This window comes from Dipodomys merriami, unplaced genomic scaffold (assembly GCF_024711535.1).
Source record: "Dipodomys merriami isolate MVZ:Mamm:240054 unplaced genomic scaffold, mDipMer1.0.p SCAF_32, whole genome shotgun sequence".
NCBI classification, from domain to species: domain Eukaryota; kingdom Metazoa; phylum Chordata; class Mammalia; order Rodentia; family Heteromyidae; genus Dipodomys; species Dipodomys merriami.
The window spans coordinates 401461-543678 of NW_027204715.1; the positions used below are offsets into that span (position 1 = coordinate 401461).

The window sequence follows — 142218 nt, forward strand, 5'->3', positions numbered from 1 at the left end:
CTTTGTTACCCACGGCCACGCCAGGACCACACGCAGAGCTCCGTGCTTCTCATCAGGCCAGAAGAAGTGGCCTGTGAGCCTTTAACCAAACACCGGTGGATAATGAGCGAAAGGTTGACCAATTAGTCTACCAGAGAGCATGAAATGGTGCTCAGTGCTACGAACCTGGAAGGGAATAAGAGATAAAACCCAACGGACGTCACAGGTTGTGTGGCTCATTGTCAAGTGTCTGTGAGGGCCCTGCTGCACCTGTGCACTCTGTCCCTCACATTTCTGTGCCCCCCTTACTCTTCTGGATTCCAAAAAGATGGGTATTCAGCAGATGGAGAGGCAATGTCTGAACACAGGTAGGAACACAGGTGTGTGCCAGCCTGCCCCACCAGTGGGCCAGGTGTGGCCACCGCAGAACTTCAAAGGTTCTGGGCAGGAAAGAGGCCATGAGCACAAACAGGTGAGTCAGATCCATTGTTGCGCATATCTGGCAATCAGTTGGGTACAAAGTGAAAACATTTATTTAATGAGTGAAAGTGTGTGGCTAATTGGATTTTTAAAGGCTATGACTTCCTGTTTCCTGATACTGAAAGGGGGCCTCAGAATTTTTTTTTAATCATGGAAGCGGTCGGTCCCTTTCCGCAGCAGCAGCAGCGCAGGGCTCTGACAGAGAGGGTACTGGGAGGGCTTTGCAGGGACTCTAGCAAAGTGACAGGACCTACCCAGAAGCCTGTGGAGGTTGGGTGGGGGGATGGTGCGAGCATCGTGGAGCGCTTCCTATTTAAGGTTTGTCGAGCTCATTTTCAGGCTCTTCTTGTGTCCTGACACGTTATTGAATTTTGCCTTTATTTAATTGATCGGTCTCAAAATGGAGTTGCTTGTGCCCCAGCTTCTGCTTCCCAGAGGGCCTCTGTGGTGTGGACTTTGCATGGAATGTTCATCCACAAACACACTTAGCTGTCTTTGGAGACTTGCTCTCTTTTGTTATTTAAGTTGACAAACATTTTTCTCTCCTGTGGCTGCTGTGACACATTACCACAGACCTACTCCCTTAAAGCAATACAGATTGATTCTCTCATAGTGCTGGGTGCTAGGTGTCCATCAGGAACAGTGCCAATGGCTAATGCCTGAGATACTAGCTAGAGACTGAGATCCAGAGAATTATGGTTCAAAACCAGCCAAGGCAGAAAAGTCTGAGAGATTCCACCTAAAAAAATAACCAGCACAAAGCAAGGCTGGAAGCATGGCTCAAGTGGTAGCATATTAGTCAAGCAAGGCCCTAAATTCAAACGTCAGTACTGCCAAAAAAGCAAGAACAAACAAATGAAAAAAGAAAAGACTGATGTCACGGAGCAGGAAAAGAAGCCGTACCTGCAGCCCCAGGAAAAGTGCTTCTCACGTCTGCTGTGACCCCGGGTGCTCCAGTCTTGGTCAATCCTGTGTGTCTCTGTCCCTCACCGGACTGTATGTGGACCACCCAGAAAATCAGACCAAACACCCCTCAGGATCCCCAAGTCGATGGCATCATCTGTTATAGATAATGATATTGAGGTGTTAGGAGGGGTGTGTGTGTGTGTTGGTGAGAAAAACATCTTCCTCAGTTTGGACTGCTCTAAGGACATGTGTGTGTGTGTGTGTGTGTGTGTATGTGTGTGTGTGTGTGTGTGTGTGTGTGTGTGTTGGTGAGAAAAACATCTTCCTCAGTTTGGATTGCTCTAAGGACATGTGTGTGTGTGTGTGTGTGTATGTGTGTGTGTGTGTGTGTGTTGGTGAGAAAAACATCTTCCTCAGTTTGGATTGCTCTAAGGACATGTGTGTGTGTGTGTGTGTGTATGTGTGTGTGTGTGTGTTGGTGAGAAAAACATCTTCCTCAGTTTGGATTGCTCTAAGGACATGTGTGTGTGTGTGTGTGTGTGTGTGTGTGTTGGTGAAAAATAAAATCTTCCTTAGTTTGGACTGCTCTAAGGACATGTGTGTATGTGTGTGTGTGTGTTGGTGAGAAAAACATCTTCCTCAATTTGGACTGCTCTAAGGACATGTGTGTGTGTGTGTGTGTGTGTGTGTGTGTGTGTGTGTTGGTGAGAAACATTTTCCTCAGTTTGGACTGCTCTAAGGACGTGTGTGTGTGTGTGTGTGTGTGTGTGAGTGTTGGTGAGAACATCATCTTCCTCAGTGTGGACTGCTCTAAGGACATGTGTGTGTGTGTGTATGTGTGTGTTGGTGAGAACATCATCTTCCTCAGTGTGGACTGCTCTAAGGACGTGTGTGTGTGTGTGTGTGTGTGTTGGTGAGAAAAACATCTACCTCAGTTTGGACTGCTCTAAGGACATGTGTGTGTGTGTGTGTGTGTGTGTGTGTGTGTTGGTGAGAAAAACATCTTCCTCAGTTTGGACTGCTCTAAGGACATGTGTGTGTGTGTGTGTGTGTGTTGGTTAGAAAAACATCTTCCTCAGTTTGGACTGCTCTAAGGACATGTGTGTGTGTGTGTGTGTGTGTGTGTGTGTGTGTGTGTGTGTGTGTGTGAGAAACATTTTCCTCAGTTTGGACTGCTCTAAGGACGTGTGTGTGTGTGTGTGTGTGTGTGTGTGTGTGTTGGTGAGAAAATCATCTTCCTCAGTTTGGACTGCTCTAAGGACATGTGTGTGTGTGTGTGTTGGTGAGAAACATTTTCTTCAGTTTGGACTGCTCTAAGGACGTGTGTGTGTGTGTGTGTGTGTGTGTGTGTGTGTGTTGGTGAGAACATCATCTTCCTCAGTTTGGGCTGCTCTAAGGACGTGTGTGTGTGTGTTGGTGAGAACATCATCTTCCTCAGTTTGTACTGCTCTAAGGACATGTGTGTGTGTCTGTGTGTGTGTGTGTGTTGGTGAGAACATCATCTTCCTCAGTTTGGGCTGCTCTAAGGACGTGTGTGTGTGTGTGTGTGTGTTGGTGAGAACATCATCTTCCTCAGTTTGGGCTGCTCTAAGGACGTGTGTGTGTGTGTGTGTGTTGGTGAGAACATCATCTTCCTCAGTGTGGGCTGCTCTAAGGACATGTGTGTGTGTGTGTGTGTGTGTGTGTGTGTGTTGGTGAGAACATCATCTTCCTCAGTGTGGGCTGCTCTAAGGACGTGTGTGTGTGTGTGTATGTGTGTGTGTGTTGGTGAGAACATCATCTTCCTCAGTGTGGGCTGCTCTAAGGACCATGACTTTGCTTTCCCTGCACTCTGGCAATCGCAAGCCGGGGTCCCGGCCCAGCAGCTCAGGTCTGTCTCTGCCAGGCCGAGGCTGCCCTCCTCCTGGCCCCAGACTCTGTCCCGAGCTCTGTCATGTCCCCAGCCTGGAGGGATGCAGGTATTTACACAAAATAGCTGTTCCACACAGGCTATCCAGGGAACGGCGAACTTCATTGTAGCTTCTTTTTGTTTTCCTCTCTCTCTCTATACACATATATATCTGTATAGATCTGTCTAGCTATACAGAGATAGATAAATAAAGGTTTTTAGTATATAAAAGGGATTCTTGTGTATATGGTTATATCCTAGCGTTTCAGTTTAACATCGTTCGTATAACTTGGGTGCAGTCAGCGCTCCACAGCCCCGGCCTCACCGGTCCGGGCCCGGCTCAGCTCCCAGCCCCGGCCTCACCGGTCCCGGCCCCGGCCTCTCCGGCTGAGCGCCCACGGCCTGCACCCATTCTCCGCCTCTTCCTCGGGTGAAGACGCGCCTCAGTGTTCCAGTATCGGTGCTGTTGCACCGCCTGGCGCTTGTTCTGCCCAAGTGGGGCAGAAGCGGGGTCAAAGTGGAGGAGGTGAGTCCCGTGTGAGGACTCGGCCGGGGCGGGGCACAGCACCGAGGGCTGGGCGGGGACCAGGGACTAAGCCCAGGCAGGCGGGGAGACGGGCGCCGGGAGGGAGAGGCAGGGTCTCCAGCTCCACGGCAGCAGGGACCAGGCCAGGCCAGGCTACGGCAGACCCCCAGGGGGTCAGGTACCAGGCCAGGCCAGGCTACGGCAGACCCCCAGGGGGTCAGGTACCAGGCCAGGCCAGGCTACGGCAGACCCCCAGGGGGTCAGGTACCAGGTCAGGCCAGTCAGGTCAGTCAGGTCAGTCAGGTCTCCCTTCCTCACCTGGGTACCAGCAGGTAGACCAGACCCAGACCCAGGTGAGGTCTCCTGGCCCCGCCCCTAGGCGGAGGCCCCGCCCCATCCCGTTCCTCCTCCCCCTATTCCGTATCTGCGTGGGAGCGGTGGAGGACTCCTGGCCCCGCCCCCTGGCGGTGGCCCCGCCCCCTCTACGTCAGTTCCCGACCCCTCCGGTCCGGACCACACGTTGGCGGCCACGCCCACCCCAGGTCCCTCTTGTGCGCAGGCGCAGCGCGCGGCCGCTGAGTTTGAAAACATGGCGCCGGGCCCGCGGCTGGTTCTGTGCGAGGAGAAGGTCCGGGAGCGTAGTGGCCTCGGTCCCCACCGTGACCTGGGTGCGCGGCCGGCGGGCGGGAGGACGGGCGCACCCGGGCGGTGGCGGCGGCCTCCTGAGAGGCCCTCTGCGGAGGCCGAGTCTGGAAGCGCGGCCTCTTCCCGCCCCAAACGGTCGCGGGCGGGGGGGGGGGGGAGGGGGGAGAGGTGAAGGTGAGGGAGAAGGGGGGAGGGGAGGAGGGGGGAGGAGAGCGGGAGGGAGTGGGGAAGGGGGGGAGTGGGGAAGCGGGGGGATGTGGAGGGGGAGGAGAGGGGGGGAGTGGGGAAGGGGGGAGGGGAGGAGGGGGGAGGAGAGCGGGAGGGAGTGGGGAAGGGGGGGGAGTGGGGAAGCGGGGGGGGGGATGTGGAGGGGGAGGAGAGGGGGGGAGTGGGGAAGGGGGGGAGGGGAGGAGAGCGGGGGAGGGGGGAAGCGGGGGGGATGTGGAGGGGGAGGAGAGGGGGGAGTGGGGAAGGGGGGAGGGGAGGAGGGGGGAGGAGAGCGGGAGGGAGTGGGGAAGCGGGGAGGGGGAGTGGGGAAGCGGGGGGGGGGAGGAGGGGGGATGAGGAGGGGGGAGGAGAGCAGGAGGGAGTGGGGAAGGGGGGGAGTGGGGAAGCGGGGGGAGGGGAGGAGGGGGGAGGAGAGCGGGGGGAGTAGGGAAGGGGGGAGAGGAGGAGGGGGGAGGAGAGCGGGGAGGGGGAGGAGAGGGGGGGTGGGGAAGCGTGGGGGTATGAGGAGGGGGGAGGAGAGCGGGGGAGTGGGGAAGGAGAAGAGGGGGGAAGTGGGGAAGGGGGGGGATGAGGAGGGGGGAGGAAAGGGGGGGAGGAGAGCGAGGAGGGAGGAGGAGAGTGGGGAGGGGAGGGGGAAGCGGGGGAAGGAGAGCGGGGAGGGGGAGGAGAGGGGGGGGTGGGGAAGCCGGGGGGGGGGGGGGGGGTGAAGAGGGAGGAGGAGAGCAGGGAGGGGAGGGGGAGGGGAGGGAGGGGGGAGAAGAGCCGGGGGAGGGGGAGGAAGGGGAGGAGAAGAGGGGGGGGGAGGGGAGGGGGAAGCGGGGAGGGGGGAGGGGAGGAAGGGGGGAGGAGAGCCGGGGGGAGGGGGGAGGAGAGGGGGGGAGAGGGGAGCAGGGGATGGGGGAGGCAGGGCTGGAGCTCCTGGAAGGTACGATATGGCCCTTTGGTGGGGGACCTACCTTTTGAACCAGGATGGAGTCTTGGATGGGCCTGGCAGTCGTACTGGATGTCCAGTCTTGGATAGGCCTGGCTGTTGTAATAGATGTCCAGTCTTGGATGGGCTTGGCTGTTGTAATGGATGTCCAGCCAGAAAGGTCTGAAAACACCTGCTGTCTAATGCAGCGTTAGGGAAGCCGTAGGGCTGTTCTTCAGGCAGGCATTGGGTCACCTCTGTGCTACAGGAGGTCCTCCCCTGCAGAGTTAGCAGATCTAGTTCTTAGAGGTTCAGTGAGCCCTGGGCCACCTTCTTGCTGACATGGCCGCTGGGCTTTTGCGGTGGAGGATACATGGCCCACCTTGTCAGGACAGAAGGCGCGGTCCGCTGCTAGGCCCATTCTTTTCCTTAGCATTCCCTGGAAGCAGGGCTGGCACAAGGCTCGTTGGAAGTCCTCAAATGACATTTTTCTTCTCTCTTCTTTATTTTTTATGGTGGTTTTGTTTGATTTTTGTGTCTTGATAATGGTTTTGCTGTGTAGACCAGGCTGGCCTTGAATTCAGTCCTCATTCCTCAGCTTCCCCAGCCTGGAGTGTAAGCATGTGCCACCACACCTGGCCTCAGGTCACATTTTAAACTCAAAGCAAAGCTTCTTTTGAGATTTAAGTTTTCCTGGGAAAGTGGTTGGCACTTTCAGGCCCACTCTTGTCTTTTTTATAGAAACTTATTTCTGTGGTGGCATATATAACAACTGAGTACCGAGCCTTCCTTAGGATGACATACATGCCAAGCATTTGGTGTCCTGGAAATAAGTGGCTTCTGGTTCCAGAGGCAGTGAGTGGACCTAGGGTTGCTGAGAGTTCCTGGGAAGGAGAGGGGGCTGGAGGGGGAGTACTCAATGACACTTGTTGAAGATCAGGAAGACCAGATTTTGTGTGATGGTATTCACCTATAAGCCAGCACTTGGTGTGCTTAGACAGAAGGGTCAAGCATTCAGAGTGTGGACTGTGTAGTGAGACCCTGTGTCAAACAAAAGCAAGAAGAAGGGTTATTCAAGACCACTGGGGTATGTACAGAGACCACTGCGGTGATACATTGCCGTGGGGGGGGGAGATTGGGTTCGATTCCCAAAACACAGGGGGTATTGGGCACACAAGATGGGGACCCGTGGGTGGGAGACTACTGTGCAGAAATATGATGGGTCAGAGATTCTAGTGGGGAAAAAAATAGACCTCAGACTTACCAGAGGTGACAACCAGACATCCTGTGACGAGGGTAGAGGGAAGGGGCCTGCTGGGCACTGAGGAGACAAGACATGGGGGTGGCAGGTGTTGCTCTTTGTTAGCACTGGCAAGTGTACACCTGCTCTGCAGCGAGAGGCCCAGGAGCTGGCACCAGCTTGTCAAACAGTCTTCGTTAGTATCTACTGTGTTTCTAGAGACTTCCTGTAATGTGTTTAAATGTAAAAGGTTGAAATCTTACTATTTTTTATTCTTAGCTGAACTTCAGTCATTATCTATTCCTGGAACATACCAAGAGAAGATAACTCACTTAGGAAATTCTCTGATGCATTTGACAGGTCTAAAATCCTTAGATCTCTCAAGAAACTCATTGGTTAGCCTCGAGGTGAGTTTATCAGTGTGAGTGGAAAATATGGATGTAACACTAATAAACGGTGCACTTAAAGTGATTCTAAGTGTTGTTACCATGTTTACTGTCAACTAGATTGTAGTCAAAGCCATAGCTTTCTGAAGAAGGTGAAATACCTTTAAAGGAATTAAACAAGATCCCAAATCCTGACATGTACATGCCACCCTACCCACTCCCTATCTCTGCATTTTTTCTTTTCTTTTTTTTTTTTTTGGGGGGGGGTCCGGTCGTGGGCCTGAACTCTGGGCCTGGGCGCTGTCCCTCAGCTCTTCAGCTCAAGGCTAGCGCTCTACCACTTGAGCCACAGCACCACTTCTGGCTTTTTTCTTTTTTCTTATGTGGTGCTGAGGAATCGAACCCAGGGCCTCAGGCATGCAAGGCAAGCGCTCTACCACTGAGCCACCTTCCCAGCCCCATTTTTCTTTTTCTTTATGATCACTTAGGACCTGACTTTGGCCTCCTGCCCTAAATAGCAAGGAGTGAGCGCGGGGCTTGTTGCAGCCTGGGCAGCGAGCAGGTGCCTAGTCGTTGGTTAGGGCAGAGCACTTGCCTGGCAGCCACAAGGCCCTGAGTTCAAATTCAAAAGAAAAGTCACCAATAACCATACACAGTGAAGGTTTCATGAGTAAGCCCTGCTGTGGGAGAATGTCACAGAGGTTTGAGGGAGAGTTCTAGCCTGGACAGAAATGCAAGATCCTACTGCCCCACAGCTTCAGAACCTAGCTCAGCAGACACAGCTCTTCAGCTCCCAGCATCTCCCAAGCAACAATAAAAATGGAGTAGTATTTTGACCCTGACAGACTGTGTGCAGTGAAATTGTTTAAAACATGTTCGTTGGTGCATACTGGGCACTTAGGAGAAAGTAGTCATATTTAAAGTACCATTAGGACTGCCACTCTATATTCAGAATAACCACATCATTGCTTTTTAGTGAAAAACAGAACTTCATAGATGAGAATATGCTCCATTTTTATGTTTCTGATACCAGCATGTATTTGTTACAAGTGTGTTTAGGTTGGTTGGTCCACCCCTACTAATGGTTTACTTTGCAGTGTGAACTGATTTGTATCTTTTCTGATTAACAGGGCATTCAGTACCTGATCTCCCTAGAGAGCCTCAATCTCTATTACAACTGTATTTCCTCGCTAGCAGAGGTATTCCGGCTCCACGCCTTAGCTGAACTCCAGGATGTGGACTTCCGGCTGAACCCTGTCGTGAAAAACGAGTCTGACTACCGCCTCTTTGTTGTCCATATGCTCCCCAAGCTCCAACAGCTGGGTAGGCTGTGCTGTAGGGTGTGGGTCATGCTGTTGTCTTTGTAGAGGGACTTGATTCTTTCGTGTTGATGGCCCACGTCCTTGCGGAGACGCAGCCGAGGGTCTTGAAGAGCCGCCTGAAGGGCTCGGGGGCCTGCCAGACAGTGATGGGGTCATGCCTGCACACTTCCACGGCAGTGCCTGTCAGGGTCAGAGACTCATAAATACTTCCTGACATTTGGGTTTTAATTGAAACCAGACTTCCTCCTCATATTGTTTATTCTTCTGAACCCAGAACATCATCAAAAGTAAAAGAAGCTGGGTGCTGGTGGCTCACGCCTGTAATCCTAGCTCCTCAGGAAGCTGAGCTCAGAGGATCAAAATTAGAAGCCAGCCTATGCAGAAAGTCCATGAGATTCTTAACTCCAGTTAGCTACCAGAAAAGCCAGAAGTGGAGCTGTGGCTCAAGGGGAAGAGTGCTAGCCTTGAGCACAAAAAAGCTCAGAGACAGCACCTAGGCCCTGAGTCCAGGTCCCAGATCCTACACAGAAAAAAATGAAAAAGAATCAGCAGAAGGAGGAGTATTTTTCACTCACAGCAAATGTCCTGACTAAGTGTGATGTCTACAGACATGGGTGTCATCCCTGTTCCTTTGGAGAGTTAGCAGCAAGAAGAGGCTGTGCGGCTGAGTGTATGAAAGTTTGTTGGCGCTTGTCAGTATACAGACAGTCGTAATCCTAGTTTACCCCTTGGCTTCATCTCTGATGTCCACACAGCAGGCTGCACACTGGCCCAGAAGGCAGGCACTGTCAGCCTGCTGCCCAGGCTCTTGGTCTCAGTGAGAGACGGTGCTGGTACTGGTCTAGATGGCCAGGCCATCATGTCATCATCACAGTGTAGATCCAAAGCTGGCCAGGGTCTCTAGACTCCATATCCTGAGTCTGTTGTGATGAAAGTCTCAGCAGCAGTTAGGTGACGGGCTTCTGGGGGCAAGGCTGCATTGTGTGAGGAGCAAGTGGGCTGGGTTCAGAGAATACTGTTTACTTCAAACTCTGCATGGAATCTCCATGTTTAATTTGATACTTGGGACATGTGCTTGCATTCTCGTTTCTACTTGACTGTTAAATCAGGTAACTTATAAACAGATGAGTTTGAATCTTTCTAAAAGCACTATACTCAAGGGCATTTTAAAGCATCTTTCCATTGCCATAAAAATTTTAGATTCAGAATCTTAAGATGTTTATATAGAGAAGAAATTGGACTTACTACATGTCCAGGGTATTTCCAGACACAATAAAGGAACAATATGGCAATCAAAGTCATTGGAAGAATCTTGCCCAAAGCCTCCTAGGTCTCCGTCCATGCTGTGCGGGCCTGAGGCATATTGGTTCTGGTTGTGGATGGGTAGTTGTGGGGTGCACGGGGGATGGGATGGTCATGGGGTCTGTGGAAGGAAGCAGTGCGGCCATCAGGAGTAGAGGTGGAGTAAGGCACCAGAGTCAGCCCCAGTCCTGCCCAGGCCTACTCCAAGGGGTATGTCAGCTGGTAGGGTGCGCCCCTAGTGCAGAGAAGGTCCTGCCACTCAATGAGAGGGCAGAGGTGGAGATGGAGATCTGAGAATGGAGAGGGCGGGATTAGGAAAACAGGAGCCATGAGTGCTGGTTCCCTGGACATCAGTGCAGAAGGAAGAGAACTCTGGCTTGGCATTCACCTGAGTCAAAATGCTTGGTTTCTGCTTTGACAATTATTGCAGTATTACTGTTGCTATGATTTTTCAGTGAGTGTCATAGAGGAGTGATCTTTGGATGTAGTAGAGGACCTTAAGGACAACTATAATTCTGTAGGAAATCATGTGACGTTTCAAGGTCATGACCTCATCCTCTGTATGTGTGTCAGGAGATCCTGAGAGCTCTTGGTAGAGTCTTTTCTGAGGGCCATGGGACTTGTCTGTCTAGTGATCCAGACTTTTCTAAGGACACACTCAAAAGCCAGTTCATCCTGTTCTCCACACAGTTTTTTTTTGCCAGTCCTGGGTCTTGAGCCCTGGGCCTGGGCTCTGTCCCTGTGCCTTTGTGCTCAAGGCAAGTGCTCTACCACTTGAGCCACAGCTCTACTCCCAGTTTTTTGAGGTTAATTGGAGAGAAGAGTCTCAAACTTCCCTGCCTTGGCTGGCAGTCCTTGGGCCTGAGCCTCCTGAGTAGGTGGGATTACAGGTGGGAGCCACTGCCATCCAGCCATACAGACTTCCTAGTGTGCATCTGGTGTGCACACTGGAGAAGGCCATGTGTATGCACGCCCCTCACGAGGGCACTGCTCTCCCACAGTCCGCAGCCTTTGCCCACAGCACCTTCTGAGCCGGGAGCTGTATCGGAGTAGGCTTGACCTCCTGCAGTGCACTTGGCGGTGCCCCTGATGCCGGCAGCTCTAGAACAGATTTGCAGGGCGTGATGGTGCGCACCTGGGGGCTGAGCCTTTCTGCCCTGAGCTTCAGGGTGAAGGCCTTTCACCCACCTCTGCTGTTCTCCCTAGATGACCGTCCCGTGAGAGAGAGTGAACGGAAAGCTTCACGACTGCATTTTGCGCCAGAGGACTTGCCCCATTCAAAGGAAAGCTTTGCGGCCACAGTGGGAAGGTACGAAGATGTCGCTGTGCCCAGATGGTTTTCAGACTTAACCTTTTGACTGCTTTGTTTGCTCCTCTGTAAGAAGCAGAGTTTTACCATGAGACTTCAGCAGTTCAGTCATACCTGCAGATTCCACTCTGATTCCGGATCTGCCACCTCTGCAGTGACCCCTGACTGGAGTCCTTAACTCCTCACAGTTCTCCATGAGGGCTGGGATCAACATCTTCCATACTTCTTTTAGCATTGATATGTTTACTGACTTCATGAATGACATGTTTTCCTGTGAGCGTATGTCCATGTGTCTTTGTATGTGCGTTTTGTACAAGGGCATGAACTCATGAACTCACTTGACTTTTTGAGTCAAGGCTGGTGCTCTACTACTTGAACTGCATCTCTACTTCTGGGTTTTTGCTGGTCGATTGGAGATAAGAAAGTCATAGACTTTTCTGCCTAGGCTGGGTTTGAACTGCAATCCTCAGATCTTAGACTCTTAAGTAGCTAGGATTGTAGGCATGAGATACACCAGCTTCTGGCTCACATGTAGTCTTAATGGGGATTTCTTTCCAGAAGGCTTTCAATTTTTTTCCCCCAAGATCCATCCAAGAAATCACTATTTGTGGCAGCTCTATCCTTATAAAATGTATTTTGTACTCCTTGAGGTAGGGCTTCAGAATGGATATCTCATGGTATCTTACCAGTATTTGTGGGTGGCTGTGTGCACTGTCGATGAGTGTATTTTGAAAGGAGTCTTTTTTTCTGAGCAACAGTGGTTCTGGACAATGGGCTTAAAATATTGAGTAAAGCCTATTGTGAACGGGAGTGGTCACCCAGGGTGTGTTGTCATATTATGGAGCACAGGCAGAGGATAACTACACTCCTTAATGATAAAGGAGCATTTATTCCATCCTCAGTCACCAACTGCAGGGCCTCTGATGAGAGGCTCTGATGGTCCTTTGAAGCTTTGAAACCAGGTGCTGTGGTTTGCTTCTGGAAGCGTGTGTGTGTTGAAATGACACTGCTGAGACGTGGTAGGGCCTTGTTGGAAAGGGTTAGGGCACTGGAGTCTGCACTTAGGGGACTGTCCTTCCTTTCTGGCCACCGTGAGGGGAGTAGTGTTCTCCTCTGCTGTGTGTGCTCCCCACAGGCTCAATGCAGCAGTGGCAAGAGACCATGAACTGAAACCCTGAGCCAATATAAACCTTTCCTTCTCTTAGACTGATTGTTCTCAGGCTTTCTTTATAGTAATGGAAAGTCCTAGCGCACTCCTTCCAATAGAAGACTGTCTGGTCTGCATTGAAAGTCTGAGGGTAATGAAGGCACCTTCCTTCCTACCTTAGCTGCGTCTCTTGGGTGGCTGACTGCAGCCCGGGTCAGGACCCGTTGGTTCATCTCTACTCTTATGTCTCTGAACTGTAAGAAAACCTCTCCCAGATCCAACCTTGTCTTCTGTAGTTTCTTTCCTTGCCTCTTCCAGTTTTCTTAGAATTGTAGGGAGTCAGGGTCTTTCATTGAATAACCTTGGCTTAAGAGAAGGTAGTAGGCTGGGTGCCAGTGGCTCATGCCTATAATTCTAGCTACTCAAGAGGCTGAGATCTAAGGATTGTATTCAAAGCCAGCCCAGGCAGGAAAGTACATGAGATTCATTTCCAGTTAGCCACCAGAAAGCCTGAAGTGGTGCTGTGGTTCAAGTGGTAGCTTTGGGCTGAAGAGCCTCAGGGACAGCACCCAGGCCCAGAGTCCAAGCCCCATGACGGGGGGGGGGGGGAGGAGGGGGGGGTAGAGAGAGAGAGAGAGGAGAGAGAGAGAGAGAGAGAGAGAGAGGGGAGAAAATCTGGTTTTATCTTCTGTCTAAACTATTAAAATTTCTCCACTTCTACATTGAGTCTGTCTTGCTAGGAATCATTTATGTGTTCACTGGAGTAGTATTGTGTGTTCACTTTTTCAGTAACTTTTTCTTTGGTTTCACATGTTGGCTGTCCCATGAAAGAGGCTTAATTTTCACCCTATCTTGGCTTTCAACATACCTTTCTTCTAAACTTAGCCATTCCAGCTCTTGACTTAGAGATATGTGAGTCTTCTGTTCACTTGGATACTTTGGGGACAGTACAGGATATTAGCTGGTCAAATAGCCTCAAAGAGAAGAGAGATGGGAGAGACTGGTGAGTGCAACAACTGGAACACACTGACTTATGGATTTCATGTGCCAACTTGGTTTTTATGCTCAAAATATTACAACAGTAACATCGAAGGTCATTGACATCACCGTAACATGCATAAGAATAATGAAAGGGCTTGAAACCGTGTGAAAAGTACCAAATTTGGGCCAGACACACAAAGGGAACCCAGTGGATTTGCTCAGGTTTGCTCATCTATTGATCTGCCCTGGTCTCAGCCATGGCCTCTGCTGCCTCCCTGTGCCCCCGCCCTGCCTTCTGGGGCTCTGTGCAGGATACCCAAGTTTGAGTCTACCCGGTGGCCTCCTGAGCTGTGGAAATGGATCACCTCCCTCTGTTCTGTTTTCTTTCTGCCACTTAGAGAGTGGCAGCCCACCAGGCCTGCCATGCACTAGGTGTCAGCACTTCTAGAAATTTCACTTGAGTTGAACTTTAATTCCAAAAAACGAGCTTGGTTATTCATAGGTTTTACTCATTGTTGACTCTCTATTTCATGAGCCACTGGTTCTTCTATTTTCTTTTAGTTCTTTGTCATGGCTTCCTGTACCTTGCTGAGGATATTTAAAGTGGCTGTTGAAATTTTCTCTTTCTAGAAAGTCCCTAATCTGTACTTCCTAGTCATGATCTTTTGTTTGTTTGTATATAGTCTGTACTTGTTTTTTTGTACCCCTCCCACTTTTTATATAACTAGGCATTTTTTAAAAACGTATTTTTTTTCCATTCTTTTTTTTATTGATAAGTTTTTTTTATTGTGAAAATACCATACAGAGGGGTTACAATTACATGAGCAAGGTAATGAGTACATTTCTTATCAAGCATTGTTGCCTCCTCCTCAGTTTCCCTTTACCATCCCTGCCCTCCCAACTCTAACCCTGCCCCCCTCACCCTCCTTTTCGCCAAATTTGTAACTTTCATTTTTCGACTTAACATCTTGTAAATCTCATTGTTGCAATGGGTCCACCTGTATCCTTATTTAAACAATTTGCTTTTTCCCTTCCTCTCCCCAAATTATACCAACATCATATACAGTGAACAGGGGGGAGAGAAATACAAAGCAACAGAAAAAAATCATCTTATAAATATTAAAACGTATTTTTTATTGTGAAAATACTGTACAGAGGGGTTATAATTACATGGGCAAGATAATGAGTACATTTCTTATCAAGTATTGTAGCCTCCTCCTTTGTTTCCCCTTCCCATCCTCCCCCCCCCCGTTCCCCCCCCAATCCTCCCGCTCCCCTTCCCCCCCCAGCACCGAAGTTGTAAAGTTCGTTTTTCGACATAATGACTTGTACATCTCATTGTTGCAATGCGTCCTCCTGTATCCCTGTTTTAACGATTTGTTTTTTCCCTTCCCCTCCACATACCAACATCAAATACAGTTAAAGCAGGGGTTATACCATGGGGGAGGGACATACAAAGCAACAAAGACATAATCTTATATGTTAGAAACAATCGTATGAAAGATCTCTCTTTTTTTTTTTTTTGTCAGTCGTGGGGCTTGAGCTCCAGGCCTGGGAGCTGTCCCTGAGCAAGTCAGCTCAAGGCTCATGCTCTACCACTTGAGCCATAGCGCCACAACTGCATTTTGAGTAGTAAATTGTAGCAACTCTGGAAATCAGATCTCTTGGTTAGCTGAGTTTACTGTTATTTTCTCTCCTGGTAGTTGTCAGTTTTGGGTGAGTTTTCTGAATCAGTTCTGTGAAGTTTATGCCTTGCTTGATCTGGCCTTTGAAGCTTTTATTCACTTAGCTTTGCTGCTCTGCTGATCAGCGGGCAGGGGTTTCTGTACATATACAAGCAGGTTGTGTGGCAGCGGTTGACATGTGCTGCCCTCAGTCTGTACCTGTGTTTTAGCCTCACACCACTTCTACAGACTCTTAAAGGCCAGATGTGGGGTCTTCTGACCACACCGCTCTGCTCTCTGGGTTCCCAGAAGTGCAGATATGCCACACAGAATGACTCCGTCTTTCCATAAAGATTCTGATGAGGCTGAAAGGTTCCTGCCACCAACTGACATTCTTAGTTGGTGTGAGAGCTCTCACAGTGTTCACACAGGGTTTTGCAGTTCTGCGAGCCCTCCTCCTGTGTGTTAGGGCGCTCAGCCTTGTGCAGGCCTCCCTGCAGACCATGGCCGCTCCTCCAGCCATCACTGTTGCCAGGCTTAAGCAGTCCTTCAGCCTCAGCCTGTGTGACACAGCCCGACCAGACGGGCAGTATCAGACCTAGGCCGCTGTGGGTTAGGTGTCTGGGCTTTCCAAGGATGGAGCAAGCAGGCATTAATTATGTTACCTGCTCTGTGCCCTGAGTTTCTGGTTGACGAGCTGGGAGCAGCGAGATCAGATCCTCCTGCTCTCCTTGCTGAAGAGCAGAAGAGCATTGTTTTCTTGGGGTGATTGCTGCCTGGGTTATTGTAGGCTTTGCTTTGTTCCGAACTCCCAAAAATGTTGATCCATACGTAGTCCCTTCTTTTTGTTTTGTTCTTATGGAGCTTAGAACTTGGCGTTCTTTCCCTACCACTTAACTGACTTTTTTTTTTGTGGGTCATGGGGCTTGAACTCAGGGCCTGGGCACTGTCCTTCAGCTCAAGGCTAGTGCTCTACCACTTGAGCCACAGCACCACTTCTAATTTTCTGGTGGCTAATTGGAGACAAGAGTCTTACGGACTTTCCTGCCCAGGCTGGCTTTGAACTGTGATCCTCAGATCTCAGCCTCCTGCGTAGCTAGGATTACAGGCGTGAGCCACCAGCACCCGGCAACTGAATTTATTTTTTGATATTTGAATATGCAGGGATATTTCAGGTAGGTTTCTCGTTTATTGTAACATATAGGAAATAAAATAATAATTTTATTCACAGTTGAAATAGACTAACCAATAAACGTTAAAGTTTTTTTTTCTAGATTGACTTGTTTAAACAGTTTACAAGATTTGATGGTTATAAAGGTTTCAGATGTCTTAGGAATTGATTAAAAGGAAAGAAAAGGCTCCACCCTACTCCCTCTCCAGTGTAACCACCGCCATCAACAGGACCATACTTTGTGGCAGATACAAGGAGTGATGTTCTATGTAAAATTAGTAGTCAGACCACACATACTTTTAATACTCGGGTAATTAGAATGGCGTCTAAGTATTATCAGAGTAAGCTCTTGAATCTCCCTGATTATGCTCTGCACAGAAGTATCTGAGTTTCCAGGGCCTTTGGTGTCAGTATTCTCATTGCAGATGAGAACTATTTGTCTCTAGTAGCTGCATAGCTGAGTTGCCACAGTTAAAACCAATCAGAAGTGACCATGGACCGTAGTGCCGCAGATCCCTTCAGTGTGGTGCCGGGCTCTTCAGGTGAAGCAGGTGCCACGCGTGTGAACTCCCTCTGCAGGCCAGTACTCGTCTTATGCCTTGTTGGAAAGGAGGACCTTGTTGTACAAGGACAGCTGTCACATCTAGCACCTCACATTTCAGTGTTGGAAGTAGTTTCTCTTAGTGTGAAAATAGACATTAGAAACATGGTAGGCTCTTTTTGTTATTGTTTTTGTTTTTTCAACATGGTAAGGTTTAACGTTTTTTTTTTTGTCAGTTGTGAGGCTTGAACTCAGGGCCTGGGCTCTGTCCCTGAGCTCTTTTGCTCAAAGCTAGTGCTCAACCACTTTGAGCCATAGCTCCACTTCCAGTTTTTGAGTGGTTAATTGTAAGAGTCTCATGGGGACTTTTTTTGTCTGGGCTGGGTTTGAACCATGACCCTCAGAGTTCAGTCTTCTGAGTAGCTAGGATTACAAGTGTGAACCACCAGTGCCCAGCTTTAACTTTTTTTTTTTTTTTTTTTTTTTACCAGAACTGGGTCTTGGACTCAGAGGCCTCATATTTGCTTGATTTTCTTGCTCGTAGCTGGCTGGCATTCTATCATTTGAGCCACATCTCCAGTTTGGCTTTTTTCTGGATAATTGGAGAAGGAATGTAGAGGACTTTCCCACCCAGGTTGGCTTTGTTCTCCAGATCTCTACCTTCTAAGTAGTTAGGATTACAGGCATAGGCCCTAGCTATTTTAACTTTCTTTATCACATATATTTCATTGTGGATATGTTACTTAAAGAACAGGTTGAGTTTTAACCTGCAGGAGAATTGTGGAGGAAAGGAATGTGGTGGGGCATGGAGAGGTCTCAGGACCTTGCGGTTGGTGGCTGCTTGTCTTGGTTGAAACTTTTCTGGGTCCCACAGCTTCCCTAAGCTCATCCTGGGTGGCGTGGTGTCCCTGTAGGCTGTGGACACTGACTCGGTCTCTTCCCATTGCAGACCACACCACTCCAGAGCCCGGTGCGCGGATGCCTTGGCCAAGAAGTGTTTGGTCATGGATGAAGATGATGAGGCTGTCCTGAACCTCATTGCTGAGTGTGAGTGGGACCTAAGCAATCCCCCTGGAAGCACCAGCGCCAGCCAGAAGGAACTTGAGGCCGACCTGCAGCATGCCCAAGGTATGCACTGAGCGTGGGAAAGTGAGTCACCACACACAGTTGTGCTGCTTCAAGTACTGAGTACAAGGGGCAGGGTCCTCCTGGGAGTACTGAGAGTGTGGACTATGGAATTAGGAAAGGAGGAGTTAGGGCTCCTAAATTGAGCACAGTTATACTGCATGGCATGGAAGTCAGGTGCTGGTGGAGCTGGTGTCTGCTTTGGCCCAGCAGCTCTGAGCCATTTAGCTCTGACAAAGGACTGATCTCAGGCTGCATATTTAGGCCTTTATTGCCCTCCACCTATGTAGGGGCTTCTCATGCATTGCCTAAAGGCTCTTCTTGTACATCTCTGAGAGCATTTCATGAAAACAAGACGTTGAGGCACGTTTGGGCCGAGATCCCAGGTTTGCCTGGCCACTTGAGAAATAGTCTCCCAACACTGTCGCGGTCCTGTTTGTCCTAATTAATTCCTCTTGTGAATGTGTGTGTGCCATAGCATTTATAGGCTCTATCTGTATTTTGTGAAGACTAATGTGGAAATGTTGGCCATGTGTGTCTCTGCTTCAGTGATATCTGAGCCTCACTTCTGTGTACTCTGTGGTTCAGTGAGTTTGCTTCTTTTCTTGGTAATGATTTATACTTGGTAATGAGTAGTGCTTTATGATTTGAAATCCAGATTCTTGCTCAGATAGAAGTACTTTGAATTTTCTCCCATTCCATGGCATGTTTTTCATTACTTCAAAGAACTGATGTTTTAACTTCAATGAAGTCTAATTTGTCTTTTTTTTTTCTTCAGTGGTTTGTAGGAGGGTGGGGTGTATAGTGTGTCTGGTAGGGAGGTCTTCATCTATGCTGTTTAAGAGGATTTCTTCCTTGCTTTTTATATCTATGCTGTAGTTTAAGTGCCTATATGCAAATTACACTGGATAAGCAAATGCTGTGAGATTTCTGGGTGAGCCAGTGTTGTGGGTGGTGTGAGGTCCCTGGGTGAGCTGGTGCTGTGTGTGGTGTGAGGTCCCTGGGTGAGTTGGTGCTGTGTGGTGTGAGGTCCCTGGGTGAGCCAGTGCTGTGTGGTGTGAGGTCCCTGGGTGAGTTAGTGCTGTGTGGTATGATATCCCTGGGTGAGCCAGTGCTGTGTGGTGTGAGGTCCCTGGGTGAGTTAGTGCTGTGTGTGGTGTGAGGTCCCTGGGTGAGTTAGTGCTGTGTGGTGTGAGGTCCCTGGGTGAGTTAGTGCTGTGTGGTGTGAGGTCCCTGGGTGAGTTAGTGCTGTGTGGTGTGAGGTCCCTGGGTGAGTTAGTGCTGTGTGGTGTGAGGTCCCTGGGTGAGCCAGTGCTGTGTGGTGTGAGATCCCTGGGTGAGGTAGTGCTGTGTGGTGTGAGATCCCTGGGTGAGCCAGTGCTGTGTGGTGTGAGGTCCCTGGGTGAGTTAGTGCTGTGTGTGGTGTGAGGTCCCTGGGTGAGTTAGTGCTGTGTGGTGTGAGGTCCCTGGGTGAGTTAGTGCTGTGTGGTGTGAGATCCCTGGGTGAGCTGGTGCTGTGGGTGGTGTGAGATCCCTAGGTGAGTTAGTGCTGTGTGGTGTGAGATCCCTGGATGAGCAGGTGCTGTGGGTGCTGTGAGATTCCTGGGTGAGCTGGTGCTGTGTGTAGTGTGAGATTCCTGGGTGAGCCGGTGCTGTGTGGTGTGAGATCCCTGGGTAAGCCGGTGGTGTGGGTGGTGTGAGGTCCCTGGGTGAGCTGGTGCTGTGTGTGGTGTGAGATCCCTGGGTGAGCTGGTGCTGTGTGGTGTGAGGTCCCTGGGTGAGCCGGTGCTGTGTGGTGTGAGGTCCCTGGGTGAGTTAGTGATGTGTGGTGTGAGATCCCTGGGTGAGTTAGTGCTGTGTGGTGTGAGATCCCTGGGTGAGCTGGTGCTGTGTGGTGTGAGATCCCTGGGTGAGTTAGTGCTGTGTGGTGTGAGATCCCTGGGTGAGTTAGTGCTGTGTGGTGTGAGGTCCCTGGGTGAGCTGGTGCTGTGTGGTGTGAGATCCCTGGGTGAGCTGGTGCTGTGTGGTGTGAGGTCCCTGGGCGAGCGACCACTGATTTAAAGAACCAAGATCTCTTCTACTGAGTTATTCTGGTGCCATTTGTCAAAATCTGATTGTGACATTTGTTCAGAGTCAGTTTACCTTGTCTGTTTCTCATTTGGAAGATTGTCTTTATTTCCTGCCACCCTGTCTTGGTTGCTGCCTCTTTCGTGTGAGTTGAGTTGGGTCGAGTCCTGTGATGTCAGCTCTACCCTGTGCTCAGGGTAGACCCGTCTGGAATTCAGTGTTGTCTGCTGTACTATTAACTCACTCAGGCTTCTTTTTCTTACTTAATTGGTTTAAGGAAAGGATGCTTAATAAATGTCATATACTATCACAAAATTAAGGTGTCATTTTTTTAATGAAACAAAATTTAAAATGTGTTTAATAAAATACAGAGTCCAGACATGTGTTCAGCCCTTCTCCATCCGTCCATCATCAGTGTGGGGACTCGGTGAGGAGGGGCCGTGAGAAGAAGAGGGGCAGCTCCGGAGGGTGCTGCTCAGGACAGCCAGCTGAGGACCAGTACTGCGGGGAGCTGCCCGCACAGCACGGCCACCCAGGTGAACGCTCAGCCCTGCTGTGCCTTCTTGGCCCTTAAACATGTTTCAGCATTTGAGAGGTCTCACCTGTTTTCTTTGTACTTATTTACAGAATTCTCTAAAAGGTCTTAGGAAAAAAATTAATCACATTGAAATTTACCATCCACCATATTTTAGGAAAGTATGCTTAACAGTAGTCAACTACTATCACAAACTTAAATTTCTAGTCTGCAAAAACTTAAGTATTTTTCCTTTGCAAACACATTCTTCCTCTGCCTCTTCCTCTTCCCCATTCCCTCTCTCATATGCACACTTTTTCTTCTAAGTTTTTAGGCTCAGGTTATAACGGTAGTATTTTTTTTCTTTTTGTGGTACTCACATTTTAAGTTTGTGATAGTACTATATGACATGTAGCTTGGGATGACAGGCCCAGGGTGCTGTACCCAGCTACAGACTGAGAAGGAATCTTAGGAACTTTTCTGCCTGGGCTGGCTTTGAACTACGATGCTCCTGCTCTTAGCCTCCCAAGGAGCTAAGATGACATGCATGAGCCAGCTTAGAAGTTAGGTTTTCAATATGAGAAGTTGTGAAATTAAATTATAAATTAATGAGATTATTATGTGCATCTGTGAGGTGTAAATATAAAAAACTCTCCAGTAGTAGGCTGGATATAGTGTTCATGCCTATAATCCCAGCTGTTCAGGAGGACTGTGGGTCTAGATCAGCTCATCTCGACAAAAAGACAATGGTGATTTGTCCCTAAATCAATCCCAGGTTTGTGGAAGACATAAGTAGAAGTATTGTAGTACAGATCAATTTAGGCAAAAAAGTATGAGAGCCTACCTCAACAGCAACTAAAAGCAAAAAGACTATATGTATAGTTCAAGTGTGGAGCACCTGCCCAGCGGGGGTGGGGGTGGGAGGAGGAGTCTTGGGTACACACCCTACTACCAACAAAAATTTTTAAATATCCTCTCATTTGAATGAACAGGTTGCTCAGGCCATGCTTGGGGGGCCTTTAGAAATGGGGGTCATGTGGGGGCTGGCCGAGTGGACTGTTCACATCAGACGCAGGGCAGTCATGGCGGCTGAGTGGACTGTTCACATCAGACGCAGGACAGTGATGGTGGCTGAGTGGACTGTTCACATCAGACGCAGGGCAGTCATGGCGGCTGGCTGAGTGGACTGTTCACATCAGACGCAGGGCAGTCATGGCGGCTGAGTGGACTGTTCACATCAGACGCAGGGCAGTCATGGCGGCTGGCTGAGTGGACTGTTCACATCAGACGCAGGGCAGTCATGGTGGCTGAGTGGACTGCTCTCATCAGACGCAGGGCAGTCATGGTGGCCGAGTGGACTGCTCTCATCAGACGCAGGGCAGTCATGGTGGCCGAGTGGACTGCTCTCATCAGACGCAGGGCAGTCATGGTGGCCGAGTGGACTGCTCTCATCAGACGCAGGGCAGTCATGGCGGCTGAGTGGACTGCTCTCATCAGACGCAGGGCAGTCATGGTGGCTGGCTGAGTGGACTGCTCTCATCAGACGCAGGGCAGTCATGGCGGCTGAGTGGACTGCTCTCATCAGACGCAGGGCAGTCATGGTGGCTGAGTGGACTGCTCTCATCAGACGCAGGGCAGTCATGGTGGCTGAGTGGACTGCTCTCATCAGACGCAGGGCAGTCATGGCGGCTGAGTGGACTGTTCACATCAGACGCAGGGCAGTCATGGTGGCTGGCCGAGTGGACTGCTCTCATCAGACGCAGGGCAGTCATGGCGGCTGAGTGGACTGCTCTCATCAGACGCAGGGCAGTCATGGTGGCCGAGTGGACTGCTCTCATCAGACGCAGGGCAGTCATGGTGGCCGAGTGGACTGCTCTCATCAGACGCAGGGCAGTCATGGTGGCCGAGTGGACTGCTCTCATCAGACGCAGGGCAGTCATGGCGGCTGAGTGGACTGCTCTCATCAGACGCAGGGCAGTCATGGTGGCTGGCTGAGTGGACTGCTCTCATCAGACGCAGGGCAGTCATGGCGGCTGAGTGGACTGCTCTCATCAGACGCAGGGCAGTCATGGTGGCTGAGTGGACTGCTCTCATCAGACGCAGGGCAGTCATGGTGGCTGAGTGGACTGCTCTCATCAGACGCAGGGCAGTCATGGCGGCTGAGTGGACTGTTCACATCAGACGCAGGGCAGTCATGGTGGCTGGCCGAGTGGACTGCTCTCATCAGACGCAGGGCAGTCATGGCGGCTGAGTGGACTGCTCTCATCAGACGCAGGGCAGTCATGGTGGCCGAGTGGACTGCTCTCATCAGACGCAGGGCAGTCATGGTGGCTGGCTGAGTGGACTGCTCTCATCAGACGCAGGGCAGTCATGGTGGCTGAGTGGACTGTTCACATCAGACGCAGGGCAGTCATGGTGGCTGGCTGAGTGGACTGCTCTCATCAGACGCAGGGCAGTCATGGTGGCCGAGTGGACTGCTCTCATCAGACGCAGGGCAGTCATGGCGGCTGAGTGGACTGTTCACATCAGACGCAGGGCAGTCATGGTGGCTGAGTGGACTGTTCACATCAGACGCAGGGCAGTCATGGTGGCTGGCCGAGTGGACTGTTCACGTCAGACGCAGGGCAGTCATGGCTGGCCGAGTGGACTGCTCTCATCAGACGCAGGGCAGTCATGGTGGCTGAGTGGACTGTTCACGTCAGACGCAGGGCAGTCATGGCGGCTGGCCGAGTGGACTGTTCACATCAGACGCAGGGCAGTAATGGTGGCTGAGTGGACTGTTCACATCAGACGCAGGGCAGGCGTGTGGCGGCTGGCACAAGGTATAGTGAGACTGCTCTGGGTTTTGGACTGTGGTTAAGGCCAGGGTCATTCCCTTGCTTGGTCACATCTGTGCTGCCTCACGGTTACCCTGTGTTCTGTACTTATGTAGTGTGGTGCTAGCAGACCCAATGGGAGCACACTTTGACTGTCCATTCCAACTCACAGAGCTGCTTTGTTGAAGCACTGCCTGAGCACAGCCTTGTAGAAGTCTTCCTGTCTGTTTTGTACCAGCTCTGAGTTTCACCGTATTTGCTCCTTGTCTTGTCTCCTCTGTCCTCTTCCTCTGTGTGTGCAGTGTGTCTGTGCTCTGTGTCTGCAGTGTGCCTGTGCTCTGTGTCTGCAGTGTGCCTGTGCTCTGTGTGTGCAGTGTGCCTGTGCTCTGTGTGTGCAGTGTGTCTGTGCTCTGTGTGTGCAGTGTGCCTGTGCTCTGTGTGTGCAGTGTGCCTGTGCTCTGTGTGTGCAGTGTGCCTGTGCTCTGTGTGTGCAGTGTGCCTGTGCTCTGTGTGTGCAGTGTGCCTGTGCTCTGTGTCTGCAGTGTGTCTGTGCTCTGTGTCTGCAGTGTGCCTGTGCTCTGTGTCTGCAGTGTGCCTGTGCTCTGTGTGTGCAGTGTGTCTGTGCTCTGTGTGTGCAGTGTGCCTGTGCTCTGTGTCTGCAGTGTGCCTGTGCTCTGTGTGTGTCTGCAGTGTGCCTGTGCTCTGTGTCTGCAGTGTGTCTGTGCTCTGTGTGTGCAGTGTGCCTGTGCCCTGTGTGTGCAGTGTGTCTGTGCTCTGTGTGTGCAGTGTGCCTGTGCTCTGTGTGTGCAGTGTGCCTGTGCTCTGTGTGTGCAGTGTGTCTGTGCTCTGTGTGTGCAGTGTGCCTGTGCTCTGTGTCTGCAGTGTGTCTGTGCTCTGTGTGTGCAGTGTGTCTGTGCTCTGTGTGTGCAGTGTGTCTGTGCTCTGTGTGTGCAGTGTGTCTGTGCTCTGTGTGTGCAGTGTGTCTGTGCTCTGTGTCTGCAGTGTGTCTGTGCTCTGTGTCTGCAGTGTGCCTGTGCTCTGTGTCTGCAGTGTGCCTGTGCTCTGTGTCTGCAGTGTGCCTGTGCTCTATGTGTGCAGTGTGCCTGTGCTCTGTGTCTGCAGTGTGCCTGTGCTCTGTGTGTGCAGTGTGTCTGTGCTCTGTGTGTGCAGTGTGTCTGTGCTCTGTGTGTGCAGTGTGTCTGTGCTCTGTGTCTGCAGTGTGCCTGTGCTCTGTGTGTGCAGTGTGCCTGTGCTCTGTGTGTGCAGTGTGTCTGTGCTCTGTGTGTGCAGTGTGCCTGTGCTCTGTGTGTGCAGTGTGCCTGTGCTCTGTGTGTGCAGTGTGCCTGTGCTCTGTGTGTGCAGTGTGCCTGTGCTCTGTGTGTGCAGTGTGTCTGTGCTCTGTGTGTGCAGTGTGTCTGTGCTCTGTGTGTGCAGTGTGCCTGTGCTCTGTGTGTGCAGTGTTCCTGTGCTCTGTGTGTGCAGTGTGTCTGTGCTGTGTGTGCAGTGTGCCTGTGCTCTGTGTGTGCAGTGTGTCTGTGCTCTGTGTGTGCAGTGTGCCTGTGCTCTGTGTGTGCAGTGTGTCTATGCTCTGTGTGTGCAGTGTGCCTGTGCTCTGTGTGTGTAGTGTGCCTGTGCTCTGTGTGTGCAGTGTGTCTGTGCTCTGTGTGTGCAGTGTGTCTGTGCTCTGTGCAGTGTGTCTGTGCTCTGTGTGTGCAGTGTGCCTGTGCTCTGTGTGTGCAGTGTGTCTGTGCTCTGTGTGTGCAGTGTGTCTGTGCTCTGTGTGTGCAGTGTGTCTGTGCTCTGTGTGTGCAGTGTGCCTGTGCTCTGTGTCTGCAGTGTGCCTGTGCTCTGTGTGTGCAGTGTGTCTGTGCTCTGTGTGTGCAGTGTGCCTGTGCTCTGTGTGTGCAGTGTGCCTGTGCTCTGTGTCTGCAGTGTGCCTGTGCTCTGTGTCTGCAGTGTGCCTGTGCTCTGTGTGTGCAGTGTGTCTGTGCTCTGTGTGTGCAGTGTGTCTGTGCTCTGTGTCTGCAGTGTGTCTGTGCTCTGTGTGCAGTGTGCCTGTGCTCTGTGTCTGCAGTGTGCCTGTGCTCTGTGTGTGCAGTGTGTCTGTGCTCTGTGTGTGCAGTGTGCCTGTGCTCTGTGTGTGCAGTGTGCCTGTGCTCTGTGTGTGCAGTGTGTCTGTGCTCTGTGTGTGCAGTGTGCCTGTGCTCTGTGTCTGCAGTGTGCCTGTGCTCTGTGTCTGCAGTGTGCCTGTGCCTGTCTTTTGGACCCACACTTGTGCATTCACGTCTTTCAAAATTAGAGTGCCAGTCCCACACTGCAAAGCAGGGCCGGCAGGCGGTGGTGTTCTGATTTGTGTTCTCTGCATTACAGATTCCATGGAGGGAGAGGACTCTGCCTCATCCTCACAGATGCCTAGTTTGTCCTCACAGAAAGTGATGCCTGTTCCTGAGAAGTACAGGAAGCGAAGGATGCCTGGCGGAAAGTTCCAGGTGCCCTCAGACCGAGAGTGTTTGAGCAGCCTGGACAGGGCTGGTGGGCCCACCGGCTTGGAGGAAAGTGTCAGAAGACAGGACAGCTCAGAGGTCAAGGTGGCCTTTTCCCGCTCTGACGCTGCTGAGCCTGAAGAGCAGACTGCACGTGGTCCTCGTGATGCCATCGGGGTGAGCGGGAAGCAGAGGCCAGCCGCTGTGGCCGGCCATTTCCACTGAGTGGGCCTTGAGTGTCGTGAGGGCTAGATAGCTTGTGATGCCACATCTTCCATTTTCAGTCCAAGATGTGACCAAACTGAAAGTCTCGCACGCTGACTCCTGTGCTTTTTCCTCTGCTCCATGCTGCTCCCTGCAGTCCTTAAGTGTTCTGTACATTTGTCTTCAACGTTGGAGGCAATCGCTGCGGTCACCTCACTGTGAGGGAAGAGCCCTGGCCGTGAATTTCCCAAAGGACTTACCCCATTAGGGCTTGAGAGACTCCTGCCTTCCTCAGGGACCAGGCCCCTGGCCCACACACTCCCCTGCCTCCGAGTGAGTGCCCAGCATCCGTGGGAGGTGTGAGCCTGAAGAGGGGACGCTCAGAACCAGCGTGACTCAGAGTTGCAGGGGGAGGGGGAGGGGGAGGGAGAGGGGGAGGGGGCCTGGCACAGGTTCTCAGTGAAGTCACTGACTGGAGAGACCGAGGCGAGCCCTTGAGCTTGCTCTGCGCATTGTGGGTTGGAGTCCTGTTTTCACCTGTGGTCCTACTGCTGTCTGTGTCCTCTGTCTTCTCCCTTGTGGATGGAGGGGAGGCGGAACTTGGGAGGCCAGGCCCTGTGCTGCCCTGTCACCTTCCTGAGGTCTCCTGGGAGATCCCGAGGCTGGAGAGGCTGTTGCTGCTGCCGCTCTGTGGGAAAGCATGCACCTGGGCCCACACTGTGCTGCAGAGACCTAGTTTCTGCCGGGAGCAGAAAGCCAGTCTCATGCTTATGTCTCCTTCACAGCTGTCGCCCAGACCACGCTCTGCAGCCGTGCCTGCACGGAGGGCTGCCCTGGAGACCGCGCTCTTGGGGGCACTGGTGGATCTAGTGGACAGATGCTGGAGTGGCAGTGGGTCCCTGCAGATCAATGAGGCGTTCCTTGGTGAGTCTGGGCTGCCTCCACCGGCAGGACCGCCCACCTGCGGCCTTCGGGGTCCCCTGTGTGTGCAGCCCTCCCAGGCTCCGGAGCTGCGGTAAATTGTCTCCACACTGGCCCTGGTCCTCTATGGTTGGAGCTGAGAACACTGCCTGGTGTTGGGCTTTACTTATTCCATATTTAATTATTCCTGTATTTGGAGTATTGTCTGCTTGAGATCCTCTATGTACATTCGATGTGTGCAGGCACAACACAACATGGAATCAGAGTTCTGTGGTAACCAGACAGTCCTAGAGAACTTGGGTCTCTTTTTTTGGGGGTGGGGTGGGGTCTGGTCGTGGGGCCTGAACTCTGGGCCTGGGCGCTGTCCCTCAGCTCTTCAGCTCAAGGCTAGCGCTCTACCACTTGAGCCACAGCGCCACTTCCGACTTTTTTTTTCTGCTTATGTGGTGCTGAGGAATCGAACCCAGGGCCTCAGGAATGCAAGGCAAGCGCTCTACCACTGAGCCGCCTTCCCAGCCCAGAACTTGGGTCTCTTTACTTCCATCTACCGGGGGCTCTGACCCCAGGCGGTGGGCTCCTCCTGAGCCTGGGCTGTGGGGCCAGACTCTGTAGTTAGCAGACACTGAAGCAGGTGGAGCCACTCCAGCCACCGTGTCATTGGCTGCCTTGTTGGTTGGTGTCTGTCGTTCCCTTAACCCACGTGTGGCCACGTGCTGCCTGGCTTACTTCACTGGGGGGGGGGGGGGGAGTAAAAGCCATTTTCCATTCTTCACCATGGCAAGACTGTGTGTGGAAAGGCGGAGGTGATTTCAAGATGCTCTCTCTGTCTCTCTGCATGTCCTCAGTGCTCTCAGGCCACACAGTGGACATGTTTTATTTATGGTCCATGCTACTGCTAGAATGCTCTTAACAATGCTTCATTTTTTTGCTTTTAGCCCAGGCAAAGCACATTTTGTCATCTGTTCCAGCGGCGCAGGGCAGTGTAGCACTCGAGTCTGAAGGAATTAGCTATCTGGCCCTTGAAAATAAGTCCCTGCAAAGCCTCCTTGCGGAGCAGCAGCGGCAGTGCACCACCATGATGAGTGAGGTGACGGCGGAGCTCAGCAAGGCCCGGAAAGAGATGGTGAGCTGCACTCTAGCGCCACGGCCAGCTCTTCACGGGGCGGGGCCGGCGGGGCCTCGGATGCCACACTGTCCCAGAGCCACCTTGACAGCCATGCCTTTCGTCCAGCTCCTCCAGGACCTTGAAGCCCCTCTCCTTGCTGTGTTGTACGCCCGTTCTCCATGGACGGCAGTACCTCCAGCCCTCTGCCTACTGCCTACTGCCTCTCGTAGGAGAGATGAGAGAGGAAGAGGTGGCCCAGCTCTGGGCAGAGTCTTGTGTTCCCACTGGCCCTTGGTGGAGACTCCCCAGTCCTGATGAGTGAGATTCCAGTTATCTGGGGTGCGTAGGGTTCCTACCCTTGTCTTGTGCCCAGTTTGAATCTGAGAGACTCTTGTATCACCAGATGGCACACAAGAGCAGAGTCCATACTTGGACTTGGCAACCAAGTGCTCCCTGAGGAGGTTGTGTTGTGTGGATGACATTGGGATGTTCTTCCTTCTGAGCGCACGCGAATGGTTACATGACAGATGGCCAGACACACCTGTGTTTGGTTCTCTGCCAGGCCTCACCTTACCACACAGTGTGCACTGCGTTAGCACACCATCCCCAGCTTTACAGTGGACCTAGCAGAGCCGGGCTGTTCAGGGATGGTGACCTCATCCGAGGACCTGGTGGGTGGGGATGGATCCTCTTCCAGCAGGCCCTCTGCACAGGAAACGGAGGCGAAGCATCGGTCCCTTCTGCCTCTGTGCATTGGCGCCTTCAGGGTGAGCATGTGCGCGCATGAGCACCAGGAGGGGCTGTTGGAACCCTGTGACCTGAGCACCAGTGCACGACGGCAGCACGGAATGAGAGCGCTTAGGTTTTCTGACAAGGTCTTTGTTTTGTGAGAGTTCATACACATCTCATTTTTAGAGAAAAATGGAAGTGGAGTGATATCTAACATACTGTGAAATCTCCTGCATGCACACAGGACTCCATGTAGAAAGAGCAAGAGCACACGTAAGCCTGGACTGCAGCACTGGAGAACACAGTGTGGGACAGTGTTAGTCTGGGGGACACAACCTAGCCCATTGACCAGAAGACAGCAGGTGACACCTGATGTCTCAGTGCAGACGTGGAGGCCACTTGGGGCCTCAGCCAGAGCTTAGAGACCAACCTGTACTGCTGTCCCGTGCCAGTGATGCGCAGGGGCACGCCATCACAGGTCCTGTTCCCTTACCTCCGTGCCATTCCCTGCCTCTCTTCTCCAGGTCCACCCCTGGATGTCCCAGCCCTGGGAGGGGGAGGTGGCCAGCAGCTCACATGGTAGGGCCACCTTTAAGGAACCTGGGCGCAGGAGGGAAGTGCTGTGTGGACCAGTAGCTGCTGCCTTCCAGGGAGACCAGCACTAAGCCCAAGCACTGACCGAGTCTGTGTTTTTGTGATCTGAAATTATGGAAGAGAACCTGAACCTAGTGATTATTCAGACATTTTGTTTTGTTTGTGTCTTTCTGACTGGTCTCATTATACTCTGTGTCTTCAGGATACCTTGAGGCAACATTTAGACAAATCTTTGGAGGAAAATAGCAGCTTAAAATCTCTTCTGTTCAGCATGAAAAAAGAAGTAAAAAATGCAGATGCTTCTGCTGCACTACATTTGCAGATCACTGGTGAGTTCACCGTTTATTTGGTAATCACTTGGTGAAATACAAGTGCTCAAATGTAAAAAGGTAGACTTTAGTCTTAGTCATTTTCTGTCAGTCGAAGCAGTGTAAGGTCAGCTAGCCAGAGCAGGTGGACAGAAGAAGATGCGTCCTGTTGCCTTTGATTCTTTAGCCAAATTTGGACCTTCCACCCTGTGGCTCTTGAATTTAATAATGCACTGGTGGTGTTTCTGCTTCCTGAGCAAGAAGGTGACTTGAAGTCTGTTTTCTGGTCTCTGTTTGCTCCAGGTACAAATAATTTTCATTTACCTCTTTTTCTGTCTCTGGTTCCACTTGTTCTATTTTAGAGAAGTCAAGTTGGGTTACCTGTGTTTGGGGCAACATTGATATGTCTGTTTGCATGGCAACCTACCTAGGAGGTGGTAGTCTATATTTTGGGAGGGTGAACTTCCCAGCAATCTTTCCTCTTGTCCTGGGAGAAATTGAAGGGCCAGGAAGTAAGCACCTCAGAGTCGATGCCCTTCCCGTGATGTGTCTGCCTCTTTGTGGTCCCTGCAACATAAAAGGACTACAGGCAAGCCCCAGGTGTCAGTCAACAACAAGCCCTTTGCCATTTATTGAATAAGAAGATGGTTTTATAGTCTTTTCTTATAAGAGTTGTCTTTATCCTGTTTTTACCTTATTTCTATGACGTATTAGGTTTTGTTTTGTTCTGTTTTTCTCTTAGGTTTCTTCTAGCCTGGTTATTTCCAATGTGACTGTTTCCTTTGTTGCTGATTCTGCTTGAGTTATCTAACATTTTTGGTTGGAGCTCAGGATGTTCTTTATTTCTTGTGTTCTATTTTCTTTATAGTCCTGTGTATATTTTCTATTAGCCCCTGCTTGTTTTGTGATGTTGGGTGGGTGTTCATGTTTACCCCTATCTTTGAGTCTGTTATAGAAATGAGTGTTCTGTTATATATTCTTATATCTAGCTTATACTAGAATTGTCAAGACATGTGCATGAGCTTCCTTATATAATTCTGCCACTTTTCTTCTTTCAGGACTTCAAACAAGTGTGAAGCAACTCTCTGGTGAGGTTGTAGAGCTGAAGCAGCATCTAGAGCACTATGATAGGATCCAGGAGCTCACGCAGATGCTGCAGGAGAGCCACAGGTACTTGTGTGAGCCAGACAAGGGAGGAGCGGAGGAAGAGAGGCTGAGTGGTAGGGAAGGTAGATCCCGTGTGGCAACACCGCAGAAGCACAAAGAGCAGCTGACTGCGCATCACAGCAGTCAGTGTCCAGGGTCCACACATAGCACCATGCTGACTTGGTGAGAAGTGAGGCTCTTCCTGCTGCCACGTTTTGTGATCTTGGTGGTAATGTTGAAGTGTTTACCTGGAAATATAGATTTGGACCCTGAGGAGTGGATTCTGAGGTGTGGACCTTGACCTGTGGGCCCTGAGGTGTGGACCCTGAGATGAGAACTCTGAGGTGTGGACGCTAAGGTACAGACTCTGAGGTGTGGACCTGAGGTGAGAACTGTGAGGTGTGAACTCTAAGGTGTGGACCCTGAGGTGTGAACTCTGAGGTGTGGACTCTGAGATGAGAACTCTGAGGTGTGGACGCTAAGGTACAGACTCTAAGGTGTGGACCCTGAGGTGAGAACTCTGAGGTGTGCACTCTAAGGTGTGGACCCTGAGGTGTGAACTCTGAGGTGTGCACTCTGAGGTGTGGACTCTGAGGTGTGCACCCTGAGGTGTGAACTCTGAGGTGTGCACTCTGAGGTGTGGACTCTGAGGTGTGGACTCTGAGGTGTGCACTCTGAGGTGTGGACTCTGAGGTGTGCACTCTGAGGTGTGGACTCTGAGGTGTGGACCCTGAGGTGAGAACTCTGAGGTGTGCACTCTAAGGTGTGGACCCTGAGGTGTGGACTCTGAGGTGTGCACTCTGAGGTGTGGACTCTGAGGTGTGCACTCTGAGGTGTGCACTCTGAGGTGTGGACTCTGAGGTGTGCACTCTGAGGTGTGCACTCTGAGGTGTGCACTCTGAGGTGTGCACTCTGAGGTGTGGACTCTGAGGTGTGCACTCTGAGGTGTGCACTCTGAGGTGTGGACTCTGAGGTGTGGACTCTGAGGTGAGAACTCTGAGGTGTGAACTCTGAGGTGTGGACTCTGAGGTGTGCACTCTGAGGTGTGGACTCTGAGGTGTGCACTCTGAGGTGTGCACTCTGAGGTGTGGACTCTGAGGTGTGCACTCTGAGGTGTGCACTCTGAGGTGTGGACTCTGAGGTGTGGACTCTGAGGTGAGAACTCTGAGGTGTGAACTCTGAGGTGTGGACTCTGAGGTGTGGACTCTGAGGTGTGCACTCTGAGGTGTGGACTCTGAGGTGTGGACTCTGAGGTGTGCACTCTGAGGTGTGGACTCTGAGGTGTGCACTCTGAGGTGTGCACTCTGAGGTGTGCACTCTGAGGTGTGCACTCTGAGGTGTGGACTCTGAGGTGTGCACTCTGAGGTGTGCACTCTGAGGTGTGGACTCTGAGGTGTGGACTCTGAGGTGAGAACTCTGAGGTGTGAACTCTGAGGTGTGGACTCTGAGGTGAGAACTCTGAGGTGTGAACTCTGAGGTGTGGACTCTGAGGTGTGGACTCTGAGGTGTGAACTCTGAGGTGTGAACTCTGAGGTGTGCACTCTGAGGTGAGAACTCTGAGGTGTGCACTCTGAGGTGTGAACTCTGAGGTGTGGACTCTGAGGTGAGAACTCTGAGGTGAGGACTCTGAGGTGTGGACTCTGAGGTGTGAACTCTGAGGTGAGAACTCTGAGGTGAGAACTCTGAGGTGAGGACTCTGAGGTGTGGACTCTGAGGTGTGGACTCTGAGGTGAGAACTCTGAGGTGAGGACTCTGAGGTGTGGACTCTGAGGTGTGGACTCTGAGGTGTGCACTCTGAGGTGTGGACTCTGAGGTGAGGAATCTGAGGTGAGGACTCTGAGGTGTGGACTCTGAGGTGTGGACTCTGAGGTGTGAATTCTGAGGTGAGGACTCTGAGGTGAGAACTCTGAGGTGAGAACTCTGAGGTGAGGACTCTGAGGTGAGGACTCTGAGGTGTGCACTCTGAGGTGTGAACTCTGAGGTGTGGACTCTGAGGTGAGAACTCTGAGGTGTGCACTCTGAGGTGAGAACTCTGAGGTGTGCACTCTGAGGTGAGAACTCTGAGGTGTGCACTCTGAGGTGAGAACTCTGAGGTGTGCACTCTGAGGTGAGAACTCTGAGGTGTGGACTCTGAGGTGAGAACTCTGAGGTGAGAACTCTGAGGTGAGGACTCTGAGGTGAGAACTCTGAGGTGTGGACTCTGAGGTGAGAACTCTGAGGTGTGCACTCTGAGGTGAGAACTCTGAGGTGAGAACTCTGAGGTGTGGACTCTGAGGTGTGCACTCTGAGGTGTGGACTCTGAGGTGTGGACTCTGAGGTGAGAACTCTGAGGTGTGCACTCTGAGGTGTGGACTCTGAGGTGTGAACTCTGAGGTGTGGACTCTGAGGTGTGAACTCTGAGGTGTGAACTCTGAGGTGTGAATGCTGAGGAGTGGACTCTGAGGTGTGGACTCTGAGGTGTGGACTCTGAGGTGTGAACTCTGAGGTGTGGACTCTGAGGTGTGGATGCTGAGGAGTGGACTCTGAGGTGAGAACTCTGAGGTGTGGACTCTGAGGTGTGGATGCTGAGGTGAGAACTCTGAGGTGTGAACTCTGAGGTGAGAACTCTGAGGTGAGAACTGTTGAGGTGAGAACTCTGAGGTGAGAACTCTGAGGTGTGCACTCTGAGGTGAGAACTGTTGAGGTGTGCACTCTGAGGTGTGCACTCTGAGGTGTGCACTCTGAGGTGTGGACTCTGAGGTGAGAACTCTGAGGTGTGAACTCTGAGGTGTGGACTCTGAGGTGAGAACTCTGAGGTGTGAACTCTGAGGTGTGGACTCTGAGGTGTGGACTCTGAGGTGTGCACTCTGAGGTGTGCACTCTGAGGTGAGAACTCTGAGGTGAGGACTCTGAGGTGTGGACTCTGAGGTGAGAACTCTGAGGTGTGGACTCTGAGGTGTGAACTCTGAGGTGTGCACTCTGAGGTGAGGACTCTGAGGTGAGGACTCTGAGGTGTGGACTCTGAGGTGAGAACTCTGAGGTGTGGACTCTGAGGTGTGAACTCTGAGGTGTGCACTCTGAGGTGTGAACTCTGAGGTGTGCACTCTGAGGTGAGGACTCTGAGGTGAGGACTCTGAGGTGTGGACTCTGAGGTGAGAACTCTGAGGTGTGGACTCTGAGGTGTGGACTCTGAGGTGTGAACTCTGAGGTGTGCACTCTGAGGTGTGGACTCTGAGGTGTGGACTCTGAGGTGAGAACTCTGAGGTGTGGACTCTGAGGTGTGGACTCTGAGGTGTGAACTCTGAGGTGTGGACTCTGAGGTGTGCACTCTGAGGTGTGCACTCTGAGGTGTGAATTCTGAGGTGAGGACTCTGAGGTGAGAACTCTGAGGTGAGGACTCTGAGGTGAGAACTCTGAGGTGTGCACTCTGAGGTGAGAACTCTGAGGTGTGCACTCTGAGGTGAGAACTCTGAGGTGTGCACTCTGAGGTGAGAACTCTGAGGTGTGCACTCTGAGGTGAGAACTCTGAGGTGTGGACTCTGAGGTGAGAACTCTGAGGTGAGAACTCTGAGGTGAGGACTCTGAGGTGAGAACTCTGAGGTTTGGACTCTGAGGTGAGAACTCTGAGGTGTGCACTCTGAGGTGTGGACTCTGAGGTGTGGACTCTGAGGTGAGAACTCTGAGGTGTGAACTCTGAGGTGTGGACTCTGAGGTGTGGACTCTGAGGTGAGAACTCTGAGGTGTGAACTCTGAGGTGTGGACTCTGAGGTGTGGACTCTGAGGTGTGAATTCTGAGGTGAGGACTCTGAGGTGTGAACTCTGAGGTGTGGACTCTGAGGTGTGGACTCTGAGGTGTGAATTCTGAGGTGAGGACTCTGAGGTGAGAACTCTGAGGTGAGGACTCTGAGGTGAGAACTCTGAGGTGTGCACTCTGAGGTGAGAACTCTGAGGTGTGCACTCTGAGGTGAGAACTCTGAGGTGTGCACTCTGAGGTGAGAACTCTGAGGTGTGCACTCTGAGGTGAGAACTCTGAGGTGTGGACTCTGAGGTGAGAACTCTGAGGTGAGAACTCTGAGGTGAGGACTCTGAGGTGAGAACTCTGAGGTTTGGACTCTGAGGTGAGAACTCTGAGGTGTGCACTCTGAGGTGAGAACTCTGAGGTGTGCACTCTGAGGTGTGGACTCTGAGGTGTGGACTCTGAGGTGAGAACTCTGAGGTGTGCACTCTGAGGTGTGGACTCTGAGGTGTGAACTCTGAGGTGTGGACTCTGAGGTGTGAACTCTGAGGTGTGGATGCTGAGGAGTGGACTCTGAGGTGTGGACTCTGAGGTGTGGACTCTGAGGTGTGAACTCTGAGGTGAGGACTCTGAGGTGTGAACTCTGAGGTGTGGACTCTGAGGTGTGGATGCTGAGGAGTGGACTCTGAGGTGAGAACTCTGAGGTGTGGACTCTGAGGTGTGGATGCTAAGGTGAGAACTCTGAGGTGTGAACTCTGAGGTGAGAACTCTGAGGTGAGAACTGTTGAGGTGAGAACTCTGAGGTGAGAACTCTGAGGTGTGCACTCTGAGGTGAGAACTGTTGAGGTGTGAACTCTGAGGTGTGCACTCTGAGGTGAGAACTGTTGAGGTGTGAACTCTGAGGTGTGGATGCTGAGGTGTGCACTCTGAGGTGTGGATGCTGAGGTGTGGACTCTGAGGTGAGAACTCTGAGGTATGCACTCTGAGGTGTGCACTCTGAGGTGTGGATGCTGAGGAGTGGACTCACATGTGGTTTGGGAGAATGACAGGAGAATCTAGCAGTATGAGAGGCGCGTAGGAATGCAGAATGTGTGGTGTCCTGCTTCCCTGGGCCTTAGTTCCTGTGAATTGTAGTTTTATCTTCATGTAGTTCGTGGCTGTTTGAGTTTTATGGCTGTTTTTAAGTTTGGGAGATTCCATCTTTCTTCCCTGATAGGGAGCAGGTGGCAAGAAAGGGACTGGAACTTTCAGGTAGGTTCAAGCAGAGCGTTGGCTTTAGGAAGAGATGCCTGTGAAGAAGCTAGGGCAGGCGAGGTGCAAAGAGAGACTTGGCCCTAGGAAGGATGGGAGCTGCCGAGTGGTGAGGACTTGGGAACCGCAGACCATTGCCGCCCCCTCCCCTGTGCCTGGCAGGAGCCTGTAGGCCACCCTCGCCGCTGGCAGTCCTGTTCCCCAGAGCCCTGGCCCAGGCGTGGGCAGGCACAGTTCATGATCTCCTACATGTCTTGTGATCAGGCTTTTGCCCCTGGAGTCCATGTTGACTTTGTCCATCGCTATCTCTGATCCAAGCAAATAGCCAGTACCTGCTTAGTAGATGGGTCAATGGGTGACCACCTTTGTGGTGAACAGCAGTGGTCAGTGTGGCTCTGCCTTGTCTAAATGTGTGATGCCATAAAACACATGACTGGGAAGCCAAGCACCGTGGCTCACGCCTGTAATCCTAGCTACTCAGGAGGCTGAAATCTGAGGATTGTGGTTTGAAGTCAGACCATGCAGGAAACTCCTTGAGACTTTTATCTCCAGTGAACCACCAGAAAACCAGAAGTGGCGCTGTGGCTCAAGCGGTAAAGCACTAGCCTTGAGCTGAAGAGCTGAGGGACAGCGCCCAGGCCCAGAGTTCAAGCCCCATGACTGACCAAAAAGAGAAGAAATAACCCCTGCATGGCTGAGGAGCATGACAATGTGGAGTTGGAAAGCGGGGAAAGTTCACAAGGGCCTCTGAAGACATCACCACATCAGAAATATGGTTGCCATCCTCCTGTCGGAGTGTGTGTGGCGGTGTCGACCGTACACCTCTCATGCCTTTCTTCAGCCCCTTCGCTCGCCCGGCTGCCGGGGCTCAGGGCCAAGTCAGGCCTAACCGCTGCCTTGGTTTGGAAGAATTGGGCGCAGGAGCAGTGGTCAGTGGGTGGTAGGGCTGGCTAGGGTGGGGCCCAGGGGTGGCTTTGTGCCAGTGGTCTGGGAGCTGAGTGAGAGGGGTGAGGGGCAGAGCTGCCAGGGGGCGGCAGCAGGCTGGGGAGGGGTGGGGACACCATGGCTGCCCCTTCTGTCACCCTCCAGCTCTCTGGTCAGCACCAACGAGCACCTCCTGCAGGAACTGAGTCTCGCCCGGGTGCAGCACAGGGCAGAGGTAGAGCAGATGCACTGGAGCTTCCAGGAGTTCAAGAAGACCACAGCCCTGTTCCCACCCCACAGTGCTCATCTTGGTGGCCGCCAGTCCTGCTAACGCCTGCCCAGAGTCCAGTTGTCCTCTCTGTGTTACAGTCACAGGCTTGTATGTCAGTGTTTCTTTATCTGAACACGCTAGGGAAATTTGTCTCCTTCCCTTGGAATCACCCGGTAATTTTCAGATGCATTCAGGCCCTACAGTTGAGCATTCTAATGCACCCTGAAGTGACAGTGAGCCTGGCCCTTCCTGTGCTTGGTCGGACTACCGCTTTGTCACTATACACCCTGACGTGAAGTTCAGGTGAGGTTTTTATCTGGGATGTGAAAGTACTGCATAAGATTAGTAAAATAATTTCAGTGTGACAAGCAATCCTCCTTTAATTGGCTAATACATTGTCACTAAAGGTTAATTTTGTAAATAGTTCTTTATAACTTATAACTGATTTTCTCATTGAATTCCATTATGAAACAACCTATGTACCATGGTAGGTGGGCAGGAATTAAAAAGTGGTAAAACTGAATGGGAGTTACAGTGACACATGTGGAACACATTTTAAAAGTTCGAACTGTGATGTTCATGTTTCATAGTAAAAATATAACCCCATTCATGCCTCATCCTTTAGCTTCCAGTGTCTTTCTGAAAATCATAGCAAAATAGATTATAAAACTTGGGGAAGCCTGGCGCTGGTGGCTCACGCCTGTAATCCTAGCTACTCAGGAGGCTGAGATCTGAGGATCGCGGTTCAAACTAGCCCGGGCAGGAAAGACCGTGAGACAATACTGGGGGAGGACAATACTGAGGTTTGAACTAAGGACTTCAGGCGCATATGGCAGAGCATGCTAGAGCATCTGCACTGAGGTCTCCAGCCCTTTGTACTTTTTAGTAGTGTTTCTTAATAGAAATTTCAGACTTTAATATGCTCTAATATATCAATCTTTTTTATGAATCTTGTCCCTAAAAAGACCAAATATATGTTTTTCAATATCAAAATTACTACAAAAAGGGCAAGATCCCCTTGAGGGATAGTGTCTTGTCTGTGTGATGTGTTGACTGCTGGCTCCCCAGGTAGCTTAAAGTTGTATCTGGCCACGGGAAAGGCGTGGGCGGGATCTAAGAGTTCAGCCCCACTCCCCACCCCCAACTTCAGGTCCCGATGGGTTAAATTGGTCACTAGTGACTCAGTGTTGTAATCTGTCATGCTTATGTAGTGAAGCTTCCTGAAGGTTCAGACTGCTTCTGGAGAGGTACTCCAGAGGTACTCTCCTCCTTCCTTCGTCTGTGTCCTTTGTAATGTATAGTGGGCTGCTAAGCAAGGTAATCAACCTCAAAAAGAACCAGGTGGTCAGAAACCCAGGAGAAAGCAGCCGGCCTGCCATTGCCACCTGAAGGTTGTAGCAGGTGTGTTGGCAGGGACTGCACCCTCAGCAAGCAGTGGTGTCCAGTGCCAGCTGCAGGTGGGCAGGGTCAGAAGGGGGTTGAGTCACAAGAGACCTGACAGCAGACCCTCTTGCTTCCTGGTTGGGAGGGTAAGGTGACGGGAGTCTGTATTGAAGGTTGAGTGGAAGCATAAGAGAAATTGAGTTTGTTACTTCATAAAGTCTTGAAGATCTGCTGGATTGTCTTCCAAAAGACTCTGTAGTCTTATGTATTAGGAATTTGAGGTCTGCATTCTACCTAGAGTGAATTTGGGGGCATGCTTTGAGTTCCAGCTGTCCTGTCCCAATCACTGAAAAGACTCGTGGGTCTCCCCTTTGGCTGTCTTCTCTGTGCGATACTCTCTCTAGGGTAGACCCTTCCATATTAGGTTCATCATGTCTGCCTGGCTTTTTACTCTGTGCATTTCACAAATTCACTGAATCACAATTTTTTTGAATAAGGACAATGTCTGACACGTAGTAAGCACTACACACTCGCTTGCGTTATAACAGTAATTTCTTCCTTGCTTCGTGGGTGATGGTGGCTTATAATTCCTTTATCCTGTTTTTGGGGGATCACAGAATGGAATGGGCCATACATTCCTCTCTTGTTTGTTCCCAGGAGAGTTTGCTGAGATAAGAATCACTTCACCTCTGGAAGATGATGTCATTTGTGCCTGGAAATGTTATCAGGGTTTTTGATAATGTTTATTTTAGAATATGGCAGAGCCTTTTGTCAAGACCGCCCAGTCTCCCCTCAGCTGGGCTGAGCCGTTGGGGGCTGCCCAAAGCAGTGTGGGAAGAGTGGGGGTGTTCCCTGTCAGTGCCGGCCAGAGAGATTCTGACTGTTGCTCTCTCCCGGAGGAAGGCCAGAATGCCAGGTGCACTTCGTCTGTCCAGCCACTGAGGTAGCAGCTCCTCCTTCACTACCTGGTGTGTCTGCTTGTTTGTATATCATGGGCCTCTTAAGACCTGGTCCAGATGGCCCTCATTTTCAGGTTTGGGGATAGCCCTCACCCTCTTCTGGTGGCATTGTTATGGGCCCCTCCTTTGAAGTTGTGTTCTGGTGCAGAGAGGTGGGGACATAGGTTTCTCCTTCACTGTCCAGGTGAGGAGACAGCTTCTGGCCACTGTGCCTCCATTTTCCAGCCTCCGATGTGTTCCCCTGAGTGCCCTGGCCATTGTCCATGTGGGCAGGGCTCTGCCTGGCCTTCCTGCCCACACCGCGCCCCTCTAAGTCAGTCCCTGGAGCACCCTGAAGGGCCGCCTCCAGAGAGCAGGCGTCTCTGCTCTCCCTCCTGGGTCTCAAGAGCCCTGCCTGCCAGCTGGCCTCTGCAAAACGACTCCCATCTGCTCCCAGAACCCCTAGTTCCAACCCCGCAGTTCAACAGTGGCTTCTGGAGCTTCCTACCTTTACAGCTCACTTTCACTGAAGTTTGATGAAAGCAGCCTCTGGAAGGGGGGACCAAGATGGTGACAGGGCAGTAGGGAAACGCCTCAGCTCTCCCCAACCAAAAAGAGGGTTCGAGTTCCAATGCTTAATCTCCCCAAGATACCGACAGAAACAAAAAGATGGACACCCAGAGAAAAACAGAAGGTGGAAAATAACAAAAAAGAAAGAGAGAAAAAGAATTTTAGAACAGAGAAGCGCAAAGACCCCTCCCCCAACCTTTACCGACTGCACGGCAGCAGCCAAGCCCCGGCCAGCGGCCCAGCAGGGGCTGCCCGAGTCCCAGATTCACAGGGGGCTGCTTGCAGATCACCCGTGCAGAAGCCCCCTGAGGTACCGGTGTCATACCCACTGATCATGACAAACAGAGAAATCCCGAGCCTGGAACTCGGCCCCACAATGGGAGCCCCAGAGCTACACGGGACGCCCAAAGAACACCAGAGCAGAAGACCTTCAAGGAACTGGTGCTGATCCAGAGAGCGCAAATGGAGACAAGCCCCAGCGCTCAGAACCTGCACGGAGGCCCCGCCCCCACCTCTCGGGCAGATGTTGGAGGCCCATCTCGCGGTGTGACCCAACAGCTTCGACCGAGGCAGAGACAGAAGAGAATCACACAGAGCCACCACGGCCCAGCCCAGCCTGCAACCACCCCAACTGAACTCTGATTTCAATGGCAACCGATAATCTACATCACACGGAAACAACTAGCTTCAGGGTGAGTACCCCGCAGGGGACAGTGTATCCCTCAAGGGAGACCAGAGCTGGTGGGAATCCCCAGACCCTGACCCAGACTCCCTACCCCAACTCCTGGACCACAGGACCCACTAAAACTGGAAACTGTTCGAGAGCTCCACCAGCCCACGGAGCACACTCTGCTCGCCAGGCTAGAGCAAGAGCGCCCCTGGAAGGGAACTTAAACGCCCAAGCCAGGAATAGCGCCCCAGGGTCAAGACACCCAACAGTAGAAGAAATTTGAACTGTGTGCCCCAGGCTGAGTAACCTAGATGGTATACACAGCAGCACAGGCCCAACCGGCGTGCCTCAGGTGGGGGGAGGGACCAGGCCTGGGGATCTGGCGCCTGAGCAACACAACCAACTCCTCCCAGCTGAAGTCAGAAGCTGAGCATTTGCCTCAGCAGAGGGGAGAAAAACAGGGAACTGCACCCCCTGGGAAGCACGCCTGTGACAACAAAAGACCCAGGGGCTCAGGACAAGAGAAGCCCAAACCCCACCAGAACCTGACCCATATATTCTAGGCTGGGAATGGACAGCACAGGCTGCCAGCACCTGATAATAGGCAGGAGCTCAGGCTGGTAAGGTGGCTCAGCGGTAGAGTGCTTGTCTTGGGTGCATGAGGCCCTGGATCTGATTCCTCAGCACCACATAAGCAGAAAGGGCCAGAAGTGGTGCTGTGGCACAAATTGTAGGGTGCCAGCCTTGAGCTGAAGAGCTGAGTGACAGCACCCAAACCCAGAGTTCAAGCCCACAACTGGCAAAAAATAAAGAAATAAAAAAAATCAGGAGTCCATAGCAGACTCCAGCATCTGGGAGAGTACATCCAGAGCATCTGATTTTGCCAAGAGCACCTGTAGGAGCACACAGGAGCAGTCTAGGCTGCTCAACCCTCCAAAGGCAGGAACTGCCAGTGATCTACAGCAGAGAGCTGAGAATCCTATGTAGGTCAGATCAGCAGCTGGAGATTGGCCTTCAACAGAACTGAGATCAGGTACAGACTCTCTACCAATACAGAATCAGCAACCAAGCAAAAAGACACACCAAAACAAAATTTCAGATTAGTCTCCAATAATCCCTGAACCCCCATGTGAAAATCACAGAGAAAAATTACAAGGTTTATCAACACCCAGGATAGCAAGCTATCCCCAATAGCCAGCAGCCACCCAGGGGAGAGCCCCAGTGGGAGCAAAGCAGGAATGGAAGACAAAAGCTACATCCAAGGGATGCTGGGGGCAATGACTCAAGAAATAAAGCGAGAAATAGACCAGAAATGGAAAGAACACGGGCAAACTATTGAAAGAGATACAGGATCTCAAACATGAGGTACATGCAAAACTAGAGGCAGTACATACACCACTAAGAAGTGAGATAAATGCCAAAATAGAGGCAGTACATACCTCATTGAGAGGTGAGATCAGTACTTTGAGAACCAACATCGAATCCATAAAGGAGTCCATTTCCTCCATGCAAACCACAATGGAAGCCACAGTTAACAGAGTGAACGAAATGGAATGTAGAGTGTCAGATACAGAAGACAGGATACACCAAAAAGTGACAGATATGGAAAAATCACTCAAATTATGCCAAAGGGAAATTCAAGAGCAAGCAGATAGTGCCAAGAAATTTAACCTTTCTATGATTGGAGTGGACGAAGGTGAGGAATATCAAAGCAAGGGAATGCAACACCTATTCAACAAGATAATCGGTGAAAATTTTCCCCATCTCAAAAAAGAACATCTTACCTACATAACAGAAGTATATAGAACACCTAACAAGCAAGATCCCAGGAGAAACACTTCTAGACATATAGTAAAAATGATAGATTGGAATAATAAGGAAACAGTCTTGCATGCAGCAAAAATGAACAATGGGAAAAAAAATTAGAATCACTGCAGGTCTCTCCACACAAACACTGAATGCAAGAAAGGCCTAGGAAAGTACCATACGAGCCCCGAGAGCCAATAACTGATATACCCAGACTGATATACCCGGCAAAGCTAGCATTCACATTCGATGGAGAGCTGAAAATTTTTAATAGCAAAGAAAAACTAAATGAATACATAAACATTAAGCCAGCATTACAAAGAATGCTAAGAGGGGGAACACAACCTGAAGAAAGCAACCAGGAACTGGGACCTGCACCCAGACAGGCATTAAAGTCTAACTGAGCAAGCACAGGAGGAAAGAAGAAAAACTGAGGAAAACGGAATGACAGGAACCACAATGCATCTCTCTATACTATCTCTTAATATTAATGGGCTTAATTCGCCAATCAAAAGAAAAAGAACTGCAGATTGGATCAGAAAACATGACCCCATCCATCTGTTGCCTTCAGGAGACCCACCTCTCAGCCAAACATACAAACACACTCAGAGTGAAGAGTTGGAAAAGGATCTACCAATCAAATGCCCCCAGTAAGAAAGCAGGTATAGTTATCCTGATATCTGACTAAATAAACTTTTCATTAAAATCAATACAGAAAGACAAAGACGGACACTACATATTAATACAGGGAACAATCCAAGAGGAGGATATTACCATCATCAACTTATATTCCCCAAACATTGGTGCACCCAGATATGTTAAGCAAATACTCTCAAACTTACAGAATAAAATAGATCCCAATACGATAATACTAGGAGACTCTAATACCCCACTCTCACCAAAGGATAGGTCTACCAACCAGATAATTGGCAAATAAGCTACCGAATTAAGTAAGGCCATACTTCAAGCGGAATTAACTGACATCTACCGAGTATTTCACCCTAAAACAACACAGTACACATTCTTCTCAGCAGCTCATGGAACTTTCTCCAAAATAGACCATATCATAGTTCATGCAAGGAACTTAAGCAAATACAAAGGGATCGACATAATCCCCTGTAACCTATCTGACCATAGTGGAATCAAGCTAGTTCTTAATAACAAAGCATACCGCAGAAATTACTCTAATACATGGAAATTAAACAGCACACTTCTTAGCAATGCCTGGGTAATGGAGGAGATCAAAGAAGAAATAAAAAATTTCCTAAAACTCAATGAAAATGAAAACACCTCGCAAAGAAACTTGTGGGACACAGCAAAAGCAGTCCTGAGGGGCAAATTTATTGCCCTCAGTGCCCACATCAAGAAAATAGAGACAGAGCAAGTAAATAATCTCATGTTGCAGTTAAAACAGCTAGAAAGGGCTGGGAAGGTGGCTCAGTGGTAGAGCGCTTGCCTTGCATGCATGAGGCCCTGGGTTCACGATTCCTCAGCACCACATAAGCAAAAAGAAAAACGCCAGAAGTGGCGCTGTTTGAGCTGAAGAGCTGAGGGACAGCGCCCAGGCCCAGAGTTCAGGCCCCACGACCAGGCCCAAAAATAAAATAAAAATAAAACAGCTAGAAAAACATGAAAAAATGGAACCTAAAGTTACTTCACGGAGTCAGATAACCAAATTAAGAGCAGCGATTAATCAATTAGAGACTCGGAAAACCATAGCCAAAATTAACCAAACAAAAAGCTGGTTCTTTGAAAAAATAAAATTGATGGACCATTGGCAAGATTAATTTAAAAAAAAGAGAGGAAACCCATATTAACAGGATTCGGGATGCCACAGGAAAAATCACAACACGTACTCAAGATATCCAAACAATCTTAACGGACTACTTTCAAAAGTTATACTCTCTAAAGGAAGAAAACCTGGCAGAAATGGATGCATTTTTAGAGACATATTAGTTGCCCAAACTGAGCAAAGAAGAAGTAAATAAATAAGCCAATATCCTACAACCAGATACAGGAAGTCTTCCAACAAAAAGAAGCCCAGGACCAGATGGATTCACAGCAGAATTCTATAAGACCTTTAAAGAAGAACTAATACCCATACTCCTCAAGCTCTTCAGAGAAACAGAGGAGGGAGCTATCCCAAACTCATTCTACGAAGCCAATATCACACTCATCCCCAAACCAGGCAAAGACCCAACCAAAAAAGAGAATTACAGACCAATTTCCTTGATGAACACAGATGCAAAGATCCTTAACAAGATTCTAGCTAACAGAATCCAGAAACACATAAAAAAAATCATACATTATGACCAGGTAGGCTTCATCCCAGAGATGCAGGGATGGGTTAACATATGTAAGTCAATAAATGTAATCCAACAGATCAGAGCCAAGGTCAAGAATCACATGATTATTGCCACAGATGCAGAAAAGGCCTTTGATAAAATTCAACATTCATTCATGCTAAAAGCTCTGGAGAAAATAGGAATAGAAGCAACATTTCTTAAAACAATAAAAGCCATTTATGACAGACCAATAGCCAATATTATACTTAATGGGGAATTCTCCTAAAATCAGGAACAAGGTAAAGGTTGCCCACTGTCTCCACTCCTCTTCAATACAGTCCTGGAACCCTTAGCCAGAAAAAGACATTAAAGGGATCCGCATAGGGAAAGAAGAAGTTAAACTATCCCTTTTTGCAGATGACATGATACTATACCTTCACGATCCCCAAAACTCCATTCCCCAAACTCTTAGAAATCATAAATCACTTCAGCAAAGTAGCAAGATACAAAATCAACCCACAAAAATAAGTTGCCTTCCTATACACTGACAATGTACAAGCAGAAACGGAAATAAAAGGGAGCAACCCCATTCACAATAACCTCCCCCAAAATAAAATAGGAATTAACCTAACCAAAGACATAAAAAACTATTTAATGAAAACTATAAAAAGTTAAGAAAGAAACTGCAGAAGACACTAGGTAATGGAAAGACCTCCCATGCTCTTGGATAGACAGACTTAATATGTGAAAATGGCAATACTGCCAAAATTAATATACAACTTCAATGCAATTCCTATTAAAATCCCAATGACGTACATCACTGAAATACAGAAAACAGTCCAAAGATTCATATGGAACAATAAGAGACCTAGAATAGCCAAAACAATTCTAGGGGATAAAGACAATATGGGAGGGATATCCATGCCGAACTTCAAACTCTACTACAGAGCTATAATAACAAAGACAGCATGGTACTGGCACAAAAACAGACCCGAAGACCAATAGAATAGAATAGAAGATCCAGAAATAAATCCACAGGCCTACAGCCAGCTGATATTCGACAAAGGAGCCAAAGACATACAATGGAAGAAACACAGCTCTTCAACCACTGGTGCTGGGAAAACTGAGGGGCCACATGCAGAAAACCAGAAGTTGACCCCAGCCTATCACCATGCACCAACATCAACTCAAAATGGATTAAAGACCTTAACATCAAACCTGAATCTCTGAAACTACTGCAGGACAGAGTAGGAGAGACACTTGAACTTATAGGCACAGGAAGGAACTTCCTGAACAGAGTCCCAGGGTCACAAATTGGAGAGAGACTCGACAAATGGGCAAAGGAACTAAATAGAGACTTCTCAGATGAAGAAATTAAAATGGCAAAGAAACACATGAGGAAATGTTCACCATCCCTGGTGGTGAAGGAAATGCAAATAAAGACAACCCTGAGATAACACCTTACCCCAGTCAGAATGTCCCACATCCTAAAGTCAGCCACGACAAATGCTGGAGGGGATGCGGGGAAAGAGGAACCCTATTACACTGCTGGTGGGAATGTACACTTATACAACCACTTTGGAAAGCAGTCTGGAGGGCATGACCCAGTCATGCCACTTCTAGGCATCTACCCTGAACAACAGGAACCAATATACAAGGACACGTGCACCTCCATGTGTATTGCAGCACTGTTCACAATAGCTAGGATATGGAAACAACCCAGAAATCCCACCACAGATGAATGGATCCAAAAATTGTGGTATCTATACACAATAGAATATTATTCAGCCATTAGAAATGACAAAATAATGGCATTTGCAGGGAAATGGATGGAGCTAGAAGAAATCATGTTGTGAGGTAAGCCAAGAGCAAAGAGACAAACGGTACATGGTCTCCCTAATAAGTAGATGTTAAATCCAAAATGTTAGGTGATACGACAAAATTAACAGGACTTAAGAAACAAAGAACTTCCACTCATCTGGTTGAACCACTACCAAATATCCCCATGCTGCTGATCACATGTATGGTGTATATGTGTACACCGTTATATGTTATAGACCGTGATAGACAGTTTGCTCGAGGAAAGTTAGAATGAGTTTGTGACTTTAAATGAGCATCACTATCCCACAATACTGTGAAATTTGGGAAATTATGTAATCACTTAATCACAATATAAAAAACCCCAGAAAACTAGAAGTGGCGCTATGGCTCAAGTGGTAGACCATGAGCCTTGAGCTGAATTGCTCAGGGACAGCGCCCAGGCCTGGAGCTCAAGCCCCACGACTGACAAAAAAAAAAAAAGAGACCTTTCATGGGATTGTTTCTAACATATTTATAAGATTATGTCTTTGTTGCTTTGTATGTCCCTCCCCCAATGTATAACCCCTGCTTTCACTGTATTTGATGTTGGTATATGTGGAGGGGAAGGGAAAAAAAATCGTTAAAACAGGGATACAGGAGGACCCATTGCAACAATGAGATGTACAAGTCGTTATGTTGAGAAACGAACTTTACAACTTTGGTGGGGGGAGGGGGGGCGGATGTGAAGGGATGGGAAGGGGAAACAAAGGAAGAGGCTACAGTGCTTGATAACAAATGTACTCATTATCTTGCCCATGTAATTGTAACCCCTCTGTACAGTATTTTCACAATAAAAAATAAAACAAAAAAGCAGCCTCTGTACACATCTTCTTTTCATTTCAATTTCTATTCTTTCCTTTGTATTTTTTTCTTTTCTCTTTTTATTGTGGAAATACTGTACAGAGGGGTTACAATTACATGGGCAAGGTAATGAGTGCATTTCTTATCAAGCATTGTTGCCTCCTCCTGTGTTTCCACTTCCCATCCCTTCCCATCTCCCCCCCTTGACTTTGTATTTTTAACCATATTAAAATTGCAAATTATTTGGGTTTAAAAATGTTATTTTACCAATTTTCCTGTTCTCCATCTAGCAGCTGATGTGCTTGGCTAGCAGCTGCGTGGCAGTTAGTTTCAGCTGATGTGTCTCATGCGCTGCTGTCCCTTTGTTCTGCTTCATGGTTACTTGTAGCTTGTCTGCTCAGCCTCTGCAGCCAGAAGCTGTGTGCGCCCCACTCTTCGGCTCGTCTTGATGGTGCTTGCGTCACCTCTGAGGTGACCACGGCTGCTGTGGCTGGCCTCTTTAGGCTTGCCTGTGATTGTTCCCAGGGAGTGTAAGGAATTATTTTTAATCTTCACAAAGGGGTTCTATGCTCACTATAAATCTGGGGTTTCTTTGTACACATTCCATTACGGATCAATGTCTCTTTATGTTCAGAACTTCTTTTAATGTCTGCTTGTGGCAAATCCTCCCTCCATCGCCTAAACATGCCTTTGTTCTGTGCTTTTTTGGGAAACACTTCCCTGGCCTCATAGTTCAGGTTGGCTTTGATTATACAGCAGACTCCTAAGGATATTGTGCCTGTTTGGGGCGTGCCGGTGGTGGTGTGGTACTGTTTATGAGAAGCCCCTTGAATCTGGGACTCAGGCAGGTGTGAACAGAGCTGGGCCCGGCCTGCCCTTGTGAGGCAGACGCCACAGTCCTAAGCCAGGAAGCGAGGGTCCGGGAGAAGTAGCTGAGGCTTTCCCCTCCAGCAAGCCCCGTGCGGAGACTCTCCCCACCCCTCCCGCTGCCCTCAGAACACCTGTGTGCTGCACTTCACTCCGTGAATAGCAAGGTCCCGCTGTGCAGAGGACACAGCACGCACTGTGAGGAAAACACACTCACATTTTAACACCTTTATTCATCACTTTACCAATTTGACACAGAATGTTAACAGACACATGAAGGGCAGGATGTAGACAGACACGAGCTATCTCACTAAAGCCTTCCATACCAGGCCAAGACAGCAAGCCCAACAGGTGACAGGGCCTTGCGCTCTGCAGGAGGGGCAGCTCAGCCATCCAGGTTCCAGAGACGTCGCCAGTGAGCGTGGCTTAGACATCAGCAGAATGCCGTTCTGAGTCAGAAACAGCATTGCCCATCACACTGATAAAGTGATACACTCCATACTCCATGTTAATAAAATAGTGTAAAAATATATCACATATATATATATATATATAAATTTGTTTCCCTTTCTTGAAAAAAAAGTACAAATTTGTAGTAGTATATTATCCCTTTCAAGTCTAAGTTGCGCAGGTTCCTTTGTTGTTTGGCTTGGTTTAGTTTTTTAAGAGGTCTAAAGGGAGAGAGAGTTAACATCAGCATTTCAAAATGCCTGCCCTGAACCTGACACACATCCGTAGACAAGGCCACGCCCTGTGCCCTGGCATTCACCAGGTCAGTAGTAGTCAGCGGGGAGCTCCTCAGCTACGTCCGCGTGTGGAGGACATTCTAACTTCACAGTGCAGCTGACATGTCACCCTGTCGGAACAGGGTGTCCTCGTGCCCAGTGCTTGCGGGCAGGGGGATAGCGAGGTGGTGTAGATTCTGCGGAAGGAGAGGAACCAGCAGGGATCGACGGCCAGACCCGCAGGGGCCCAGGACAGCTCTGCTCCAGTTGTGTCAAATAGCTACAGACAGTATGTAAACGTGTGTGGCCTCCGTCCGGGGCTCAGCTACCGGGTCTGGGGCAGGGCCACAGACAGGTGGGCAGTGGGAGGAATGAAGCAGGCAACGGCTGCATGTGCTTTTCCCAAACTGTCTGTAGCTTCTCCCACATATAAAGTTAAGGGTATTAAAAGGTATGAAAGAACTCCAGAATAACTGTGTATCTTATGAAATTTTAAATGTACAGTCTGAACTTTGATTTTGATAAGGCTACTGTTACCACTAACTAGCAGAGCATTAAATAAGTGCTCTCAAATACTCCACCAGCTCTTGCTTGGTGCCAGACGCCCTCCGCAGTCTTCCCCTGCAACCTTATCCTGTCTCCTGAGTGTCACCCCTGACAGAACCTGCCCCTGTCCTGGCAGCCCCCTGTCAGATCACGTCTCCAGTCTCCCAGTGTTATGCCTAGTAGAATACATCCCTGTCTTGGTTTTCATGCTGTGCAGTTTCATTTCTTCACAGATAGACACTGAGTTCTGTTTGACCAAGTTAGAAAAGCTAATTGGCATTGTGTCAAACATGCAACACAGACAAATACTCTGTGTATTTATAATGTTCAGAAACTGATGGAGGAAAATGCACATTTGTTTTGTGCAGCAAAATTATAGACCTAGCATGTGTTCTGTGTCCAGAGGGCTCACACAGTGCCACCACACCTGGATAATTTGAAATCTGCATGATCCTAGTTTTTACTGCCCCTTTTTTGCTAGACAACACAGGTGGGAAAGGAAGGTCTGTTTGTAAAGCTACACTTTGAAGCTGACTGGGAAGGGTGCCGTCCTCCTGTGTGTCTGGAGAAGTTCTGGGAGAACACTTGTCTGATGTGCTGCTGTGTGCCGGGTGCCCAGGAGCCATGTGGAAGGCCTAGGGCTTGAGCCAGCCTGCGGGAGCCTTGGGACACACTGGGGTCTCATGCCAGCAGGAGCATGTGCACCAGAGCAGAATGACAATTTTCAGTCACAAACCCAAGATTTGCCATAGTGGTGAGGAATGTGTGTTGAGATACTGATGGAAGTAAAAGCATGCTTTCTGCCAAGGACGTCACTATCTGAGCTGCTCTGTTCAGTCGTGGAAACGGGGCTCTTTCCTTAGAAACAGTTTTCTAGGTGCTTCTGGGGGAAGTGAGTCCTGGGTCTTTGTCTGGAGATCTGGCTTGCCTCGTGATGATTTCCCCTGTCAACGGGAGACTGTCCCAGTGTCACTGTCCCACGTCCTTGTAGCCCACGTCTAGGCCCCAGGAGCATGCTCGGATGCCGTCCCAACCCAGGGGCACTCAGTCCTAGGCACCAAGCTCCTGGTTCTTGCCTATTCTGAGAAAAGGGGCATCCATACGGAGCCTCGAGAGGACAGGATACTGGAAGGGTGTGCAATCCTTGTTAGTGAGCAGTGACTACAGATGCACACGCCTTTCCTCAGACCAGCGAGGTGACAGCTCAGGAGAGAGCTGTGGACCCGGAAATCTGTTGTCCGTTGGTCTTTAATGCTGGCACTGACCTCCAGGACTCGAAGGAAGCCATCCGCCTGGGCGGCTCTCCCCTGACTGACTGAGGCTACCCCTGACTGACTGAGGCTCTCCTCTGACTGACTGAGGCTCTCCTCTGACTGACTGAGGCTCTCTGACTGACTGAGGCTCTCCTCTGACTGACTGAGGCTCTCTGACTGACTGAGGCTCTCCTCTGACTGACTGAGGCTCTCCTCTGACTGACTGAGGCTCTCTGACTGACTGAGGCTCTCCTCTGACTGACTGAGGTTCTCCTTTGACTGACTGAGGCACTCCTCTGACTGACTGAGGTTCTCTGACTGACTGAGGCTCTCCTCTGACTGATGAGGCTCTTCTCTGACTGACTGAGGCTCTCTGACTGACTGAGGCTCTCCTCTGACTGATGAGGCTCTCCTCTGACTGACTGAGGCTCTCCTCTGACTGACTGAGGCTCTCCTCTGACTGACTGAGGTTCTCTGACTGACTGAGGTTCTCCTCTGACTGACTGAGGCTCTCCTCTGACTGACTGAGGTCCTCTGACTGACTGAGGCTCTCCTCTGACTGATGAGGCTCTCTGACTGACTGAGGCTCTCCTCTGACTGACTGAGGCTCTCTGACTGAGGCTCTCCCCTGACTGATGAGGCTCTCCTCTGACTAACTGAGGCTCTCTATGCCGAATGCCTTGGCAGAGCCTTGCTCTCTCAGACAGCCCTGTTGGCAGGGGCTCAGGCAGACTAGCAGAAGGCCCTTGCTGGGCCGCATGGCACCCAGGTAAATTCTCTAGAGCTTAGGAGAGGCAGGCATGTTCACATGCCACCACAGCAGAGGAGGTCTTGCTGTCCATCTGTGTATTCCACTCAGCCATTTATCGGCCTGGGGAGGCAAACCCAGGACCCACAGGTAACCCGAGGCTGGGGCCGTGCTGGCTCCTGCAGGCCTTGGCACCGCCGCTGCGGGGTGGCCAGCGAGTGTGCCCTGGAACAGGCACGGTGCTGAGGACCAGCAGCCACATGGACAAACAGATCCGGCTGGCGCCGGCTGACTTGTCCACTCAGCAGCTTACAGCAGAAACAGCCCGAGACAGGCTGAGGTCTGGCCTGGGCCTGGGTCTGGTACCTAGTGTTCTGGGTTCCAGGGCTTGGGGGGAGTCAGGGAAGTCAGTGACAAAGGCGGCTTCAGAGACAGCTGGAGATGCTGATGATGTGGCTGATGGCGGCCTTGTGAGTAAAACAGAGCAGCCAGCCTGGGCTGCAGGCAGGGAGCTCGGCAGCAGCCCACGGCCTTGCTGCTGCACTGCCTGCCTGCGCAGGCCCTGCCTCTGAGCACTGTGCGTGTGGGAACTGCAGGAGGGGAAAGAAAGAGAGTCACAATTTGACGTTCTAGGTCTCCTTGGACTGCTCGAGAGCAAACATGGCAGTCACATTGTCTGCCTGCTCCTCACACATGCGCTGCGCAGCAAGGTGTGCTGTTGGGTATTTCATTAGCTGCTAGAGGGTATCTCCTGGTCAGGAGGTGAGCCTGCCCTCTGACAGGCCTGGTCCTCCTGTCCAGGTCTACCAGCCCCCACAGGATGCCTTCTCCCGCAAACCAGGCAGCCAGTGTGGTGTGATCCCGGCGGGGACAATGTGAAATGGCTGTCCATTTCAGGACTTGAAACAGAGCATGTATGTTAGGAAGGGTCAGTGACTCAGGGTTCCAACCAAGGGTCTGAGAGAAACACATCAGGGCACAGCCGAGGGCCTGGAGCGTCCCCCAGGGTGCCGGGCGCCGGCCTCTGAGCACAGGAATGTAGTGAAGGGCAGTGGGGAGTCCCGTGCTGGCCCGCGGTGCCCAGGGCTCCCTGGGGGCTACTTCCCTCCCTGCACCTTCTGGTCATAGGTGCCTGCGTGCTTGTAGCCGGGCACGTAGCCCGACTGGTCCACCAGATCCACACGGCCGGCCTTGCCCTTGCCCTTGCCAGACAGGTCGAAGCGCTCCTTGTGGGAGCCGGTGAACCTGGTCGTGTCTGTGAGCCGAGACACGGTGGGCGAGGACACGGTTTTCTGTAAAAGAGGAGGGAGTAGAGCTTAACATGTGCCAGGACTGGGGACAGGGAGACCTGCCCGTCCCTGGGAGCACCCCAGACAGCGGGGTGGGCGGTGGACCAAGGACATGGACCAGGTATGGGCTCCACCTCTTTTGTGGCCCCAGGCCAGCCCTGGACCCCAGGGCTGACAATTCTGCTGGCTCTTGAGGTGTACATGGTGCATTCTGAGGTGTCCCCCAGGGCAGCGCAGGTGACCACGCCCCACCCACGCACCGTGACTCCAGAGATGACTGGAGAGCGGCCCTCGATGAGTCGGTGCACCTCGCGCACAGCATCCTCGCTGCTCTTGTCCTTGAACCGCTTCCTGGCCAGCTCCTCCAGTGCCTCCTGGAACTGCTCGAAGGTGATGGTCCGACAAGACTTCCCCCTGCAGGGTGCAGGCATTGTAAGCCACTGGGCAGGGGCCTAGGACCAACTGCACCAGATCTCACCCCTCCACACTGCAGCAACCCCCCACCCCCACCCCAGGCTGTAGCCACAGGTGACCAGCGACTCGGCAGACGGGAGAGCTTCAAGGAAGCACTGGATGCACACATTTCATATGTTCCAAGATGGTCTCTGTGGCCTTAGGAAGACAGAAGGAAAAGCAGGGAGCAGCCTCTCCGCCCTGGACCACTGCGGCCATTTCAGCGGCTGGAAAGAAGCCTAGGCCCATGTTTGTATTCCAGATGGCCAGAAGGAAACTAAGGTCATGGTAGGCAAGAGGAGCTGTTGGGAGACCTGGGACCTGTTTCCTCTACCCTGGGCCTCAGCCAGGAGTACTGGCAGCCCGGGTTCAGTCAGGACAAGAAGTGGATTCCTCCTCCCTCCTTCCCTCCCTCCCACGTGCACCTGTTCACCACCCAGACGCTCAGAAAACGTTCTCACAGTGCTCTCTCTTCAGTGCTGATCAGACCTGATCCAGCATGTTTTGATACAGCCGATTCAGATGTGACATTTCCAGAGAGAGGGCAAAGCGTGCTGAGGTCCCTGGCTGCAAAGCACTTAGTTTCCAGAACATGAAGACAGCCGGACAGACCCAGAGCAAAAGCTTAGGCCAAGCACAGCCAGGATTCAAGTTGGAGGACAATGGATTGTAAGACACACCACAAAGCCCCCACAAGGAAATGGTGCTAGCAAGATCCTGGACACAGATGGACAGCCCCACAGAGGACTGCAGCCAGGTGCAGTGGAGAGTGGAACTGGAACAGTTCCAACTGGAGTCCTATGCAAAGTAATTGCTCCTGTCTACCTCTGTAACTTGGCATAGCAGGTGAGAGCAGGTCTTAGGACTGGCATCTGGAAGCACGTCCAGAAGGACCCCTCTGGGAGGGCACCTGGTGAAGGCTGCTTAGAGATGACCCCTCAACATGCTCCAAATGGAGACGTGGGGAGCTGGGTTTCATCCGAATTTTTAAATCTGAGCTCTTCAAAAGACCCTGAAGTGAAAGAAAAGCCACAGATTGGCAGGCAATAGTTGCAAACATAAACCTGATAGAAGACATATCTGAAATGTATAAAGAGCTCTGAACACAACACAGGAAGAAAAAATCAGTGAGAAAATGACCAAAGTTTGTGGAGCAGACATCTCTCCAGAGAAGACATGGCGAGAACAAACGAGTGCAGAGAAGCCTCAGGTCAGTGTCAAGAAGCTCACCCTCAGGTGGAGGATGTGGGACCTCCGTGGGGCTCTGGGGACAGGCGGTCCCCAGCTTTGTGCCTCCTGGGCTGTGAGGGCGATGGCCTAGGAATGGCAGCGCCTTGGTCTCATGAAGACTAGACCATTGCGTGGCTTTGCACTCTCTTCCTGGGTTTTCACTCCAAAGAAATGAAGGTTTAAGCTCTCCCTAAGTCCACTTAGAGTGTCATCATTTCACAGTCCCTCAAATCCCAGCAAGAGAACTGAGCCTGAGGAGGGAAGGCAGCCCGAGGAGCCTACAGCGTTCCTCAGCGGGACGCAGGGCGTGCCCCGGCACTCTACGACACCAGGCCACCAGGCAGCACCAGGCCTGGTGGCAGCCCCCCTCCCCTCAGCCCGGGGTCTCGCGGGGCTGCTCTGCTTGTCCTAGAGCCTCAAAGACACTTTTGTCTCCTGCTCTGCGCTGCCCCACGTCACAGACGCCAGGCCTCGCGGTGGGGCGGCCCCTCCGTCCCCCACACAGCGTCGGCGCCAGGCACCGCCAGCGTGACTCACGGGGTGGGCTGCCGACGGGGCCCCATCACAAGCCACATTCAGATCAAGTTGGACGTCTGCCCCGTCCATGTTGAAGTCCCCATGTTACTGGGGGTGAGGCCCAAGTCTTCACCCCAAGCTTCCAGGTGCCAGTGCTCAGAGAAGTCCCCAGAGGTCTAGAAGAACGGTCCCACCCACTTCCCCAGGTTCCTGAGCCTCCAGCCTGCCCTTTAGAGCCCTCCCTGGCGCCAGAGCTGTGCGCCGGGCTCTTTGCGCCCAAGGCCATTTGCCCAGTAGGTGGCGGTCTCTGCTCAGCCTCCTCAGCCTGCCTGCAGGACCTGCCTCAGTGTTCCCCTCTGCAGCCCAGGCTGGCTGGTGGGAGGAAATCCCTGCAGCGGGGTGCAGAGGGGTGCCGGCTCTCTTTCACCTCTAGACTAGAACACGCTGTGGCTCCCAGAATGACCACCGAGAACGGCCACCGTGCTGCTGAGACCTGGAGGCCCCCGGGCCTCCCGCGGGAGCATTGCTCTGCAGCCTCCCAGGCCGAGGCCCACGGGGCCTCTGGTTGCCCGCCTTCCACAGAGGCCGGCTCTGTCCTCACAGCACCAGCGTGGCTAGCACGTGGGACTCCTGTGCCCTGCCTGCCCTGTCTCCCCTGTGGCCCTGACCCCATGGCAAAGGCAGTGCTGACGCTGGGCGTCTAAGCCCGGGCCTCCCCAGCGCCCTGCCAGTTCTGTGGGCACAGGTGGCCGGATCCGCCGGACACCACGGGAGGCCTCGGCCTGGATATCACGGCTTCCCACTCAACTCCGGGAACCAGAGCCCTCCCCGTGCGTGGCTTGGGCTCTGCAGACGGGTGAGGAGCCCACACGGACGCCCTGCTGGGGCTTGTGCAGGGCCTCCTGCGTCAAGGATCTGGCTACCAGCAGCCACCACAGACCCTGCGAACGACACATAACCCTCCACACAGAACCACAGTCCATTTTCCCTGGTCTCTGGAAGGTTTTGGCAGAGTTGGAGAGCCCACCTCTGCACCCCCACTCACTGCCTACCTGCCCGAGGATGGGTGAGCCGGAGCAGAGGCACCTGGACGCGTTCCAGTCATGGCCAGCAGGTGCAGCCTGGCCAGGCTCAAGACGGGGTGGCATGCTTGACAGAGCCACGGGCCCCGAGTACCACGGCCGTAAGCCACCGGCTGGGTGACCTGCTGCTGATGGCCGCCCTCTCCTGCCAAAGGACAGACCCTGGGGTCCCTTCCCTGAGAAGCCACAGCCCCTGCACTGCCACACATGGCCACGGGGTGGCGCGGGGGGATGGCAGGGTCATCCAGGGCCCCAGGAACCCACCCACTGCCTGCCATTCCCACCATGCTCAGCCTGCAGAGGACCTCACCCCACAGGCTCCAAAAGCAGAGTCAGGACCAGAGTGCCGGCCAGGGACCCCCAGTGATCCAGGCTGCCCAAGTCCTGCAGTGTCCACGGTCCCCCTCAACTGCTCTTTCTACAGGCGCCCGATGGGGGCACACAGACCCATCTAAACACTGCCCAGGGCCTCGCTACCCCAGACCTCTCCAGGACAGTACCCAGACCTCTTCAGTACACTACCCAGACCTCTCCAGGACAGTACCCAGACCTCTTCAGTACACTACCCAGACCTCTCCAGGACAGTACCCAGACCTCTTCAGTACACTACCCAGACCTCTCCAGGACAGTACCCAGACCTCTTCAGTACACTACCCAGACCTCTCCAGGACAGTACCCAGACCTCTTCAGTACACTACCCAGACCTCTTCAGTACAGGACAGTACCCAGACCTCTTCAGTACACTACCCAGACCTCTCCAGGACAGTACCCAGACCTCTTCAGTACAGTACCCAGACCTCTTCAGTACACTACCCAGACCTCTCCAGGACAGTACCCAGACCTCTTCAGTACACTACCCAGACCTCTCCAGGACAGTACCCAGACCTCTTCAGTACACTACCCAGACCTCTTCAGTACAGGACAGTACCCAGACCTCTTCAGTACACTACCCAGACCTCTTCAGTACACTACCCAGACCTCTCCAGGACAGTACCCAGTCCTCTTCAGTACAGTACCCAGTCCTCTTCAGTACAGGACAGTACCCAGACCTCTTCAGTACACTACCCAGACCTCTCCAGGACAGTACCCAGACCTCTTCAGTACAGTACCCAGTCCTCTTCAGGACAGGACAGTACCCAGTCCTCTTCAGTACACTACCCAGACCTCTCCAGGACAGTACCCAGACCTCTCCAGGACAGTACCCAGACCTCTTCAGTACACTACCCAGACCTCTTCAGTACACTACCCAGTCCTCTTCAGTACACTACCCAGTCCTCTTCAGTACAGTACCCAGTCCTCTTCAGTGCAGTACCCAGTCCTCTTCAGGACAGTACCCAGACCTCTTCAGTACACTACCCAGACCTCTTCAGTACAGTACCCAGTCCTCTTCAGGGCACTACCCAGACCTCTTCAGTACAGTACCCAGTCCTCTTCAGTACAGGACAGTACCCAGTCCTCTTCAGTATACTACCCAGTCCTCTTCAGGACAGTACCCAGACCTCTTCAGGACAGGACAGTACCCAGACCTGCTCAGTACACTACCGAGTCCTCTTCAGTACACTACCCAGTCCTCTTCAGGGCACTACCCAGTCCTCTTCAGGACAGTACCCAGTCCTCTTCAGTACAGTACCCAGTCCTCTTCAGTACAGTACCCAGTCCTCTTCAGGACAGTACCCAGTCCTCTTCAGGACAGTACCCAGTCCTCTTCAGTACAGTACCCAGTCCTCTTCAGGGCACTACCCAGACCTCTTCAGTACAGTACCCAGTCCTCTTCAGTACACTACCCAGTCCTCTTCAGTACACTACCCAGTCCTCTTCAGGACAGTACCCAGTCCTCTTCAGGACACTACCCAGACCTCTTCAGTACAGTACCCAGTCCTCTTCAGGACACTACCCAGTCCTCTTCAGGACAGTACCCAGTCCTCTTCAGTACAGTACCCAGTCCTCTTCAGGACAGTACCCAGTCCTCTTCAGGGCACTACCCAGACCTCTTCAGTACAGTACCCAGTCCTCTTCAGTACACTACCCAGTCCTCTTCAGTACACTACCCAGTCCTCTTCAGGACAGTACCCAGTCCTCTTCAGGACAGTACCCAGTCCTCTTCAGTACAGTACCCAGTCCTCTTCAGGGCACTACCCAGTCCTGTTCAGTACAGTCCATCAGTCCTCTGGCGGTCTGTGGCATGAGTCCATGCTCACAATGGCTGGATAAAGCCTCAGGAGGAGACCCTGCTCATGTGGGACAAACCTCGCTTCCCTCTAACCCGTTTGTGGTATGGGCCTAACTTCCCTCTGAGCTGCAGGGGCCATGGGCCTAGCTTCCCTCTGACCTGGTTCTTCATGCCCCACTGCCAAGCTACTCCTGGCTCTCTACAATGTGACCAGAAAGCTGTAGGTTTCCTGGGAAGTGCAGAGCACCCGGGAAGCACCTGGTGCCCCGCAAGGCTGCTGACCGCCTGAAAGTGTGTTGTCGCCGCACGGAGGTGGTAGGAAAGAAAAGTATAGCCTCACCCTGAAGCTCACACAAATCCTTCCCATGAATATGCAGGCACACAGACCATCTGTGCATACATGCACAGACACCCAGATACAAGCACATGCGTGTATACAGACATGATGAAAGTTAAGGCACAAGTGAGCATACACTGATGCACACAATCAGGCACATACACACACACCTACACAAATACATGTACACAGACATGCACAGGTGAGCAAACAAATGCAGGTGCACCACACACCTGCACAGGCACACACAGGTGTACACACACACACATGCCTGGCCAGACTCATGCATGTAGGCACACCCTTATAAATGTAGGCACACAGAGACATGCTGTCCAGCCTGTGGGCCTGGCATGTCAGCCCTCGATTGACTGTTTAGAGACTCGTCATCCTGAGCCCTTTGCACAAGAGCAGAACAGTAGTCTTCAATTAAACGTGCTGTAGAGCTGCAAGAAATTTGTTTAAAGTTTAACACATAGTAACATCACAACAAACAAGCCCTGCCATGGAGACGGGATCTAAACAAAGGCTGCAGATACCCCAGCTGGCACCGCGCCCAGGCACCATGGCAACCCCCCCAAAACAGAAATAGTTGGACTTTCTCCCCCTGTCCTGTCAGTGTCGGTGTGACTTCCTGACAGGACCTAAGCAGCTCGCTCGGGTCCCGAGCTCCCAGACTGGGTGAGCACCTGCAGCCGGGCTGTCCCCCCGGAACACATACACAGTGCCCTCACAGCCAGCTGCCCTGGCCAGAGGGGAGACCTCAGGAGTTGCTCCCAACCCAGAGTTCTCCAGCTCTTCCCTGCTCTGGAAGACAATCGCCTGCCGTCCTCATGCCTGCCTGCCTCCCCTCAGACAAGGCACACAGGTGGAGGCTGAGACCGCAGTGCATCCCACACAGGCCACCGCCCGGGCACAGGACCCCCTGAGGTCTAGGCACTAAGGAAATTCACAAGTGACTGGGGAAGGGTATCTGCAAATGGCAGGGTCTGATGCTTTGTACCACCCTCTCTGTACCAAATCAGCTAGACACGAGGCTCTGGGGTCTGGCACTGACACCACGGCGGCCCCTGAGCTCGGCTTCGTTTGCTCATGCTCCCAGACCCCAAGTTCTCATGCCCGACAGCCAATGGCCAGGCCTCAGCCCGTAAATACCTTCTGAGTCCTGAAGCCTTACCTTCACAGAACAGGGACAGGATCGGGGCTCCCCCAGCATAGGGCTTGAGCACTCAGGCCTCCGTGGGAGGGTGCATGGATACAAGTCTTGTGTGTGCGTGCGCACATAGACAGATGAGTACGTGGGTGCAAGTGTGAGCAGCATGAAGCAGCTAGGCATTCTCCTGGGATCTACTAGCCCTGGATAGGCCTCTTCTTTCTACTTCCTTCCAGCCCTTCTAGAAGCTTCCGTGTGGGATCATACTTGGGCCTCTGTTTCTCATCAGGCTAGCCACGCTGGGTTCACATGGCAGCAGGTGACATGTGCCTAGGGAGTGGAGCAGGGTGGCATCACTGACCACACACCCCAACACAGGAGTGTCCTGGGGCTAAGCTCACACAGAAGCAACACCGGGGTGGACAGGGAGCTCAGAGTCAAGATAAAGCTGGCCAGGCTCTGCCCCCGGCTCAGACAGCAGCTGCAGGCTCGGCAAGCACACGCGTAAATACAGCTGACCTACTTTCCCTCTGCACTGGGGCAGGGGCCACATCCACCGGCCCAGTCTCAGTCTGGACACCAAGATGCAGGCAGTGCCTGTGCCAGAGCCCCTGCCCCAGCCGTCTGGGCACAGCCCAGATCCGCTCCCTCACCCACGGTGCAGACGTGCCAGCAGGGCTTTGCTTACCAGTCCCTGCCTGTTTCTCCTGGGACTGACCACTCAAGGCTACACCACAAGACTAGGTGCTACCAGAAGTCTGAATTTCCCAGCAGGGAACTGCACAGACAGTCTCCCCCGGAGCCTTGCCCAGGACGGGCCCCAGAGAGCTGCAAAGATACCCTTCCATAGTCGAGGCTGGGGTGGGCCTCACCCAACGTCAGGGTCCTGTCACCGTGGTGAGGGCCAGAGTGGCGCAGGGTCACGGGCCACTGAGACCCTGGTGGACCCAAGAAGAGGCTGTAGCAGGAGACAGTGTGGGTGCCCTGCGGGGCGCGGAGAGCTGGCTGGCTATACAGAGCCAAAAGCATGCGTGTGGGCTCCCATGCCCTGCCCATGCCCCTGACGCCCCCCCGGAGCTCCGGGAGACCCAGCCACCTCCAGTCCCTCCCTGCTGTCCCTTCTCTTCCATGTGACTGGAATGGAATGCGTGATGCACACAGACCCTGCCCTAGGGGACCACATGGTGGTCAGGCCTGCCCGGGCTGTGGCTGGGAGTATCTCTGGGCAAGCTGGGCACCCTTGGGCCCAAGGCTATTGCCTAGCCCCCCGGGGAACAACAGGACCTGGCCAGAGTGGAAGGCAGAGCTCAGCCCAGAGGACTCTGGAAGGCAGCAGGGCAAAAGGCTCACTTCCCATCGCCCAAGCCACCAGCCGCAGCCCTGGGAACTGAACTCCCACCCGTGAGGTCTGAGAAGCCATTAACGAGGAGGCAGGTACGGAGATGAGCCCCATCTGCCCAGAGGCAGGGCCACATGCGGAGTCGCCCCAGCTCCCCAGAGGGGCTGGGGACCGCATGGGGACAGCATGGGGAGGGGTCAGCTTGGACTCAGCACACAGCCTCTGGGAACAGGGGAGCCTGGACGGTCATCTTGCCAGGCGGTCAGGACTCAGGCCTCATGTGGGTGGCCCAAAGGCACGATGGGGGGTGGATTCAGCCCATGAGTGGAGATGTGGGTGAAACTGCACACCGAGGCTGCCACGCGCAGAGCGCAGAGCGAGGCTCTGGGTCTGTGAGGATGGGCGGGTGTGGCGAGTGGGAAGCGCCACACTCCACCCGCAGCCACAGCGCCCAGCAGCACTTACTTGATCTTGCTGAAGACGATGTCCACGTCAGTGACCGTCACGTTCTTCCCGTCGATCACGTGGCAGTCCTTGCACAGTTTGGACCAGTTCTTGCCGTGCATCTCCTTGCCGCTCGCCCGCGTGTCCCCGTGCACCGCGAACCGCCGGAAGGCCTCCTCCAGGGCACTGAGCTCAGAGGGGGCCGCGGCCCCGCCCTCACTGCCTCCCTCGGACTCCAGCGACAGCCGCTTTGCCGTCTTCTCTCTGGCCGGGTCCCCGGGGGACTTAGGGGGTGTCCTGTTGGCAGCTTTGGCAGGCTTGCCCTTGCTCTCAGCCATGTTGCTAGGAGGGAGAGGGAGGACAGAAGTCTGTGTCTGAACCCTGGCTGTCTGCAGATGATGGTCACAGAACCACGGCTCACAGCAGAGATGTGGCAAGCACAGAGATGATCTAGGGGACAACTGTCCAGCAGGCGGCGTCAGTGGAGTGGGTGGACCTGCTCCCCTGCTCCCCAGGACCCACAATCTCCAGTTTAGGAAATTCAGTCTGCTCGCTCACAGCAGTCTGTTTCCCCCGCCGCCCGTCACAGCCCCGTGGTCTGCTGCACAGCTCAGGACACAGCCAGAATCTGTGACCTGATGCCATCAGACAGGCACACAGTGACCAGGGCAGAGCCAGGCCCAGAGGTACATGGAGAAGCCCTGGAGACATCTGAGCAATTCCTGCTCTGAGCCCAAAGAATATAGTCAACACAGCTGGCCCAAGGGGAAACAGAGTCACCTCACCATAGCAATGGGCCAGTCAACTCCTCGAGCATGAGTACCTAGCAGGCACAGCAGGAAATTATGGTGCACAGCACATAGGAAGGCGGCGGGAACTTGCCCTACAACTCTAAAACACATGTTTCCCTCCAGGGGCAGGTCCCAACGCCAGTGTGGCCAGGCATGGCCTTCACTGTCCCGAGCATCATTCTAGAGGGTGCCAATTATCCAACGTGGGAACCAGCCAAAGGCTGGGGCTTCCAGGCCAGGTCCCCCACAGAGCCTCATACGAAGTACAGTTCAGAAAGAAATGGCCGCTCAAATGCAGGGGTCAGGAGGATGGTGGTTCTGGGCCATCCTGGGAGTGGAGTTAGTGAGGCCTTATTTCAACCAATACATTGCACATGGTGGTACAGCTATTCAGGCATAGATATAAGAGGATCCTGGTTTGATACTGGGCAAAAACTTGAGACATTATCTAAAAAATAAACACCAAAAAAGTATAGCTCAAGAAGTAGATCATTCACCTAGCAAGCACAGGCCCTGGGTTCAAAACCCAACATGAACTAAAGGGAAGGCGCAGCCACCTTGAGGGGAGACTTTAGTATCGAAGTTTGAACTCAGTGCATGGAAGGCAGTCCATGCAGGAAAGAGTGAAGACCGGAGAACACGGCGGGCTGCTGCGCATGGAAAGAATCCCTCTGAATCCAACTCTGGCTGGATGAGCCAGCCGGTCTAGAACGTTCTCCACCCATGGCGAACTTCAGACCTTTCCTGGTGCAGCACTCAGGTGCTGTCCTGGGGGACCAGTGCCTAGGGTCGCAGGTCATCAGCCCAGCCTGGCTCAGAACACCTCAGAACACCGCGACACCAGCGGCACGGGGAGACGGGCGGGGACAGGAGGCAGACTTTCCCGGCCTGCCTGCTATCCTGCCATGTTTGACCTTAGCAACGTATCTTCACAGGTCTGTTAGTGAGCGGGAAGGAGTGACACTGAAGAAATGCACTTACTACCTAACGGATGTCATTGTAACTGCTCTGTGCATCCCCTTAAAGTAACATGCACATGGTGATGGCAAACCGTAGCTAAAAAGTGTCCAAATGAGTTAGGCCCTAAGCGGGCGGAGAGACCCCCAGGCCAGCCCTGTCCCGGGGGGCAGGCGGCCTGGCCCTGGGAAAGGCCAGGCTGGGCTGCAGCTGACAGAGGGAGAAGGGTGGGGTCCTCAGAGCCGGCCTCAAGAGGGACGCAAGAGGGCTCTGTCCCAGTCACCCGGTTCGGCTCCTCCTCAGGGGCAGGCTGACAACTTCAACCTGGAAAGCGGAGGCTGCCGCAGAGGCTCCCGGGAGCGTGGGGTGCCCTGACCCTCCCCCCTGTCCCCCGGTGTGTGGTGCCCTGACCCTCCCCCCTGTCCCCCCCATGTGGGGTGCCCTGACCATCCCCCCCACCCCCCCATGTGGGGTGCCCCGACCGTCCCCCCGACCCCCACGTGTGGGGTGCCCTGACCGTCCCCCCCGACCCCCACGTGTGGGGTGCCCTGACCGTCCCCCCAACCCCCCATGTGGGGTGCCCTGACCGTGCCCCCCGCCCCCCCCGTGTGGTGTGCCCCGACCTTCCCCCCCACCCCCCCATGTGGGGTGCCCCGACTGTGCCCCCTGCCCCTCCGTGTGGGGTGCCCCGATCTTCCCCCCCAACCCCCCGTGTGGGGTGCCCCGATTGTCCCCCCATTGTGGGGTGCCCCCACCATCCCCCCCGTGTGGGGTGCCCCGACCGTCCCCACCCCGTGTGGGGTGCCCCGACCGTCCCCCTCTCCACCCCCATGTGGGGTGTCCTGACCATCCCCCCCATGTGGGGTGCCCCGACCATCCCCCCCATGTGGGGTGCCCCGACCGACCCCCCCCATGTGGGGTGCCCCGACCGGCCCCCCCCGTGTGGGGTGCCCCGACCGACCCCCCCGTGTGGGGTGCCCCGACTGTCCCCCTCTCCCCCCCCATGTGGGGTGCCCCGACCGACCCCCCCGTGTGGGGTGCCCCGACCGTCCCCCTCTCCCCCCCCATGTGGGGTGTCCTGACCATCCCCCCCATGTGGGGTGCCCCAACCATCCCCCCCATGTGGGGTGCCCCAACCGACCCCCCCCATGTGGGGTGCCCCGACCGACCCCCCCCGTGTGGCGTGCACCGACCGACCCCCCCGTATGGGGTGCCCCGACCGTTCCCCCCCGTGTGGGGTGCCCCGACTGTCCCCCTCTCCCCCCCATGTGGGGTGCCCCGACCGACCCCCCCGTGTGGGGTGCCCCGACCGACCCCCCCATGTGGGGTGCCCCGACTGTCCCCCTCTACCCCCCATGTGGGGTGCCCCAACTGACCCCCCCGTGTGGGGTGCCCCGACCAACCCCCCCCCGTGTGGGGTGCCCCGACCAACCCCCCCTGTGTGGGGTGCCCCCACCATCCCCCCCATGTGGGGTGCCCCGACCGTCCCGCCCATGTGGGGTGCCCCGACCGACCCCCCCCGTGTGGGGTGCCCCGATCATCCCCCCCTCCACCCCGGTGTAGGGTGCCCCGACTGTCCCCCCCTCCACCCCGGTGTGGGGTGCCTCGACCGTCCCCCCCTCCACCCTGGTGTGGGGTGCCCCGACCGTCCCCCCTACCCCCCGTGTGGGGTGCCCTGACTGTCCACAGCGGCTCCCCTGGCTCCCCGCCCTTCTCTCCCAGGGCTCCTGGTATCAGCGGCATCTCCTGTCTTACACTCCCTGCCACACAATCTCAGGCTGCTCTGGCCTTCCTGTGCCTCCACGGGAACGCAGGTCATTCAGAGGGTTTTGGAGAGACAGGTCTAAGCCCCCAGGGTGGAGATGCACAGCCTTCCAGATGCGTCTGCCCCCCACGTGTACGCCCTCCGCCTTCCCCCGTGGGCAGCGGGCAGGAGGCCTCCGCCTCCTCTCGGCTTGAGTTTTCTGCTCTGCTCTGAGACAGCGGGCTGAGCAGCAGAAGGGCCGGCAGCATCACCCCCACCCTGGGGACAGGAGGAGGGGGTGGGAGGAGGGGCAGTGCCAGCCCTGGTCCAGCCAGGGCTGCCGGGAGGCTGAGTGCTGTGCTCATCACCCGCACGGGGCTTGGGGACAGACTGTGTTACCAGATTTGCATCTCCAGACGGGGCCGGGGGTGGGGGGGCAGGGAGAGGTCTGGGGGTGGACTTACAGACCTCACCCAGGCCCACCACCAGCATTCCTGGTGAAGGAAAGTCGCCGGGCTCCGGAAGGCCCAGCCCTGGCTGCTCAGCTACAGGACGGTGGTGATGGAGTCTGGGAGGCTCCCCTGACCTCTGACCTCTGGAGGTCCTGCTGTGGCCAGCTGCGCCGTGGCCAGCTGCGCTGTGCCGATTGTGCTGTGGCGTGGCTTGCCTGTGCCTCTTTCTCCCCAGCGCCTGTGGAATCACCTGTCATAGCTGAGGGCAGCACCTCCAGCCGCGGGGCTCCACAGGAAGCCCAGGGCTCAGGCCAGCCCTGTCCCTGGGAGGGGTGGGCACAGAAAGCTTCTGGGACACACAGCGGGCTGGGCCAGGCTCCTCTCCCCAGCTCCCAGGCCACTGGCAGGCTCTTGTCTGGGACAGTGCTGTCCGCCCAGAGGGCCACCACAGACAGAAACACCATGGCCACCTCTGGGCAGAGAACATCCCAGGCCCACTGCGGACAAGACACACAGAAGGCCCGGCCAGAGGCCTCACGGGGCACTGCGGGCCGACAGGTAGCAGAAGAAAGGGGAGGAGTCCCAGCTCTTCAAGTGTATTCCAAAAGAAGCACCTGCTGGCCATGGATGGCTCTTTCCAGAATGTTCCATGGGCTCTATTTCAGCCTGGTCCCTGGAGGCTGATGAGGACAGAGAGGAGACTTGGGCAGAATGGAAATAATGCCCTCCAACTCCGATTAAACAACAAAACAACGCCACGGCCCCTGTGGGAGGCCGGAACACAGCTTCGCCGGTGCCAGCTGCAGCTCCAAAGGTGGCTCTGGGTGAGGCCATCAGACCCCAGCCCGAGCCCCGGAGGGTCTACAGAGTGGAGCTAAAACGGACTCAGAGCTCGTCTGGCTCGCGTCCTTGCTATCCCCGCCACGGCTTGGAGGCCCCGGGAACTGTGGTGTGGACAGGTCTGTGTGGCGCGGCCGGCGGGCAGCTCCCAGGACAGCCGCAGGGGGCTCCGCCCCGCTCCGCTCTGCCCCGTCCCACCCCACCCCTACCCCACGCCACGGGCACACAGCGTGCCCTTTGGCAATTGTTTGTTCTCATCCTAGCCTGCCCTCCCTCCCCACGTCTCCTCAGGACACTCATGTGAATGGCCACTGTCCCAGGCAGAGAGCGCTCCCTGGGCCCACACAGAGCAGGCATTTTCTGAGTGTGTGTCCGGGACACACAGAGCCCGGCACCGGAAGGCCAGACACACTGCAGGCCCCACACAGGCCTCAGCACCTGTGCACCCACATGACCAGGGCACCCCAGGCCACTCTCCAGACAGGCTAAGGTCTGGCTGCTGCCCCTGAGAATGGCCCAAGAGTCCCACACGCCACACGCGGGTGGAGGGTGAGCCATCGACCTACAGCCACGTCCGTCCAAAGCCCTGGGCCTAAGCTGGACCTCATTGTCCAAAAGACCCTCCTGGGACAGGGACAGAGTCTCGGGCACCTAGCCTTCCTGTCAGGAAAACCAGGGAAGGCAGAAGGTCAGCGGGGCTCCACAGGAAGCCCAGGGCTCAGGCCGCAGCCCAGGAGCCGCAAAGCCCTGCAAAGCAGGAGTGCAGCAGCTCAGGTGACCTCTGGAGCGACTTGCTCTTAGTCCTAAGAATAAGACAGGGGCCAGCTGCTGGGCCAGCTGGAGGGCCAGAGAGGGGCCTTGGCAGAAGCAGTGCAGCACCCCTCCCCGAGCAGCAGCGATGAGTTATTCCAGAACTCTCTGTGTCTGCCTACCCTAACACCCGGACTCCCCAGAAGTCTGACGGATACACAGCCGAGAATGCAGAGGCCGGGGACTGTGGTGCATGTCTCCGTGGCTTCCAGACAAGTGTCCCAGGCCACAGGGAGAGACAAAATCAAACGCTGCCACCCACTATACAGGCACACACCATTTCTCTGGACAGTCTGCTGGGGACAGCCTCTGTGCACCTCAGTCTAAGATAAGTGTGGTGGGGCTGTCCAACCCAGGCCTCCCTCGGGGCAGGTTAAGGTCCAGGCCACGTTCCCTGGGGACGGGCTGGGGGATGGGCTGGGTCCAGGCCACGCTCCCTGGGGGACAGGCTGGGTCTGGGGCCAGGCTCCCTCTGGACGCTTCATGTGGCAGCGCCCCAGAGGAGAAAAACGTCCTACTGGCTGACTCCCCTCAGCACAGATGCATCTGCACCGCGCCCAGCCCTCTGCATGCAGCCCACGGGCACCCCCTGGCCAGCACCGTCTGCCAGGTGGCCCCCAGCGGGGGCATGGTGGTAGGTGAGTGATAGTTCTGGAAAAGAATCCCATTCTAATCCTGGAGGCTGTGAATGGGGCCTTGTTTGGAAGAATTGTCTACAGTTGGGTGCTGAGTCCTAGAGTAGTGGTTTTGAGAGACGAGAGAGCCATCCCTCCGTGTGGCCATCCCATGTGGACCACGAGGGGGCTCTGGGAGGGACCCTAGTGAATGGAGCAGGGCCTCCTTCAGGCCGGGGAAGCCAGCGGAGGCCTGGGACCCCTACCTCTGCCATCCCAGGGCACAGGACTCATGGTGTCCTCTGAGAGAAGCCAGGACTGGGCAGGAGGCAGCCACCCTCACAATGGACCTCAGGCACCTTGATCCTGGATGTCTGTCCCCAGAACTGTGAGGAGTGTATTTCTGTTCTTCATAAATCTCCCTGCTGTAAGTGTTTTACTACAGCAGCACAAGAGATGGAGCGAGAAGGCTGGGCACGAAGAGGGGAGAGGCTGGGCTGAGGCTGGAGAGGCCGGAGCCCCTCCCTGGAGCCTCGGCCTTGTCCAGCTGAGCTTCAGGGCTGGTGGCCGAGGACTTCAGGAGAATGGAGTCCTGTGGTGAAGCTGCCCACGTGTGCCAATCGGCACATGTAACAGAAGAGGGACACCCCACGTGGCAGCACAGCCAAGGCCCGAAGAAGCAAAGCCATGGGTGTGGGGCACAGACGGCCCAGAGGACAGACAAGGTGGACAGTCCGGAGCTGGACTGGGAGGCCTGCAGGCCAGCCCAAGCAGACAGGGTTTCTGATAAGGGACGGGTAGGTGACCCTGCCTCCCGTGGCTCTCCCTTCCCGCTGGAGTATACTGGGGCAGAGAAAAAGGCACCAGCTGGAGGAACAAAGTGGGTGGGAAGCCTGAGGAAGAAATCCTTCACAGGAAGTTTAATTTAGGGAAGAGTTAAGTTGCATTCACGTGCCAAGTGGTCATCTTCCAGACGGGAGGCCCTGGGGAGAACCCTCTGCAGACTGTGGGAGGGAAGGTGTGCTGAAGGTGCAAAGATTCTCTAGTCATTTTTAATGGCACTGGGGTTTGAACTCAAAGGCTCTGGCTTGCACACAGCTACTTGGGCCCGGTCCCTCATCCTTTCCTCTCTGGCTATTTTCAGATTGGGGTCTCCTACCTACCTCCTCTTATCTGTGCCTCCTCTGTAGCTGCCATTAGGCACATACACTACACACAGCTTGTTTGCTAAGATAGACTCTTGGTAACTAATTTTTTGTCCAGGCTAGCTTAGACCCCAACCATACTACCCAAAGCCTCCTAGCACCTGGAAAAATAGGTGTGTGTCACCACTTCCTGGCTTTTGGTTGTGGGGGGGGGGGGGCTCAGTAACTTTTGCCTGGGATTGGGCTCAATCTGTGATCGTCTACATCTTTACATCCTGAATTAATTATTAAGATCACAGGGGTTTGCCACCTCACAGAAAGAAACTTAAATGACATCATAGTGCATTAATCATTTCTGATCATCAAATATCAGCAGTAACCGGTGTGGCAGCTATGCTTGTCCAGAGGGGTTGGGCGGTGGGCAGGCGCACAGGGAGCAGCCACGGCTGTGTTGGCTGAGCAGGGCCGGCCTCCTCTCACCACGCCACCCCTGCCCGCTGGGCAGCCTTGCGGGGCGAGGATGCCTGGCCGGACTGAACCCTGTCCTAGAAAACTGAGTCCGACAAGGCAAGCCCCGAGACAGAAGATACTTAGTACACGGAGCAAATGCCAGCTTGGAGCGAGCCTCTGCTGTCAGCGGGAAAAGAGAGAGCTCAACAGGAAAAAAAATATGCCTGTCAAGGAGGCCAGAGAGGGCCAGCACACACGCGTGCCCAGTTTACTGCAGTCGGGAGCACGCAGACAAAGGCCCCAGTCAGACAGGACCACAGCCCCAGCAGCGTGGAGGGATGCGCCCCAAGTGCTGGTGAGCTGTGCAGTGCTGAGCTCCCTCCAGGGGTGTCACCGACAACCCCGCACATCAGTCCTGACCACACTAGTCCTGAGACACACAGAACCTGGGCCCTGCCGCTGCTGGCCCTGAGACCAGAGAGCACGCAGGCAGGCCCAAGGCAGAAACTGCCAGAGACGACCATAAAGTGGATATTACAGCACTGGGCTGAGTGGCTCAGAGAAGGACGGTGCGAACCAAGTTAACACACTGGTGATCAGAGGTGACACACAACAAAGCAGACCCCCCTCCAGAACATAACTAAGGGAGCAAGCCTGAGTCCCAGCAGCAGGCAGCAGGCAGAGAGAGACGGCAGAGCCCCGGCCCATGCCTATGTCCACGCCACTCGGCCCGTCAGGTGATGAGGCTGAGGGGCTCAGACAAGTCTGAGGGCTTTCTATATTTCTTCCCCAAAGGAAGTTTCCTGTTGGGCTCTTCTGACCTCATACTCTGTAACTGCATTTCCTATGCTGGGTGCAGTTAAGGAAACTGAGGCCACCCAGGGCTCCCTGTCCCACAGGAGCTGACAGCTGGAAAACAGCTGCTGCCTCCTTCCTCCTGGGACCCCAGCAGAATCCAAAAAACCCACTCCAAGACTGACAAGGGAGTGAGGCCGAGGGGGAGGGGCGGAAAGCTAGTCCTTAGAAGAGACACGGTCACCATGGGAGACCCTGTCACAGACAGGTCCCTGAGCTGGTGGTGCCAGGGCTAACTGCCTTAGGCCAGAGAGGCCCTGGGGGGATGAATCTTTTGGGTAGAGATGTCCTGGGTGGGGATGATCTGGGTGGGATGATCTAGGTGGAATGATCTGGGTGAGGATGTTCTGGGTGGGATGATCTGGTGGGGATGATCTGGGTGAGGATGATCTGGGTGAGGATGATCTGGGTGAGGATGACCTGGGTGGGGATGATCTGGGTGGGGATGATCTGGGTAGGGATGATCTGGGTGAGGATGTTCTGGGTGGGATGATCTGGGAGAGGATGATCTGGGTGGAGATGATCTGGGTAGGATGATCTGGGTGGGATGATCTGGGTGGGATGATCTGGGTAGAGATGTCCTGGGTGGGGATGATCTGGGTGAGGATGATCTGGGTGAGGATGATCTGGGTGGGGATGTTCTGGGTGGGGATGATCTGGGTGGGGATGATCTGGGTGGGGATGATCTGGGTGAGGATGATCTGGGTGAGGATGATCTGGTGGGGATGATCTGGGTGAGGTTGATCTGGGTGGGGATGATCTGGGTGGGGATGCCCTGGGTGAGGATGATCTGGTGGGGATGATCTGGGTGAGGATGATCTGGTGGGGATGATCTGGGTGGGGATGATCTGGGTGGGGTTGATCTGGGTGGGGATGATCTGGGTGGGGATGCCCTGGGTGAGGATGATCTGGTGGGGATGATCTGGGTGGGGATGATCTGGGTGAGGTTGATCTGGGTGGGGATGATCTGGGTGGGGATGCCCTGGGTGAGGATGATCTGGTGGGGATGATCTGGGTGGGGATGATCTGGGTGAGGATGATCTGGTGGGGATGATCTGGGTGGGGATGATCTGGGTGAGGTTGATCTGGGTGGGGATGATCTGGGTGGGGATGATCTGGGTGAGGATGATCTGGTGGGGATGATCTGGGTGAGGTTGATCTGGGTGGGGATGATCTGGGTGGGGATGATCTGGGTGGGGATGATCTGGTGGGGATGATCTGGGTGGGGATGATCTGGGTGAGGATGATCTGGGTGAGGATGATCTGGGTGGGGATGATCTGGGTGAGGATGATCTGGGTGGGGATGATCTGGGTGGGGATGATCTGGGTGGGGATGTCCTGGGTGGGGATGATCTGGGTGGGAATGATCTGGGTGAGGATGATCTGGGTGAGGATCATCTGGGTGGGGATGATCTGGGTGGGGATGATCTGGGTGGGGATGATCTGGGTGAGGATGATCTGGGTGAGGATGATCTGGGTGGGGATGATCTGGGTGGGGATGATCTGGGTGAGGATGTCCTGTTGTTACATTCTGGATGGACTGTTACCTTTAGTAAGAGGTCTTGCATGTTGGGGATGGTCATAGGTGAGAAAATCATGCATTGGGATGGAGGGCCTGGTGTGGGTGCATTGTGTGGAGGGTATTATGGAGAATGAGGGCCTGGTGTGGGGTACTGTGTGGAGGGTATTATGGGCATGAGGTAGCAGAAGTGCCGGGTGTTTGGAGTGGGAGGTGCTGTGTGAAGCATGGTTAGCCAAGGGATGCCCTGGTGCGGGCTGGGGCGGCAGCACTGGCTGCTCCACATGCAAGGAGCCAGCCGCCTCCTCAGAGGAGGAGCAGTGGCAGGTGCCCCTAGCGGGGCTGGCAGCCATGTCTGTGTGGCCGAGTGGCTCCAGCCTTCCCCCTTCACTCCATGCTCACACCTGGTGGCACAGACTTGTGCGGGCTGAGGAAGCCTGGCTGGGCTGACCGCTGCCCGGTGCAGGAGGGAGAGCCACGGACTCACACCCTCCTCCTCGCTCTGCCTCACCAGGCATGGGCCTATAAATAGGGGGCTGGGAGGCGGCGTCTCCCGGGTGAGGAAGCTTCTGATTCCCAGCGTCTGCTGTGGCTGAGCTCTTCAGCCTCAGAGATTCCCCCAACCTCCCCTTTCCGCAGGTGATGGTGCTTGTAATGTTCCTAAATGTCATTTTTATGCTCTGCAAGCGTGCCCCAGCTGGTAACAGAGAGGACCAGACAAGGAAGAAAACAGGCTGCCTGCAAGGCATTTCCCGGCAGCCTTCCGGCCTCCGCCCCCCACCCAGCCGCACCCAGGCGCCCCTCGCCTGGGCCTCCCTGGGTCATGACCCACGACCCTGCAGGGGCTGCGGGCTCCGGGCAGGCAGGAGCCCTGGCCCTACTGCAGCCAGCCACAAAGGCCAGGGCTTCCCTCCCGTGTCCAAGGTCTTTTACATAACTGAAACCACAGAGACGGCGGACCCAGGGGTGGGGGACGCCAGGGTGGGGAAACCCCAGGATGCAGAGACCCCAGGATGCAGAGACGCCGGGGTGGGGAGACCCCAGGATGCGGAGACCCCATGGTAGGAAGGCCCTGGGGTGGGGAGACCCCAGGATACAGAGACCCCAGGATACAGAGACCCCAGGATGCAGAGACCCCAGGATGCAGAGACCCCGGGGTGGGGAGACCCCAGGATGCGGAGACCCCGGGGTGGGGAGACCCCAGGATGCAGAGACCCCGGGGTGGGGAGACCCCAGGATGCAGAGACCCCAGGATGCAGAGACCCCGGGGTGGGGAGACCCCAGGATGCGGAGACCCCGGGGTGGGGAGACCCCAGGATGCACAGACCCCAGGATGCACAGACCCCAGGATGCAGAGACCCCAGGATGCAGAGACCCCAGGATGCACAGACCCCAGGATGCACAGACCCCAGGATGCAGAGACCCCAGGGCGGGGGGACCCCAGGGCGGGGGGACCCCAGGGCGGGGGGACCCCAGGGCGGGGAGACCCAGGGGCAGAGCCGCGCGGTCTCTGGTGCGGGGTGGCTGGCTGCAGGTGCGGAGGGCCGGGCCCAGGTGTGGGGAGCCGGGCGCTGTCACCTGCTGTTCGGTTGCACGGGGCGGGGGGGAGCGCGGGGATCGGGGGCTGCGTGGATGGGGTCGCGGGGATCGGGATGCGCAGGGATCGGGGCGCGGGGACCGGGGGGTGCACGGGGGCCGCGGGGACCGGGGGATGCACGGGGGCCGGGGGGCCGCGGGGTGCACGGGGGCCGGGGGACCGGGGGGTGCACGGGGGCCGGGGGGCCGGGGGGTGCACGGGGGCCGGGGGGCCGCGGGGTGCACGGGGGGCGCGGTCCGGGCCGGCGGGGCCGCTCGGGCCGCCCGCTCGGCCCCAGGACGCCGCTCCAGCTCCCGGCCGTCTCACGGGATCCGCGCCACCCGGCGCCTCGCGAGCGCCCGGCCGCGGGCCCGCGGACCCGCACGAGCGGCGACGCGGAGAAAGGCCCGCGCCGGCTCGGGCGCCGCAGCCGCGCGGTGGCCCGCGCGGGGCCTGGCGCTGCGCCCCGGCGAGGCACAGGTGCGAGAGCCCCGCGCCCCAGCCCCGCGCCCGGCGCCTGCTTACCTCGGAGATGCGTTCACCTCAGCGCCTCCGCCACTCGGCCGCGCGCGCGCGCCGCCTGCGAGGGACCCGCCCCGGGCCCGCCCAAGCCCCGCCCCGGGCCCGCCCAAGCCCCGCCCCGGGCCCGCCCAAGCCCCGCCCCGGGCCCGCCCAAGCCCCGCCCAGTCCCTGAGCGCTGAGCTGTCCAAGCCCCGCCTCCCTCCCGGGCCCGCCCAATCGTCAGCCTGACCTCGACTCCGTCCCGCCCCTCTCGCGCGCAGCACGGCCCCGCCTGGCCCCAGCACGGGAGGTTCCCGGCGCGCGCTGCCTTAAAAGGCGGCTCCAGCCCGGCCGTCGCCTTCCGCGCCGCGGGCGGCGCTGGAGCGGCGGGGGTCCTCGGCCGGGACCGCCCCGAGGCCGAGGCGGGGCGCGGCGCACCTGCCGCTCGGGCCGGGTGGGGGCTGGGGCCCTGGCGGCCGCGGTGAGCGCCGTGAGGACTCGGTGCGGTGAGGACGCGGACCGCGGTGGGGACACCTCCTCCCGCGGGGTCACCTCCTCCCGCGGGGTCACCTCCTGTGGGGTCACCTCCTCCCGTGGGGTCACCTCCTCCCGCGGGTTCACCTCCTCCCGCGGGGTCACCTCCTCCTGCGGGGTCACCTCCTCCCGCGGGGTCACCTCCTGTGGGGTCACCTCCTCCCGTGGGGTCACCTCCTCCCGCGGGGTCACCTCCTCCCGCGGGGTCACCTCCTCCTGCGGGGTCACCTCCTCCCGCGGGGTCACCTCCTGTGGGGTCACCTCCTCCCGTGGGGTCACCTCCTCCCGCGGGTTCACCTCCTCCCGCGGGGTCACCTCCTCCTGCGGGGTCACCTCCTCCCGCGGGGTCACCTCCTGTGGGGTCACCTCCTCCCGTGGGGTCACCTCCTCCCGCGGGGTCACCTCCTCCCGCGGGGTCACCTCCTCCCGTGGGGTCACCTCCTCCCGCGGGTTCACCTCCTCCCGTGAGGTCACCTCCTGTGGGGTCACCTCCTCCCGCGGGGTCACCTCCTCCTGCAGGGTCACCTCCTCCCGCGGGGTCACCTCCTCCTGCGGGGTCACCTCCTCCTGCGGGGTCACCTCCTCCCGCGGGGTCACCTCCTCCTGCAGGGTCACCTCCTCCCGCGGGGTCACCTCCTCCTGTGGGGTCACCTCCTCCCGTGGTCACCTCCTCCTGCAGGGTCACCTCCTCCCGCGGGGTCACCTCCTCCCGCGGGGTCACCTCCTCCCGCGGGGTCACCTCCTCCCGCGGGGTCACCTCCTCCCGCGGGGTCACCTCCTCCTGTGGGGTCACCTCCTCCCGCGGGGTCACCTCCTCCCGCGGGGTCACCTCCTCCCGCGGGGTCACCTCCTCCCGCGGGGTCACCTCCTGTGGGGTCACCTCCTCCCGCGGGGTCACCTCCTTCTGCAGGGTCACCTCCTCCCGCGGGGTCACCTCCTCCCGCGGGGTCACCTCCTGTGGGGTCACCTCCTCCCGCGGGGTCACCTCCTCCCGCGGGGTCACCTCCTGTGGGGTCACCTCCTCCCGCGGGGTCACCTCCTCCTGTGGGGTCACCTCCTCCCGCGGGGTCACCTCCTCCTGTGGGGTCACCTCCTCCTGCAGGGTCACCTCCTCCCGTGGTCACCTCCTCCCGTGGTCACCTCCTCCTGTGGGGTCACCTCCTCCCGCGGGGTCACCTCCTCCCGCGGGGTCACCTCCTCCTGCAGGGTCACCTCCTCCCGCGGGGTCACCTCCTCCCGCGAGGTCACCTCCTCCCGCGAGGTCACCTCCTCCCGCGAGGTCACCTCCTCCCGCGGGGTCACCTCCTCCCGTGAGGTCACCTCCTCCCGTGGGGTCACCTCCTCACGTGGGGTCACCTCCTCCCGTGGGGTCACCTCCTCCCGCGGGGTCACCTCCTCCTGTGGGGTCACCTCCTCCCGCGGGGTCACCTCCTCCCGCGGGGTCACCTCCTCCTGTGAGGTCACCTCCTCCCGCGAGGTCACCTCCTCCCGTGGGGTCACCTCCTCCCGCGAGGTCACCTCCTCCCGTGGGGTCACCTCCTCCCGTGAGGTCACCTCCTCCCGTGGGGTCACCTCCTCCCGTGAGGTCACCTCCTCCCGTGGGGTCACCTCCTCCCGTGGGGTCACCTCCTCCCGTGGGGTCACCTCCTCCCGTGGGGTCACCTCCTCCTGTGAGGTCACCTCCTGTGGGGTCACCTCCTCCTGTGAGGTCACCTCCTCCCGCAGGGTCACCTCCTCCCGCGGGGTCACGTCCTCCCGCGGGGTCACCTCCTCCTGTGGGGTCACCTCCCATGGGGTCACCTCCTCCCGTGAGGTCACCTCCTGTGAGGTCACCTCCCGCGGGGTCACCTCCTCCTGTGAGGTCACCACCTCCTGTGGGGTCACCTCCCGTGGGGTCACCTCCTGTGGGGTCACCTCCTGTGGGGTCACCTCCTGTGGGGTCACCTCCTCCCGCGGGGTCACCTCCCGCGGGGTCACCTCCTCCTGTGAGGTCACCTCCTCCTGTGAGGTCACCTCCTCCCGCGGGGTCACCTCCTGTGGGGTCACCTCCTCCCGCGGGGTCACCTCCTCCTGTGAGGTCACCTCCTGTGGGGTCACCTCCTCCCGCGGGGTCACCTCCTCCTGTGGGGTCACCTCCTGTGGGGTTACCTCCTTCTGCAGGGTCACCTCCTGTAAGGTCACCTCCTGTGGGGTCACCTCCTCCCGCGGGGTCACCTCCTCCTGTGGGGTCACCTCCTGTGAGGTCACCTCCTGTGGGGTCACCTCCTGCGGGGTCACCTCCTCCTGTGAGGTCACCTCCTGTGGGGTCACGCCCCTCAGTACACTAGCCAGGAGCCTCACGGCCCGTGTGTGGGGATTGTGCTTCTGAAGTTCGGGGAGTGGGGACAACTTGCCCCCGGGGTGGTGGTCCTGACCCCCATCTTTCTCTCAGAGACTCTAGACCCTTCCATTCTGGGAGTCGCCAGAGATTCCTCCCTGCCTAGTCCTTGCTTGGGAGGGGCGGGGATGGAGAAAAGATGTTTTATGTCCCAGAGCTCCAAGCCCTGCCACTACCTGGAACGTATTAACAGTGCAAATGAGGTGCTGAGAAAACATGGCTCATTATTACGTTTCTGTTAACATATCTGCAAGAGGTGACTGTTCCATCAAAAAATAAAAACAGGGCTGGGAAGGTGGCTCAGTGGTAGAGTGCTTGCCTAGCATGCATGAAGCCCTGGGTTCGATTCCTCAGTACCCCATACACAGACAAAGGCAGAAGTGGTGCTGTGGCTCAAGTGTGGAGTGCCAGCCTTGAGCAAAAGAAGCTCAAGGACAGAGTCCAGGCCCTGAGTTCAAGCCCCAAGGACTGGCCAAACAATAATAAATAAATAAACATAGAAACAGTATCTGTGTGGTACTTATTGCAGGAAGATGCCAGGTGTGCTTCCAGGAAGGAGACAGCCCATTATACAGTACAAACATTTTGGGGTTTTTTTGTTTTTGTTTTTTTGTAGGTCATGGGCCTTGAACTCTGGGCCTGGGCGCTGTCCCTGAGCTCTTCAGCTCAAGTCTAGTGTTCTACCACTTGAGCCACCTTCCCAGCCTTAGAGTACAAATTTTTGATTCCTTTTTGTCCCCTGTATGATATGATCTATTAAACAGTTCCCACTTATGAAAGGGTGACAATGACCAAGATGCCCTGTACTCACATCTGATATGTTAAATCAAAACCCCTTTGTACATTTGCTTAAAGATAACAACAACAATAAATCTTCAAGTTCTCAGGCAAATATAAAAGCAAACCAACCATTGTTTTCAGCTGGTACAGTGGTATAAAATCATGCTACCTGTCCTCTAAGCTTACTTCAAGGCTAGCCTGAGCACCATTTCAAGACTAGCTCCAAAACAACAACAAAAACAACCAAAACCACCACACGTTTCAAAACCTGTGTGCGCAGCATTCACTGACATGCTGTGAGTTCAGGATCCTACACTGCAGGAACACGCATCGTGACCCTGTTGGCTGCCCATTATTTCCTAGAGCCAGAGGTGAGAGGGGGCCAGGCGGGTGGGGTCAGCTGGACTCTCTCGTGCTCAGGAGCTCCTCGGCGCTCTGACCCCGCCTTGCCTGCCCATCTTGGCAGCTCGGCCTGTGGAGGGTGCGGTGATGTTCAGGAGTGCTTCACCTGGCCCATAGCTCACCCCAGCTCTTTCATGACAAAGGTTGATGGGTATTACAGAAAGATTTCAATATATAAAGTGATGTACAATCTATTGGCTTAGGAACTCGTATTTTACTTTTGAACTATAATTCTGTAGGAAAATGTTCTAAATTTTGAAGACCTAAAGGACTACTTCTTGTTTTGGTTAAAAAAATACATTTTCAACCAGTCTCAAGCCTGCCGCCGTGGGGATCCTTCTGCTCAGGTAGACGGCCTGGCGTTCACCGCCCGAGAGGAGACTGGCGAGGCAAACCACAGCTCAGACCCCCGTGGCCACCGCCCTGTCAAGGCAGAGCTTTACGCCTCTCCTTTGCTGTGGTGCCTGCACGCGAGCCCTCCGGGATGGCCATTCTGGCCTCCAGTCACTGGCCACAGTGGGGTCTCAACCCTGATGGTGAGATCGGATGGAGCTAAAGGAACCCTGTGCAGCCAGCCAAGCCAGCACCCCTGTGGGGAGGGGTGCTCAGACTGCTTCTACCTCAAGATGCAGCACACACACACGTGACTGTTGTGAGCACACACAGCATCACCACACACACACGACTGTTGAGCACACACAGCACTGCCGCACACACGTGACTGTTGTGAGCACACACAGCACTGTACACACATGTGACTGTTGTGAGCACACACAGCACTATACACACACGTGACTGTTGTGAGCACACACAGCATCACCACACACACACGACTGTTGAGCACACACAGCACTGTACACACACGTGACTGTTGTGAGCACACACAGCACTGCCACACACGTGACTGTTGAGCACACACAGCACTGTACACACACACGTGACTGTTGTGAGCACACACAGCATCACCACACACACACGTGACTGTTGAGCACACACAGCACTGTATACACACGTGACTGTTGTGAGCACACACAGCACTGTACACACACACGTGACTGTTGTGAGCACACACAGCACTGTACACACACACGTGACTGTTGTGAGCACACACAGCATCACCACACACACACGTGACTGTTGAGCACACACAGCACTGTATACACACGTGACTGTTGTGAGCACACACAGCACTGCACACACACACGTGACTGTTGTGAGCACACACAGCACTGTACACACACGTGACTGTTGTGAGCACACACAGCACTGTATACACACACGTGACTGTTGTGAGCACACACAGCACTGCCACACACACGTGACTGTTGTGAGCACACACAGCACTGCACACACACACGTGACTGTTGTGAGCACACACAGCACTGTACACACACGTGACTGTTGTGAGCACACACAGCATCACCACACACACATGTGACTGTTGTGAGCACACACAGCACTGTACACACACGTGACTGTTGAGCACACACAGCACTGCACACACACGTGACTGTTGTGAGCACACATAGCACTGCACACACACACGTGACTGTTGTGAGCACACACAGCACTGTACACACATGTGACTGTTGTGAGCACACACAGCACTGTACACACACGTGACTGTTGTGAGCACACACAGCACTGTACACACACGTGACTGTTGTGAGTACACACAGCACTGTACACACACGTGACTGTTGTGAGCACACACAGCACTGTACACACACACGTGACTGTTGTGAGCACACACAGCACTGTACACACATACGTGACTGTTGTGAGCACACACAGCACTGTACACACACATGACTGTTGTGAGCACACACAGTACTGTACACACACGTGACTGTCGAGCACACATGGCACACTATACACACACATGACTTTTGTGAGCACACAGTACCGCCGCACACACACATGACTGTTGAGCATACACGGCACCACCGCACACACACGACTGTTGTGAGCACACAGCACATGGCACCCACACATGTGTAACTGATAGGAGCAGACCAGCTCCCCTTCACCATGAGGAACCCTTACCTGACGTGACGATTTGCAGGGCAGCAAAGGCAGTGTCCTGGAGAGGTGAGTACGGTGACCTGAGTCCTGCCCTCCACCCCACACCCCCCAGCCGTCGTGTAGGGGTGGGGACCAGGCCTGGAGAGCTGAGAGACCGGGAGGTAAGTTACAGAGCCCCAGAGCCCCACCCAGTGCCCAGCTGAGCACTTAGCACACAGCATGGGCCTGAGGGAACTGCAGAGGGAAGGACAGCGTCTGCTCGGGCCAGGCCCGAGGACCCAAAGCCGCGGCATGGTTGGGCAGACTGCCCAGCAGAAGGGCATGGCACTGTGACGGAGGCGATGATCCTCATGCGAGCTCAGCTCTGCTCATCAACAATGCACAATAGATCAAACCATGTTTAAACAGCTACGGGATAGAATAGATTTCAGAGAACATATATGTCCAACTTCAAAACAGGCAAGCTTCACGATTTCTACCATCCGATATGAAATATCAGGCACACGAAGTAGAAAAATGTCCCATTCAATCAACCGAAGCAGACCCAGAGCTGACACAAGGCACTAAAACGTATCAGAACTAGGTTTTACATTTTGTAACATGTGATAGAGCCATGGAAAATGTAACCATCCAGGTCAGACTTCTGCTGTGGGGACAGTGACCGGCTGCATTGAAGGACGCAGGTTTCATTTAACTCTGCATCAGTATAGGAGCAAGTTGTACCTCGTCTGATGAGTGCGGGTCAAGGAGAGCTGTCCTCCCAGCATCAGGACGGAAGAGTTGAGGCATATCAAGACCATCCAGGCCTGGTCTTCCCGGTCCTGGCCCACCTTGCTTGTAGTAAGTTCTGGCTACTAGGGAGCTCAGCTGTTTTTTCACACACCCCTAAACCCAGATCCTTGTTTCCAGCCCTGTGCTGGGAACCAGGGTCCTTTGTCCACACACCCCCTGAGCAGACAGAAGAGTGGCCCGGGGTCTGGCTTAGACTAGCTGAGGAGTCAGGGGTGGGCTCCTTTTAGCTTCAGTGATGTGTGGCAGGATCTAGGGGCTGGAACTTTCCTTGAAAGTTTTGAAAGACCTACACTCAACAAAGTCTCTAAGAGACTTCTTATGGGATATAGTCTTTCTCCCACAGTGTAAGTGAAACATCAGAGTCAGAATATCAACGGATGCAGATATCAGAGCAAACATACCTTCAGAGGAAAACACAACAACGATTCCTAATTGGCCAGAATGATACCTTCTGGAAGGAGAGAAGTTGATGTGATCCAGCAAAAAGTATCTGAGGGCACAGCAGAGTCTGGAGAACTCCTCCCCTCCCAGAGGGCCGGAGGCTGGGAAGACAGGGGCAGACAGAAGAATCACAGCTGAGCACAGCCATCAAACCTGAATCCCAGATAATCATGCGACGCTTGCTTCCAAGCATAGGCAGCTTGAGCCAGAAACCTGGCAGAGAAGAGAAGGGCAAGGAAGAAACACATCAAGAAGGGAAAGGACCCCAGAAGTGGAGCTAATGCCATGTATTACCAGACCCATTTCAAACTTACTGGGAGTAAAGAGAAAACAAAATGTTACCTTAAAATAAAAACGTGAAAAGCATGACAAAGCGTGGTGAGGTGGGGGGGACGTGGAGGCTTTGCTGCAAAGGCACATTTCAGTACACGAGCCCACCACGCTTGCTGGGGGCGGGGTCCGTGTGGCCGCAGGACGCACACGGTGGCCCTCCGGCACTAAGAGGGGCGGGAGGCGTGGGAAGGACAGACGCTGCTCTTCCACGTGAGCAGTGTGAGCTTCCACCATGCAGCCCTTCAGCCCTTCTGCGACTATGAGAGAGCAGCTCCCATCCCTGTGGCCCCGGGCAGATCCAGCGAGCCTCCTTCTCACATGTAGGTTGTACATCTTGGTTGGCCGATCGTGTCCTGAGGGACCAGCACAGACAAGGAACTGCCTTAGCTTTGCTGCTTGGCAGGAGTGTCTCCCCAAGATTTAAAGTGGCCTGTTTCCTTAAATCTAGCTAGACCTTTAAGGACATCTTTATCAGGTCACTGACTGACCATAGAGATAATGAAAGAGAAAAGTCAGTTTTAAGCAATATACATTTTCAAAAATAGTTTGGAAAAGTCACAAACAGATAGGTCTAGCCTTCAATAATGAAGATCCACATTCCCCATTAAGTCTGATTTTCAGAGTCACCTCATTGTAATGCATGGAGTGTCTAGATCTCAACAGAGAAACAAGAAAATATGGCTGATTCATAGGAGAAAAAGATTGGCCAGAAGCCAAATTTTTGGCTTCTGAAGAAGCTCTGAAGTAGTTCAGATATTTTAATTAAATCAGTGGCTCACACGTGGTTATAAGTTGAAGGATCACATATACAAAGAGGTAAGCTAGTAAATAAAGTGGAAACAAGTGGGAATGTTAGCACAGCTAGGAACTGTAAAGATGAAACAACTAGAAAGTAGATTAATGGAAGTGCACTCTGGACTTAGGCAGACATAAGCATTTGAGAGGGTCAGCAAAATGGACGACCCTGAGAGCCATGCAGTCTGAGGACTGGGAAGAGAAACGATGAAGAAAATGAAAACAGTGGACACCAATGACTGCATCAAAAGCAAAGCAATGATGGCTAAAAACCGCCCAGATCTGATGAAAGATGTGTACATTTACATTGACAAAGGCTAAAAAGCCCAAAGGAAGATGAACACCGAAAGATCCACTCTAATACACATTACATACAAAGACCTAGAAAATGAATTTTGAAAAGCAGCAAGAGAAAAGGACAAATCACAAACAAGGAAACCTTAATTGGCTAGCAGCTGATTTCTTATTAAAAACTACAGAGACCGGAGTGGGGAGTTGATATATTTAGAAACAGAAAACTGAGAATTCTATATCTGATTAGTCTATCCTTCAGTAATAAAGAAATTAAGACTTTTTAGATAAAAGCCCAGGAAGTTCATTACCAGCAGACCCTCTCTAAAAGAAATGCTATGAAAATTCTGTAGACTGAAGCAATGATGTTTATGAATGCTTAAAAAGACATCTACAATATAAGTAAATATACAGGTACAATAATGTTCAAGGCAGTAGTGTGTGGCCTCCGGTCCCCAGGCACTGAGTTCCCTAGTGCGTGACAATGGCCCTTACTTCCTGGTGAGGAGAGATTTGAGAGTAACCAGTAACATCCCAAGCCAGGCTGAAGCCCAGGTCAGTGAGACCCCCATGCCCAGGAGAAGCAACCCCCACCTGCTGACCTGTGCCTCACCTCTGCTCTCCACTGCCTGGGGTCGCACTTGCACTGGCTGCTCCTTCCTTCTCTGCACAAGTGTCCGGAGTGGGTCTTCCCTGGGCAGCTCTCATCAGACACATGACCTGCGTGGTCAGCGGCTCACACCATAGACACATCCATCTTTAATCCCATCTTTTTGCACAGGTGCTCACCAACATTCATCACAAAGTCTTCACACTGACTCCAGTTCAATCCAGTGAACACCAGGAAGCAGAGGTGTGGAGGAGGAGGTTGGGGAAATGCAGTCCTAACACTGAATACACGCATGAGGAAATGGAACCAGGTAACTTGAGGGAAGACATGGAGTTGGGAGATGAGGGAGAAGAGGGAAGGGGTAATGGTGGTCAGCATGTTGAACTCCTAAGTTTGACATGTTGACTTGGAACTCCTTGGTACAACTACCTAAAGATAATTTTTTAAGTTAAAAGTCTTCAAATATAAGTAGTAGGTGGAGGAATTGCTTCAAGGACAGAGAACACCCATGAAGCCCCCCAGCTGATTTCACCACCGCTCACCCACCACACCACGGCCCCACCCCTCCCCGTGCCCTGTGCGTCTGGTGTGGACACAGCCCTGGCCCACCTCACCAAGGCCGGTGTTAGCCGTGCTAACACCATCCTCCAACTCTAGTTTCCATCCCATGGACAGACCCCGCCATGTGTCCTCCATCTACGCCAAACCTACCTGATGACTGTGAACCACACACATGGGTACCTATTGTGATAGACTAACATCTGGCCCTTTACTGCTTTGAGCCATGAAATCTGAGCCGCTGGGGTGGTGGTGGTGAAATAGGCTGGCTGGTGTGAGGTCTCGGAGGGAGCCCCGGTGAGGGGACTAGTACTTTCTATGATGCACATGGGAGCTGGCCTCCCCCTCTGCGGACCTCCAAGGGAGGTCACACAGCCATCAGCTGAGTCGGAGGCAGAGCCCTAGAAAACGCACCTGCCAGCACCTTGGTTTCAGACTCCCCAGCCTCCGGAACTGAGAAATGACATTTTTCACAACAGTCTAAATGGAGTACATCTGTGAATGTCTAATTCATCCACAAGAAATTCCAACTACCAGCACAGGCTGTCTTTTAGAGGGATGCCAAGAAACTAGGGTTGACTTTCACCCGTCTTTGAGGCGCTCTGCTGTGAGCCTCTCTGACGGGCTGAGGCGCTCAGAGGGGAGCACGTGGACAGAGACATCTGGCCTGAAGGAAACACGCATGTCAGCAAAAGAGGGGTTTGAGTTGGCAGGGGCGCTCTTCCTCATGTACAAGGTGCTGTGCGGCACGGTCCTGGCTCCCGCTTCCTGCGGGAACGGGCAGCTACCCAGTGGGAGTTACCCAGCTTGAGAGCTTGCCCCAGTGCTAAGACTCCAGGCACGGTGCTCATAGGGAAAGGATCCAGGATGCTCACGGATGGGCAATGCAGACAGAACGAGCACTGCTGAATGAAACACTTCAGGATTAGCATCCTGTGCGCTCCTACCCGCATTCCTGTTTTCATTCTCTCTGGTTAATTTGCAAACATTGGTGCCATTGGTGGTGGATACACATCAGAATACTCCCAATAGCTTATCTGGTAATGGCTTCCCACTGCAGTGTGCCAGAGATGAGCATCACCCCACAGGCCACAGTGAACGGTTCTGAAGCTGATCCAGGGTTGAGGAAGTCCTGGCCTGCACTGGGAGGCAGAATGAGTGCGCCAGCCAGCAGCCCGCCCAGCAGTGCCTGCTGGCTTACCTGAGGGACACAACTCTGTGACCAACAAAAAGCTAATAGTGTTTTTCTGCTTGTTTCACCTTGAGGATTTACATACATATAATACTAGCTACTCAGAAGGCTGAGATCTGGAGAATTATGGTTCAAGGCCAGTCTAGACAGAAAAGTTAACTTAGATATTTTGAATATCTAAGTATCAAAATATCACCAAAAAAGCTAGGCTGGAGATGCGGTTCAAGTAATGTGGTAGCCCTGAGTTCAAACACAAGTACACTACATTCTGAGACAAATATCTGCTTCTGATGGTGGCCTGGTTTCAGCTTTGTTCAGAGTTGACCCTGAAATGTATGTCTGGGCCATGTCATGCCTTTACCCATGTGCGTTTCTAGCCTTTGTGACTGTGAGCACTTCTGGCTGGATTTGTTTTGTAGTGGACGAATTGCTGTGATAAAATACCTGACAAAACTACTCAAAAGGAGGACAGATTTGGGGTCACAGATTCAAAGGACTCCATCTGTGGCTATCTGCCTGTATGTGGCAGTTCATCACTGCAGATAAGAAGCAGAGAGAAAGAATGTAGGAAGGGGACACACCTCCAGTGACAGAGGCCCATTTCCTACCTTCCACCACCTAATGCTTCCACCGCATTATGAATCCACCAAGGGGCAGATCCACTTACCAGGTCAGGCCACTCTACCCGGCATCGGAAATGACAGCACAGGCACCTCCAGAGATATGCTTTATTAATCTAGTCTTTTCTAATTCAATCAAGTTAACAAAATTAACCATCACAAGTCCCTCCTTGACACCTTGATATGTAAACACGTTCCTTAAACCGCAGCCTCCTAGCCCTGGTCCCCAGTGGTGAAGGCCACCTTGTAATGAACAATGCGTGAAGTCTACCCCCTAGAGTTCCCCACACCCAGCACTGTTCAAAGTCCAAATTCAACGTCTCTTCTGAGATGAAGAAAACTCAGTTGTGAGCCCCTGTAAAATAAGAGAGGTTTATATTTCCAAGATGCATTGGCAGAGAGCAAACAATTCCATTCAGGAAGAGAGGGACCACATCGGTCGTACAGGGGTTAGCATAGCTGCTCTCCCCATAGGTAAATCCCTGACGACCTGAGTTTGTAAGCATAGTAAATTATTTTATCTGCCAGAAAATGGCTGTATATTTATCTTACGTTATTTAGAAAAATAATTCATCTGTTCGATAGCTTCAATAAAGTGGTGGCATAGCAGGAAATAAATAGAACCATTTATGCAGCATGTGCACGTTCATGACCTGAAAAAATTTTGGAATTCCTTCTGTATTTTTTCCCAAGTAAGAACTGATTTTTGAATAGCAAATTAATTTTTTTGATGAAATGCAGTTTATCAGTTCCTTCTTTAATAGTGCTGTTTTCTATCAAAGATAACCTTACTTTTCATAAGATAAAGAAGATGTTGTGTGATTTTTCTACTAGTGCTAAAGTTTTACCCTATAAGTTTGGGCCTATGATTGATTTTCAGATAGTTTTTGTGTATGGTGTGACCTAGGGGCTGAAGCATTTTTGTTTGACATATGGATATCCAATTACCATAAGGTGTTACTGAAAAGTCTTCCTTCTCTCCACTGAACTGTCATACAAATCTGTTTTCTATGATTGAGCAGGAGTATGTGGACTATTTCTGTAGTTTTTATTCTGTTCATTGGTCATTATGACTACCTTATTGCAGGTACTCTATTTTCAAAATGGCTGCTTTAGATTTTCTGAATTTCCATTTCTATTTTAGCAACAGTGTCTTCTTTGAAAGAAAAAGTCTGAAGATATTCAACAGGGACATACACACACAATGGGAGAAAAACTTGCAATCTTAATATTTTATATTCTAATCCATCAACAATGCCTCACTTAACAATAATATAGATTATGTTGAATTCTTCAACATGGTTTTGGATCCCAATGCACAAATTTTGTACCAATTTTGTTAAGTTCACTATTGTTGATGTTTTGAATAGTTTTTGAGATGCTACTTGAAAATTCTTGTCAGTCTATGAAAATATAGTTGAGTTTTATATCGTAACATTATATACCACAACCTTGCTACCTTATTGTTTCTATCAATGTGTTTGCAGATTTCTAAAAATCATGTTGCCTGAGGGGTGGGGAAAGGAAAGACATTATGTTCTCATCTGTATGCCATTGGTTTGATTTCTTGCATGGCTGCACCTCACACACAATGTCCCAGAGGATATGACAAACTTGGGGGAGCACATGGGATCTTTGAAGTGATAGACGCTGCTGAGTCTGTGGTTAAGTGACAGGGCTCATCCAAGGAGGAGGCAGAGAAATGCAGGCTAGGCGTGTGCCACAGAAAAAGGCGGCTGGCACTGGAGCTCAGGGGCACAGTCCCTTAGCTCTATTGGCCAAATCCATTGCTCTGCTACTTGAACCATAGCAGCACCTCTCACTTTTTGCTGGCTAATTGGAGATAAGCTTATGGATTCGTCTGCCCATGGATTAAAACCATGACCCTCAGGTCTGAGCCTTCCAAGAAGTTCTAATTAAGGTGTGAGCCACCAGTGTTCAGCTAGAGAAGAGTTTGAAGCAGGAGAGATTTATAATGGTTGCTGGGGTAAGATTTCCAACAAAAGTTTCTCCTGCCTACATGAAGTCATGTTTCTCACCCTTGATTTTCACCAAGGCCAGCTGAGTTGTGACTTCCATGTCCCTTTGCTACATTCACAATCCTCCCCTTGTGAGAGTTCTATACATTTTTTTTTGTTTTTGTTTTTTTTTGTAGGCCATGGGGCTTGAACTCTGGCCTGGGAGCTGTTCTCAGCTCCTCAGCTCAAGGCTAGCGCTCTACCACTTGAGCCACAGCACCACTTCCACTTTTCTGAGTGGTTTATTGGAGATAAGAGTATTACAGACTTTCCTGCCCCAGCTGGCTTTGAACTGTGATCCTCAGAACTCAGCCTCCTGAGTAGCTAGTATTAAAGGCGTGAGCCACCAGTGCCCAGCTACATTTGGGTTTGACATTGACATACAGCACTTATTTTTTGCAATCACACTGTGGGCCTAGGTCTCTAGTTAAAACCGAATGAGTTAGGCTGCTTTTCTTCCTTCCCCACTTCCTGAAAGAGGCTGTATAAAAATAGCATTACCTAAAAACATCTCACAAGTGAAGAAGTCATCAGGACAGAATTTTCATTGGATCAGAATTTCAAATTAGCAATTCAGTTTCTTACTTGTTATAGGCAATCCAGATTGTGTATGTTTCATTTAGCCTGTAATAGTGATCTGTGTCAATTACCTGGAAAAGAAACTCTCTCTCAAGTCTGAAAGTATATTCCAACTTGGAAAGATTTAGAATTCAGTATAGAAGGTTTAAGAGCCTGTATTCCATTATTTCACTGTACTTGGACTGAGATGTTGACTGTCCATGTTTGGTCTTCATGTTTTTGAATCAAGATGAAGTGGGGTCAAAATTTGAGGTCATGGAGTCTTAAAGCCACCCACACTGGCTAAGTACAGCAAGTCCCATTCTATAACTGTAATCACCAAATGAAAATTAATCATGTCTCAGATAATTTTACCAAGATAAACTTGGCAATGAAGGGCAAGCACAGGGAAGACTGGCAGCCATGCAGACAGACCTGCATACCAGACCAGCTAACACGAGGCCCCGGCCTGTCTGATGCAAGCCATGCGGCAGAGTCTGGGTCTGCCACCTGAATGCAAGTTTCAAACAATCAGCTTCATACATTTGTCTGTCCTTTGTCATGCTCTCCACAGTCTGGAAGCGCCTCTGGAGAAGCTGTCTGTGGACAGAGCCTGGCAGACACTGCAGAACCAGTACCTTAAGAGTAAGGACTTACCATTGCAGAGTTTGCACAGCTAGACCCGTGCCCAGGGCACAATGCAGTGTGGGTGCCCTAGGATCTGGTCTGGCTGTAACTCTGTTCGTGGAGGGTACGGGGTCCTCACACTGGGTGTCCCCGGTGGTAGGAGGTGGCTGGGGGAGCTGTGCCAGACTCCAGCCAGCCATGGGTGCACACTGTGACAGGATCAGCCTTCATCGTTGGGTTTCCAGCGGCGGAGTCATATTGCATGCATAGCCAGAATGGCTTCAAGGTGAACCAGTTGGGATAGGTTCTCTTTCTAGATGAAGCTCTCTTCCTTGATGACTGTGAAGCTCACATCCACTGAGGCATGTGGAGGCCATGTGAGAAACAGGTGAAATCCTGTTGTGGACAGGGTGGATGGCTGCTAAGAGCTGCCACATCCAGCAGCCCAGCGCCCATGCTCTCACCTTATTGATGAAGAGGCTGGTTCAACAGGAGTGGCGCCAGGGGTCCATGGCGGGAGCCCGGACCTCTGTAGACATGGACTTCCTTTTCCCTGCCTTCTCTGCAGGCAGTGCTCAGGTTGCTCAACCTTGAACCCTTCTCTTCCCCACGATGAAGGGTTCCTTCACCAGGACCTCAGGAAAACCCACAGAAGCAACTTGTGCACACCATGATGATGGGCCGGCTCTGGGGCTGGCAGATCTACACCAAGCTCTCCACTCTGAGGAAGTGAGTCTGCAGCCACAGTCCTCGGGCGGGCTTCTAGGTGGGTCTGGACCCATACTTCTCAGGTGTGCTTCTACTTTGAGGTGTCAATGGCTGAATTCAAGTGCCCTTCTCTGGTGGTTTCTGGAGCCTATAGGGATACAGCTGGGACTCCAGATGATATGAGCTGTTGCTTTAAGGCTCCAGAACAGGAGGTATAGCAGGCTAAGGTGGGGTGGCTGAGTGACTTGTCATGGAAACTGAGATGCTTCTGAGAGATGACAGAGCATCGGAGAGATGGCAGGAGCCCAGACAGCAGACAGCGAGGACCCTCAGGGTCACTCAGTGACACTGTTAGGGCTGAGTCTGGCATTTTACCTCTGGAGCACAGTAGTTTCCATCAAATGTGTCAGCATCAAATGTCCAGGGGAAGAACCCAGGAGACCTCAGCCTCGGGTTATTGTGGGTGGGTTTCAATCCCGGGGAGTTCTCCCTCCGAAGCTCTGCTGGCCTGCGGTGATGACAACCCCTACAGAGAAAGTTAGGTCATCTGTAGCCCCCGGAAATGGCAACACAAACCTGCTTGGTACACACACACATACCTCACACAGCACATGCACACAACATCTACAAGCCTCACACAATACATGCACACTACATGCACACCATACACACACACACACACACACACACACACACACACACCCCTCAGAGAATACATGCACACTACACACCTCACACAGTATATGCTCACCACAAACACACCTCACATAATACATGCACACTACACACATGCCTCACACAGTACATGCACACTACACACACACCTCACATAGTACATGCTCACTATACACACACCTCACATAGTACATGCACACTACACACAAGCCTCACATAGTACATGCACACTACACACATATCTCACAGAGTACATGCACATTACACACACCTCACATAGTACATGCAAACTACACACACCTCACAGAGTACATGCTCACTACACACACCTCACATAATACATGCTCACTACACACACCTCACATAGTACATGAACATCACACACACACCTCACATAGTACATGCTCACTATACACACACCTCACATAATACATGCACACTACACACAAGCCTCACATAGTACATGCACACTACACACAAGCCTCACATAGTACATGCACACTACACACACCTCACATAGTACATGCAAACTACACACACCTCACAGAGTACATGCATACTACACACACACCTCACATAGTACATGCATACTACACACACCTCAGTACATGCACACTACACACACCTCACATAGTACATGCTCACTACACACAAGCCTCACATAGTACATGCACACTACACACATATCTCACAGAGTACATGCACATTACACACACCTCACATAGTACATGCAAACTACACACACCTCACAGAGTACATGCACACTACACACACACCTCACATAGTACATGCAAACTACACACACCTCACAGAGTACATGCACACTACACACACACCTCACATAGTACATGCACACTACACACACACCTCACATAGTACATGCACACTACACACAAGCCTCACATAGTACATGCTCACTATACACATATCTCACATAGTACATGCACACTATACACACACCTCACATAGTACATGCACACTACACACACCTCACATAGTACATGCACACTATACACACACCTCACACAGTACATGCACACCACACACACACCTCACACAGTATATGCTCACCACAAACACACCTCACATAGTACATGCTCACTACACACACACCTCACATAGTACATGCACACTACACACAAGCCTCACATAGTACATGCACACTACACACACACCTCACATAGTACATGCACACTACACACAAGCCTCACATAGTACATGCTCACTATACACACACCTCACATAGTACATGCACACTACACACACACCTCACATAGTACATGCACCTTACACACATATCTCACAGAGTACATGCACATTACACACACCTCACATAGTACATGCAAACTACACACACCTCACAGAGTACATGCTCACTACACACACCTCACAGAGTACATGCACACTACACACACACCTCACAGAGTACATGAACATCACACACACACCTCACATAGTACATGCATACTACACACACCTCACCTAGTACATACACACCACACCCACCTCACATCGTAATGCACACTACACACACCTCACAGAGTACATGCACACCACATACACCTCACATAGTACATGCACACTACACACACCTCAGTACATGCTCACTACACACACCTCACATAGTACATGCTCACTATACACACACCTCACATAGTACATGCAAACCTCACACAGTACATGCACACCACACACACACCTTACACAGTACATGAACACTACACACACCTCACATAGTACACGCACACTACACATACCTCACATAGTACATGCACACCACACACACACCTCACATAGTACATGCTCATTATACATACACCTCACATAGTACATGCGCACCACACACACACCTCACACAGTACATGCACACCACATGCACACCTCACAGAGTACATGCACACTACACACACCTCACAGAGTACATGCACACTACACACACCTCACATAGTACACACACACCACACACACACACCTCACACAGTACATGCACACCACACACACCTCATACAGTAGATGAGCACTACACACACACCTCACATAGTACATATACACCACACACATACCTCACACAGTAGATGAACACTACACACACACCTCACACAGTATATGCACACTACACATACCTCACATAGTACATGCACACCACACACACACCTCACATAGTACATGCTCACTACACACATGCCTCACATAGTACGTGCTCACTACACACATGCCTCACATAGTACATGCTCATTATACACACACCTCACATGGTACATGCACACCACACACACACCTCACATAGTACATGCTCACTACACACATGCCTCACATAGTACATGCTCATTATACACACACCTCACATAGTACATGCATACTACACACACCTCACAGAGTACATGCATACTACACACACACATCACACAGTACATATACACTACACACACACCTCACAGAGTACATGCACACCACACACACACCTCACAGAGTACATGCTCACTACACATACCTCACAGAGTACATGCTCACCATACATACACCTCACACAGTACACACACACTATACATATACCACACATAGTACATGCTCATCATACATACACCTCACACAGTACATGCTCACCACACACACCTCACATAGCATATGCACACTACACACATATCTCAGAGTACATGCACATTACATGCACCTCACATAGTACACGCTCACTACACACACACACCTCACATAGTACATGCAGACATACCTCAACACAGTACATACTCACTGTACACACACCTCACAGAGTACATGCACATTATACACACCTCACGTAGTACATGTAATTATACATACCTCACATAGTACATATTCACTGTACACACACCTCACAGAGTACATGCTCACCACACTTCACATAGTACATGCTCCTTACACATGTCACATAGTACATGCTCACTATACGCACATATACTACATAGGCTCACACATTACATACTAAAGAGCACACATTATATAGCACACATACCCAGCATAGCACACATATACCACTGCACCATGTTAAACATACTCACAGACTACACACTAAACAGAACACCGCTGCACAAACAGACTCCATACAGTGTTTCATACTTTGTCCCAGATGCTGTGGTGCCTTGCTTTGGGAAGTCCTGACCCTCCGACCCAACTCACCGCTTGTGAAGAGCACTTCTTGGGATGGATAGCAGTCTTGGGGAACAGCACTGAACACAGAGAAGTCAGCAGCAACTTCTTTTGCTTCTTAGGTAGTCTGAAATGACAGACGACAACATCGGCTTGGATAGAGCTCATACTGTGTTGTTGAGGGCTGCAGTAAGCAGAACCAGTGTTGGTTCCATCTTCTCCCAGACTCTCAGAGACCACCAGCTCTGGGTGTCAGCTGAGTGTTGAGCAGGCAACAGGAGTGACTTCCAGGGAGATAAACAGAGGGACCACCAGGGAGAGATGACAGGGCACACTGGGAGACTGCCAAGGAGAGGTGACAGAAGTCACAGGGGACCACCAGGGAGAAGCATGAGGAGTTACAGGACTGCCAGGGAGAGGTGGCAGGGTAGTCAGGGGACCACCATGGAGAGCTGATAGGATACACAGGGGACCACCAGGGAGGGATGGAAAGTATCTTCTGGGGAGAGATGCCCAGGAGAACAATGCAAAGATGGCTAGAGGAGTGTAAGGGTCCCCTGCTTCAGCAGGGACATGACTTAGGCCTCAATGGGCTAAACAGTTAATTTGTAGGAAACAGGAATGTGGATGGAGCAATGGGATAAGAGGGTAAGCCTGGCGTCAGTGGCTCACACCTGTAATCCTAGCTACTCAGAGACAGAAAAGTCCATGAAATTCTTATCTATAATCAACTACTTGGAAAAAGCCAGAAGTGGCACTGTGACTCAAGTGCTAGAGCACTAGCTTTGAGAACAAAGAGGCTCAGTGACAATACCAGACTGAGTTCAGGACCAGAAAAAAAAAAAAAAAAAAGAGGTAGGCCGTGCTGCTGAGGGCCTGCGCTCTGGAGACTCATGTCCAGGAAACCCAAGACCAAGCACCTGCAGCTGCTCTCTGCACCCTTCAGTCCCCCTAAGTGTGGCTCTGTGCCTGTCTCAAATATTCAAGGGACCCTCTTTCCATTCACCATCACCCCCTGAAGTATGAGTCTGCCAGCATCCTTTCTCTACTCGGGAACTTGCAATGACATCCAAAGTCCTCAGTGGAAACTCTGGATTCAGAGGCACAGATCCCTGGACCTCCACGCCTGGGTGGAGAAGACTTGAAAGGCGTCTTGCACCCTTGCAGTGCCAGGTCCCGCACCACGGCTGCTCCTGGTGTCACAATAACTGACACTGTAAGCTAAAAACTCCTTCTGCCTTTACATTGCTTAAATAGAAGTCACACATTTTGTTGTAGCCATAAAAATCTGACTAACACAGATGAGGTCAGTTAGGGATGACCTTGAGATGAAACCAATATGGTACTAAGGCAAACCCTAAATCCAATGCCTGGGGCAGGCACGGAGACGCAGAGACAACATGGTAGCGGACAGAAGTGATGTGCCGAAGGGCTGAGCAGAGCTGGAAGACAACGGGAGCCAGTCCTAAACCAAGTGCCATTAGAGACCAGAAGAGGACATTCAGGTGAGAACTTCCCTCTGTGTGAGGACTTCACACAGAAGTGTGGAAAATAAATAACCATAGTCTCCTCTTTGTTTAGATGTAAAAAAGAGAAGGAGACTTCTTGTAGTTTACATAACAAGCTACATGAGTGGCTTTAAATGTTAATGCTAGCTGGGCACCAGCGATCACACCTGTAATTCTAGCTACTCAGGAGGCTGAAATGTGAAGCTCAAAGTTTAAAACCAGCCCTGTCAGGAAAATTCAAGAGCTGCTTATCTTAAATTAACCAGCAGAAAGCTAGAAGTAGAGTGGCTCAAACAGCAGAGTGTAGCCTTAAGTGAAAAAGGTAAAGGACAGCACCAGGCCCTGATTTTAAGCCCCAATATAGGAAAAATGTTGATAACGTTAAGAGAAACAAACATGTTTTCTATTATGTCATTCTGTCAGTTAAAATAGATGAATTGCGTTCTAAAACCTTGGAGTTAAGAGGAAATTCTAGCTTTTTCAGACGGATGAACCACCTGCAGCCAGCTATGGCTCACCTTGATGAAGACGGAGGTGACTTTAGACTGCTCATTTTCTCCTGTGGGGTAAATGAGAATGCAGAACATGAGAAGCCATCGATACCAAGCCTTCTGTTAGACATGATTCAAGTCCATTTTGACAGAATTGGAGGGAGGGGCACCTGGGTGCGTAGGCGCGGGATGAGGCCTCCCAGGGACAGACCCTTCCTCCCCGGCCACTCTCACACACGCTCAGCTTTGTTTCTCAGGCATAGGGTACCCCAGCACGGGGGTCCTGCCCAGGCCATTGGCTACATGCTTCCCATTTCCTCCCCCTGCACTGAGGAGACCCCCAGGTTCAGAAACACATGGCACACAGACCCACATCACAAATTACACAGACTGCACTCTACACGGACATAGAACATGCACACATCATACCCACCCACCACACACAGACCCACATCACACATTACACAGACTGCACTCTACACGGACATAGAACATGCACACATCATACCCACCCACCACACACAGACCCACATCACACATCACACAGACTGCACTCTACGCGTACATATTACATGCACACATCATACCTACCCAACACACAGAGACCCACATCACACATTACACAGACTGCACTCTACACGTACATATTACATGCACACATCATACCCACCCACCACACAGAGACCCACATCACACATTACACAGACTGCACTCTACGTGTACATATTACATGCACACATCATACCCACCCACCACACACAGACCAACATCACACATTACACAGACTGTACTCTACACGTACATATTACATGCACACATCATACTCACCCAACACACAGACCCACATCACACATCACACAGACTGCACTCTACACGTACATATTACATGCACACATCATACTCACCCAACACACAGACCCACATCACACATCACACAGACTGCACTCTACGCGTACATATTACATGCACACATCATACCTACCCAACACACAGAGACCCACATCACACATTACACAGACTGCACTCTACACGTACATATTACATGCACACATCATACCCACCCACCACACAGAGACCCACATCACACATTACACAGACTGCACTCTACGTGTACATATTACATGCACACATCATACCCACCCACCACACACAGACCAACATCACACATTACACAGACTGTACTCTACACGTACATATTACATGCACACATCATACTCACCCAACACACAGACCCACATCACACATCACACAGACTGCACTCTACACGTACATATTACATGCACACATCATACTCACCCAACACACAGACCCACATCACACATCACACAGACTGCACTCTACGCGTACATATTACATGCATACATCATACCCACCCACCACACAGAGATCCACATCACACATTACACAGACTGCACTCTACACGGACATAGAACATGCACACATCATACTCACCCAACACACAGACCCACATCACACATCACACAGACTGCACTCTACACATACATATTACACGCACACATCATACCCACCCACCACACACAGACCCACATCACACATTACACAGACTGCACTCTACGCGTACATATTACATGCACACATCCTACTCACCCAACACACAGACCCACATCACACATCACACAGACTGCACTCTACACGTACATATTACATGCACACATCATACTCACCCACCACACAGAGACCCACATCACACATTACACAGACTGCACTCTACACGGACATAGAACATGCACACATCATACTCACCCAACACACAGACCCACATCACACATCACACAGACTGCACTCTACACATACATATTACATGCATACATTATACCCACCCACCACACAGAGATCCACATCACACATTACACAGACTGCACTCTACACGGACATAGAACATGCACACATCATACTCACCCAACACACAGACCCACATCACACATCACACAGACTGTACTCTACACATACATATTACATGCACACATCATACCCACCCACCACACACAGACCCACATCACATATTACACAGACTGCACTCTACGCGTACATATTACATGCACACATCATACCCACCCACCACACACAGACCCACATCACACATTACACAGACTGCACTCTATGCGGACATATTACATACATACATCATACCTACCCACCACACACAGACCCACATCACACATCACACAGACTGCACTCTACACGGACATAGAACATGCACACATCATACCTACCCACCACACACAGACCCACATCACACATTACACAGACTGCACTCTACACGGACATAGAACATGCACACATCATACTCACCCACCACACACAGACCCATATCACATATTACACAGACTGCACTCTATGTGTACATATTACATGCACACATCATACCTACCCACCACACAGAGATCCACATCACACATCACACAGACTGTACTCTACACGTACATATTACATGCACACATCATACCCACCCACCACACACAGACCCACATCACACATCACACAGACTGCACTCTACACATACATATTACATGCATACATCATACCCACCCACCACACAGACCCACATCACACATCACACAGACTGCACTCTACACATACATATTACATGCACACATCATACCTACCCACAACACACAGACCCACATCACATATTACACAGACTGCACTCTACGCGGATATAGAACATGCATACACCATACCCACCCACCACACACAGACCCACATCACAAATTACACGGACTGCACTCTATACATACATATTACATGCACACATCATACCCACCCACCACACAGAGACCCACATCACATATTACACAGACTGCCCTCTACGCGGACATAGAACATGCATACACCATACCCACCCAACACACACAGACCCACATCACATATTCCACAGACTGCACTCTACATGTACATATAACATGCACACACCATACCCACCCACCGTAGAGATACACATCATTTTGTATACACTGTACTCTACATGTACATATAACATGCACACATCACATAGACTTACCACATGTAAACTCAACACACACATTACACAGGTACACACATGCATATATCACACCATATAGTTACACATACATACCATACCACACAGATACACATGCACACATATACCACACAGGTACACATGCATACACCACATCACACAGGTATACACACATCACACCATACAGGTACACACACATACCACATATTACCCACTACACATCCTCTATGCAGCACACTTATATAACACATACTCAGTGCACACTATAGAAAAATACCCCCACACTAAACAACATACACACCACATTCATACATTATACACAGGATATCTAGGCCAGGATAAATGGTGAGGTACCAGCATGGTTGAGTCTGTACACACAGATCCTTCCCCCAGTGCCCACCTGGGGAAGGCCTTCCTCCATCTGTGCACACAGATCCTTCCTCCATCTGTACACACAAGTCCTTCCTCCATCTGTCCACACAGATCCTTCCTCCATATGTCCACACAGATCCTTCCTCCATCTGTCCACACAGATCCTTCCTCCATCTGTCCACACAGATCCTTCCTCCATATGTCCACACAGATCCTTCCTCCATCTGTCCACACAGATCCTTCCTGCATCCGTCCACACAGATCCTTCCTGCATCCGTCCACACAGATCCTTCCTCCATCCGTCCACACAGATCCTTCCTCCATCCGTCCACACAGATCCTTCCTCCATCCGTCCACACAGGTCCTTCCTCCATCCGTGCACACAGATCCTTCCTCCATCCGTGCACACAGATCCTTCCTCCATCCGTCCACACAGATCCTCCCTCCATCCGTCCACACAGATCCTCCCTCCATCCGTCCACACAGATCCTCCCTCCATCCGTCCACACAGATCCTCCCTCCATCCGTCCACACAGATCCTCCCTCCATCCGTCCACACAGATCCTTTCTCCATCCGTGCACACAGATCCTTCCTCCATCCGTGCACACAGATCCTTCCTCCATCCGTGCACACAGATCCTTCCTCCATCCGTCCACACAGATCCTTCCTGCATCCGTCCACACAGATCCTTCCTGCATCCGTCCACACAGATCCTTCCTCCATCTGTCCACACAGATCCTTCCTCCATCTGTCCACACAGATCCTTCCTCCATCTGTGCACACAGGTCCTTCCTGCATCTGTGCACACAGGTCCTTCCTGCATCTGTGCACACAGGTCCTTCCTGCATCTGTGCACACAGGTCCTTCCTCCATCTGTGCACACAGGTCCTTCCTCCATCTGTCCACACAGATCCTTCCTCCATCTGTCCACACAGATCCTTCCTGCATCTGTCCACACAGATCCTTCCTGCATCTGTCCACACAGATCCTTCCTGCATCTGTCCACACAGATCCTTCCTCCATCTGTGCACACAGATCCTTCCTCCATCTGTGCACACAGGTCCTTCCTCCATCTGTCCACACAGATCCTTCCTGCATCTGTGCACACAGGTCCTTCCTCCATCTGTCCACACAGGTCCTTCCTCCATCTGTCCACACAGATCCTTCCTGCATCTGTGCACACAGATCCTTCCTCCATCTGTCCACACAGGTCCTTCCTCCATCTGTGCACACAGGTCCTTCCTCCATCTGTCCACACAGATCCTTCCTCCATCTGTCCACACAGATCCTTCCTCCATCTGTCCACACAGATCCTTCCTCCATCTGTGCACACAGATCCTTCCTGCATCTGTGCACACAGATCCTTCCTGCATCTGTGCACACAGATCCTTCCTCCATCTGTCCACACAGATCCTTCTTCCATCTGTACACACAGATCCTTCCTCCATCTGTACACACAGATCCTTCCTCCATCTGTACACACAGATCCTTCCTCCATCTGTACACACAGGTCCTTCCTCTTGGTGCCCACCTGGAGAAGGCCTTCCTCCATCTGTCCACACAGGTCCTTTCTCCCCACACCCACCTGGAGAAGGCCTTCCTCTGTCTGTGCACACAGGTCCTTCCTCTCTGTGGGACTGGTGCTCTGTTGGAAACGGGCCTGCATTATGTAGTCAAATGTGCTCAACTTCTTGGCCACTGGGTAAAGGAGTACAGGGAAGGACAGTCACCTGGCAAGCCGGCCTGGCCTCCCCCGCACCCCGGAACACCCTCCCAGGACTCCTGAGGGCTTGCCTGCCGTCACAGATGCCAGGAAGTCAAGAGGGGAGACAGAGGACGGCAGCCTCCCTGCCTTGGGGCTGGCAGAGTGGCACATGGTGTCTGAACTACATCTGAGCTTTAGTTCCATTGCTCTAAATACTGGGCCATCCCTAACTAAAGTGCTGAAAATAGAAAACATAACATGGAATGTACCTATACATTGGAACGAAACACATTGGGGTGGGGACATGGTTACAAATGAATTAATAGTATAACAGACATCACAGAGAGCTCATATAGTATAATTTTGAAGAAAAACTAGATCAAAGCCCCAAAAATCAGCACTAGGAAATGGTATATGCAAGAGGGGGTGGGAACAAAGGGAGAGGGGTAGATGAAGGAAGGAGGAAGAACACAGTCAAAAATTCATTGCAAGCCAGGTGCTGGTGGCTCACGCCTGTAATCCTAGCTACTCAGGAGGCTGAGATCTGAGGGTCGCGGTTCAAAGCCAGCCCGGGCAGGAGAGACCGTGAGACTCCTATCTCCAATTAACCACCAGAAAACCAAAGTGGGGCTGTAGCTCAAGTGGTAGAGCGCTCGCCTTGAGCTGAAGAGCTGAGGAACAGAGCCCAGGCCCAGAGTTCAAGCCCCACAACCGACAAAAAAAAAAAATTCATTGCATATACACAAAATTGAGAAAAGTGAGGGAAGGGGGTGAGAATGTTGAAGGGTGATATTGATCAAGATGCATTATATTCATAAAATGTTTTGTCAAATGGTACCCCTTTGTACAACTTCTTAAAGGTAATAAAAAATTAAAAAGAAAACATTCGGAATTATACCATAATATGTAACCTAGTGGCCTCCAAACAAATACACAAAGCAAGACAGTAGGAGCCACAGCACTGTTTAAAAATGCGTATCGTGAAGGCAGTGCTGCTCATGGACTCTGCGGTCTTGGGTGTCAGTGAGGCAGGCCTGGCCCCTGCAGCCCCAGACTTCCCTGCGCCCTCCCCTACAAGGCTGCAGGGAAAGCCCAAATCTCACAGACTATTCCCCAGGAAGGCCTCAAACCAAGATCTGCAAGTCTCCACCTCCTGAGTGTTAGGTTTTACAGGTGTGAGCCACTGGCCCCAGGTCCCATCCGCTCCTTTTCCACATGTCCTGTTCTTTCCTAGTTCTCCTGGTCCCCTTTCTTTGACTATTTTAAAGAGTCCCCATGTTTTCTGCAGAATGTGCATCCATAGGAGTGGCCCATTGACCAGTTATGCAATGCCCAAAGAGGAGGGAGGCCAACTGGCTGACCACAGCGGACAGGAGGGTTGGACATGCAAGCTGTGCCGTGGCACTCGGGTACGGGCAGCCTGATGTCCATTGTTACCATTTCTACTTAATGCCTTTCTAAATCCATCTATTCATTCTGCTCCCCTCCCTCCTTTTTCTCTCTTTAGTGTCAATACCTGGCTTGAAGTCTGGACCTTGAACTACCACTCAGCTTTCTTGTTCATGGCTGGCTCTCTCCCTCCGGAATTTTTCTAGGTCATTGGAGATGGCACCTTACAGACTTTATCGCCCAGACTGGCTTCAAAACATACCTTCCTGGGGACTACAGGTGCAAGCGATCTTCCCCAAGCTCCTTCAGTTCCTTTTCAAAATATCCTGGTCTTTCCTAGAAGTCCTGTTGCTTTGCCTGGATAGTTCAAAGACTTTCCTGTGACCTCTGCAGGTCTTGTAATGTGTGTTCAGTTTCTAACTGGACCTGATGACCTCCCCATGAATCTTTCTTGCCTGGGGTTTGTCCTTTTTCTTATTAGCTTCCTTCTGGGAAAGCTACCTAAAGTGTTACCTGTCTCAGGACTAGTGAGCACAGGGAAGGACTCGGGTGAGTACATACTCAGGGTTAGTGAGCACAGGGAAGGACTCGGGTGAGTACATACTCAGGGCTAGTGAGCACAGGTAAGGACTCGGGTGAGTACATACTCAGGGCTAGTGAGCACAGGGAAGGACTTGGGTGAGTACATACTCAGGGCTAGTGAGCACAGGGAAGGACTCGGGTGAGTACATACTCAGGGCTAGTGAGCATGGGGAAGGACTCGGGTGAGTACACACTCAGGGTTAGTGAGCACAGGGAAGGACTCCAGTGAGTACACACTCAGGACTAGTGAGCATGGGGTGAGTACACACTCAGGGTTAGTGAGCACGGGGAAGGACTCAGTGAGTACACACTCAGGGCTAGTGAGCATGGGGAAGGACTCGGGTGAGTACACACTCAGGGCTAGTGAGCATGGGGTGAGTACACACTCAGGGTTAGTGAGCACGGGGAAGGACTCAGTGAGTACACACTCAGGGCTAGTGAGCATGGGGAAGGACTTGGGTGAGAACACACTCAGGGCTAGTGAGCATGGGGAAGGACTCAGTGAGTACACACTCAGAGCTAGTAAGCACAGGGAAGGACTCAGGTTAGTACACACTCAGAGCTAGTAAGCACAGGGAAGGACTCGGGTTAGTACACACTCAGGGCTAGTGAGCACGGGGAAGGACTCAGTGAATACACACTCAGAGCTAGTAAGCACAGGGAAGGACTCGGGTTAGTACACACTCAGGGCTAGTGAGCACGGGGAAGGACTCGGGTGAGTACACACAGGGCTAGTGATCACAGGGAAGGACTCAGGTTAGTACACACTCAGGGCTAGTGAGCATGGGGAAGGACTCAGGTGAGGATACACTCAGGGCTAGTGATCACGGGGAAGGACTCGGGTGAGTACACACTCAGGGCTAGTGATCACGGGGAAGGACTCGGGTTAGTACACACTCAGAACGGGGAAGGGCTCGGGTGAGTACACACTCAGGGCTAGTGGGTGAGTACACACTCAGAGTTAGAACAGGGAAGGGCTCGGGTGAGTACACACTCAGGGCTAGTGGGTGAGTACATACTCAGAGTTAGAACGGGGAAGGACTCGGGTGAGTACACACTCAGGGCTAGTGAGCACGGGGAAGGACTCAGGTGAGTACACACTCAGGGCTAGTGAGCATGGGAAGGACTCAGGTGAGTACACACTCAGGGCTAGTGAGCACGGGGAAGGACTCGGGTGAGTACATACTCAGGGCTAGTGATCACAGGGAAGGACTCAGTGAGTACACACTCAGGGCTAGTGATCACAGGGAAGGACTCGGGTTAGTACACACTCAGGGCTAGTGAGCACGGGGAAGGACTTGGGTGAGTACACACTCAGTGCTAGTAAGCACGGGGAAGGACTCAGTGAGTACACACTCAGGGCTAGTGAGCACGGGAAGGACTCGGGTGAGTACACACTCAGGGCTAGTGAGCACGGGGAAGGACTTGGGTGAGTACACACTCAGGGCTAGTGAGCACGGGGAAGGACTCAGTGAGTACACACTCAGGGCTAGTGAGCATGGGGAAGGACTCGGGTGAGTACACACTCAGGGCTAGTGAGCACAGGGAAGGACTCGGGTGAGTACACACTCAGGGCTAGTGATCACAGGGAAGGACTCAGTGAGTACACACTCAGGGCTAGTGATCACAGGGAAGGACTCGGGTTAGTACACACTCAGGGCTAGTGAGCACGGGGAAGGACTCGGGTTAGTACACACTCAGGGCTAGTGAGCACGGGGAAGGACTTGGGTGAGTACACACTCAGGGCTAGTAAGCATGGGGAAGGACTCAGTGAGTACACACTCAGGGCTAGTGAGCACGGGAAGGACTCGGGTGAGTACACACTCAGGGCTAGTGAGCACGGGGAAGGACTTGGGTGAGTACACACTCAGGGCTAGTGAGCACGGGGAAGGACTCAGTGAGTACACACTCAGGGCTAGTGAGCACGGGGAAGGACTCGGGTGAGTACACACTCAGGGCTAGTGAGCACAGGGAAGGACTCGGGTGAGTACACACTCAGGGCTAGTGAGCATGGGGAAGGACTCGGTGAGTACACACTCAGGGCTAGTGAGCACAGGGAAGGACTCGGGTGAGTACACACTCAGGGCTAGTGAGCATGGGGAAGGACTCGGGTGAGTACACACTCAGGGCTAGTGAGCATGGGGAAGGACTCGGGTGAGTACACACTCAGGGCTAGTGAGCACGGGAAGGACTCGGGTGAGTACACACTCAGGGCTAGTGAGCACAGGGAAGGACTCGGGTGAGTACACACTCAGGGCTAGTGAGCACGGGGAAGGACTCGGGTGAGTACACACTCAGGGCTAGTGAGCATGGGGAAGGACTCGGGTGAGTACACACTCAGGGCTAGTGAGCATGGGGAAGGACTCGGGTGAGTACACACTCAGGGCTAGTGAGCATGGAAGGACTCGGGTGAGTACACACTCAGGGCTAGTGAGCACGGGGAAGGACTCGGTGAGTACACACTCAGGGCTAGTGAGCACGGAAGGACTCAGTGAGTACACACTCAGGGCTAGTGAGCATGGGGAAGGACTCAGTGAGTACACACTCAGGGCTAGTGAGCATGGGGAAGGACTCGGGTGAGTACACACTCAGGGCTAGTGAGCACGGGAAGGACTCGGGTGAGTACACACTCAGGGCTAGTGAGCACGGGAAGGACTCGGTGAGTACGCACACAGGTAGCAATGGAAGATGAGCAGGTGTCCGAGCAGCACGGAGCTGGTGAGGACTAGCGGCAGCACCACAGTGAGCACTGAAAGGAGCACGGGGGTCTTCACCCGCACAGCGCACAGCGGCAGGAACAGCAGCCATGTGTTCACAGTGCTGACCTCTGTGTAGACAAGGAGATCTGTCTATCCAGTGGCACCTGCCCACACCACAGCACCAATGGTCCGTTGGGCAGAGGGACAGAGTGTGCAGGTGTGTGGGTAGGGGGAGTCAGCGGGGCATGTTCTCCTGTGCAGGTGTGTCCTACCCCATCTGAGGTCCACGTAGCTGTGGCCTCCACCTTCTGAGTCTGTGGCGGTGCCTAGAGCCAGCCCGGGCCACTCCCCAGACCGGCCACCTCCCCTGTGGTGGAAAGTCCCCCCACCCCTGCCGCCCTGAGGCATTTCTGGAGCAGGATCTGCTCTGGCCCTCAGCACCACAGTGCCACTTGGCACTGGTTTGTGAAGCTGCTGAGGGGCTGCGTGATAGAGTAGAGGGCTCGATCCACACAAGCACGTTGCCTCACAGCACATTCTAGAACACACCCTTCTCCTTCCACATTCTGGATGGTACAGGTCTGAGACCATGGTGGAGCAGGGTCGGCCTTGCTCAGATGCTCCGGGAAGGGTGCTTGCCTCTTCCAGCTCTGAGCACTCTAGGAGCTCCAGCGTTTGTGGACCTCACCCCCAGCCTCTGCCTCCAGGTCTGTTTCCATGTGGCTTTGTGTGTCTGTATCTCCTCTTGTCTCTCACACTGTCATTGGATTTTGGGCACCAAGACCAAGATGAGCTCCTCACCTCAGGACCCCACGTCAGAAGTGCACTGACCCATTCTCAGACAAAGGACACAGACATATGTCCACAGCCTGGCGCCTAGACCATTTAGTTGGAGCATCACCCAACTGCTCCTCAGAGTCTGAAGCCCCCATCACCAGCCTTGATGTCTGCTCTTCTCTCCACGGACATCTAGCTCCAACAGACAGACTCTTGCTCACTTTGCACCTGCATGTGGCCCCGAGTTCAGCATGTCTGAACGGGGCCAGCATGTCTGGGCCACTCAGGTCTGACTGGGAGTGACACAGGAACAGGGTTGGCCCACTCTTCTACCCTTCGCTTCCTAGAGGCTCAGCTAGACTACGTCTAGACAGCACGCGCAGGCCCCGTGTCTGCCTTGGGCACATGAGAAGCTACTAAAGTGTGCATGCTGGGCTGCTGTCCCTGTCTCAGGGTCAGTACCACAAGCACAGTCTGCAAGGGGCCCAGTAAGCCGTGACTGACACCTTCTAGCTTCTCTCAGGGACTTCAGATCCAGACTTACCACAGACACTGTAGATTCCAACTCACTATGTCTAAGGCCCAGAAGCGGAAGGGGGTGATGCTTTTATCATACGGGGACCTCCAGAGAAGCAGACCCCAGGGTGTACCTTTATAGAGGGGGTCTGTACGGAGCTCACTGGGGTTGGTAAAGAGCTTGATGGAGACATACAGCAGGATGATCATTGCGCAGAGCATACCAGCCAAGGCTGAGACCACGGAGCAGAAGAAGAACCTGGAGACGAGAAGCAGAAGCATGCACAGAAATGGGTGAGATGAGGACAGGCCAGACCAATACCAAATCCAAGGCTGTACAGAATCACAGTGTGGTATAGGTGTACCTATGGGACCAGGACCAAGGCTGTACAGAATCACAGTGTGGTACAGGTGTACCTATGCGACCAGGACCAAGGCTGTACAGAATCACAGTGTGGTACAGGTGTACCTATGCGACCAGGACCAAGGCTGTACAGAATCACAGTGTGGTATGGGTGTGCCTGCGGGACCAGGACCAAGGCTGTACAGAATCACAGTGTGGTGCAGGTGTACCTATGCGACCAGGACCAAGGCTGTACAGAATCACAGTGTGGCAGTATAGGTGTACCTATGGGACCAGGACCAAGGCTGTACAGAATCACAGTGTGGTACAGGTGTGCCTATGGGACCAGGACCAAGTCTGTATAGAATCACAGTGTGGTACAAGTGTGCCTATGGGACCAGGACCAAGGCTGTACAGAATCACAGTGTGGTACAGGTGTGCCTATGGGACCAGGACCAAGGCTGTACAGAATCACAGTGTGGTACGGGTGTGCCTATGGGACCAGGACCAAGGCTGTACAGAATCACAGTGTGGTATGGGTGTGCCTACGGGACCAGGACCAAGGCTGTACAGAATCACAGTGTGGTGCAGGTGTACCTATGTGACCAGGACCAAGGCTGTACAGAATCACAGTGTGGTACAGGTGTGCCGACGGAACCAGGACCAAGGCTGTACAGAATCACAGTGTGGTACAGGTGTGCCTACGGGACCAGGACCAAGGCTGTACAGAATCACAGTGTGGTACAGGTGTACCTATGGGGCCAGGACCAAGGCTGTACAGAATCACAGTGTGGTGCGGGTGTACCTACGGGACCAGGACCAAGGCTGTACAGAATCACAGTGTGGTGCGGGTGTGCCTACGGGACCAGGACCAAGGCTGTACAGAATCACAGTGTGGCAGTATAGGTGTGCCTACGGGACCAGGACCAAGGCTGTACAGAATCACAGTGTGGTGCGGGTGTACCTACGGGACCAGGACCAAGGCTGTACAGAATCACAGTGTGGTGCGGGTGTGCCTACGGGACCAGGACCAAGTCTGTACAGAATCACAGTGTGGTGCGGGTGTGCCTACAGGATCAGGACTTTCCTTTTTCTAACCATTTCCATTCATTCCATTCCCCAAGCAGACACCACTGGCTCCTGAGGATCCTAGCTGCAGTCCTCACACCTGAGCTCACACTTGTCTGTCATGACGTCTAGACAGACATTCCATTCCTAACTAGTGAGAAAGACAGGTCCCATGTTGGCAGAGTCTAAAGCCTACCACGTTCCAGCTGTCTGCCTCAGGCCTCCACAACCCTGCTTTTAGTTTCTCTGCTGCATCCTCAGGTACCTGCCGACTCCTTGTAGCCTTTACTTTGCCCCACAGTCTCCAAGGCTACCAGACATTCCCTAGGACCTGTGCAGGCCCCTTAGGGCTGAGAATCCTGACATCCTGTCCTGGGACCTCTGTTGTATTGTCAATTTTTGGAGTCAAATTATATTCCAAATGCCATCCTCTCTCTCCTCTGCCTCTCTTCCCGCTCTCCTCTCTTCTCATTCTCTGTCTGTCTTTTGCTTGCTTTCTCAGCTTCTGGCAAATGAAGAGACAAAAGGAGATCTAATGCAGATGCCAAGGCTCAGGACCAGCTCTTGTGAGTGAATGACACCCATCAGTTGTTCTCCCCTCTGGCCGTGACTAACTTTCTTCTCGTCGTCTGTCTGCTCGTGGGTAAGGCATGCCCTCACCTGCCCTAACATGACTTCCTAGAAAGGCATCTGGCCTACTGGCAAAGGCATGCATCCGTGGCCAGGCATTCCATGGCCAGCTGGGCAGCCAGCCAGCTACACTAAGGAGTGAAGGGATGGCCGCTTCCGACTGTGCTGGTTGCTATTCTCCAGGGTAGGGGTGGGCTGGGCATCAGTGGGATCACCTGCACACCATGTCAGTCTGCCCACACTACGCAAAGTCGAGTAGAGTGGCAGGGATGCAAAAGGCCAACTGGCCGCTCTCAGGCCCAGGTCCCTCCTCTTGGATGGCCACTGGAGGCTCATAACCCACAGGCCTCGGCCTTCTTCAAGTCAGTATGATTGGCAGAGGTACCTAATACATTCTTCCTGTCAATATTTACCACCCACTGAGCTAACAAATACCTCAGGACCCTGAGAATGCAGGAGACCCTGCCTTGTGTTCAGAGACATTGTCTCTGTTGGGCCTGAAGCTCACTCCCTGCTTCTGCATCTGGACACGACTCTTGTTGATGGCCTTAGTGTCAGGAGGTGGAAGTGCCATGACATCAAGTTCAGAGCCTCAATCCGTCTGTCACCTGTAGACAGAGGCTAGCTCCTTCCTGTCCATGACCGAGTCTACAGTGATGGGCTCTGTGGCCATGGGATGGAAAGATGGCTCTACCAAATTGTCAGAACCAGCGGAAGTGGCCCTGAGCTCTGCCACGCCAGGCCAAGGGCATGCCCCCAGAATGACCCTTCCCCTGCTCCATAGCCCCGCCCACCTACTGTCCACAAGGCCTTCACTGATTCCCCTCTAGGGCCCGTCCTTGACCCTGCAGCCCCCAGTTGGGCTCTCACCAGTAGTTCCTGCTGCCCACACAGTTGTTTAGCCATTTACAGTGGTGATCAAAGCCAGAGACGCACTTGTTGCAGGCACTGCAGTGTTTGGCTTTCTTGCTCCTGGAGAGAAATCAGAAACCACCTGTCGGTTTCATGTGCCAGCCAGGCTTAGGTGAAGAGTACCCATGCTCAGCTCCGGTGGGGGTCAGTTTAGTGGATCCCTGGTGAGAAACAGGAGGTTGAGGGCCACACCTGGGTACAAGGTATGCACTGGAAGTCTGTGGGGATAGGACAAGGCCAGCCCTGGGTACAACTGCTCCTTAGAGGAGAAAGTAGTACCCATGGGTGATGCACAGTGCAGGTGGACACTGACCACCTGGCCGCTTCCTGCAGCTAAGCTTGAGGGCCGGGGGAGGATTCTGGCAGCGGGCTGAATCACTTCCTAGAAGCTGAGTGGCAGCTTGGGTTCCCTCCTGAGGTGTAGGACCTCCTTACCCTTTCTAGGCCTCAGAGACCTGCGACCTCACCAGATGCCCATGGAAATCACCTTCCTCCCTGACTGGACCATGGAGCCTTGGGAAAGCCCAAGATAGGCATAGCTACACCTACCCCAGGGCCTGGCCTGCAGGTACACAGAATTCTTAGAGTGACAAGGCCCATTCTAGCCACAGTCCTTTAGCCCAAGGAGCTGCTCACTGTCCTGCAGGCCAGCCCTTCATGCTGCAGGGTGGATGGCCGAACATGGCCTCAAAGAGGCTGTCAGGATTTAAATTCATGTCTATAGGGTGCTCCAGCACCAGTGCCAGCTCAGTCTCTGCAGGCTCAGTGGATGGCACTAAACAGGGATGAGGGGCTCCTCCCACCCTGTGCTGGAACCCCACAGCCCTGACCCGGCTCTGTGCAGCACTCACACAGCGACCTCACACAGGTGGCAGTACTGGTTCTGGATCACATGTGCGTGTTTGGACCGGTCGAAGGTCGGCACAGGCTGGGAGTAACTCTTCTTCAGTCGGACATTGGAGTCAGCTGGATCAATGGTAATTGTGATCAAGTGGACGACGAGATGGAACAGGAACAGCCCGCCAACCACCTGGAGTGTCAAGGAGCACAGAGCCCTCGGCTGGTGGGCCTGATCTGAGGGGTGGGTGTGACTCAAGTGGACATGACGTGAGGGGTGGACATGACTCAAATGGACATGTCTTTAATGGCACACATGAGTTGAAGGGCCTCCCAGGAAGAATGTCCAGGAGCAGGGGCCAGGGGCAGCCCCTTGGGCCTCTACAAGATCCATGTGCTGCATTCTAGGACCAATCCCACCCTCCATGGTAGCAAGGGGCTACAGGAAAAGGGAACCATGCCCCAAAGCCCCACAGCTTTCTATCCAGAGTGGGCAGAGCTCAAATGCAAGCAGGGAGCTCTGATCTGTCCTTGCAGTTGTGAAGATGCTATGAACCGATGCATGAGGGACAGGTGTATCCTCTAGAAACAGAAGGATCTGTCAGAGAGTAGGAGGGAAGGCCAAACCTAAGCCGGCCTAGGTGTAGCATCTCATCTCCTAGAGGCCCAAGTGGTCTATGGGGACCCCAGACTCAGGATTCTCAGGACTTTCAGGCAGGGCTCTGTGCAGCTGGGCCTAAGTAGCCTTGGCTGAGGATCTCCTTTCACTGGTGAGCAGGACACTTCCCACTGGGAATGAGGGCAGTAAAAGCCCTCAGATCCCTGCACTCTCCTATCATCCCAGAAAACCAAACGTAAGTAGATGCAAGGCCAGGGCCTCTTCCCTCTCCTTGCTGGGACTTTAGGGCTGGGTAGGGCAATGTTCAACATCTTTAGAGGGAGTCAACAGGGTGACACTCTGTGTAAGAGCTTGTGTCTAAAGGTGGACGTTTCTATTGCCTTGTTTCTAGGCAATACAAAAACCATGGGTGCCTGTGGGTGGCTGTGCAGGAATTGTTAAAGCAGGCCCAACAAGGCTGATCCTGGCAGAAGCTTCTTCTCAGAGATCAGGGGTGCTGTACTGGCCTGCAGCCATCAGCTCTGTCACAAAGCTCCATGTAGGCCCTGCCCAGATGAGAGTTCCGCAAGCACTGCCGTGATGCAAGGCAGTCCGAGTGAGGTGCTGATTCTGCCCCAGACCCAGATCCAGGACACCTCCTGTCACCTGGCATGAGCAGGGCCGAGAACAAGGCTCAGGATGCACAGAAGGGATGTCAGAGGTGGGCGTGAGCCAGACACCAAAAGGCCCAGAACTAGTGTGCAGGCCTGGCGTGGGCAGGCGTGTGGCAAGAGGGGTTGGACAGTGTAGGCAGATGTCACTGTTGGGGCCTGGAGAGACTGGTGCTAAAGCCCCTCCCATAGCCCACAAGCTGGGTGGGACCTGGGTCACTTGCTGAGCACAGAGAGGGCTGAGCTGCTGGGATCCACAGGATGTGAGTGGGTAGGACCGCCGATGGGTGGTAGGCACAGGGATTGGCCCAGCAGCCCCCACGCCCTCCCTGTCTGTGTGGTTCCTGGGGCTTACGCGGTGAGGGCAGAGGATAGACACAGCACAAAGCCATGGTCCCAGGTCAGGTCCTTCCTCCCCAGGACTAGACTATCTCATAACCTCCAGGCAGCAGGTGAGCTGAGGTTGCCAAAAAACACCTGGAGCTCTGCCACCACAGCCTGTGAGGTTCTCACAGCCGCCCCAGACCACCAACATTACACACTGCTTACATAAGACCTCTGCTGCTTCCGGGCAGCGGGGACAGCAAGGCCCATCTGCAGGATGGATGTGATGAGCTTCTCTTGGGGCCTGGACTGGCAGGCAAACCCTGCCCGGGCCAGTTCTCAGAACCAGACACCCTGAATGTCTCCACCCAGGATCACAAACGGCTCTCACTGAAGGACCAAGTCACAGCACATCTTTTACCATGCCCTCATGTGCCCTGCTTTGCTAGGGACAAGATTTCGCTTTCAGTGTTACCCACACAGTACTGGTGACCTCATTTAATCCAAAGTGAGCTGGCTAGCTAGTCCTCTGCCACACACTCCAATGCCACCCTTCAGAAACTCCCTGTCTCCGTCTCTGCCTTCACAAGCCCTACCTCTGTGGTGTCTTAGGTCAAGTGGAAATAAAAGGCGAAAGAGACAGGCAGGGTGAGGCCTCCCCTCCCTTACCACAAGGCCTCTCTCTGGAAGTTTCTGTCTGGGAGCCTGTGAGAACCCAGCTGGCAGGAACACTCCATGGCAACAATCTGTGTTTAGTAAACAAACAGCACAAGGGCGCCAGGCCGGGACACGCCTGCCATGGCCTCTGGCATGGTGACCTCTCCCCCATCCTGTTTCCACAGGAAAAGGGGAGGCAGAGGAGCCCAGCCAGCCTCCCCACAGTCCCCATACAATCCCGACTCACGGCCTCCAGGGCAAATTCTGCAGCTGAGCTGCGAACTCAGAGCCCCATCAGTTACTAAAGACACTCAGGCAATGCTTTGATACTCATGTGGTCCCCAGAACAACGTAGGATTGGCAGAGGTCTCTAGGAACTGTAGAGCTATGGAGGGACCTCGCTAGATGACTGTCAGAGCCGCCCTCTCAGTCGGGCACTGAGTCACACCATCAAAGGACCCTCACGGGCTGCCCACACGCCAGGCCCTTTGTTCTGTCCCCTGGCTTCTGCCCCAAGTCCTCACCACAGCAGCCCCAGACCCTGATCCAGCCTGGACCTTGACCTTCCTTGCTCACTCCAGTTCCACCTGTGACCCGGTGGGCACCAAAAGACACAGGTGCCCTCCAGTGGCTGCAGCAGCCAAGGTTGCTGGCTGTGGCCGAGGGCCATCATTGCTTTGGTCCCTGTAGTCACAGGGCCTGCAGTCCGTGGTGAGGGGGAGGCGAGGAGGGCGCGAGGTCACTGTCATCAGTGCGGGGGGAGGGAGGCCTGTTGAGGGGTGACGCACACCACAGGGGGCTGAGCACAGATGCATGACTCCCACAACCTTCTGGTGCAGCTTCCTAACTACTTATCAGAAGGCCAGTTACACACACATCATTCTTCTGAATTCTTTTCTTACTGAACTTGGTTTTTCACAGGACATCCTGTGGCAGGCTGTGGGAAAGGCTGAGGAGACCGACGTCTTTTCTGGAGTCACCATGCACAGTGCCTTCCTACTACCTCATTCCACACCCCTCCCTCCTCGCTGCTGGGGCCACTCCCCAGGGCCTTCTACACCGCTCCTTGTTACAGCAGCAATTCCCATCTTCCAGGCCCAAGTATGAATCACATGGGACACAGGACTGATACCAACACAGAGGTAGGTGCCAATTGGGAGCAAAACCCAGGAAACAGGCATGGCAGGTTCAGGCCTGCTCACTCGAGAGACCTTCAGAAGCCCCGACCCCCTCTGGCGCCAGGCAGCCCATTGACACCCCACGAGGAGAAAGGATACAGTGTAGGCAGCGTATTTCCCACCATCTGGCAGGAAGGGGATGAAGATCCCAAAGGTGATGAATGACAAGAGCAGGTACATGGTACAGGAGACTGCCTGGAATATGTGGAGGGGCCGAGACCAGCCATTTACCCTGGACAAGGGGCGTGGCTGGGTCCTCTTCACAGCGGTGTCCCGGGCTTCCGGAAGCACCTGTCTCCGACTCCTGCCACATATGTCCATCTGCAAGACAGAAAGGGCACAGAGGTTTGGACCTTAGTCAGATAAAGGGGCATGGACGCTGCACCCACTCACCACCAACAGGAGGGGACCGCCAGAGCTGACAGTGTCCTAGTGTGGTCCAGGGCCATTTCAGCAGAGAAGCAGGGCCAACAGTGGCTATGGCAAATCCCTCCATAAGCAACTGGTCTTTACGAAAAAACCCATAAAGGCTATGCAGGCCCCACAGGCCCTGTCAGCCAGGACCTGGCAAACCAGAGGCTTTGCAAGCTCTGCAGAAGCCTTTGCACTGAATGTGGTGCTCCTCAATAAACATACAGGCCCTTGGACACCAAAGGGAAACCTTCATGCCACAGAGGCCACAGTGAGGTCATGCAGGAAAAGGCAAGGGTTAACAAACTAGCTGGCATTTCATCCACCAGAACCTTGGAGAATTCTGTCGCAACTTCCTCCTGAGAACTGAGTGGGGACCACACTCCAGGTGGTCCTGGGATCTCCTTCCCTGGGGGTGGGGAGACTTTACGTGACCCTAGATTCTAGTGCCTCTCGGTGTCCCCAAGTTGCCCAGGGGGACAGCAGCTGGAAGGGGCCCATGGCCGCTTCTTGCCAAAAGGGGGTCCTAGCATTAGAGAGGGGGCATGGAAGATGCTCTGGGCCACTGCAAGCTGGAGCCTTAAGGAGGCTGGGAGCCATCTACAGGGCTTCAGAAAATTCGGTTATGTTAGTCTGTGCAAATACCCCAAAGCTACAGCATGTGCAGAAGGTGTGGCTGACACAAAATCTATCACTTCTACAAGACAGCAGAATGAAGGCACATTCTAACATTCTTTTCTTCTTGTGGGTCCCCCAGGGCTCAAGGGCTGCTTTGTGCTTGTGCTCTCTAGGAGACCCCAGGCAGACACAGGCCCTGTGTCTGTGAAGACCCTAGGAGAGCCACTCAGCTGTGACACAAGGCCAGCGCGTGCGAGGCCACTTGGAGTACTGAAGACACAACTCCTTACTGAGCACCATCCAAGTGACAGGAAGGTGTCGAACACCGCTGGAAAGTTGTGGAGGAGAAATCCCAGACCAGTGAGCAGGAGGAGCGCTGAACGTCTAGGCGCAGCGTGATGTGGACGGAAGTTAGAACTCAGTATCTCCATCGAGAGGGGAGAAGGGCAGGGTGCAGAGATGCACACCAGGGAGAGGGCTTTCCCACCCGTGCAAGCCTAGGCTGAAACCTGTCCCAGGGGCAGAGAGGAACCTCAGAATGCATCCGTGCTGGGAAAAGGTGATAAACATACAGGTGCTCTTGGAAAAAGGACAACAACATACAGTTTCTAAAAACCCTACCTGTGTTTTACTTAAAAAAAATTGAAACAGAGGGCAGGGCATGTTAGTGATAGGGCATTTGCTTACTGTCTATGAGGGTCCTCACATAGGAAAAATAAACTTCTGAGAGGCTTTTTAGCCTAAAATAGATATACTCGAATGGTAAGTATGAGAGAAGGATCAGGACTTTGGAGATGTGTGAGTATTCAGAGGTCATCTCAGGAGCATCCTGATAAAACAGATATTAACCCTCAGACAAAACGCAGTAGGAAAATTAGCCTCAAATTTAATTTAAATAAAATCCAAACCAAAATCCGACCTAAGCAATAGCTGGTAGAAGAGTGACTGTGTGCAGCTGTGCTCAGTATTGTGCTCATGTGCCCCATGTACACTCATTGTGTTCATGTGTGCATCAGATGTGTGCTCCTCGTGTGCATGCCGTGTCCTCACTCTGCTCCTCGTGTGCATGCCGTGTCCTCACTCTGCTCCTCGTGTGCATCGTGTGTGCTCACTGTGCTCCTCGTGTGCATGCCATGTCCTCACTGTGCTCCTCGTGTGCATGCTGTGTGCTCACTGTGCTCCTCGTGTGCATCATGTGTGCTCACTGTGCTCCTCGTGTGCATGCCATGTCCTCACTGTGCTCCTCGTGTGCATGCCATGTCCTCACTGTGCTCCTCGTGTGCATGCTGTGTGCTCACTGTGCTCCTCGTGTGCATCATGTGTGCTCACTGTGCTCCTCGTGTGCATGCCGTGTCCTCACTGTGCTCCTCGTGTGCATGCCATGTCCTCACTGTGCTCCTCGTGTGCATGCCGTGTCCTCACTGTGCTCCTCGTGTGCATGCCGTGTCCTCACTGTGCTCCTCGTGTGCATGCCGTGTCCTCACTGTGCTCCTCGTGTGCATGCCGTGTCCTCACTGTGCTCCTCGTGTGCATGCCGTGTCCTCACTGTGCTCCTCGTGTGCATACCGTGTCCTCACTGTGCTCCTCGTGTGCATGTGTGCTCACTGTGCTCCTCGTGTGCATGCTGTGTGCTCACTGTGCTCCTCATGTGCATCATGTGTGCTCACTGTGCTCCTCGTGTGCATCATGTGTGCTCACTGTGCTCCTCGTGTGCATGCCGTGTCCTCACTGTGCTCCTCGTGTGCATCATGTGTGCTCACTGTGCTCCTCGTGTGCATGCTGTGTCCTCACTGTGCTCCTCATGTGCATCGTGTGTCCTCACTGTGCTCCTCACATGCATCGTGTGTGCTGTGCTCCTCATGTGCATGCTGTGCTCACTGTGCTCATCGTGTGCATCCCGTGTCCTCACTGTGCTCCTCGTGTGCATCATGTGTGCTCACTGTGCTCCTCGTGTGCATCATGTGTCCTCCCTGTGCTCCTCGTGTGCATGCCGTGTCCTCCCTGTGCTCCTTGTGTGCATCATGTGTGCTCACTGTGCTCCTCGTGTGCATCATGTGTGCTCACTGTGCTCCTCGTGTGCATGCCGTGTCCTCACTGTGCTCCTCGTGTGCATCCCGTGTCCTCCCTGTGCTCCTTGTGTGCATCATGTGTGCTCACTGTGCTCCTCGTGTGCATCATGTGTGCTCACTGTGCTCCTCGTGTGCATCGTGTGTGCTCCCTGTGCTCCTCGTGTGCATTGTGTGTGCTCACTGTGCTCCTTGTGTGCATGCCGTGTGCTCACTGTGCTCCTCGTGTGCATGCCGTGTCCTCACTGTGCTCCTCGTGTGCATCATGTGTCCTCACTGTGCTCCTCGTGTGCATCATGTGTCCTCACTGTGCTCCTCGTGTGCATCATGTGTGCTCACTGTGCTCCTCGTGTGCATTGTGTGTGCTCACTGTGCTCCTCATGTGCATGCCGTGTCCTCACTGTGCTCCTCGTGTGCATCGTGTGTCCTCACTGTGCTTCTCGTGTGCATACCGTGTCCTCACTGTGCTTCTCGTGTGCATGCCGTGTCCTCACTGTGCTCCTCGTGTGCATGCCGTGTCCTCACTGTGCTTCTCGTGTGCATGCCGTGTCCTCCCTGTGCTCCTCGTGTGAATGCCGTGTCCTCCCTGTGCTCGTGTGCATGCTGTGTCCTCACTGTGCTCCTCGTGTGCATCCCGTGTCCTCGCTGTGCTCGTGTGCATTGTGTGTGCTCACTGTGCTCCTCGTGTGCATGCTGTGCTCACTGTGCTCCTCGTATGCATCCCGTGTCCTCACTGTGCTCCTCGTGTGCATCATGTGTCCTCTGTGTTCTTGTGTACATCATGTGACCTTGGTGTCTCCTTGTGTACATCATGTGACCTTGGTGTGCTCCTCATGGGCAGCAGGGAATGTTGCAGACTGTAGTGAGAGTACACTTTTCCTGGCCTGATATGGTCTCCATGCACACTGTCACCTTACTCAGACTCGTAGATCAGATCATGGACTCTCAGGAGACTAGGGGACCTGGAGAGAACAGAAAGTGTTAAGAGTTCCCTGGAGCAGGACAAGAACAGAACATCCTTGTCCCTTATAGGGTAAAATCCTCTCTCAGATATTTCTGTTCGTAAGAGCCCAAATATTATTTCCAATACTTTGAATATGTACAAAGGGACACATGTGTAATTTTCTGTTCAAATCTTTATTTACTGGCAAATAATCAGTTTGGAAAACCCAGGACCCACCCTTGCTTGTCCAGAGTGTGACCCTTTCTCCTTTCTCCTAAAAGTCTCTTTCTTAGAAGAATGGGCATGAAAAGGCAGGACCTGGTGCAAGGGATCCTGGCTTCTTCTCACCTGCTCTGTGCCTGTGGACAGGCTTCTCTCTATCATATTCCATAATGGGAAGGTGGGCTGATGGACACAATGACAATGCCCTCACCTCCCAGGACCCCCCAACTCATGTACAGTCCTCCCCACCCCGCAGGGCCCGGCCACTTTTGACAGTTGCCCCTCTCCACCCCCAGAGCCAGGCCTGCAGCACCCCCTGAGCCTGCCATCCCCCCAGTAGGCTGGCTTGATCGATATTACTTTCCCTTTAAGAAAATAATGCCCTGTGTATTCCAAGTGAGAAATGTCAGAAAGGGCATGACAGTGAGGCCTCTCTATCTAGAGGGGTGGCAGGAACACGTTTCCAATGCCCTTCCTCTGCCTCACCTGGGCTGGGGACAGGAAGCAGAACAGGCCACAGGAAGGACAGCAGGCTTCAAGGCACTGACCACACACAGGATACTGAAAGTTTCAGTCACAGCTGCCAGAGAGACCACACTATTCCCAATTAGAATAGATAGCACATAAAGCATACACACATACACCATACATGTAACATCCCACACAATTGCACACAGCATACACAATTTTTGACTCCATACACAGTATACAATGATACAACACTCAAATCACTGTATACCCTACATAGCAGATGACATATACACCACACACACAGCACACAGTACTCACACTGCATACAATAGTACACACCATACCTAGCACACAATATATAACCTGCACACACCAGACACTGCAGTATATAAATATACAATATTCAACCAGCATGTACACGCTACCATATACAATGACACCACTCATAACACCAGAACACAACAGAGTAACGCACACCACATATACACACATCCCATAACAACACAGACATGAAACCTGCAGCTACACTTCGCTGTCCCCTCTATCCTGATATCCTGGGCTGCCTCCCTCAAAATCACACCCCTACTCTGAGCTGAGGCCCTTTAGCTTATTCATTCCAGCTGTATCTTAATAAGCCTGTTTATCATTCAAGGACAGGGATATCTGTGATGCATGTTTCTGGAGACTTGACTTTGGATCCAGGAATTAGCATTGTGGGGGTGCCTGGGTTCCCTTTTAGGTCATTTCTGCAGAGGCCCCTTGTTTGAGGCCCCTGAAGGGTTATTCCCCTTCAGTGTGAAGACATCCAAGGCCACAGTTCTGGAGCTCTCTGTAGGCCTTGTCTGAGCCTTGAGCCCTGTCTGCAAGTTGTCTCAGCTGTCTGCTCCCCTTCATCATCCTCTGCCCTCCCCACATACTGTCTCTGCAGCTTTCTCCGCGGCTCAGTACTGAGACCCAGCAGTACTCTGCAGGGGGCTGGCCAGGCTTGCAGCCCATCATCCAAGCACTCAGGAGCAGTGGTCCTGCCCAGCCTCACTGTGCTGACCCTGGCAAAGTGTTACCAGAGAGAAATCCTGCCAGCTCCGAAGCTGCCTGGTCAGTGTTTCCCCTCTGAGACAGAGCCCCCTACTGGGTCCTGGTCCAAAGGGAAGAAGCCAAGCTATGTCTACCGTCCATTCTGATTTCTCACCTCTCTTACTAGGCTGAGCAGCAAAGAACAGATACCCCTCATTTGGTGCTGGCCAAACTGAGAAGTGCACAGGGTAGGCCCGGAACCCAGGCGCCTCACAAAGCTATGCTGGAAGCCATAGAGACCACCAGCTTCTCAGTGGGGGTGGGGAAGAGAGAGGTGAGAGAAAGTTGGCGGGGGGGGGGGGGGGGCAGGGGGGAGAAAGTGACCAGACCAACTGGTCCCCATAAATGGACTCAAGGCAAAGTCACCACCCACCCTCCACACTGTGTCTGCTTTACATGCTCTGAGTTTTGACTAAAATTCTTATGGAGTGCCCAAGAGGTCAAGTGCTTGCTCAGCAAGTGTAAGGCCCTGGATTCAATCAAGGCCCTGGACACGGGGTGAGGGAAGGTACTACTGCAGCTCCACAATGAAAAGTCAACACCTTAATCACACTTGGCCGCATTCGAAGCAGACTGCCACCCTGAGCCTGCCCACTGGGGTCCACTCTGCTGCCCCTCCTGGTGACCGAGTTTGGGATGACTTAATCCTGTTTCCCAATGTAGCTGCTCTATGGCCATCTGGAGGATGGCTGAACAAGAGTTACCAGCTCCCTTCTCCTTTCCCCTGTGGCCTCTACCCTCTCAAATCTTAAGTTCAAGATTGTTTTGCTCCTGTTTGTGAATGCCCTTGGTGGCCCAACCACTGGTACCCCTTGGGGCTGTTCAAGAAGGGGTGGCAGCCTCTCTTGTCTGCCCCCTCACATCCAGTGTGAACACAAACTCCTGCACACACTTGTGCATCCTCACCTATATGCCCCATCTGTACCTATACCCATACCCATATCCTATTTGTGCACACATCTGCCTTTGGCCTGATTTCTCCCTACACAGATACACACTCCATCACCTGTACCACTCACACCTGTGACATACACACACACCATGTACACCTGCACTTTCCCACTGAGGTAAACTTTGAAGTGATCTTTTGCCTCTAATTGTCCCAAAGGCTGAGGCCTTTCAGAGCTCTTACTGCTCAGGCAAGGGACTTGATACCAACAAGTTAGGAACAGCCAACTAGGGAAAACTCAACCACACTTAGGGCTGAGGGGAGAACCAGAAGGTGGGCACTTGCCTCCGTGTCCCATCTGCATAAACTCTGAGGTGCCTCGAGATGAATTTAGAAGATGAGGGGTCAATGGATAGCTATGAACCAGAGACCAGCTGGGCCCTGCCCTATATACTGGCAAGGCACCTGTGAGGGGCACAGAGGCTGATAGGCTCCCTGACCTGGCTGCATGCTAGCTACTGGGCACGTGGGGGCTGCAGGGTACCTGGCCAGGCCAGTAGGCCTATGCGCAGCTCATGTGACTTGGGGCTCACAGGAGCAGTGAGCAGAGCATGTCCACAGATCATGGGCAACACCCCAACTGACCCAGGGTCAGCCTTGTCTGTCCAAGACTTTTGGAAGTGACCTTTGTGGAATAGTCTGCCTCAAGTGACAATAGTCGCACATGAATAATTCACCATACAAACTGCAGCCATCAGACACATCATGCTTGATGCACACACCAATTCAGGACTAAAATGAGTCGTTCTGTCATGTCAACTTCAGGTTATGGTCTGTTTGTCCCAGCCCAACCTATGATTATCACAGAGAACTCTATGGTCAGAGTGAGGGCCTGAGATGCTCCGAAAGCTGTGCTCTGACCCAGCCCAGTTTCTGCAGAGGGAAGGTTGGGGTAGACACAGAGGGCAGAGGAAGGGCACAGGAGGGGCCAGGCATGGAGCAGGTGATCACAGGCACCAACGACCGACTCACGTGCACCTCATTGGTCTGTTGTGAGGCGCAGCTTCCAACTAAAACGATGTAAGATGCGTTCATCTGGCAGCCCATTCTGCTGTTGTCTGAGCCAGCTGAGGAGCTAGAACTCACCCGCAGGTGGAAGGTATCTGGCTCTGGAAGCTGAAGGGTCACCGGAGCCCTGCCAGTTGTTCTGACCAAGACCAGGAAGTCTGTGGCTTCCAGGGGAAGGCCCCAGCGCAGACAAAACGAGCAGTGTCTTAAGAACCAGGTCACCCAGCTGGAGAGGACCATGGGCCCTGTGGATGACCATGAAGCCAGACACAAGAGGGCATGGATCTTGGAAAACTAGACACCACAACTCCAGAGTCAGGGTAGACTGGTGATTATAGTGCCCACAGGATTTCTCTACAGAGCGATGGACTATTCTAAACTTACAGCTGGGCTGGCTGCACAACATTATTACAATGTGCAACTGTATACTGTAAAGTGGTCAACGGTTAGTTTAGTGTTGTGTTTTACCAAAACAAAAGAGGAGTTGTTATGGTTTGAAGTCAGCCCTGGCAGGAAAGTCTGTGAGACTATTATCTCCATTAGCTACCAAAAAGCTGGAAATGGAGTTGTGGCTCAAATGATAGAATGCTGGCCTTGAGCACAAAAGTACATGGATGGCATCCAGGCCCTGAATTCAAGCTCCAGGACTGGCACACAAACATAAATAGGAGTAATTTTTTGAACAGTGGAGGGTGGGCACAGGGTTTCCCTACTTCCTTTGGGGTTGGTGGCTCCTGGCATCAGGAAAGCATGTCCACAGCTCCAGTTGTACCACAGAGAAGGAAGACAGAAATTGGGATGCAACCCTCAAGATGGAGCAGGCACGCTGCAACACAGGTATGGAGTCCCTGGCAGGCCTTGACTCGTCTAACACAGGCCATGTCTGCTGTGTGCAACACTCAGAGCTACAAGCTGGTGAGTTAAAGGTGCCAGAAGAGGCTCAGCTTCTGTGAGCTCACCCCGGGTAACTGTGGCAGACATGACTGCCTATGTTCATGGAACCCAGGCTTCAGGAATCTCCCTGAGGCTGGTGGATCAGTGGAGCTCCAGCTAAGGCTGAAAGTCCAGGCATTTCTTCAGCCTTTCATGCAGTGGGGACACAGCCCAGACCCTGGGATGTGGGGGGCACAGCTCCAAGAGTAGCCTGGGAGAGGGAAGTGGCAGCCTTGAGGCCCGGACACCGCAAGTGAGGTGTGACTCTTCTAGGGTGGCTACTCCTGGCCTAGGCTAGAATCAGCTGAAGCCATTTTTCAGGTGTTAGATGCTCTGCTCTCTACATCGTGTACTGGGCCTCAGCCAGCACCACAGCACAACCTGTTGTCATGCTTGTGCCTGGATACTGCCCACTGCCCACAGGGCCCTTCCAGCTACATTCCTCATCCCCTAGGACCGAGCTTACATCTCTATCTCGTCCCTGAAAACTTTTATACTTCCCCAAGAGGGAAAAGGGTACACAGCAATGCAGTGGGCCAGGGAACAACCATACTAAATCCATTTTTAGAAATCTCTTTATTAGGATCTGTGTTTACAGTATTCTGCAAATACAAGCAGGTACCCAGTAAACACATCCAATTACAAAACTCTTTACAGCTCTGAGTACTTCACAATACCTCGCAGTCCGGCTCACAGTTTCCCAGCAGAACATCACCTTCCTCAGGCTCAGCCATCATACCAGAAGAAGAAACTGCCTTACTCAGCCTGCCTGGGCTCCCCATGGGCTCCCGTGCTGATCCTCTATGGTCTGCTGAGAAACGCACTATGCTGGAGATGTGTAGGACTCTGACAGAATGAAGACTGGGCCTCATCTGTGCCCCCACACCAGCAAAGAAGCCTCGATCCACATGCTGGCACTCAGCACAGCTGTGCGATCAGCTGCAGACCCTCTATGTGGTTTTCACTGCTTGGAACTCACAGGACTAAACAGTGCTGCTGTCCCTCCGCGGCTGATGTGACTGCAGACAAGCCACCAACTCCCAGGACACTGCCAAAGGCCAGAGAAGAAAGACAAACGTTTGTCTCAGGAAGAAAAAACTACATGCAAATAAAACTCAGGAAGAAAAAAAAAACCCGGGATTACCTACAAGTTAGTTCCTCGATGAGCCTGCAGGTTCTGGAGACTGGAGGAATTCGTATGGGTCATGGGTGACATCTGGCTGTTCCCCAACACTCAGGCGAGAAGGGCTTCCTGCAGACAGAGCTGTGGTGGACCTCCTGGATAGGAGTGGCCTCACTTTACACCTGACTTTTCAATGTAAGGTGAATGGGACCAAAAACACAAGTCCTTTTGGCTCTGGCCACACCCCTGGAATGTTTTTTCTCTGGAAAAGGTCAGGATTTATTCTGCCTACAGAACGTGGTTCCGTTTTCCCATGGGAGGTAAAGCACTGGAGACTGGTGTAGCTGGGTGGTGACTATGTGCCTCATTCACATGCATCACCAAGAGTAACAACAAAAAGACAGAATGGCAGGACCTGATGTGTTCAAGTGCCTTCAAGGAGCCATGGAGCCAACATCTGTTGCCACACATGGCCAAAACACTCATTCAGGTTCCTGTGCTATGATCTCTCCCTTCTTGAACATAGTCTGATTGTCCCCTAGGAACACTAAAGCATACACACTGGCTAACACACAATCTGGGACAAAAATCTGGAATGGCAGAAGGCCCTGAGGGACAGATCTGGAACAGAAATAGATACTCGAGTTCCACCTGGCTCCAAGGCATGGTTCTGTGCCAACCAGGGGTCCTGGGGCTGGTCAAAGGCCTGCGCGCAAAGCCAAGAGCTTGCAAACTCCTACACCAAGACTGCACTCCCAGACCTGTGGGCCTGACCTACCACCACTCTTGGGCTCCTACCAACAGACCCACTGGCAGCATACCTGGGGGGTGCTGATCTCTTTCAGAGGCATTGGACAGGGAGCTGAGGTTGGATGATGGCCGGGAACCTCCACGCTCCGCCTGTGCCTCATGCAGGTCCTGCAGGAGTCTCGCTGTCTCGTCCAAGTTCAAGTGACCGTCGTCATGATCCAGCTCCTTCTTTACTTTCCCTGCAAATGGGGTTGACAGGATACTGGTGAGGCCCTGTGGGTTGGCCTGCAGCTGGATACACAGCAGAGGAGAGCGGGCTAGGGATGCAAACTCCCAGGGAGTAAGACTCAAGCAAAGTGTCCCACTGAATCTCAGCTTCTTGGTACACACTAGGCTGAGATCTGGGCCAATGAAGTAACAGATGACACTAGCCCCCTGCCTCAAACGAGGAGAGCTGCAGAGCATCCAACAGGGGTCACAGAACAGGCCTTCAACCCTGCTCATGGCTTAGAACCAAGGAGACCCAGCAGGATGTATGTCCTCTCCATCTCAGCAAAGCAAGACCTGAGCCTGAGGGAAGGCACAACTGCCAGGGAGGTCTCCAGAGGCTGACAGATAAACTAGGAGCTCAGGGACATGTCTCTGATGCCCTGTATGCCACCAACTAGGTTTCTGGTGTCAAGCCCTTATAAAGGTACAGCCCCACCAACCCAGACTGATGACAGATCAGCAAGGTGGTAGGTCAATGTGGCCAACTTCAGCAGTCCAGGGGTCTTACACATAGAACTGGGGTCTTAAAAAAAGAATGGGCTGTGGGTAGTAAAGAAAAATTATTTCCATATTTGACCAAAGGAATGTGGATATAAGTCTAAGAATTAATTTATCTAAAGAAAAACAAATCCAAGAATATTACAAACTTCTGAAAACTATAAGAAAACTCCTATGAGTATCAAGAAAGAGAGTAACTGGTGTGCAGCCTGGCGACTGTCCTCAGGAAAGCTGATGCCCCTGAGGGGTTCCATAACCACAGATACAAAACTGTGTGCACAGCCTGGACCACCCAACCTTTGTCCTGGAAGGAGATGCACCAGGCACTGGAGCCTACCTGTGTGACTGCACTGGACACACCCCATGTACCTACTCCCTCTGCTGATTCTATCTCTTGCTGTAACAGATCAAGCCATAAGAATGACAGAGAAGACCAGTACGAGGCTATAAGATTCTATACAGGGTGGGCCTAAAACAGCAGAGATCTTCCCATGTAGCCACACATCGGCTGAAGGGTGCCCGGGGCCAAATATGGTAGCATGTAATTATGATACCACCTACTTGGGGGGCAAGATTGTGACAACTGTGGTTGGAGGCCAACCTAGACAAAAGGTTAGCAAAAATCTCAAAAAATAAGGTAGGCATGGCAGCTCAGACCTGTAATCCTAGCAACACAGGAAACACAAAGAAAGACCATGGTCTAAGGCCAGCCACAGGTCAAAACATGAGACCCTACCTGAAAAATAACTACCAACAAGGGCTTTGGGCATGGCTCAAACAATAGAGTACCTGCACGGTAACCTTGAGACTCTGAGGTCAAACTCCAGTAACCTCCCAACAACAAAAAAACACAAACACTAATGAATTATTTCATACTGTCTCACACACTATGCTTTTTTCCTTGGTGGTACTATGGATAGAACCCAAGGCACTCTACCACTGCTGACCCCCATTCCTAGCCCACCACAGCACCTGTGATACCAGACCGAGCCCAACTTTTCAGCACATAGCTGGACATCTCTAATTCAGCACAGCTGATACTGTTTCCCTGAGACAGTGTCAACTCCCAGGCTGAGGGTTCGGTTCCAAGATGGGTCCCCCTTTCAATCCTCAGAGTCCCACATCACTTTTCTATGCTTCTGACGAGTGTCTGCAAATTGGAGTCCCCATGAGTCCCATTTGCCAGGGCAGCTCTCGGAACATAGGGAAAGCAAACATTTTGCTCTTTCTACATTACACACATCAGCCACATGAGCAAGTACCCAGGCATGACTCACCCAGAGAGCTGAGCATAGAGATGTCCAGAGAGACATCAGAGTAGGATTTCATGGACATGAAATCCAGGACAGAGCCACTGCCATCTCCCAAGGCATCGCCAACCTGTAGGAGTTGAGGTAAGCATTGAGCAACAGTGAAGGTAAGCTATAAATGAAGCAAGGGATAGTTAATGCTAGCTGCAGAAATGACATATAATGTACTAAATTTGAGCCCATCCCTTGTCCTTGAAGCAGCAGTCCACAAGACCCAGGATTTGAGTTCATGAATAGATGCACAAATTCACATTAAACATCAACTCAGACTAGTGTCGCCCTTGGTAACTTTGCTATCTACTTGGAGCAAACCATCCTTTGCTAACTTTGTACAAGATTCACAAGGCATTCTGGGGCTGTGGAAGGGAGCATGCCACAGACAGACACATAGACTCTAATGGGCCCATGACCTTTTTCAGGAGTAATGAGGCATAATTCAAAACCAAGGCTTTCTCTTGCCAGCAAGGACCATTCTGAGAGTAAGCCCGCATTTCTCTAGGGTTCTGGGCTGCTTCTTGCTGCCCAGCTTTTGCCCTCAATCAATGCTCAGGTCTCCAAAATTTCCCAAGGGCCCTCACCCAGTCCCCACCTGATCACCGGAGGCTCAAGGATCACTACTGGTCAGTGGTGACACTGCAGCATGGCCCACGGAATTGCCCACCATGCCAGACCATGCTTGCTACTGGCTCTGAGTAGCTCAAGGATGTGAGTGGCCCAAGGCTGGCCTCATGGGACCACTGTTCTGAAACTCCTGGCACTGTGCTTGGATCAATGTTCTGTAGCATAGAGCTCCCCTCAGGTCACTAAAGCAGAGGTGGTTCCTAAATGGACTGACATGAGGTCATCTTGCCACTCCCTGCAAGGGCTTATGGCCCTCCCCTGAACAAACCTCAGGTTGGGCCTCTATTTCACACTGGAGACACCCACCTTCATCTCATCCACAGGCCTCATGGGAACACTTCTCCTCTGCAAAGGAATGAGGTAAGAGAGCAGTTTTTCCAATGCAGTCTTACATTTCGGGGTATTCCTTCACGCTCTGCACACACACACAGCAACACTGCCCTGTTCACCGCCTCATCACATTTTGCTACGTGCAGGGACTGACTTGGGCTCTCACGACTCTTCCAGCTGGCAGTGAGGCAGGAGAAGCATTTGCTGTGCTAGCTGAATGCCCAGAAGTGCTCCAAGGAAGGTGCCTAGGGGTAAGTGGTGTGGGCAGGAGGATGTGCAAGGCTACACCTGTAGTTGAAGGACAACTTAAGAACACAGGTCCAGCAGTTCAGCTTGGACACAACATGCTGGGGCCATCTTGACAGAGATGGAAACTCCATCCCTGCTGAGGTGGTCATCATTTTCTACAGCAAGCTGGTCCTGGCTCCAACAGGCTATGACCTTAAAAGTGCTCTACTTTTACACACATTCTGCAAAAGAATCCATGACTTTAAGCCAAAACAATATTTGAGATGCCTTTGTGCTGTGATTTTCACCAACTCTTGTTAGAATGTGGCTATCATTTTGTTTCCACATAGAAAAGGCTACTAATTTTACATGCTTTAATGCTGATTATCATTTAATGCTGTCATGCACTTGAAATTATTCAACTCTAGTGCAATATGATCACCTAGAACTCAAGGGTTAGCTGACAGTGCAGTGTCACTTCAGGACCACAGCTAGCAAGTTCCTTCCTGTCTCACTGACAAAGCATAGAAAGACGTGTGCCCAGGGTGGCTTCCCATCTGTTAAGAATCTTCAGCAGGAAGATGGCAACCAGAGCGTGGACTATGCTCACACTAGTAGGAAGGCTTCTGGAGAGACTGCAGGGTCTTTATACTCATCTGTGCATGTATAAAGCAGGCTGAGGCCAGGAGAACCCTGGGAGCCATGAACCAAATTCCTCTCCAAGCCCATGTGGACAGAGCAGAAACTTTCTAGAAAAGTTGGGCCACTCCTCAGCATTAAGACTAAATTAGCTCTGGAGTAAGGGCCATCCTTGATGCTACCTGACAGGATAAGGTGATACCTGGAAGTTTACCTTTTTGTCAAACTAAACATCAATATAATTAAAAAGAAAACAGCTGGGTGCCAGTGGCCCATGCCTATATTCTTAGCTACTCAGGAGGGTGAGATCTGAGGACTGCAGTTCGAAGCCAGACGGATAGGTAAGTCCATGAGACTCTTATCTCCAATATCACAGAAAAAGCCAAAGTGGCACAGTGACTCAAGTGGTACAGCACTACCTTGAGCAAAAAGAGCCTAGGGACAGTACCCAGACCCAGCATTCAAGTCCCAGGACCAGCAACAAAATAAATATATATAAATCTCTCCCATGGTATAACCCATGTTTTCACTGTATTTGATGTTGGTATGTTGTGGAGGGGAAGAGAAAAAACAAATTGTTTAAATAGGGATACAGGTGGACCCATTGCAATGAGATGTACAAGGCGTTAGGTCGAAAAACAAACTTTACAACTTTGGCAGGGGGGGAAGGGTAGGGGGAGATGGGAAAGGATGGTAAGGGGAAACACAGGAGGAGGCAACAATGCTTGATAAGAAATGTACTCATTACCTTGCCCATGTGATTGTAACCCCTCTATATGGTATTTTCACAATTAAAAAAAAAAAAGAGAGAAAACATAAAATCCAACCAGCTTTTACCCAATAGAAAAATACTATAAGCACATACTAAATTTGAAAATTTCTAGCAGCTACACTTAAAATTACATTTGTGTGTATGTGTGTGTGCGTGTGTGTGCATGTGTGTGTGCCAGTACTGGGGCTTGAACAGGGGGTCTTGGGCCTTATGCTCTCAACTTTTTGCCTCATGACTGGCATTCTACCACTTGAGTCATACCTCCAGTTCCAGCTTTTTGTTGATTAAATAGAAGTCTCTCAGACTTGTCTGTCTGGGCTGACTTTGAACTGAGATTCTCAGATCTCAGCCTCCTGAGTTGCTATGTATGAACACCTGGTGCCAGTTTAAAATTCTCTTAATTTGCAGTTATTTGTAACAAATTTTACCCAATATATTGTGAATTTTTTATCTCCAAATTTGTAAGTTTTATCTTTTATTTTATAGACTAATGGTTTATTAGTGTATATATTTTAATTATTATTAAATATTATTAGTGTATATATTTTAATTATATTCACTTCCTAATCACCCATGTTGAGTACATTTTAATTCTAACATATAACTCATGTAAAAAGTGTATATTTCCTGTTTTGTATTTGTTTCCAAAATTCTAAATTCCAGTTTACACTTTGGTCACATCTAAACTCAGGCTAGCCACATTCACATTTCTAAGTGGCCACACATGGCTGGTGGTTGTCTCCTAGACCATCAAGGCTAGATTCCCTATGAAATAAATCCAGAGCTTCTGAACATACCACAGATCAGCGGCAGGCAATGAGCCATCAACAGAGACAGTTCCATAATGTCAGAGAGATGCTGGAGTCACTGAATAAAGCCTTCAATATTACGTATGTGCTCAGGTATTTACCAAAACACGAATACAATGTGAGAGAATAGATCTAAAAAGGACCAAATGGAATTTTAGAGATGAAAGACTAGTATTTTAAATGAAAGTGTCCCAGGCTGTAACTAACAACAGGGTTTAAAAAAGGCAAGAAAATGGTTCTGATGAATCTGAAGTTGAAGCCATAGCAACATAAATTATCTACACAAAAAATGCAAGACAAACAATAAAAGAGAGTAGAGCATTTGTAACATCTGAAATGACATCAAGTGTCTAGCACACCAAAGTCCCAGGGGGCAAATGCTGGGACCACTCCATGTATACATGCTTTTCACCCTCACATCATGCAAAGCTAAGAGCTTACTGTCTGCAAATCTGTGTGGTGAGAAATACCAAAAGGAAGTCCTCAAGACAAAGTAAAATCATGGCAGATGGAAGGGATTTTGATTTATGACTGCTGATGAAAACATGGCAAGCTCTTTGGAAGATAAGCAGCTGTTATAAGCTGGTCACCTAAATACAACCCATTCTAGAAGCCCAGCTGGACTAGTTTGCACAGGAAGCAACACCAAAAATGGGGCCCAGAGCCTGTGCACAAAGACACATGGTATACACAACCCACCTGCTTTAGTTGGAAGAGCATCCTTGAATGATCTCCACCTGTGATCTGATCAAGGAGGTCATCCACCATTTTCTTGCTGTAGCTTCCAGCATCCTTCACAAATTCCTGCAGGCTAGAAGAGGATTATGTGAGAGAATGGGCCTCTAATTTTGAAGTTTTGTTGCCTTCCAGTGACTGAGTTCCTGACTTCAGAGCCTCCATCAGATAATCCTCTACGGATTACCCAGAAAGGGTACTTTTGAAGAACAGAGATTTCCAAAGTGGAATGGCCAAAATTTCTTTAAAAGATCCAGGGAAGTAGTCTTTCTTTTTTTTTTGGTCAGTTGTGGGGCTTGAACTCTGGGCCTGGACGCTGTCCCTCAGCTCTTCAGCTCACTGCTAGCGCTCTACCACTTGAGCTACAGAGCCACTTCCAGTTTTCTGGTGGTTTATTGGAGATAAGAGTTTCACGGACTTTCTTGCCTGGGCTGGCTTTGAACTGTGATCCTCAGATCTCAGCCTCCTGAGTAGTTAGGATGATAGGCAGGAGCCACCGAAGGCAGGGATGGTATACATTCACCGGTACCCAATCCATTAGAGTATAACTCATGCTATCTAACTTCTGTAAGATAGATGTTCAAATACACCAGCTTCAATTTAAAAGTACTGCAGCCTGGAAGTATACAGTGGTGGGTAGGACAGAGGGAAGGGAAAGAGATTCTGTACACACTTTTTGGTTCCACCTTGGTTTTCAAATCCTATGGATACATTAGCTTAAGAACAATTAAGTAAAATCTAATCTAGGTAGGGAACAAACATCTACAACGCCAGGACAAAAGCACCAAGCATAGCCTCCCATGGGCTTTCAGACACAGAACATCACAGAGGAACAAGGAGGGCTGGGCTGGTCATGAAGCCAGTGGACAAGGGAAGCCATTATTGGGAACACTGTGACCAGAGGAAGGCAAAGGCCCAAGTGCCCATCAGTCGACCCTCGCCTGGACCACCAGCTTTGTGTTGCTTCCTGTAGCTGTCAGGCAGTGCCGTGTAGATCTTGGGTTCTGGGAGCACCCACATGGGGAATGCAATGGGATGTAGATGATCTGGGGACAACTTGCCCCTGGGGTCCTGAAGGAGCTGAGCTGAGCACAAATGAAGCTTGGGGACTGTGGCCTGCTGGGCCAGTCTGGGCCCTGAATGCTGGCCCCCCAGCCCTCACTTCTCTACAAAAGAAACTCCTCCATTCTACTTCTTTTTTATACACACACCCCAAATCTGATATTCATTTATTTGATAAAAGGCTAAATAAATTTTGCACACTCTATCTTCGAAAATGAAGTTAGACTCTATGTGCTTATACTTTATACTTACCTTTAAAATGAATTTATACTTTAGCCATAAAAATTACTAGAATTATACAAAGATGACCCCAGAAAACAAAAACTACAAACAAAAAAGTTCTATGGAAATGTATCACTACATTTCTGGCTAAGGATTATTTTAGTCTCTGTTACAAGCTGAATTTTCCACCACCCTACACAGTCTATCGGCTACAGTCCTGACCCAGTGCCTCCGAATGGGAGTGTATTTGAGATAAGTCTTTTCAGTCACTAGGCTGACCCCTGATCTGGCCTGTTGCCCCCACAGTGGCGGTCAGGACAGACGGCACACAGAGGAACACAACATAAGGACAGGGGAGAAGAATGCCAAACCAGGTCCTAGAGACATGCAGCCTCCAGGCCTCCAGCAGGGAGGTCTGTTGGCCAAATCTTGCCTATGGAGCCTTTTCACAGTGGCTCCGGCTGATGAACAAGCCACTGAGAAACATTTCTCAGTGTGAAATAAAACTTAGTGAGCATACACAATTGGACTAAACAGGTAAAAGCACACATTCTCTCTTCTCTTTGTGGTAATACTAGGGCTTAAATTTAGGTCTTATGCTCTTGTTTGGCTTTTTCAACTCAAGGATGGCACATTTCCACTTGGGCCACCTACACTTCAGGCTTTTGGCTGGTTTACTGGAGATATGAGTCTCAGATTTTTTTTCCCCAATCTGGCTTCAAACCTCAGATCTCAATCTCCTGAGCAGCTGGGGGGGTTAGAACCTGTTAGGTGTTGTTTTGAGAGCACTTGGGCTTGAACTCAGTTCATGCTTGCTGGGCAAGCATGCTATTGCTGAGTCCTGCCTTCAGTCTTCTTTTCACACTGGTTATTTTTTACTCACTTTTTGTTGAGGACTGTACCAGGACTACGGTTCCATTTTACACTTCCCTCCACATTGTTAGTTTATTCTGTTGGCATAATAATACCTTGCAAACTTTTTGTCCAGGCTGTTCTTGAACACCATCCTCCCAAGCTCAGGCTCCAATATCGCTGGGAGACTGAGCAGAATATATCCAGCTATTGGTTGACAATCTTGCAAACATTTTGCCCAACTTGGCCTCAAACTATAATCTTCCTGATCTCTACCTCCTCAGTAGCTAAACACGTAATTTTTAGCACACTATGGCCTGGATCATCATAAATGAAGTCCAAGTTAGCCTGAATTACCTCAATTTTAAGACTGGCTTGCAGCCAACCAGAATGGACAGCTGGAAATAATGTGGGAATTCCTACTACACTTCTGCCCCTGCTGCCAGCATTATCTATTGCAGGGCCCTGAACTATTCACTAGGAAATAGTTCACACCACACACCAAGCAAGGGCTCCTGGACACTGCCGTGCACCTGCCTTACCTCAGCGCACATTGCACTCCTGTCTCGTCTCCATAGGCCGAGTACAGCAGCTCCATCTCATCTGATTTCAAGTCACCAAACACGGAGTTGTTCTGCATAGAAAGTGCAGTGCTGGCACTGGAGAGGAAGGTGACTGTGAGAGAACCAGGAGGATGTCAGATCCATACAACCAAGCGGTGTCTCCTTTAGGTGGTTCCCTGGCCCTCCTTTCCTTCCTCGCTGAGTCCCCACTGCGGTCCCTGGCCCTTCTCTGTTCCATCAAGTTTCCACTGCTGAGCTAAGTGCAGCAGTGGAAACTAGGTGACCAGTAGAACCCATTCACTCTGTGGACCAGGGCTGCAGAGCAAGGGCTGCTCATTCATGCTGTAAGGGACATGCCTCCTGGATTAACAATGGGATGAGTTCATGGGATCCTCTCTGGCAAAAGCCATGAGGAGTTGAACCTACATAGGTAGGGTCTGCTCTTGACCCAGGAGATACAACAATGAGTTCACAGTCTGTCTAGGCAGAAAGAGCACCAGGCTCAGTGGCCACAGGAAGAGGCTGGGCAGAGGAAGAACACCAGACTTGGTGACCATGGAGGTGGCTGGGCAGAGGAACAGGTGGACTTTTCCACTTCTTCAGTAATGCCATCATGGACTGTGAGTTCTGTTGCCAGTTGTGTTCTGTACTCGGAAGCAGCATCCTTGGCCTATCCCCATGAGGTGCTATGGTTTATCCTCTCCCTCTAGGTAGCAATACAAATGTCCCCTTGGGACAGAATGGCTTCCATTTAGAAGTACATCAGAGGACAAAGACAAGGACTCAAAAGCAAAGTGAAAAGTTATCAACTGCAGTGAAGGAGAGGCTGAGAAAGCAAGGGTATGGGTAAACTGTGCATTGTGGAAGACTTGATTTAAAAGGAAGCCAAACAGAGAGGATTTTAACAGAGCGGCAGAAAAACACATTCCAGAAAGATGATACCCATAAGCCAAAGTGTGGAGGGAACACCCAGCTATCCAGCGCAAGGAGCTGGTGTTTGTGGTAAAGTCTGGAGGGAACACCCAGCTATCCAGCGCAAGAAAGACGGTTTGTGGCAAAGCTGAAACAAGGATGAGAAGCAGAAGCACTCTCCATGAAGCAGTCAGTGCAGACTCCAAGTTGACCCTCTGAGGGCACAGTGTAGGCAGGAGTCATAGAAAGCAATAGAAAAAAGTAGAAATGAGAGCAGACAGAAATATATCTTGACCTTAAGGAAGATGTTTCTGAAAAAAGGCTTCAAACAGAAAACACAAGGAAAAATCCAAAAGATGAAAATAAATGTGTTCATCAGGATTGTAAAACACTTTGTACCTCAAAAAATTACTAAAAGTTATAGAAGCATACTGAGCACAAACAGCTATTTGTCCCGAAAAGTAAGGAAGACAGCAGTTCTCCCTAAGGCAAACTCATAAAGGAGCACCAGCCTGCTATCCAGTCTTAAATACACACATATATGCAGGTACAGACATACAAACATGTACACACCAAACTAACCCTCCTCATGATATACACACATAATATGCACAAACTAAGCCTCATGCAAAAAACACCCACATCAAAGCAAGATTTATCATGTACATGCACACACACACAAAAACCCCACACCAAAGCAAGCCTTACAATATGCATATACATATTAAAACATTGTATGTAGAAAAGCTTTAGGATGATGTGTGCACAACATACATGCCGAGCACCCAGGGCACACGCTTCAAGTGGATAGAACATGATAGGTCTGCAGCAGGACACTGCAGCTCCTCCTCAGCAACCACCTGCAGGCTCCCACCAGGGCAAGGTGGCCAGTCTTGCCCTGAGGAGAGCCTCAGGAAGCTCAGTCAGCACAGTTGTTACCAAGTGTGACTTTACCTATTACTTTTTTGGTTGTTGGTCATGGGGCTTGAACTCTGGGCTGGAGCGCTGTCCCCTCAGGTCTTCAGCTCAAGGCAAGCGTTCTACCACTTGAGCCACAGTGCCACTTCCAGTTTTCTGGTGATTTACTGGAGATAAGAGTCTCGGACTTTCCTGCCTGGGCTGGCTTTGACCGCGATCCTCAGATCTCAGCCTCCTGAGTAGCTAGGATGGCAGGTGTGAGCCACTGGCGCCTGGCTACCTATTATTTTTAACTAGTCTTAGTTTTAAAATATTAATGTAGAAACAGCAATAAAGCTATGTGAAGAAAATCCTACAGGAAGGAGCTGTTTCACCACTCCATTATCAGCAGAGTCTTGGCTGCCTTTCAGTTCCGTTCCCATGGGCTCCCTCTCTGGTTACCACACTCACCTTTATTTCTTCTTTCATCTTTGAAGCCCAGCGTGGTGAAGCCTGGGAGCAGCTTACTGGAGAGTGAGCTCAGATCCACAGGGTGTGTCTCTTCCTCTGTGGGAAGATGTAGGGCGATGTGAGCAGGTGGGACCTAACCCCACTACAGCACAATGGACTGAAAGGGTGGATGGGGAGAGACCTAACTCTACAGTGACCACCTAAAAATAAATTTATGGGACTGACTACGTTTCAGTTCCATCTTACAACTACCCCAGACAATACAGTGAATGAAATTAAAATTCATGTCTGTTGACCATGACACCAGAAATACTTTTAGCATTTTGAAATTGCTCACTCAGCACCTCCACGAAATCTCCCTTTCCATGTTACTATAACAAAAAAGTGGCCCCTCCACTCACTTAGCTGATGGCCCACTAACTGTACCAGACTACCATGCAAACAATACTCAAGGATCAGAACAGTTCCTCCTCACTTCTGACTAGAACATCAAACTCCTAAGTGTCGATCACCTCGTCTCATCTCTCATGGAAAACACGGCCATTCCGACAGTCAGAATTTATGCACACACATCTCAGCACACACTGAGAAAACGAAACACCCCTGCTGAGTAGAGGAACAACACTAGAACAGAGACCAATGGAGGGAGCTGATAGGAAGAACTGCACAGAGGGCACAAAGGAGGACACCAGACATGGAAGCTGTGGAAGGGACTAGCATGAGGTCTGAGTGTGCTCACAATAGGAGGTGATGGCCCAATGTGCACTCACGCTAGGAGGGGACAGCCCCATGTACACTCACACTAGATGTCTCCATGTACACTCACACTAGGAGGACATGGCCCCATGTGCACTCACACTAGGAGGAGATGTCCCCATGTGCACTCACTCTAGGAGGACATGGCCCCATGTGCACTCACACTAGGAGGACATGGCCCCATGTGCACTCACACTAGGAGATGTCTCCATGTGCACTCACACTAGGAGGAGATGTCTCCTGTGCACTCACACTAGGAGGACATGGCCCCATGTGCACTCACACTAGGAGGAGATGTCTCCCTGTGCACTCACACTAGGAGGACATGGCCCCATGTGCACTCACACTAGGAGATGTCCCCATGTGCACTCACACTAGGAGGAGGTGTCTCCATGTGCACTCACACTAGGAGGAGATGTCTCCATGTGCACTCACACTAGGAGGAGATGTCTCCATGTGCACTCACACTAGGAGGAGATGTCTCCATGTGCACTCACACTAGGGGAACATGGCCTCATGTGCACTCACACTAGGAGGAGATGGCCCCATGTGCACTCACACTAGGAGGACATGGCCCCATGTGCACTCACACTAGGAGGAGATGTCTCCATGTGCACTCACACTAGGAGGACATGGCCCCATGTGTACTCACACTAGGAGGACATGGCCCCATGTGCACTCACACTAGGAGGAGATATCTCCATGTGCACTCACTCTAGGAGGAGATGTCTCCATGTGCACTCACACTAGGGGGACATGGCCCCATGTGCACTCACACTAGGAGGAGATGTCTCCATGTGCACTCACACTAGGAGGAGATGTCTCCATGTGCACTCATACTAGGAGGAAATATCTCCATGTACACTCACACTAGGAGGAGATGTCTCCATGTGCACTCACACTAGGGGGACATGGTCCCATGTGCACTCACACTAGGAGGACATGGCCCCATGTGCACTCACTCTAGGAGGACATGACCCCATGTGCACTCACACTAGGGGGACATGGCTTCATGTGCACTCACACTAGGAGGACATGGCCCCATGTGTACTCACACTAGGAGGACATGGCCCCATGTGCACTCTAGGAGGAGATGTCTCCATGTGCACTCACACTAGGGGGACATGGCCCCATGTGCACTCACTCTAGGACAGGATATCTCCACATTATTCACACCTCCACCAGACCTTCCAGAAATACTGGCGAATCTTCCTTCTATAACAACTGAGCTTCAACAAAGCGCCCAAGCTAGCACTCTAGCTGCTGGTAAAGTGATATAAACACAACTCAGGTGGCTGATGCCACTCCAAGAACCTGACAGGCCTGGCTGCCACCTACTCTTGACAATATCTACTGGCTTACTCTGTACATGGACATGTGCAGAAACAGGAAGCTGGGCAGCAGTGTCGCTGTCCTGTGTACACAAAACTCGTGCCCTTTGTTACATGCACAGAGCTCAGAGGACTATGTGGCAGCAGACAGACAAGCCCTGCAGGGCACTCACCATCGGCATCTGGCTCAGCTGCATTCACCACGCTGTAGAGCAGGCTCCCATCTGCCAGCTTCTTCAGGTAGCCCATCTGCAAGCAGGTAACATCTGAGTATTGTTCCACAAGGGAACTGTGGCCTTCTACTGGAGCACAAATGATGTGTTAACCAGAGAGAAGGCTTTAGCTTGGGTAAATCCAAAGGCCACAAGGCCACAATTCTTCCAGGAACAAACAGCAGAGATTCTCTCTCATATGTCCTCTGGAGTCAAGGACTGACCAGCTTGCAAGTGAAAACACCTATTTATATCTATTAAAAAAAGAAGTCTCAAGTTCCTTGTGACCCTTTCGAAAGAGGGTACTTTTCAAGCAAACACTCTGACCTAGATGTAATTAAAAGTTTATATTTGTACAAAATGAGGAAAAGCAAGCATTGTACCAGCGTCTGATGATTTGCAGCCTCCATCTAAAGCACATAGAAATTAGTTGTACTCAACACTCACCACCCAACAACTTGTTCTGTCAAAAGCTATCAGAAGACTCAGGCAGACAAGACACTAATGTGCTGACATGTACTGTGTTGTGGGGTAGGGGACATAGCTATACAGGGACAGATGACACCTGAGCACAGGAGGAAGAGGTGGGTAGGGTGTAGGAAGTGGGGAGGGGAAATCTGGCACAACAGAGAAGTGGGCTTGTGGAGTTGGATGCAGGTGAATGGGACAGAGGGTTGGTAGAGGGCAGGGTTTTCAGCAAATGCAAACATGAGTAGAAGCCACAGGAGTACAAGTACGTGTACACACACATGTGTACTTCCTGGTAACATGAGTGTGGCTAAAGGTTTCTGCCCAGAAGCCCCAAGAATACTTGGTGTGCAGACACATGTGTAACCTGGCTCTACCTGAGAGTGCTTCAGATTCACTGAGAGTGGGGGGTCTGTTTCTAAACAAGGTTCTTCATTAAAGGAGCCAGAGTTCACTGGAAAAAGAGCTGAGTCCAGGAAAAGGAAAAAAAGAAGGAAACTCCATGGCTTACAGACATGAAAGGTATTAAACAGACTGAGGGCAACAGTTAAGGCCAGCAGCCAGGTTGTGGGCCAGCTGGAGAACAGTCCTCAGCACTGCCCAGGAGCAGAACTGCCGTGTGGGCACAGATGACTCAGACTTCTAGTAGGCATATTCAAAAAAGAAAGGCAGCCAGACACAGTGGTTCACACCTTTAATTCCAGCCACTGAGGAGGTGGCAAGCAAGAGAATCAAGTCAAGGTTTGAGATCTCATCTCAACAAGCAAGGTGTGGTAATATGCACCTGTCACCCCAGGTATGAAGGAGCACAGGAAGGAAGGGGAGGGGTAGGCAGGAAGATCTAAGGTCAGCCCAGCAAAGACAGGAGATGAAAATCTACCTAGAAAAAAAAAGTAAAAAAAGGGCTGGGGAAAAAAACAAAGAAACCAAAGAAGCAACATATTTCAAGTGGTAGATCAACAACCTAGCAAGCAGAAGTGAGTTCAAATCATAGTACCACTACCAAAAAGAGGAGGAAAAAAAATAGGCAAAAATGAACCTTCAAGTTTTGTAGCTGTTTCTGTGGTGCTAGAACCTGAAACTCACTAATGCTAGGCAAGCAACTCTACCATTAAGCCACACCCTCACCTACTTTAGTAGAGAGTTTGGCCTGGACTACTCTAGCATAAAGGGTGGCACGGGGTCCCCATGGTGCTCATGATGAAGACCTGTGTCTGGCTGTGAGGACACACTGGAGTTTGAGGCTGGGGCTCTCCTTAGTGGCAGAACCACGTGCACTACCTTGCTGCCAGGGAGGGAGCGGCTGATCCTGTCGCGAGCCTCATCGGCGGCGTGCTCCACGAGGGCCAGCACGTGCTCCTCTGCAGTGCTGTCTGTCAAGCTGCAGGCATTCCCTTCAGGCTCGAACATGCAGCTGCAAGCAGGTATATCAAACATCACTACAAGCACAGCCTGCCCCGTTTAGTCAGAACCTAACCTAGCCTCTGCTGAGGTGCCTCTCACAGAGGCTGGCTGGGCAGTGAGGGGTAAAGCTTAACCTCCCTTTCACATTCTAACCACAGCAAGATCAAATGCTGTCATCATAGTGAAAAGCACAAGCCAAGCAGACCTGTGCTTTGTATGTCTCAGTTAAACACTGTTATCTTAGGAACAGCAACAGAAATAAAGAAGGAAATGCCATGGCTTATAGATATGAAAGGTATTAGACTGAGAGCTACAGTTACCAGCAGCCAGGTTGTGGGCCAGTTGGAGAACGGTCCTCTACACTGCCCAGGAGAAGCAGCACAAAGGACTGGCTAGATCAGTGGATGGCCTGGGCTCCCCTGGAGGAGTTGCCACCCTCCATGGTGCCAGCTTCTCTCTAGACCCTCTCTGGGCATGGGTCTACTGGCAAAGGGATGCTGCAGCAGGAGCAGAGCCTGCTGGGAGGATGCGCTGCTCTATTACAGTATGCTGCGAAGCCAGGACAGGAACATGCTATTGTGAGTTGTTGTCAAGGCTCCTCAGGGGAGGGCAGACCATCAGCACGACCCTTAACTAACTACTGCTTCTGATGCTGGGGGCCTCTCATATTTGGGACGGACACACACACACACACACACACACACACACACACACACACCACTGCACACACACACACACACACACACACCACTGCACACACACACACACACACACACACACACACACACACACACACACACACACACACACACACACACACACACACACACACACACACACACACACACACACACACACACCACTGCAACTCTTTGCCACCGTATCCTAAAAACTCTCAACTCCACAAACCAAGTGGACCATTGTCCAGCACCCAGACTATTGCCCAGCAAGACTCAATGGACAGACTCTGTCCTCCAGGTGGAGGACTGAGAGACCAGAGGGACAACATGAAGTTCAGTGGCATATGTGGAACTTCATGAAGAAACGCATTCTCCTCTCTCTCAACTTCATGCAACCCCAGGCCATAAGGCATGACCTGGACTCAGCTATCTTGTTTACTGCTAAAGTGAAGTATGGAGAGTAAACAGAATAGTCCTCTTCCATCTTCTACATGGCACCCTATCACTCCTTCTGTGAGTGACAGAGTGAGCCCACCAGCAGCTCAAAACAGTCAGAGCAGCCACACAACCTTGGGAAAGTGGAGTTATGTAACTGACCAGGATTTCATCAAAGAGCTTTCAAATCAACTCCTGAAACTCTGTGCAGTTCAGATACTAACAACAACAAAAAGTTAAATAAAATAGAAGAAATGATTTAAGAAAAAAATATAGGTACTGGTAGCTCACACCTGTAATCCTAGCTACTCAGGAGGCTGATATCTGAGGATCATGGGTTCAAGCTCAGGCTGTACAGAAAAGTCCATGAGACTTATTTTCAATTAACCAGCAAAAAGCTAGAAGTAGAGGTATGTGGTACATGGTATTCTCAAGTGGCAGAACATCAATCTTGAGCATAAAAGCTAAGCAAGAATACAAAGTCCTATATTCAAGTTCCAGTACCAGCAATGAATAAAACAAATAAAAAACCCTCAGCTACTGAAGGGACTTCACTTCTGTTTCAAGAACTAGCCTCTATGAAACAGGGTAGACCGGAAGCCCCAGGCTGTTACCTATAAAAAGGAGTAGGGGCTCCTGAAGGCTTCTACCAGTTATGGCCTGAAGAATGGGGAGCTGTTCAGAAGTGTCCACACATTCTTAATGCTGATCTCTGGGCTGCTCTTCCCTCTAGTGCTGAAAAGGCCAACTCAGGCATTGTGTCTCCTGAGTGTGGGTGCCAAATGGGCCACAAACTTCCTGTACCCTGGACAGAGAAGAGCTGGAGGGGGGCAAGAAGGCTCTCACAGATGCTCTGCATTGGGGGGGGGCTAACAAACACTAGCAAACGGCACTTACATACAGCGAAGATCAGATGCTCTCACAGATGCTGTGCACTGAGGAAGGGGTTAACAGACACTAGCAAACGGCACTTATACACAGCAAAGACCAGCTAATGGCCAGAGGGTTGTCTTGATGCTCTTGTGCCCCAGATCCATCAGTACACAAGCTTCTAGGGACAGTGAAAGGAGATGGCAGGAACTTTCCTGTGGTATCTGGAGTCTGCAGATACCTATGATAACAGTGCTGACATCACCTATGCAACCCTCACCTCAGAGTAGGCAAGAAAGGACAGCCACTTCCCTCTCTCACTGTAGGTTTGGAAAGGCCTTCAGCCCAGTGACACCAGGCTCCTCTGCCTCCTCAGTGCACGCTGTCCTCCTGGTGGCTGCCATAGAGCCTTACCTGATGACTTCTCTACTCGGCTTTTTGGATTTCTTGGCAGTCTCTACTTGCACTGGGACAACCTCGGGGACAGTCTCCTCAACTGCTGTGTCTTCACTGCCCAAGAGAGCGGCCTGCTGAGAAAAATCCATGTCCTGCATAAACGACATGCTGCGCTTCAAAGCTAACAGCCGCTCCTAGAATCAGAAAGGACAGAGCAGCAGGAGTTTACCTCTCCCTCACAGCCACAGCACCGTGACGATGGATGGCATGAGATGGCCACAGCCTCACCTGGCCTAACCACTACCAGGCACTGCAGCGGGAGTGGCTGAGGGTGCTCAGTACCCAGAGGTATAGCCCAGAGCTGGTGGAGGGGTGTGATGGGGGCAGAGGAGCACAGCAAGTGGCCCTGATCTGCAGGAGACACATGCAGCCTGGCTCATAGCAGCAATCTGGAAAGCCAAGGAGGATAGGTATGTGCCGCCAAAGCTCAGCGAGGCCACCACACAAAGCAAACCCATAAAGCTGCTGGCTGTGATCCAGCAAGACTGACCCAGATCATGACCATCCACCAACCCTACAGGAGACATCCAGCTACATTGCATCCCGCAGCAGGAGGGCTGATGCCTGGAGGAGAGGGTGGCCTACAGCAGGGGTCAGCACCAGGGTCAGCGTGGC

General features: G+C 52.2%; 4 protein-coding genes across 17 annotated transcripts in view; 1 reads left to right on the forward strand and 3 right to left on the reverse strand.

The window, feature by feature from the left end:
* Nucleotides 1-4354: 4354 nt before the first annotated feature.
* Nucleotides 4355-37715, forward strand: Cep72 (centrosomal protein 72). Of its 3 annotated transcripts, none has more exons than XM_070042112.1 (12): nt 4355-4407; nt 7082-7209; nt 8319-8511; nt 11019-11121; nt 17575-17753; nt 20189-20353; nt 25518-25807; nt 26620-26758; nt 27691-27878; nt 29386-29512; nt 30550-30661; nt 36693-37715. In XM_070042112.1, exons 2-12 carry the CDS (start codon nt 7150-7152, stop codon nt 36856-36858), a joined length of 1722 nt encoding a protein of 573 aa, XP_069898213.1. In that variant the 5' UTR covers nt 4355-4407; nt 7082-7149; the 3' UTR covers nt 36859-37715. The 3 variants fall into 3 exon arrangements, with proteins under 3 accessions (XP_069898213.1, XP_069898211.1, XP_069898212.1); XM_070042110.1 differs by having other exon boundaries at nt 4365-4447; XM_070042111.1 differs by lacking the exon at nt 36693-37715 and adding an exon at nt 36156-36542 and having other exon boundaries at nt 4365-4447.
* A 10476-nt stretch (nt 37716-48191) lies between these two features.
* Nucleotides 48192-73598, reverse strand: Tppp (tubulin polymerization promoting protein). The gene is made up of 4 exons (XM_070042114.1): nt 73539-73598; nt 61282-61602; nt 52800-52953; nt 48192-52542 (listed from the first exon to the last, which is right to left on the reverse strand). The coding sequence occupies exons 2-4, from the start codon at nt 61596-61598 to the stop codon at nt 52348-52350; spliced, it is 666 nt and encodes a 221-aa protein (XP_069898215.1). The 5' UTR covers nt 61599-61602; nt 73539-73598; the 3' UTR covers nt 48192-52347.
* Nucleotides 73599-85367: 11769 nt separating this feature from the next.
* On the reverse strand, nt 85368-119200 carry LOC138841461 (palmitoyltransferase ZDHHC11-like). 4 transcript variants are annotated; one of them, XM_070042146.1, is made up of 12 exons: nt 119153-119200; nt 117979-118072; nt 113464-113553; nt 109819-109997; nt 108926-109027; nt 106149-106273; nt 104694-104849; nt 99932-100044; nt 95000-95040; nt 93004-93100; nt 88932-89701; nt 85368-85619 (listed from the first exon to the last, which is right to left on the reverse strand). In XM_070042146.1, exons 3-11 carry the CDS (start codon nt 113551-113553, stop codon nt 89630-89632), a joined length of 975 nt encoding a protein of 324 aa, XP_069898247.1. In that variant the 5' UTR covers nt 117979-118072; nt 119153-119200; the 3' UTR covers nt 85368-85619; nt 88932-89629. The 4 variants fall into 4 exon arrangements, with proteins under 4 accessions (XP_069898247.1, XP_069898246.1, XP_069898245.1 ...); XM_070042145.1 differs by having other exon boundaries at nt 89551-89701; nt 113332-113553; XM_070042144.1 differs by having other exon boundaries at nt 113332-113553.
* A 3284-nt stretch (nt 119201-122484) lies between these two features.
* Brd9 (bromodomain containing 9) overlaps nt 122485-142218 on the reverse strand; it is a 27801-nt gene continuing 8067 nt past the window's right edge. The window contains exons 7-17 of one of the 9 annotated variants that reach the window (XM_070042129.1): nt 141562-141674; nt 139040-139172; nt 137252-137327; nt 134992-135087; nt 132691-132823; nt 129977-130088; nt 126806-126844; nt 125846-125948; nt 123872-124039; nt 123072-123179; nt 122485-122975 (exon numbers count right to left, since the gene is read on the reverse strand). In XM_070042129.1, coding sequence (XP_069898230.1) covers nt 123079-123179; nt 123872-124039; nt 125846-125948; nt 126806-126844; nt 129977-130088; nt 132691-132823; nt 134992-135087; nt 137252-137327; nt 139040-139172; nt 141562-141674 — 1074 coding nt within the window. In that variant the 3' untranslated portion in view covers nt 122485-122975; nt 123072-123078. Of the gene's footprint in view, nt 122976-123071; nt 123206-123871; nt 124040-125845; nt 125949-126805; nt 126845-129976; nt 130089-132690; nt 132824-134991; nt 135088-137251; nt 137328-139039; nt 139173-141561; nt 141738-142218 lie in introns of those variants that run through there. The other 8 variants (XM_070042126.1, XM_070042128.1, XM_070042125.1 and 5 more) reach the window with 8 other exon arrangements.

What these genes read in the sequence shown, in the direction of transcription:
- Tppp (XM_070042114.1), bottom strand. Translation starts at nt 61,598, where the DNA reads ATGGCTGAGAGCAAGGGCAAGCCTGCCAAAGCTGCCAACAGGACACCC. An exon ending in ATCGTCTTCAGCAAGATCAA is followed by an intron (nt 52,954 to 61,281) that starts GTAAGTGCTGCT and finishes TGCACCCTGCAG; the next exon opens with GGGGAAGTCTTGTCGGACCA. An exon ending in CAGTCATCTCTGGAGTCACG is followed by an intron (nt 52,543 to 52,799) that starts GTGCGTGGGTGG and finishes CCTCTTTTACAG; the next exon opens with AAAACCGTGTCCTCGCCCAC.
- LOC138841461 (XM_070042145.1), bottom strand. Translation starts at nt 113,553, where the DNA reads ATGGACATATGTGGCAGGAGTCGGAGACAGGTGCTTCCGGAAGCCCGG. An exon ending in GTGGGCAGCAGGAACTACTG is followed by an intron (nt 106,274 to 108,925) that starts GTGAGAGCCCAA and finishes TCTCGTCTCCAG; the next exon opens with GTTCTTCTTCTGCTCCGTGG. An exon ending in TACAGACCCCCTCTATAAAG is followed by an intron (nt 104,850 to 106,148) that starts GTACACCCTGGG and finishes TTGTCTACACAG; the next exon opens with AGGTCAGCACTGTGAACACA.
- Cep72 (XM_070042110.1), top strand. Translation starts at nt 4,369, where the DNA reads ATGGCGCCGGGCCCGCGGCTGGTTCTGTGCGAGGAGAAGGTCCGGGAG. An exon ending in CGGTCCCCACCGTGACCTGG is followed by an intron (nt 4,448 to 7,081) that starts GTGCGCGGCCGG and finishes TTTTATTCTTAG; the next exon opens with CTGAACTTCAGTCATTATCT. An exon ending in GTCCTCGTGATGCCATCGGG is followed by an intron (nt 25,808 to 26,619) that starts GTGAGCGGGAAG and finishes TCTCCTTCACAG; the next exon opens with CTGTCGCCCAGACCACGCTC.